This window comes from Microchirus variegatus (genome assembly GCF_963457635.1).
Source record: "Microchirus variegatus genome assembly, chromosome: 6".
NCBI classification, from domain to species: domain Eukaryota; kingdom Metazoa; phylum Chordata; class Actinopteri; order Pleuronectiformes; family Soleidae; genus Microchirus; species Microchirus variegatus.
This window is the reverse complement of record NC_139807.1, coordinates 1,909,105-2,042,584: the sequence shown is the minus strand read 5'-3', so window position 1 is coordinate 2,042,584 and position 133,480 is coordinate 1,909,105. Positions and strand designations below refer to the sequence as shown.

General features: G+C 39.5%; 5 protein-coding genes across 6 annotated transcripts; 3 read left to right on the top strand and 2 right to left on the bottom strand.

The window, feature by feature from the left end:
• Positions 1 to 29,083: 29,083 nt before the first annotated feature.
• hopx (HOP homeobox) lies at positions 29,084 to 37,176 on the bottom strand. Its single transcript, XM_083891295.1, has 2 exons — positions 36,769 to 37,176; positions 29,084 to 29,352 (listed from the first exon to the last, which is right to left on the bottom strand). Exons 1-2 carry the CDS (start codon positions 36,913 to 36,915, stop codon positions 29,275 to 29,277), a joined length of 225 nt encoding a protein of 74 aa, XP_083747421.1. The 5' UTR covers positions 36,916 to 37,176; the 3' UTR covers positions 29,084 to 29,274.
• Positions 37,177 to 49,695: 12,519 nt separating this feature from the next.
• On the bottom strand, positions 49,696 to 71,050 carry sec24b (SEC24 homolog B, COPII coat complex component). Its single transcript, XM_083891711.1, has 24 exons — positions 70,933 to 71,050; positions 68,826 to 69,506; positions 68,246 to 68,407; positions 66,281 to 66,418; positions 62,891 to 62,974; positions 62,611 to 62,774; positions 61,995 to 62,179; positions 61,512 to 61,614; positions 60,064 to 60,190; positions 59,831 to 59,940; positions 59,483 to 59,595; positions 59,138 to 59,256; positions 58,581 to 58,636; positions 57,848 to 58,054; positions 56,565 to 56,688; positions 55,949 to 56,107; positions 54,881 to 55,054; positions 54,634 to 54,744; positions 54,229 to 54,404; positions 53,637 to 53,774; positions 53,305 to 53,409; positions 52,714 to 52,806; positions 52,169 to 52,272; positions 49,696 to 50,503 (listed from the first exon to the last, which is right to left on the bottom strand). Exons 1-24 carry the CDS (start codon positions 71,024 to 71,026, stop codon positions 50,389 to 50,391), a joined length of 3,642 nt encoding a protein of 1,213 aa, XP_083747837.1. The 5' UTR covers positions 71,027 to 71,050; the 3' UTR covers positions 49,696 to 50,388.
• Positions 71,051 to 74,761: 3,711 nt separating this feature from the next.
• Positions 74,762 to 76,807, top strand: LOC310928745 (uncharacterized protein; the record flags this gene model as incomplete). The annotated part of the gene is made up of 2 exons (XM_083891385.1): positions 74,762 to 74,933; positions 75,332 to 76,807. The coding sequence occupies 2 exons, from the start codon at positions 74,762 to 74,764 to the stop codon at positions 76,753 to 76,755; spliced, it is 1,596 nt and encodes a 531-aa protein (XP_083747511.1). The 3' UTR covers positions 76,756 to 76,807.
• Positions 76,808 to 98,241: 21,434 nt separating this feature from the next.
• On the top strand, positions 98,242 to 103,289 carry fibpa (fibroblast growth factor (acidic) intracellular binding protein a). Of its 2 annotated transcripts, none has more exons than XM_083891580.1 (11): positions 98,242 to 98,560; positions 98,669 to 98,753; positions 99,350 to 99,548; positions 99,747 to 99,873; positions 100,145 to 100,245; positions 101,244 to 101,377; positions 101,787 to 101,895; positions 101,984 to 102,047; positions 102,167 to 102,253; positions 102,394 to 102,491; positions 103,048 to 103,289. In XM_083891580.1, the coding sequence occupies exons 2-11, from the start codon at positions 98,669 to 98,671 to the stop codon at positions 103,115 to 103,117; spliced, it is 1,074 nt and encodes a 357-aa protein (XP_083747706.1). In that variant the 5' UTR covers positions 98,242 to 98,560; the 3' UTR covers positions 103,118 to 103,289. The 2 variants fall into 2 exon arrangements, with proteins under 2 accessions (XP_083747706.1, XP_083747705.1); XM_083891579.1 differs by having other exon boundaries at positions 98,242 to 98,583.
• Positions 103,290 to 104,842: 1,553 nt separating this feature from the next.
• On the top strand, positions 104,843 to 114,487 carry efemp2a (EGF containing fibulin extracellular matrix protein 2a). The gene is made up of 11 exons (XM_083891671.1): positions 104,843 to 104,972; positions 108,582 to 108,876; positions 109,351 to 109,399; positions 109,474 to 109,662; positions 110,143 to 110,265; positions 110,426 to 110,542; positions 111,492 to 111,611; positions 111,698 to 111,817; positions 111,918 to 112,044; positions 112,601 to 112,796; positions 113,603 to 114,487. The coding sequence occupies exons 2-11, from the start codon at positions 108,775 to 108,777 to the stop codon at positions 113,762 to 113,764; spliced, it is 1,305 nt and encodes a 434-aa protein (XP_083747797.1). The 5' UTR covers positions 104,843 to 104,972; positions 108,582 to 108,774; the 3' UTR covers positions 113,765 to 114,487.
• Positions 114,488 to 133,480: the final 18,993 nt, after the last annotated feature.

The following is a 133,480-nucleotide window of genomic DNA, read 5'->3' as shown; positions in this document are numbered from 1 at the left end:
GTGTATGCTTGATTTTCAAATTTTTTGGAGGAGTTTTTATTTTTCACTGATTTATCATGCTGCACCAGGAAGGCAGCGGCTCATCAGCAAAAAAAGAAGTATCTCGGAATTACTTGAAATTTACCATCATAATAGTCGTCTTCGCCCTGAATAAGGATCAGTTAAAAATATTTGTAAACCTCTTACGGAATAATTTTAATGAATTTTTGAAATTCAGGAAATCATCCATTTGCCCTGATGCACTTTGACAGTGAGCTGACTTTCTTCAAAAAAACAAAAAGTATCTCGGAATGACTTGAAATTTACCATCATAATAGTCGGCATCGCCCTGAACAAGGATCTGTTGAAAATATTGGCATATCTCTAAAGGAATAATTTTTATGAATTTTTGAAATTCTTGAAACGATCCATTTGCCCTGATGCACTTTGACAGTGAGCTGACTTTCTTCAAAAAAAAAAAAAGTATCTCGGAATGACTTGAAATTTACCGTCTTAATAGTCGGCATCGCCCTGAACAAGGATCTGTTAAAAATATTTGTAAACCTCTTACGGAATAATTTTTATGAATTTTTGAAATTCTTGAAACCATCCATTTGCCCTGATGCACTTTGACAGTGTGCTGACTTTCTTCAAAAAAACAAAAAGTATCTCGGAATGACTTGAAATTTACCATCATAATAGTCGGCATCGCCCTGAACAAGTATCTGTTAAAAATATTTGTAAACCTCTTACGGAATAATTTTAATGAATTTTTGAAATTTAGGAAATCATCCATTTGCCCTGATGCACTTTGACAGTGAGCTGACTTTCTTCAAAAAAACAAAAAGTATCTCGGAATGACTTGAAATTTACCATCATAATAGTCGGCATCGCCCTGAACAAGGATCTGTTGAAAATATTGGCATATCTCTAAACGAATAATTTTCATGAATTTTTGAAATTCTTGAAACGATCCATTTGCCCTGATGCACTTTGACAGTGAGCTGAGTTTCTTCAAAAAAAAAAAAAAGTATCTCGGAATGACTTGAAATTTACCGTCTTAATAGTCGGCATCGCCCTGAACAAGTATCTGTTAAAAATATTTGTAAACCTCTTACGGAATAATTTTAATGAATTTTTGAAATTCAGGAAATCATCCATTTGCCCTGATGCACTTTGACAGTGAGCTGACTTTCTTCAAAAAAACAAAAAGTATCTCGGAATGACTTGAAATTTACCATCATAATAGTCGGCATCGCCCTGAACAAGGATCCGTTGAAAATATTGGCATATCTCTAAAGGAATAATTTTCATGAATTTTTGAAATTCTTGAAACGATCCATTTGCCCTGATGCACTTTGACAGTGAGCTGACTTTCTTCAAAAAAAAAAAAAGTATCTCGGAATGACTTGAAATTTACCATCATAATAGTCAGCATCGCCCTGAACAAGGATCTGTTGAAAATATTGGCATATCTCTAAAGGAATAATTTTTATGAATTTTTGAAATTCTTGAAACGATCCATTTGCCCTGATGCACTTTGACAGTGAGCTGAGTTTCTTCAAAAAAAAAAAAAGTATCTCGGAATGACTTGAAATTTACTGTCTTAATAGTCGGCATCGCCCTGAACAAGGATCTGTTAAAAATATTTGTAAACCTCTTACGGAATAATTTTAATGAATTTTTGAAATTTAGGAAATCATCCATTTGCCCTGATGCACTTTGACAGTGAGCTGACTTTCTTCAAAAAAACAAAAAGTATCTCGGAATGACTTGAAATTTACCATCATAATAGTCGGCATCGCCCTGAACAAGGATCCGTTGAAAATATTGGCATATCTCTAAAGGAATAATTTTCATGAATTTTTGAAATTCTTGAAACGATCCATTTGCCCTGATGCACTTTGACAGTGAGCTGAGTTTCTTCAAAAAAAAAAAAAAGTATCTCGGAATGACTTGAAATTTACCGTCTTAATAGTCGGCATCGCCCTGAACAAGTATCTGTTAAAAATATTTGTAAACCTCTTACGGAATAATTTTTATGAATTTTTGAAATTCTTGAAACGATCCATTTGCCCTGATGCACTTTGACAGTGAGCTGACTTTCTTCAAAAAAACAAAAAGTATCTCGGAATGACTTGAAATTTACCATCATAATAGTCGGCATCGCCCTGAACAAGGATCCGTTGAAAATATTGGCATATCTCTAAAGGAATAATTTTCATGAATTTTTGAAATTCTTGAAACGATCCATTTGCCCTGATGCACTTTGACAGTGAGCTGACTTTCTTCAAAAAAAAAAAAAGTATCTCGGAATGACTTGAAATTTACCGTCTTAATAGTCGGCATCGCCCTGAACAAGGATCTGTTAAAAATATTTGTAAACCTCTTACGGAATAATTTTAATGAATTTTTGAAATTCAGGAAATCATCCATTTGCCCTGATGCACTTTGGCAGTGAGCTGACTTTCTTCAAAAAAAAAAAAAGTATCTCGGAATGACTTGAAATTTACCGTCTTAATAGTCGGCATCGCCCTGAACAAGGATCTGTTAAAAATATTTGTAAACCTCTTACGGAATAATTTTAATGAATTTTTGAAATTCAGGAAATCATCCATTTGCCCTGATGCACTTTGGCAGTGAGCTGACTTTCTTCAAAAAAACAAAAAGTATCTCGGAATGACTTGAAATTTACCATCATAATAGTCAGCATCGCCCTGAACAAGGATCTGTTGAAAATATTGGCATATCTCTAAAGGAATAATTTTTATGAATTTTTGAAATTCTTGAAACGATCCATTTGCCCTGATGCACTTTGACAGTGAGCTGACTTTCTTCAAAAAAACAAAAAGTATCTCGGAATGACTTGAAATTTACCATCATAATAGTCGGCATCGCCCTGAACAAGGATCCGTTGAAAATATTGGCATATCTCTAAAGGAATAATTTTCATGAATTTTTGAAATTCTTGAAACGATCCATTTGCCCTGATGCACTTTGACAGTGAGCTGACTTTCTTCAAAAAAAAAAAAAGTATCTCGGAATGACTTGAAATTTACCGTCTTAATAGTCGGCATCGCCCTGAACAAGGATCTGTTAAAAATATTTGTAAACCTCTTACGGAATAATTTTAATGAATTTTTGAAATTCAGGAAATCATCCATTTGCCCTGATGCACTTTGGCAGTGAGCTGACTTTCTTCAAAAAAAAAAAAAGTATCTCGGAATGACTTGAAATTTACCGTCTTAATAGTCGGCATCGCCCTGAACAAGGATCTGTTAAAAATATTTGTAAACCTCTTACGGAATAATTTTAATGAATTTTTGAAATTCAGGAAATCATCCATTTGCCCTGATGCACTTTGGCAGTGAGCTGACTTTCTTCAAAAAAACAAAAAGTATCTCGGAATGACTTGAAATGTACCATCATAATAGTCAGCATCGCCCTGAACAAGGATCTGTTGAAAATATTGGCATATCTCTAAAGGAATAATTTTTATGAATTTTTGAAATTCTTGAAACGATCCATTTGCCCTGATGCACTTTGACAGTGAGCTGAGTTTCTTCAAAAAAAAAAAAAAGTATCTCGGAATGACTTGAAATTTACCGTCTTAATAGTCGGCATCGCCCTGAACAAGGATCTGTTAAAAATATTTGTAAACCTCTTACGGAATAATTTTAATGAATTTTTGAAATTCAGGAAGTCATCCATTTGCCCTGATGCACTTTGACAGTGAGCTGACTTTCTTCAAAAAAACAAAAAGTATCTCGGAATGACTTGAAATTTACCATCATAATAGTCGGCATCGCCCTGAACAAGGATCCGTTGAAAATATTGGCATATCTCTAAAGGAATAATTTTCCTGAATTTTTGAAATTCTTGAAACAATCCATTTGCCCTGATGCACTTTGACAGTGAGCTGAGTTTCTTCAAAAGAAAAAAAAAAAGTATCTCGGAATGACTTGAAATTTACCGTCTTAATAGTCGGCATCGCCCTGAACAAGTATCTGTTAAAAATATTTGTAAACCTCTTACGGAATAATTTTAATGAATTTTTGAAATTCAGGAAATCATCCATTTGCCCTGATGCACTTTGACAGTGAGCTGACTTTCTTCAAAAAAACAAAAAGTATCTCGGAATGACTTGAAATTTACCATCATAATAGTCGGCATCGCCCTGAACAAGGATCCGTTGAAAATATTGGCATATCTCTAAACGAATAATTTTCATGAATTTTTGAAATTCTTGAAACGATCCATTTGCCCTGATGCACTTTGACAGTGAGCTGACTTTCTTCAAAAAAAAAAAAAGTATCTCGGAATGACTTGAAATTTACCGTCTTAATAGTCGGCATCGCCCTGAACAAGGATCTGTTAAAAATATTTGTAAACCTCTTACGGAATAATTTTAATGAATTTTTGAAATTCAGGAAATCATCCATTTGCCCTGATGCACTTTGGCAGTGAGCTGACTTTCTTCAAAAAAACAAAAAGTATCTCGGAATGACTTGAAATTTACCATCATAATAGTCAGCATCGCCCTGAACAAGGATCTGTTGAAAATATTGGCATATCTCTAAAGGAATAATTTTTATGAATTTTTGAAATTCTTGAAACGATCCATTTGCCCTGATGCACTTTGACAGTGAGCTGAGTTTCTTCAAAAAAAAAAAAAGTATCTCGGAATGACTTGAAATTTACCATCATAATAGTCGGCATCGCCCTGAACAAGGATCTGTTAAAAATAATTGTAAACCTCTTACGGAATAATTTTAATGAATTTTTGAAATTCAGGAAATCATCCATTTGCCCTGATGCACTTTGGCAGTGAGCTGACTTTCTTCAAAAAAACAAAAAGTATCTCGGAATGACTTGAAATTTACCATCATAATAGTCAGCATCGCCCTGAACAAGGATCTGTTGAAAATATTGGCATATCTCTAAAGGAATAATTTTTATGAATTTTTGAAATTCTTGAAACGATCCATTTGCCCTGATGCACTTTGACAGTGAGCTGAGTTTCTTCAAAAAAAAAAAAAGTATCTCGGAATGACTTGAAATTTACCATCTTAATAGTCGGCATCGCCCTGAACAAGGATCTGTTAAAAATAATTGTAAACCTCTTACGGAATAATTTTAATGAATTTTTGAAATTCAGGAAATCATCCATTTGCCCTGATGCACTTTGGCAGTGAGCTGACTTTCTTCAAAAAAACAAAAAGTATCTCGGAATGACTTGAAATTTACCATCATAATAGTCAGCATCGCCCTGAACAAGGATCTGTTGAAAATATTGGCATATCTCTAAAGGAATAATTTTTATGAATTTTTGAAATTCTTGAAACGATCCATTTGCCCTGATGCACTTTGACAGTGAGCTGAGTTTCTTCAAAAAAAAAAAAAAGTATCTCGGAATGACTTGAAATTTACTGTCTTAATAGTCGGCATTGCCCTGAACAAGGATCTGTTAAAAATATTTGTAAACCTCTTACGGAATAATTTTAATGAATTTTTGAAATTCAGGAAGTCATCCATTTGCCCTGATGCACTTTGACAGTGAGCTGACTTTCTTCAAAAAAACAAAAAGTATCTCGGAATGACTTGAAATTTACCATCATAATAGTCGGCATCGCCCTGAACAAGGATCCGTTGAAAATATTGGCATATCTCTAAAGGAATAATTTTCATGAATTTTTGAAATTCTTGAAACAATCCATTTGCCCTGATGCACTTTGACAGTGAGCTGAGTTTCTTCAAAAAAAAAAAAAAGTATCTCGGAATGACTTGAAATTTACCGTCTTAATAGTCGGCATCGCCCTGAACAAGTATCTGTTAAAAATATTTGTAAACCTCTTACGGAATAATTTTAATGAATTTTTGAAATTCTTGAAACGATCCATTTGCCCTGATGCACTTTGACAGTGAGCTGACTTTCTTCAAAAAAACAAAAAGTATCTCGGAATGACTTGAAATTTACCATCATAATAGTCGGCATCGCCCTGAACAAGGATCCGTTGAAAATATTGGCATATCTCTAAAGGAATAATTTTCATGAATTTTTGAAATTCTTGAAACGATCCATTTGCCCTGATGCACTTTGACAGTGAGCTGACTTTCTTCAAAAAAAAAAAAAGTATCTCGGAATGACTTGAAATTTACTGTCTTAATAGTCGGCATCGCCCTGAACAAGGATCTGTTAAAAATATTTGTAAACCTCTTACGGAATAATTTTAATGAATTTTTGAAATTCAGGAAATCATCCATTTGCCCTGATGCACTTTGGCAGTGAGCTGACTTTCTTCAAAAAAAAAAAAAGTATCTCGGAATGACTTGAAATTTACCGTCTTAATAGTCGGCATCGCCCTGAACAAGGATCTGTTAAAAATATTTGTAAACCTCTTACGGAATAATTTTAATGAATTTTTGAAATTCAGGAAATCATCCATTTGCCCTGATGCACTTTGGCAGTGAGCTGACTTTCTTCAAAAAAACAAAAAGTATCTCGGAATGACTTGAAATTTACCATCATAATAGTCAGCATCGCCCTGAACAAGGATCTGTTGAAAATATTGGCATATCTCTAAAGGAATAATTTTTATGAATTTTTGAAATTCTTGAAACGATCCATTTGCCCTGATGCACTTTGACAGTGAGCTGAGTTTCTTCAAAAAAAAAAAAAAGTATCTCGGAATGACTTGAAATTTACCGTCTTAATAGTCGGCATCGCCCTGAACAAGGATCTGTTAAAAATATTTGTAAACCTCTTACGGAATAATTTTAATGAATTTTTGAAATTCAGGAAGTCATCCATTTGCCCTGATGCACTTTGACAGTGAGCTGACTTTCTTCAAAAAAACAAAAAGTATCTCGGAATGACTTGAAATTTACCATCATAATAGTCGGCATCGCCCTGAACAAGGATCCGTTGAAAATATTGGCATATCTCTAAAGGAATAATTTTCATGAATTTTTGAAATTCTTGAAACAATCCATTTGCCCTGATGCACTTTGACAGTGAGCTGAGTTTCTTCAAAAGAAAAAAAAAAGGTATCTCGGAATGACTTGAAATTTACCGTCTTAATAGTCGGCATCGCCCTGAACAAGTATCTGTTAAAAATATTTGTAAACCTCTTACGGAATAATTTTAATGAATTTTTGAAATTCAGGAAATCATCCATTTGCCCTGATGCACTTTGACAGTGAGCTGACTTTCTTCAAAAAAACAAAAAGTATCTCGGAATGACTTGAAATTTACCATCATAATAGTCGGCATCGCCCTGAACAAGGATCCGTTGAAAATATTGGCATATCTCTAAACGAATAATTTTCATGAATTTTTGAAATTCTTGAAACGATCCATTTGCCCTGATGCACTTTGACAGTGAGCTGAGTTTCTTCAAAAAAAAAAAAAGTATCTCGGAATGACTTGAAATTTACCGTCTTAATAGTCGGCATCGCCCTGAACAAGGATCTGTTAAAAATATTTGTAAACCTCTTACGGAATAATTTTAATGAATTTTTGAAATTCAGGAAATCATCCATTTGCCCTGATGCACTTTGGCAGTGAGCTGACTTTCTTCAAAAAAACAAAAAGTATCTCGGAATGACTTGAAATTTACCATCATAATAGTCAGCATCGCCCTGAACAAGGATCTGTTGAAAATATTGACATATCTCTAAAGGAATAATTTTTATGAATTTTTGAAATTCTTGAAACGATCCATTTGCCCTGATGCACTTTGACAGTGAGCTGAGTTTCTTCAAAAAAAAAAAAAGTATCTCGGAATGACTTGAAATTTACCATCTTAATAGTCGGCATCGCCCTGAACAAGGATCTGTTAAAAATAATTGTAAACCTCTTACGGAATAATTTTAATGAATTTTTGAAATTCAGGAAATCATCCATTTGCCCTGATGCACTTTGGCAGTGAGCTGACTTTCTTCAAAAAAACAAAAAGTATCTCGGAATGACTTGAAATTTACCATCATAATAGTCAGCATCGCCCTGAACAAGGATCCGTTGAAAATATTGGCATATCTCTAAAGGAATAATTTTCATGAATTTTTGAAATTCTTGAAACGATCCATTTGCCCTGATGCACTTTGACAGTGAGCTGAGTTTCTTCAAAAAAAAAAAAAGTATCTCGGAATGACTTAAAATTTACCATCTTAATAGTCGGCATCGCCCTGAACAAGGATCCGTTGAAAATATTGGCATATCTCTAAAGGAATAATTTTCATGAATTTTTGAAATTCTTGAAACGATCCATTTGCCCTGATGCACTTTGACAGTGAGCTGACTTTCTTCAAAAAAAAAAAAGTATCTCGGAATGACTTGAAATTTACCGTCTTAATAGTCGGCATCGCCCTGAACAAGGATCTGTTAAAAATATTTGTAAACCTCTTACGGAATAATTTTAATGAATTTTTGAAATTCAGGAAATCATCCATTTGCCCTGATGCACTTTGGCAGTGAGCTGACTTTCTTCAAAAAAAAAAAAAGTATCTCGGAATGACTTGAAATTTACCGTCTTAATAGTCGGCATCGCCCTGAACAAGGATCTGTTAAAAATATTTGTAAACCTCTTACGGAATAATTTTAATGAATTTTTGAAATTCAGGAAATCATCCATTTGCCCTGATGCACTTTGGCAGTGAGCTGACTTTCTTCAAAAAAACAAAAAGTATCTCGGAATGACTTGAAATTTACCATCATAATAGTCAGCATCGCCCTGAACAAGGATCTGTTGAAAATATTGGCATATCTCTAAAGGAATAATTTTTATGAATTTTTGAAATTCTTGAAACGATCCATTTGCCCTGATGCACTTTCACAGTGAGCTGAGTTTCTTCAAAAAAAAAAAAAAGTATCTCGGAATGACTTGAAATTTACCGTCTTAATAGTCGGCATCGCCCTGAACAAGGATCTGTTAAAAATATTTGTAAACCTCTTACGGAATAATTTTAATGAATTTTTGAAATTCAGGAAGTCATCCATTTGCCCTGATGCACTTTGACAGTGAGCTGACTTTCTTCAAAAAAACAAAAAGTATCTCGGAATGACTTGAAATTTACCATCATAATAGTCGGCATCGCCCTGAACAAGGATCCGTTGAAAATATTGGCATATCTCTAAAGGAATAATTTTCATGAATTTTTGAAATTCTTGAAACAATCCATTTGCCCTGATGCACTTTGACAGTGAGCTGAGTTTCTTCAAAAAAAAAAAAAAGTATCTCGGAATGACTTGAAATTTACCGTCTTAATAGTCGGCATCGCCCTGAACAAGTATCTGTTAAAAATATTTGTAAACCTCTTACGGAATAATTTTAATGAATTTTTGAAATTCAGGAAATCATCCATTTGCCCTGATGCACTTTGGCAGTGAGCTGACTTTCTTCAAAAAAACAAAAAGTATCTCGGAATGACTTGAAATTTACCATCATAATAGTCAGCATCGCCCTGAACAAGGATCCGTTGAAAATATTGGCATATCTCTAAAGGAATAATTTTCATGAATTTTTGAAATTCTTGAAACGATCCATTTGCCCTGATGCACTTTGACAGTGAGCTGAGTTTCTTCAAAAAAAAAAAAAGTATCTCGGAATGACTTGAAATTTACCGTCTTAATAGTCGGCATCGCCCTGAACAAGGATATGTTAAAAATATTTGTAAACCTCTTACGGAATAATTTTAATTAATTTTTGAAATTCAGGAAATCATCCATTTGCCCTGATGCACTTTGACAGTGTGCTGACTTTCTTCAAAAAAACAAAAAGTATCGCGGAATGACTTGAAATTTACCATCATAATAGTCGGCATCGCCCTGAACAAGGATCCGTTGAAAATATTGGCATATCTCTAAAGGAATAATTTTTATGAATTTTTGAAATTCTTGAAACGATCCATTTGCCCTGATGCACTTTGACAGTGAGCTGACTTTCTTCAAAAAAAAAAAAAGTATCTCGGAATGACTTGAAATTTACCGTCTTAATAGTCGGCATCGCCCTGAACAAGGATCTGTTAAAAATATTTGTAAACCTCTTACGGAATAATTTTAATGAATTTTTGAAATTCAGGAAGTCATCCATTTGCCCTGATGCACTTTGACAGTGTGCTGACTTTCTTCAAAAAAACAAAAAGTATCTCGGAATGACTTGAAATTTACCATCATAATAGTCGGCATCGCCCTGAACAAGGATCCGTTGAAAATATTGGCATATCTCTAAAGGAATAATTTTCATGAATTTTTGAAATTCTTGAAACAATCCATTTGCCCTGATGCACTTTGACAGTGAGCTGAGTTTCTTCAAAAAAAAAAAAAAGTATCTCGGAATGACTTGAAATTTACCGTCTTAATAGTCGGCATCGCCCTGAACAAGTATCTGTTAAAAATATTTGTAAACCTCTTACGGAATAATTTTAATGAATTTTTGAAATTTAGGAAATCATCCATTTGCCCTGATGCACTTTGACAGTGAGCTGACTTTCTTCAAAAAAACAAAAAGTATCCCGGAATGACTTGAAATTTACCATCATAATAGTCGGCATCGCCCTGAACAAGGACCCGTTGAAAATATTGGCATATCTCTAAACGAATAATTTTCATGAATTTTTGAAATTCTTGAAACGATCCATTTGCCCTGATGCACTTTGACAGTGAGCTGAGTTTCTTCAAAAAAAAAAAAAAGTATCTCGGAATGACTTGAAATTTACCGTCTTAATAGTCGGCATCGCCCTGAACAAGTATCTGTTAAAAATATTTGTAAACCTCTTACGGAATAATTTTAATGAATTTTTGAAATTCAGGAAATCATCCATTTGCCCTGATGCACTTTGACAGTGAGCTGACTTTCTTCAAAAAAACAAAAAGTATCTCGGAATGACTTGAAATTTACCATCATAATAGTCGGCATCGCCCTGAACAAGGATCCGTTGAAATTATTGGCATATCTCTAAAGGAATAATTTTCATGAATTTTTGAAATTCTTGAAACGATCCATTTGCCCTGATGCACTTTGACAGTGAGCTGACTTTCTTCAAAAAAAAAAAAAGTATCTCGGAATGACTTGAAATTTACCGTCTTAATAGTCGGCATCGCCCTGAACAAGGATCTGTTGAAAATGTTGGCATATCTCTAAAGGAATAATTTTTATGAATTTTTGAAATTCAGGAAATTATCCATTTGCCCTGATGCACTTTGACAGTGAGCTGACTTTCTTCAAAAAAAAAAAAAAGTATCTCGGAATGACTTGAAATTTACCATCATAATAGTCTGCATCGCCCTGAACAAGGATCTGTTGAAAATATTTGGAAACCTCTTACGGAATAATTTTAATGAATTTTTGAAATTCAGGAAATCATCCATTTGCCCTGATGCACTTTGGCAGTGAGCTGACTTTCTTCAAAAAAACAAAAAGTATCTCGGAATGACTTGAAATTTACCATCATAATAGTCTGCATCGCCCTGAACAAGGATCTGTTGAAAATATTTGGAAACCTCTTACGGAATAATTTTAATGAATTTTTGAAATTCAGGAAATCATCCATTTGCCCTGATGCATTTTGACAGTGAGCTGACTTTCTTCAAAAAAACAAAAAGTATCTCGGAATGACTTGAAATTTACCGTCATAATAGTCGGCATTGTCCTGAAGAAGGATCTGTTAAAAATATTTGGAAACGTCTTAAGGAATAAAAAAATTCAATGAATTTTTGAAATTCAGGAAACAACCCTAACCCACAAAGTCACAATTTGAAGTTAGTGATACAGACTGCTGTGCAACAAGTCCTGCTATGTGCTGTGATGTAAAATCGTTGATTTTCTCTATGGACTTTGGTGCGGAGAGTAAGCGGTTTTTACGAAGCAAAACAGACTTCCGTTTGCAATCGTATAAATTCTGTTTTAAGGCGAATTAAAGTGTCAAGCGTATTCTTACACTATGCTGGGATATATTTTATGAATTAAGCCTTTTATTAAGTGGTTAAAATCTGTTTTTCCTTTGTTTCTGTGCTAGCAGCCACGTTTTCAAAAAGCAGATCTTTATTACTTTTATCATACATACTCAAACATAAATCTAAACCTGTACAATCTTATAGTGTTGGTTGAAAATAATGGATAAGAAAGTGTCAAATACAGCTCATAAACACATTTCTGAGGTGTTTGTGTCACTCCCTCAGGCCTCCTCACTCACCTCAGTGTGAGAGCAACTGTCCCATCTGGCACATCCATCACAGAGTGAAGACTGCCAGGATCTCACCTCGACTGCTGCAGCTCTCACATCCCAAACTGACTCATCTACACTTCCAGAGCGACAGCGCGGTAACACCTGCCTTTTTACTCACACTGATAACGAGCTGCATCAACACTAAATCTGATCTTCTGCCACCTGTTTTGCTGCCACAGAGCTTTACCTCCACCGTGTCCTTGGCGTCCAGGAGAACTCCCGTCTCTGAGCGACTGGTCCAGCTGTCACTGCCCAGACTGAAGCAGAGCAACATCTGCAGCGAGCTCGGTCGTCCAGAGGAATCCATCTGGACTGTAATTATGGAATACCCTCCAGGTCAAATTTAAATAAAAGAATAAAAAAACTCACAAATAACTAAATATGTGACGTGTTTCATCATCTCTGAAAAACAGGTTTCAAAGGCAGCGAGAGGAGCCTCAGCGAGCGCTCGTGTTGAGATGCTGGCGACGCCGAAACAGCTTTCTGACAATTACGTCCCGCCACGAGAACCAGACTGGAGTCAAGACGACCACCACTCCACCTGAACTTTCCTCAACTTCACAACCACGGCATGGTTTGTTGAAGGATTTAAAAGAAACCAAAAGGCTCACCTCAAAAAGATCAACACCTTTGTAAATCTATGATATCGAAGACGTTGTCTTACCCTTAGGCTTTCCTGCTGGAAGCTTAAGTTTAGGTAAACTGTTCACTTTCTCCCACCAAAGTAGTGATGGAAATGCCAGCTCTTTGTGGAGAGCCGGTTATTTTGCCTCAGCTCACTAAAATGAGCCAGAGTATAGTATGACATTTTTTTCAAATTTTTGACCAATTTTTTTTATTGTCAAATTGTGGGCGACATAGTATAGTATAACGTTTTTGTCAAGTTTTGGACCAAAACATTTTTTTCCAATAAATTGTCAGATTTTTGGACGACATAGTATAGTATGACATTTTTGTCAAATTTTGGACCAAAATGTTTTTTTTTAATAATGTTCACACTTGGACGACATAGATAGTATGACGTACTACATAGTATAGTATGACGTTTTTGTCAAGTTTTGGACCAAAAAAATGTTTTCAAAAATATTGTCAGATTTTTGGACGACATAGTATAGTATGACGTTTTTGTCAAATTTTGGACCAAATCTTTTTTTTCCTAAAAATGGTCACACTTGGACGACAGTATAGTATGACGTACTACATAGTATAGTATGACATTTTTGAAACGTTTTTGACCAAAAAAATGTTTTCAAAAATGTTTTCGGATTTTGGACGACATAGTATAGTATGTCGTTTTTGTCAAATTTTGGACCAAAATGTTTTTCTTTATTAATGTTCACACTTGGACGACATAGTATAGTATGACGTACCACATAGTATAGTATGACGTTTTTGTCAAATTTTGGACCAAATTTTTTTTTCAAAAAAATGGTCACACTTGGACAACAGTATAGTATGCTGTACTACATAGTATAGTATGACGTTTTTGAAACGTTTTGGACCAAAAAAATGTTTTCAAATTTTTTTTCGGATTTTGGACGACATAGTATAGTATGTCGTTTTTGTCAAATTTTGGACCAAAATGTTTTTTTTTATTAATGTTCACACTTGGACGACATAGTATAGTATGATGTACTACATAGTATAGTATGACGTTTTTGTCAAGTTTTGGACCAAAAAAATGTTTTCAAAAATATTGTCAGATTTTTGGACGACATAGTATAGTATGACGTTTTTGTCAAATTTTGGACCAAATTTTTTTTTCCAAAAAATGGTCACACTTGGACGACAGTATAGTATGACGTACTACATAGTATAGTATGACATTTTTGAAACGTTTTTGACCAAAAAAATGTTTTCAAAAATGTTTTCGGATTTTGGACGACAGTATAGTATGTCGTTTTTGTCAAATTTTGGACCAAAATGTTTTTCTTTATTAATGTTCACACTTGGACGACATAGTATAGTATGACGTACCACATAGTATAGTATGACGTTTTTGTCAAATTTTGGACCAAATTTTTTTTCCAAAAAATGGTCACACTTGGACAACAGTATAGTATGATGTACTACATAGTATAGTATGTCGTTTTTGTCAAATTTTGGACCAAAATGTTTTTTTTCATTAATGTTCACACTTGGACGACATAGTATAGTATGACGTACTACATAGGTTAGTATGACTTTTTTGTCAAGTTTTGGACCAAAATGTTTTTTTTATTAATGTTCACACTTGGACGACATAGTATAGTATGACGTACTACCTAGTATAGTATGTCGTTTTTGTCAAATTTTGGACCAAAATGTTTTTTTTTATTAATGTTCACACTTGGAAGACATAGTATAGTATGACGTACTACATAGTATAGTATGACGTTTTTGTCAAGTTTTGGACCAAAAAAAGGTTTTCAAAAAAAATTGTCAGATTTTGGACGACATAGTATAGTATGACGTTTTTGTCAAATTTTGGACCAAATTCTTTTTTTCCAAAAAATGGTCACACTTGGACGACATAGTATAGTATGACGTACTACATAGACGTTTGACGTTTTTGTCAAGTTTTGGACCAAAAAAAGCAACAAGGATACTGACTGGAACCAGATGATGTGATCATATAACTCCTGTCCTGGCTTCTCTTCACTGGCTCAATTGAGGTCAAGAGCCCTTATTAGTCCAGCAGTGGGGAAACTCCAGTTACTTTTTTTTTTTTTATTATTATTACGGCATTTAACCTAGTCAGTGACCACACACAGCACACAGTGAGTCAGCCACGGACTGGTCGGGGATCGAACTGGTTACCCTCCGTTCTCAAGCTTGAAGCCCTAACCACTAGGCCAGTGAAAAGTACCACCATTTACCTTATGTACCCCAATCAGATGTAGCACATAAATCCACATGTAGCACATCTTTAACTGATTTTTAATCTCTTACAGTTCTGCTGACACCAGTGAACGACATGAGGTCAGGACAGGAAAGAGGACTCCCTCATCCCCAAGTCTCTGACCACAACAGCCTTCGCTACAGGCTGCGACAAACCCAGTGATCCAGATGATTCTGGCATTTAAAGACTTTTCACTTTTTAGTCTTGAATATTATGTATTGTATGTTTTTGGGTAACATCTACTGCACGTCTGTCCGTCCAGGGAGTGGATCCCTCACCTGTGGTTCTCCCTAAGGTTTCTACCCTTTTCCCTGTTACAAGGGTTTTTTCCCTGGTGGTTTTTCCTTACCCTGGTCGAAGGTCTAAGGACAGAGGATGTTACCAACCCTGTGAGACAAACTGTGTGTTGTAAACTGTGGGATATACAATTAAAGATTGATTGGTTGATGATGATAGTAGTATGTCGTTTTTGTCAAATTTTGGACCAAAATGTTTTTTTTTATTAATGTTCATACTTGGACGACATAGTATAGTATGATGTACTACATAGTATAGTATGAAGTTTTTGTCAAGTTTTGGACCAAAAAAATGTTTTCAAAAAAATTGTCAGATTATTGGACGACATAGTATAGTATGATGTTTTTGTCAAATTTTGGACCAAAATTTTTATTTTTATTAATGTTCATACTTGGACGACATAGTATAGTATGACATACTACATAGTATAGTATGAAGTTTTTGTCAAGTTTTGGTCCAAAAAAATATTTAAAAAAAATTGACAGATTTTGGACGACATAGTATAGTATGACGTTTTTGTCAAGTTTTGGACCAAAATTTTTTTTTTTATTAATGTTCATACTTGGACGACATAGTATAGTATGATGTACTACATAGTATAGTATGAAGTTTTTGTCAAGTTTTGGACCAAAAAAATGTTTTCAAAAAAATTGTCAGATTATTGGACGACATAGTATAGTATGATGTTTTTGTCAAATTTTGGACCAAAATTTTTATTTTTATTAATGTTCATACTTGGACGACATAGTATAGTATGACATACTACATAGTATAGTATGAAGTTTTTGTCAAATTTTGGACCAAATTTTTTTTTCTAAAAATGGTCACACTTGGAAGACATAGTATAGTATGATGTACTACATAGTATAGTATGACGTTTTTGTCAAGTTTTGGTCCAAAAAAATGTTTAAAAAAAAATTGACAGATTTTGGACGACATAGTATAGTATGACGTTTTTGTCAAATTTTGGACCAAATTTTTTTTTCTAAAAATGGTCACACTTGGAAGACATAGTATAGTATGATGTACTACATAGTATAGTATGACGTTTTTGTCAAGTTTTGGACCAAAAAAATGTTTTCAAAAAAATTGTCAGATTTTGGACGACATAGTATAGTATGTCGTTTTTGTCAAATTTTGGACCAAAATTTTTTTTTTTATTAATGTTCATACTTGGACGACATAGTATAGTATGATGTACTACATAGTATAGTATGAAGTTTTTGTCAAGTTTTGGACCAAAAAAATGTTTTCAAAAAAATTGTCAGATTTTGGACTTCATAGTATAGTATGACGTTATTGTCAAGTTTTGGACCAAAAAAATGTTTTCAAAAAAATTGTCAAATTTTGGACTACATAGTATAGTATGACATACTACATAGTATAGTATGACGTTTTTGTCAAATTTTGGACCAAAATTCTTTTTTTTTATTAATGTTCATACTTGGACGACATAGTATAGTATGACATACTACATAGTATAGTATGAAGTTTTTGTCAAGTTTTGGACCAAAAAAATGTTTTAAAAAAAATTGACATATTTTGGACGACATAGTATAGTATGACATACTACATAGTATAGTATGACATACTACATAGTATAGTATGACGTTTTTGTCAAGTTTTGGACCAAAAAAATGTTTTCAAAAAAATTGTCAAATTTTGGACTACATAGTATAGTATGACATACTACATAGTATAGTATGACGTTTTTGTCAAGTTTTGGACCAAAAAAATGTTTTCAAAAAAATTGTCAGATTTTTGGACGACATAGTATAGTATGACGTTTTTGTCAAGTTTTGGACCAAAAAAATGTTTTCAAAAAAATTGTCAGATTTTTGGACGACATAGTATAGTATGACGTTTTTGTCAAGTTTTGGACCAAAAAAATGTTTTCAAAAAAATTGTCCGATTTTTGGACGACATAGTATAGTATGACGTTTTTGTCAAATTTTGGACCAAAAAAATGTTTTCAAAAAAATTGTCAGATTTTTGGACAACATAGTATAGTATGACGTTTTTGTCAAATTTTGGACCAAAACTTTTTTTTTTATTAATGTTCATACTTGGACGACATAGTATAGTATGACATACTACATAGTATAGTATGAAGTTTTTGTCAAGTTTTGGACCAAAAAAATGTTTTAAAAAAAATTGACATATTTTGGACGACATAGTATAGTATGACGTTATTGTCAAGTTTTGGACCAAAAAAATGTTTTCAAAAAAATTGTCAAATTTTGGACTACATAGTATAGTATGACATACTACATAGTATAGTATGACGTTTTTGTCAAGTTTTGGACCAAAAAAATGTTTTCAAAAAAATTGTCAGATTTTTGGACGACATAGTATAGTATGACGTTTTTGTCAAATTTTGGACCAAAATTCTTTTTTTTTATTAATGTTCATACTTGGACGACATAGTATAGTATGACATACTACATAGTATAGTATGAAGTTTTTGTCAAGTTTTGGACCAAAAAAATGTTTTAAAAAAAATTGACATATTTTGGACGACATAGTATAGTATGACATACTACATAGTATAGTATGACATACTACATAGTATAGTATGACGTTTTTGTCAAGTTTTGGACCAAAAAAATGTTTTCAAAAAAATTGTCAGATTTTGGACTACATAGTATAGTATGACATACTACATAGTATAGTATGACGTTTTTGTCAAGTTTTGGACCAAAAAAATGTTTTCAAAAAAATTGTCAGATTTTTGGACGACATAGTATAGTATGACGTTTTTGTCAAGTTTTGGACCAAAAAAATGTTTTCAAAAAAATTGTCAGATTTTTGGACGACATAGTATAGTATGACGTTTTTGTCAAGTTTTGGACCAAAAAAATGTTTTCAAAAAAATTGTCCGATTTTTGGACGACATAGTATAGTATGACGTTTTTGTCAAATTTTGGACCAAAAAAATGTTTTCAAAAAAATTGTCAGATTTTTGGACAACATAGTATAGTATGACGTTTTTGTCAAATTTTGGACCAAAACTTTTTTTTTTATTAATGTTCATACTTGGACGACATAGTATAGTATGACATACTACATAGTATAGTATGAAGTTTTTGTCAAGTTTTGGACCAAAAAAATGTTTTAAAAAAAATTGACATATTTTGGACGACATAGTATAGTATGACGTTTTTGTAAAATTTTGGACCAAATTTTTTTTTTCTAAAAATGGTCACACTTGGAAGACATAGCATAGTATGATGTACTACATAGTATAGTATGACGTTTTTGTCAATTTTTGGACCAAAAAAATGTTTTCAAAAAAATTGTCAGATTTTGGACGACATAGTATAGTATGTCGTTTTTGTCAAATTTTGGACCAAAATTTTTTATTCCAAAAAATGGTCACACTTGGACGACATAGTATAGTATGATGTACTACATAGTATAGTATGACGTTATTGTCAAGTTTTGGACCAAAAAAATTTTTCAAAAAAATTGTCAGATTTTGGACGACATAGTATTGTATGACGTTTTTGTCAAATTTTGGACCAAAACTTTTTTTTTAAATTAATCCTCATACTTGGACGACATAGTATAGTATGACATACTACATAGTATAGTATGACGTTTTTGTCAAGTTTTGGACCAAAAAATGTTTTCAAAAAAATTGTCAGATTTTTGGACGACATAGTATAGTATGACGTTTTTGTCAAATTTTGGACCAAATTTTTTTTTTCTAAAAATGGTCACACTTGGAAGACATAATATAGTATGATGTACTACATAGTATAGTATGACGTTTTTGTCAAGTTTTGGACCAAAACATTTTTTTCAAAAAAATTGTCAGATTTTGGACGACACAGTATAGTATGTCGTTTTTGTCAAATTTTGGACCAAAATTTTTATTCCAAAAAATGTTCAAACTTGGGCGACATAGTATAGTATGACGTACAACATAGTATAGTATGACGTTACTGTCAAGTTTTGGACAAAAAAAATGTTTTCAAAAAAATTGTCAGATTTTGGACGACATAGTATAGTATGACGTTTTTGTCAAGTTTTGGACCAAAAAAACGTTTTTCCAAAAAATTGTCAGATTTTGGACGACATAGTATAGTATGTCGTTTTTGTCAAATTTTGGACCAAATTTTTTTTCTCCAAAAATGGTCACATTTTGGAGACATAGTATAGTATGACGTACTACATAGTAAAGTATGACGTTTTTGACAAGTTTTGGACCAAAAAAACGTTTTTCAAAAAAATTGTCCGAGTTTTGGACTACATAGTATAGTATGACATACTACCTAGTATAGTATGACGTTTTTGTCAAGTTTTGGAACAAAAAAATGTTTTCAAAAAAATTGTCAGATTTTGGACTACATAGTATAGTATGACATACTACATAGTATAGTATGACGTTATTGTCAAGTTTTGGACCAAAAAAATGTTTTCAAAAAAATTGTCAGATTTTGGACTACATAGTATAGTATGACATACTACATAGTATAGTATGACGTTATTGTCAAGTTTTGGACCAAAAAAATGTTTTCAAAAAAATTGTCAGATTTTGGACGACATAGTATAGTATGACGTTTTTGTCAAGTTTTGGACCAAATTTTTTTTCTCCAAAAATGGTCACATTTTGGAGACATAGTATAGTATGACGTACTACATAGTATAGTATGACGTTTTTGACAAGTTTTGGACCAAAAAAAGTTTTTCAAAAAAATAGTCCGATTTTTGGACGACATAGTATAGTATGAGGCTTTTGTTACATTTTGGAAGACATAGTATAGTTCAACGTTTTTCAAATTTTGGACCAAATATTTAAAAAAAATAGTCAAATCAAAATCTTAAAACAAAAAATCATTTCAAACACACAAATATGTACTTACTAATTTTTACTTTTTTAAAACATTTTTACTGTTAACTGGCGTCGTCTTGAAAGTCATATAGAGCCTTATAAAAGCAGGTATAACGTGTATTTTCGTTATTTGAGCTAATAATCTCAATAAAGTCTTTTTTGCTGGCAAAACATTAAAAAAAATGAGTTTCTTAGATAATCTGCACTTAAACCACAAAAACAGAATGCAAGCGGAGCAAGGACACCAGATTTTACCAAAAAGGGAAAAAGTTATGTATGACTGAATGAATGCATGAATGCATGAATGCATGAATGAATGAATGAATGAATGAATGAATGAATGAATGAATGAATGAATGAAAATGACAAAATCAAACCTGTTGAGATTTAAACATGTGTTTCGGCTCAGTTTGAGAGATCAGACAGAGAAATGTGTCCAACAATTCAGTCTGGTAAAGTCTGTGTCTTTTCAGTTATTATTTTTTTGGGGATTTATGACATAATTTATTAAAGACTGCAGTTTGGAAGCACTGATGTTCTGGCATCGAGTGGAGCAGTGAAAGTGAGTCATGTTTGAATGAATAAAAAATGATCTCCCACTCTCTCGCGCTCAGATCTGCAGCTTTTGTGTTTGAGCCTCTGCGTCATTTAGTGATTCATATTTCTTTTGCAGTTGAAGCTGGATTTACTGTTCCTGGTCATTGTATCACAACCACATGTGTGTGAATCGCTTTTGATTTGTATTCACTATGTATTTTAGACTAACCAGTCATTACAGTCTAAAAGCATCTGCTGCTATGAACTGAGACTAAGGGAACATTTATACACTTTGTTTAAAATAAAAGCCGCCGTATTTGTGAGTGACCAAAGCTGTTCAGAAGCTTTTTTTTTCCCTCATACAGGACATGACTTTTTGAAAACACCACAATCCGACCACAGTTTAGTTCACAAAGGCCTCTGTGGTTTGGTCTCGGAAATCCACTGTAATCCCACTTACACGGCTTTTCCATAAAAGGCGGTCACAGTTGAAGTGTGATAATCAGAGATTCAGATTCTGTGCTGAACCAGCTCAGGTTTGTGGCCGAGGCTCGTCAGACGTCAAAGGAGATTGAACCCATGTCCTGATGAGGGGCTAATCTGGAATTAGCCCACTGCTATCATGACCACTGGTTAAAAAAACAGAAAACAGTTTAACTTTTAAATTTCATTTTTATAAACAACTTAAAGATGTGTTTTGAGACTAATGTTATAATTTTTTTGTTGAGCAGCATACATACATTAGCTTTTTTTCAAAGAAATGGACTATTTCAGTTTGGTTGCCTTATGTCTAATTATGTAATCCACTAAATCAATCAATTATAATTTGTATAGCACTTATATAACATACAAACATGCATGAATGATGAATATAAGGTTATAAATATGCCAATATTTAAAATTTAACAGAAAAACATTGAAATTCTTCAAATGCAAAAGGTCACCATTCCTGGAGAAAACACACATGCAAACACATATAATATTCTGATGGGGTTGCCAAATAGAAATGTTCAGTTTTTGTATATTACATGTGTATAAATTGACATTGTGAGTCATATTACTTGAATAATGCTCATTGATATATTTAAAATGATGTCAGAAATGGCAGTAAACATTATTGACTGACTTCCCACAATATTCCCAGTAATTTGTAACTTCTCTATTTTTCATTTAGATATATATCTCTGAGTGTAAAAAGAAAATGTTTAATTGATGGTGAAGGTGCAGCCTGTCGTTGTATTGTGTCCACGCCCGTGTTAAATATGGCTGACTCAGCTCTTATTTCCTGCCCATGGTTCACTCACACAGGATGTTTCCTTTGTGCACTCAGCCTGCACCTTCTGCTAAATACAGGAAATGGTTAGCTGAAGACGTTATCACGTGAACATTCCATGCCTTTAGATGCCGCTCTGACACTTTGGTCTTTGTTTACAGTGTTCACTTCAAGGTGAAGCGGCTTTTTATGACGTTTCCGCCCTTCACCTATGGAACATAAGTGATAATGTAACAGTGCTGCGATTAAGGGACACGTTTTATTCAGTTATGATACAGGAACGTTTAGCTCTAAGACTCACCTAATTAGATCACCTAATTAAATCTAAATTAAGTCAGGATTTATTTATTTATTTATTTGAAGTAACACAAACTTACCAAACGAGTCAACTTCAGTGTCCCCACGAGCTAAATCGTGCAGAAGGGTAAGTGGTAAATAAATACCATAAATAAATGTACAGGAAGAAAAAAAAATTACCTTTTGCAGGTGAAAAGTGTATGAGACAGCACTGGATCTATCTATCTAGTAGCTAACTAGCTCGAAATATCTATCTGTCTATCTATCTATCTATCTATCTATCTATCTATCTATCTATCTATCTATCTATCTATCTATCTATCTATCTATCTATCTATCTATCTATCTATCTATCTATCTAGTAGCTAACTAGCTCGAAATATCTATCTATCTATCTATCTATCTATCTATCTATCTATCTATCTATCTATCTATCTATCTATCTATCTATCTATCTAGTAGCTAACTAGCTAGAAATATCTATCTATCTATCTATCTATCTATCTATCTATCTATCTATCTAGTAGCTAACTAGCTAGAAATATCTATCTATCTATCTAGTAGCTAACTAGCTCGAAATATCTATCTAGTAGCTAACTAGCTAGAAATATCTATCTAGCAGCTAACTAGCTAGAAATATCTTTCTATCAAGTAGCTATATAGCTAGAAATATCTATCAAGTAGCTAACTAGCTAGAAATATCTATCTATCTTTTTTTAATCTATCTATCTATCTATCTATCTATCTATCTATCTATCTATCTATCTATCTATCTATCTATCTATCTATCTATCTATCTATCTATCTAGTAGCTAACGAGCTAGAAATATCTATCTTTTTTTAATCTATCTATCTATCTATCTATCTATCTATCTATCTATCTATCTATCTATCTATCTATCTAGTAGCTAACGAGCTAGAAATATCTATCTTTTTTTAATCTATCTATCTATCTATCTATCTATCTATCTATCTATCTATCTATCTATCTATCTATCTATCTATCTATCTATCTATCTATCTAGTAGTTTGCTTGCTAGCTATGTAGCTCACGGTGGAGTGAGTGTACCTTCAAGCCTCAAAAAACTTAAATCTCTTTAAAGCAAAACTGTACGTCACTTTAACCTTGAAACTTTACCGTTATTCTACTGCTGAATTGACTTGTAACACGGAGGCTTGTGTGAAACGATCAGCCCACGATGGAACACGATGGAACAGAGAGAGAGTCAGAGAAGAGAAAGTGATGCAGCTCTGGCAGCTCCTGAGCGACAGATTCCTCACAGATCTGCAGGGTTTTCTTAGCAACACACAAAAACCACAGTGCATTCACATTCTGCACACACACACACACACACACTCAGCGACGCTGGTGTCCGGCCGTCAGACGCTCGCGTCGTTAATTTCACCGCAGAGACTCGACGACTCCATAGAAGAGCTGCTCGCACGGTTTCTGTCATCCATGATCAGCAAACAAAAGTAACACAAACTTACCAAACGAGTCAGCTTCAGTGTTCCCACGAGCTAACGTTGATTCTCTCAATGGACTTTGATGCAGAAGAGTAAGTGGTTTACAAACTTGAGTTTCCAGCAGGAAAAAGTTATCTTATGAATAACAATCAGAAACAAGTTTATTGCTTTGGTAACTGATGCAATTAATTATCTATCTGTCTATATATCTATATAATAGCTAACTAGCTAAAAATATCTATCTATCTATCTATCTATCTATCTATCTATCTATCTATCTATCTATCTATCTATCTATCTATCTATCTATCTATCTATCTATCTATCTATCTATCTATCTATCTATCTATCTATCTATCTATCGAGTAGCTCCTGAGCTCGAAATAGCTATCTATGTATCTAATAGCTAACTAGCTAGAAATACCTATCCATCTATCTATCTAGTAGCTAACTAGCTAGAACTATCTATCTATCTAGCCATCTATCTATCTAATAGCTAACTCGCTAGAAATATCTATCTATCTATCTATCGATCGATCGATCGATCGATCGATCGATCGATCGATCGATCGATCGATCTATCTATCTATCTATCTATCTATCTATCTATCTATCTATCTATCTATCTATCTATCTATCTATCTATCTATCTATCTATCTATCTATCTATCTATCTATCTATCTAGTAGTTTGCTGCTCGCACGGTTTCTGTCATCCATGATCAGCAAACAAGGAGCGACATGTGAACTACGACCTCTGACCTTTTTGACTTTTTCACCTTTTTATTTGTCGTGAATAACTTTTAAATATAATCAAATGTCCAGTTCGTGAGTTTACACAAGTCGGTACAAGATCTGCGCTGTGTTGCTCAGTATGGCAGTGTTTGAATTCTCGTGTCGCCTGGTGACACAGGAAGTAGTTATTTTTAAAGGTGCATTATGTAATAAATCTATAGCAACTGGCCACAAAAACCTCTTAATATGTCACAGAGACTCAGGAATAATGTTCAATAACATACTGAACTCACTGCAAATGTTTATGTTTTGAAATCATGTTTTGGCATGTGGCGCCACCTACCGCCATCTACCAATCATTGCAGTCAGTAGAGTCTCAGCTGCCGAGCAACCGCGGGTTGCCAGTTAGACCTCTGTATTTTGAATTTGAATGTAGTAACCGTTTTTGGCCACATTCAAACAGGACGGGGTATGACTGAACGACCCCCCAAAAAAAACATTCACGAAAACTTTCAGAAGTAAATTCTACTCTCAACACTTCTTGTTCCCACCCGGCTCTGCTCTGCTGCTGTATGCACACAAACGCTCCCTTTCTCAGCCTGTTTTCAGATGAAGGAGGCAGCAAACAAATGGAACCAAACAGAGGCAGAATAATAACATAAACAACAACAAATAATCCTGTAAAGGTTACATACTGCAGCTTTAATTGATCATTAAGAAACTGGAGTTTATTACAATTCTGCGTCCATTTCAAATGTCAAATTGGACAAAATGATCCACTGATTCAACCTAAAATATTTGTCTTTTCCCACAAACTAACCAAAAATGTAATTTAATACACATTTTATTCTTCTTATTATTATTCTTACATTATATTTACCTGTTAAATATTGTATTGTTTTGTATTTGTTGCCTCTTGAGGACCTTTTCCTGGCATAAACACTGGCCTTGTCAGGACCAGTAGTTCTCATGGAGACCAAAACCTGGTCCTAAAGAGGAAGAACCCAATTCTTGAGGTTAAGTCTAGGACTAAGACTTGACATAGGCTGTAGTTAGGGGTCGGGTTAGGCTTTATTTGGGCTTTCTAATTACATATTAGTGTCCTGAGAAGAATAGCTGCACAAACCTGTGTGTATGTGTGTGTGTGTGTGTGTGTGTGGTGTGTGTGTGCGTGTGTGAGTGTGTTTGTTTCTTTGGTGTCTTTATTTTCACACTCACAGAGGAACCCCCCCCCCCCACACACACACACACAGGCTCAGGAAACAGACACCACCACAATGTTGTTGTGTGTTCTGTATCTCCACTGTGTTTTAAAAATTAAAATTAATTAAAAAGTTAATAAACAGTAGATAACAGAGTTAATTCAGCATTTATACTCCATGTGTGTGTGTGTGTGTGTGTGTGTGTGTGTGTGTGTGTGTGTGTGTGTGTGTCTGTTCTTGTACTTGCGGCATACTGAGGACCAGTGAGGGTTTTTAACCAACAAAGTGAGGTCATTTTTACAGAGTGAGGACATTTTGGCCGCTCCTCACTTTGTTTTCAATGAATTCACTTCCTTAGGTTGCTATAATATGCTATACTCAATTTGTAAAAAAAAAAAAAAATTGGACGACATAGTATAGTATGACATTTTTGTCAAATTTGGGACCAAAAATTTTTGGAAATTTTTTTTGGGAAATTTTGGTTAACACAGTATAGTATGACATTTTTGTCAAATTTGGGACCAAAAATTTTTGGAAATTTTTTTTGGGAAATTTTGGTTAACATAGTATAGTATGACATTTTTGTCAAATTTGGGACCAAAAATTTTTGGTCAAATTTTTTGGGAAATTTTGGTAAACATAGTATAGTATGACATTTTTGTCAAATTTGGGACCAAACATTTTTGGTCAAATTTTTTGGGAAATTTTGGTAAACATAGTATAGTATGACGTTTTTGTCAATTTTTGGACCAAAACTTTTTTGTCCAAAATTTTGGGTCAAAGTTTGGACGACATAGTATAGTATGACGTTTTTTGTCAAATTTTGGACCAAACATTTTTGGTCAAAATTATTTTTACATTTTGGACGACATAGTATAGTGTGACATTTTTGTCAAATGTTGGACCAAAAAAAAAAAAAATCAAAAACTTTTCCAGCCCTTTTTTCTCTGGGGCTCCACCTGCAGACATTTGGTGGTACTGCAACCAGTAGTTCTTTATAGATGTCATTCATGAAGTAGATATTTGTAATTGTGTTGATTTATAAAGTGGAAATGCTGGTCCTGAGTATGCAGCAAGTACAAGAATGTGTGTGTGTGTGTGCAGCGGCGTGTAAACAGTGTGACAGCAGCCTGTAAATCACCGCGGTGCCTTCAATGAACAGTTGAACGACCTGTTGGGTCGGTGTTGGTTTCTGTTGAGCTGGTTGTGAGGAACGTTCCCACGTTTTCACGGCGTTTTCACTCCTGACTCTTTGACGGGGAACCTCACCCTCTTTCTTTCTCACCTGCTCCAAGTCTTCAACTTTTCCACGTCTCACTCCCTTTCTGATCTGAGGAAACATGTCGCTCCCTCCTCTGTGGTGGGAGGTGTGACTCTGCGTTGTGGGTTTTTTAAACTGTGGGTGGAGGAGGAAAACTTATTTATTTAGCAAATCGAGAGGGGAACCATGAACGGCCTGAATGTGTGTGATTTAAAGATACAGCAGTTTTAGGATTGTCTTTTCGAACAAAAAATAAAGAAATCATACATTTATATTTGATTATTCTGGTAATTTAAGTAATTTAACAGCCAAATCAGACTTACTTTACTCATTTAATTATATAATAATAATGTTTTCTAAGCCATGTTGCAATAAAAACACACCTGAAGCTTAAAGTCTCCCCTTATCTACAAATACCTTCACTTTATTACAGGCAATAATCCACTGCTCTAATTATCCTTTAAGTGTTTTAACAACAGTATTTATAGAAGCTTTTACACAATCCTTTAAATAAAAGTGTACGATATTAGTTATGATATAAATGTAACCAAATATAATGTGAAATAAAGGTAACTACTCTGTAACATATTGCTAAATAACTTTCTGTATTTATTACTTTATTCAACTTACAAATATGACGCATTATAGATGTAACCCGGTCCACGATGGTCACTTTGCGGGTAACGCAATTGCCGTGCATTGTGGGAAATGTAGTTTATGGTCAACGCACGCCTTAAAGCAGCATTGACTTATACCAATTAATCACTCATGGGCCACATAAAATGACGTGGCGGGCCACATCTGGCCCCCGGGCCTTGAGTTTGACACATGTGGTCTAGTAAGCGCGTAAGAATTAGTGACATCTACTTGGTCTCTCGTCTCGTACCTCATCCGTGTGCTTCAGGGAACTTCGGTGACCTTCAAAAACCAGAAAGGATGTTATTCTCCTGTGTTTACGTGGTATAATTATGTTGCAGAACACACGCTTTGGCTCGTTTGTCCAGTTAGACCGGCGTCGAAAACGTGGCGGTGCAAGACGCTGGCCTCCGTAAACCAAAGACCTTTGCTTTTTACAGCAATTACACACTTACACGACTTGTTTTGCAGTTGCCTTTTGACAGCCCTGTGGTCTCTTTTCAAAGGGAGACAACGTCCATTCTACAAAGCTTAGTCACATGGAAAAGGGTTGGACAATGTAATGACATCACCTGGCATTTGTTTAGCCCGTGATGCCATTCAGTCCAGTCCCTCGTGCCAAACCCCGGCTTCTTAACTGCTGGACACGTTCCAAGCTTGATTCTGGAAGTTCCTGGAGAGGCCGCGGCGGATTCCAGCTGCATCTATTGTGATTCCCCCCCCGGCACTTCCTTACATCTTTTTTAGCCCTGTGAACAGCTCGGCGTCCAGCCCTGCTCGCTGCTGACGGACACACATGTAAACAAAGCCTGAAAACAAAAGCACAAACCCCCCCCTCATCCCCCCGATCCCCACCTCTGTTTTTAAACTTCATCCAACCATTGTCTACCTCAGCTTCCTCCTCAAATCTGGACCGCACATGTTCAGTCGCTCTCTGATCACGCTAGGTGGGTTTCCATGAATCTGTTTGTATGTAGATTGTTCTTCTTTTTTTTTTAAATTGCACTTTAAATACCTGAATGGAAACACAGAAAATCCGGGATTCAGCGACGATGGATGATGTTTAGAAATTGGAAAAAATTGCAGAAAAAAATGCCAAAACCATGCAAAACACTTCACAGCAGTGGATGAAAACACACTTTTAAAACCACAGTATAATGTGTAACTTTTAAATGTGTCCCCCGTGTTTCTCTGCACAGCAGTGTTTTGTTTCCACGTTGCCCGTGACGTTCCTGTGCTGTACTCGGAGTGCCGCTTTTTTACGTATCGTGCGAGTAAAGCTGCAAAATCTTGTTTCAATAACAACCACGATTTGATGCTATTTTTTGTATTATTATATTATTTTCTATAATCGCTTCATCTCTTGATTACTTTCCCGAATAATCGACTACTTGTTGGGTCCGTGAAATATCAGAAAATGTTGAAAAATTCAATTCACTTTAACTTATAACAATATGTTTATTTCTGTAAACATGGCGGTTATACTTAGCATCAACACAAACACAACTTCACATTCTGTAAGTTAAAATAGCTTCATAGGTACAAAAAAGAGATATGGACACGATAAGGAGGAAGAGGTGGAGACGTTGTCTTGTCAAAGCCAAACGGGGTCAGCACGGCGCTTCAGGGCGTCCACGGAGGTGGATTCTCAGTCCAACACCGAGCCCAGTTCAGCTGGAAGACCCTCCGACTGTCGCCACTTGGCGTTACGTTGCTTGAACCATTTCTGGAGGACACGAACAAACAAAAGGCAAAAGAAGAAGAAACACAGACACACAAGGGAGTGGTTAAAGTCAGGGTTATAGGGGTGTTTTGTGTGTGTGTTTTGCACACAAACTGATGCAGAGTGTGTAACGTGAGAGGGATGAAGTAACTGGTCTGGCTGATAAAATATCGTCATGATGACATGAATATTCCTGAGAAGTTACCAGGCGGAGTTTTGGTATTGTCAAAAATGATTTGAGTATTCAAAATTACGTTGTTCCCACTTTTCTTGTCCTCGGGCCACGGGCTACATTTACATGGTATGAGTCTTAAATGTGCAACCTAATATCGCCTTTTTACATGTCCTGTGGTTACTACAAGCACATAAGCTAACTGAAAAAACAATAAATGCTAAATATTTTGACAGATGTCTGTTAATAAAGAGTAGTTGTTGTCCAAAAAGGTCGTAACTTACGTAACATTCCTACACTACCATAAAGCTTCAATACCATCAGCTTTTAATTTTTAGCTTTTAAAATTTACTGATGACATCTAAATAAATCTTGTTGACATAATAAGCTACTGTATATAGTTAGGAAGTGTTAGCATTAGCTAGGGGGAAAATACATGTTGCATCTAATCTAAAAATCTAACAGTTTTATTTTTGCCTCTCAATTCAAAACAACATACGTAATCTGGAGCCTATTCACTGTTAGCAAGTTGATGTAAAGTTAGCAAGGCTAAATTTATATTAAGCCTTTGTGCCATGCTATCACTAACATGTAAACATTGATGTTGAAATACTGAGTCATGATATTGAATTTAAAATTAATTAAATGTGACAGTTAGCTTCGCGGTATGACATCTTTAGCATTTAAGCGTCCATGTTAAGCTAAAGTTGACATTATCACATAACATTTAAGGTTTTTAGTATTTTTTTATATTTTTAGCTAGGTGTTACATGCCAATACTTTACATGTAGAATTTAGCTGTATTTGATAATTAGCATGTAAACATCAATGATAATAGCAACATATTTTTTTAAATGTAGCATATTTAGCTACAAACATCCTTGTTTATTGCTGACATTTAACATTTAGCTTTAGTAGTCTGTCATCCATGTAAACATTTGCGCTAACAGCTGAACTTTAAAATGTAACTTTTAGATTTTTAGCATGTCAACACTTATTGTTTTAACCATGTGATGATTAAGCATAAACATGTCAATGTTTAGCCACACTTGATGAATCTGAAAAGCCACATGACTCAAACTTAAGGGTTTAGGCAGGATTAATACAGACACCCCCCCCCCCCCCCCCCGAAAAAATACATGCACTGTGATTGTGAGATGGATTATTTTCATTTATCTCGAGTCGCAATTATATTTTTATGTCGGCTAAGTGTGGTTGCAGAGTCATGCAAACACAGCAGTGACCTCAAAGCTAACGTCTATAAGGGGAAACCATGAAAAAATGCCTCTGTCTAATTTTAACAAAAAAAATGCTGGCATTGAGTGAGAGTGCACTTTTCTCTGGTTCCAGTTGCCTGCACGTCTGCACGCCGACCGCACGACCGACGACTGCAACACTCGAACTTTGACAATATGGTGACTGCGCCAAGTGCAGTGGCCGTCACACACACACACACACACACACACACACACACACACACACACACACACACCCGACAGTGACCTGCTGCGTCACTATTTTGCTGCTCACGTTGTCAAGGGATTCACAACAATGCTGACATCATCTTGATAAGGCTGATGGGAACAGGGAGGAGTGAGTGAGTGAGTGAGTGAGTGAGTGAGTGAGTGAGTGAGTGAGTGAGTGAGTGAGTGAACGGTTTCCACATTTTGACTGAAAACATATGAGATTCCCGTTTGGGGTTTGCACTTAAAATTCTTGAGACAATATCTTTTTTACAAAGTAGTATCTGAACCTGGCTGCTCACGCCGCCGCCTGTGTTGTTACAGCATATCAATAACACTATTTATCAACTAAAGTACACTGGCTTCGGAGTAAAGTTGACCTCTTTGGATGCATTTTCCACCTGGAAGCCATATGAGATGAAGTTTATGCTGCTTTAAAAACCACTTAAGCCCAATTTATACTCCTGCATAAAGTGCTCTGCGTAGGTTACGCAGAGTCCTCTGCGCCGACGCAGAACCTGTTGTAGAGTCTCTGCGTCGTCTCCGGCTACACGGAATATTTTTTAAGTGTCCGTCACTCCGTCAAGGGACAACGGAGACGGCAAGAGCTGCGATTGGTCCTCAGGACAGGCCGAGATAATGCTGCTCTGTGCCGGCTCACAGTGAGCACCGAGCGTCCACAGAGGGCGGAGCTGATCCCCGCCGACTTCGTCGATGCCGAACTATAAATACGTCATATCTTAACACACACAGCACATGTTTAGACTCTAAATGGCCAATTTCTCGCCTTAAATTATCTTAAAACTGCGTTCTGCCACACAGAAAAGTGAGAAACGGCCACTGTTTCAACAACAGTAGTATAATGTGGCCTTTACTCTCTCCCACCAAAGTCCACAGAGAAAACCAGCGTTTTTAGCTCACAGGGACACTGGAGTTGCCGTTCTATTGCTGCCTCAATTTGTGCCACTGAGGTAAATCCAAACAAAGGATTTCAAACACAGAAGTCACGTAATAACACATTTGGACGTAGTGATGGAGGCTGCAGGGGATCCACAACTCATGTGTGCCGTGATGTAAAATTACAGATTTTCTCTTGGTGTGGTGCTTCAAAGCGACACAAACTCAAAGTTTCTTGTTGGGAAAAAGCAGAAAAAGCGATACTTTACAGCAAAGTTAACTAAGAATTTAATAGGCAAGCCTTTTGTTACGTGACGACCTTTGTTTTCAGTCGTATGTGCATGTGCAGAAAACCCCAGACTTTCGCTCTAAAGCAGGGGTTCTCAAAGTTCTGATACCTGAGGGACCAATTTAGGAACCCAACGTTGGACTGAGGGCCGCCAAAGGAAAAAAAAAACACACAAAAAAAATGGGTAATAATTTTTACTACATTTTGAACTTATTGGTCTGTATCCAGTAATGTCCAATAAACATTTAACAAGCTTAGTCGCTCCTGGATTAAAGCTATCAACTGTAATTCATTGCGGGGCCGCCAGAAATGTTTCTGCGGGCCGCCATTGGCCCCCCGGGCCGCACTTTGAGAACCAATGCTCTATAGGTTTCTTTTGAAAAAAATGCTTCCAGTTGATTTGTACCTTTTTTTGTTTGGGATAACACAAAAGAGCTTTGAACTTGCACATCATGCTGTTTCTGAACAATAACGCCTGGATTTATAATCCCGCTGAACCCGTAACAACGGCGCTGATGTCATTTTCTCCCCCATTGACTTCGAGTGACTTACATAACGACGTCTTTCAAACTCCACTCTCTCTCGCCTTAAAGCAGCCGCTCTGCAGCAGTGGAAACAAATAAAAACGGCGCGACGGGCGCTCGGACGTGCTGCGCGCGGAGGCTGAGGCGCATTGTGAATGTTGTTAATGCGGAACAGGGAGCGGTCGCCGGGGTGTGTTTCAAACACACACACACACAAGAACACAGTCAAACAGGAGGAACAGCGAAAAAAACAAACAGCTGGGAATTAAAGAAAGTCTTTCTTATGAGGAGCCAGACCTTTACTTCACCCCCCGCCTGTTCCGCACTCTCACCTTTGATTCATATAAACCATCACTGACACCAGAGGACAGGGGTGCTTTAAGAGACTTTGGGGGGCCCCAGCAGAAGAATCCCAGGGGGGCCCCTACACCGAGCCAACACAGGCTAACGGTATTGTGTTAGTTTAGGGGGGGTTCAACGTGACTTCTCTACACAGTAGATCAGTAAATTGGGAACAGTACAGCACAGTTTTAGTAAAGAAAATTTAAATATAAACCTCTGTGATGTCATAGCAAGGATATAAACACGGGCCTAAAATGTACACAAAACGTCGAGGATGAAGATATTAAAAGGATGGGGAACTATCTTTGTGTACTTTTTTGTGTTTTTGTTCTTTTACCATAATATGACACAAATATAACATACATCGAATATCAAATTTCCATATTGGAGATGAATATATATTATATTTTTTAAATCTGTCATCCTATATATGACAGAGCATGCCATGTTTTACATGTTATAAATTACAATTACATACGGGTCCTTTTTCAGCATAAATCCATGTATAATAGTGGATTTTCAAGTCCCTGCACACTGTAATTTCAATGCAATGTGTCCTCGTGCACAAGGGTGTGAGGACCCTATTGAAATTGCAAGAATTATTATTATTATTATTATTTTTATATTTGATATTTTTGGTTCTAAAAACTGAACAAAATGGTTATAAAAAATACATTCTTGATCGGTTAATCACGTGTTATGTAAACAACGGTGTTTGACTTGAAAGTTCCAGTTTCTATTATTGGAGCAATAGGTTTTACAGAGAAAACGTGTTTCAGTTTTGCCAAATTCACATGAATGACACAAACTTTTCTCTTCTTCTATTTACACGAACAAGTGTCGCCGATAAGACGTGTTGCATTTTTGTGTGTGTGTTTCTGTTACTATGCAACACCCCCCCCCCCCCCCCCACCCCCCTGAGAAATCTGGGCAAACCAGTTTGTGCAGACAAAGTGGAATAAATCATGCAACCCGTATTTGTCTGCCTGACTTAAACAAATTATTAATTTGTGAAATGTTAGTACTGGGAGATCTAATCACGACAGACAAAGACACGGTGCTCGTCGCACGTGACGTCTCTGTGGCCTCACGCTAACCTCATCCGGAAAAAATCAAGATACATTTGACTATGAAATGAACCTGATGTTCCTGCAAGTCAAATACAACCAATTTACATGTTCCCCAGATAATGTTTGTCTGCAAAAACCCGAACACACGCTGCAACGCTTTAACGTTTTAATTCAAAAAAAGTGCTTTTACAATGACTTATCTATGAGAGGAATGCTACTGGAGGTGCCTGCATAACTTCACTTGTTGTTATCGCGGCGCTGAAGCTTCACATCTGGCCCCTGATGTGACAGTTACACAGACTTTAACAGTACAGGGCAAAGGCATTCCTCAGATAGAGGCATGTGTGGGAGGCTGTGTGTGGGAGAGGGAGGTGGTTTGGGATCGAATACCTATGTCATAATGTGATGTTTTATCCAATTAAATGACAGTTTTTCCTGTTTTAATCAGACTAAAACATGTGTGCGCGGTCTCTTTGAATAGAGCGGTGTCAAGGGTTAGCGAAACTGCTTTGAAGCAACGCGCCGGGAGATGACAGATGAAACAGTTGGACTTTCCAAGCCTTAGCCGATCGATCAAAAAGCTCGTAATTCAAATACACCAACACAAGTGCTAGCCAATCAACGAATCACGTTTACGCGTCAAGCTCAAACGTAACATTACTCTCTCGGACAAGAGTTTTCCTGGTTTTTTGTCAGACAAAATGCACACAGGATCTCTTTAGCACCATTAGCGGCAATTGCTACTTCGTTAGCAACAACAGACACTGCTCTGCTAACCTCTGATAGCGTCCTACAACAACAAAAATCAAAAAGTGCGTAATGCAAATATACCAACACAAGTTCTAGCCAATCAACGAATCACGTTTACGCGTCAAGCTCGAAGATTACCTTACACCCGACATCTCTTTAGCAACATTAGCGACAATTGCTACGTCGTTAGCAACAACAGACACTGCTCTGTTAACCTCTGATAGCGTCCTACAGCTACAAAAATCAAAAAGTGCGTAATGCAAATATACCAACACAAGTGCTAGCCAATCAATGAATCACGTTCAAGCTCAAACATTACATTACTCTCTCGGACAGGAGTTTTCCTTGTTTTTTGTCGGACAAAATGCACCCAGCATCTCTTTAGCAACATTAGCGGCAATTGCTACGTCGTTAGCAACAACAGACACTGCTCTGCTAACCTCTGATAGCGACCTGCAACAACAAATATCGACAAAAATATAACCCAAGTGTGATGTTAAATTCTGTTCCCATGTCACATCGTTTCCATGACTTCATTGTTTATTTGTCTGTTGCTTATTTTCACAGTTCATCAACTTTTATTCTGTTTTTGGTTGATTTGTTCTCAGGCTTTACATTATCCTGTATCATTAGCCCGTGCTATACTTAGCAGATAAGATAAGATAATAGACATGACATGAACTGTTTGTTTTATCTGAGCAAAAGTCTATTTATTTTACTATTTCAGGCCAAAACCAGGACATTTGTTTTGTTTAAAAAAAGAGTATTCATTGTGTGGAAATCAATTTGATGTCCAATTAAGCACCCGAGAAGCCAAACAAATATCTACAGTGTTGTGTTTTTTTTCCCTCCTTGTAAATGAAGCGTTTTTCCCCACCACACAAACAACGTATCGTCCCTTTAAAGCTCGGCCTGAACACATGAATCACTGTTGGTGAGAAAGAACAGCAGTCGTTCCCAGAGCCGGAGAAGAAAACCAAAGAAAACTCGGCCAGAACCACAACTCTCTGACATGACTTCATATGATGAAAACCTAACCGGAGCCGCTCCATTGACAATCAATGGGAGGGGGTGTGGGGGTGTGGGGGGGGTTTGGGGGGGCTGCTTTTGCTGCCTTTGTCACCAGCGTTTGTTTGCACACCAAAAATGAGGATGACTTCATTTCAACAGAAAGTGTCGACCGCAGTCACTCTGAGGGTCACAGTCCACGGAGCTGTGTTCCCCCCCCATTCACTGTCAATGGAGCAGCTCCTCGTTTAAAGGTTTGTTTTGTTTTGAGACAAGCTATACACACACACACACACACACACACACACACACACTGCCTTTATGTGGCTGTTTGCACAGAGGTCACCTGGCTGTGATAACCCTCATGAACTCTAACACTCTCTTTACACCGAGACGTGATAAACGTTTACTAAGTACAGTCAATGGCATTTTTACTCGATTTACTTCATTTTGTTTACACATTAAAGGAGTTTCCTGAGCAAAGGTCTCGTATATTTCACTTAAAACAAAAACCTTCGACAAAAATATAGAGTTAAAGTAAAAGTATTAAGTATTACGTATACACATAGTACTACAAAGGGGCTTTATCTCTGTTTTTATGAGCCAAACCAGTCAGAATATGAAATATAACCAAGTAACATGACATGTATACTTGTTCTGGAGTAATATTGCATTGCCTTATGAGTATTTCATGTAGTAGTATTTGAGTTTATAGCAACACTTTCAATGGGATCGTGTGTAGCCTATGAAATACCACTATAAGAGCAATAAAACAGCCAAAACATGTAATTTAATCATAAACAGATGTAATGAAATAAGTAAATGTTTTAGTCAACAAACAAACAAACAAAACTAAGAGTTTATGTTGTAAAAAAAAGTGAATAAGAGGATCATCTCGACTCACTCGCGTCTCTTCCTCCGACAGTCCGCACTCTGCAGCCACCAGCATGAGCGTCGTCCCGTCCGGATACTTGCAGTCTTTAAATCCGCCCTCCAGCACTTTAACCTGCTCCTCTGACAGTTTGGCGAAGTCCGTGGATCCTGAAGCCATCGCTGCTGTTATTCCCCTCACTTCAGCCGCTGATGATGATGATGATGATGATGATGAGACGGTGGTCACTGTCGGGGTGAGCAGGTTTGCGCAGCTTTGCGCTCTGCCGCAGCTGAATGCGGAGCAGGAGCTGGAACAGGCGCCGTCGATGGATGCGCACAGGACGCGCAGATGGAAGAAGAAGAAGAAGAAGAAGCGTGGAGTGGAAACACTGGCGGTGTGTGTGTGACGCACTGACAGCGCGGCGGGAGAGTGTGTGTGTGTGTGTGTGACTGTGGGTGTGTTTGTGTGTGTGTGTGTGGGGAGGTTTTACTACTGTCAACAGAAACACGTCACGAGGCCAATCCCACCAGTTGGACCCTCCTACAAACACAAGAGAAGGAGGAGGATCACAACACATCCGCCGCTACTGACTGTGTTTGTGTTCATATTGTTATTAATAAGATGAAATCCGATTTGAATCTGATTACATTTAGGTTAGAATTCATGGTTCTTGTTCTTGCAAAACTAAAGAGACTCAAATCTGATTTGTTTCAGCACAGTTTGGGCACAGGGATTAGAAGCTAAATTCAGATTACCAGCCATAGTTTAAATCTGAATTAATTACAATACTGATTTATTGTAGTACTATGACAAGGCTTCATTCAGATAAATATGCTAAAGAGACTAAAACTGGATTATTTTACAGGGCTATGTGAACACAATTCCAATTCAGATCAAATCAGAGGCCACGTTTAAACTGTATTACCAGACACATTGTTCAAATTTGATTCATTTTAGATCAGATTTGATGGTTCACATTCATGACTGTTCAGATTACAAGGCTAAAGAGACTCAAATCAGATTTGCATCAGCACTACACAGAAATAATCGGAGGCTAAATTCAGATTACCAGCCACATTGTTCACATCTGATTCAAATCTGATTCAAATCTGATTCAAATCGGATTAATCTCAGGTCAGATTTTATGGTTCTCATTGGCGAAGGCAGGACTGTGTTCAGATTACAAATCTGAAGTAACACAACATTGTATACATATATGTATATATAATAATTCCAATTCAGATGAAATCAAAGGTTTCATTTGGTTTTAACAGAATCAGAGCTTCCATTGTCTTTTAAGGTCAAACCACTTATAAAATGACGTCCAGCCGGCACTAATACGCCGTATTTATTTATTTATTTATTTATTCCTGTCTCACTTTTGACTAAGTTAATAACACTGGGCTAAGTTTGAGTTGTGATTCCTCTCTGGTATTAAATACATTTAGCAAAAGGTCAATTTTTCCTAAATCATGATCAGAAAAGTTAAAGAAACTTCAGATGAAAGTCACTTGACACATAATAACCAATGTAAACAGTGTTATTATGTAACAGCAGAGCATAAAAATCCCACTGGATTACCATTAACTGGCTGTAAACATCACAGCCATAAAGTGTGTGTTTTTAAATTGGAACAAAAACTTTAATAAAGACCAAATAAACACATTCTTTATGTTTCCAGTGGACACATGAACCTCTCTGAAGGTTACACCGTAACAAATCAACTTCAACACGCGTCATGTTTATGTCCCACACTGGAATATTACTGGACGTTCTTTGTTTTTTTCAGCCCCTCCACTGAGGATAAAGGAATATTTCCAACTCTTTCAACTTCACTTTCAGATTAATCCGTCTACGTTTTTATTATGTCCGCGAGTCTCATTACGGAACACGTCGACTGACTCGAGGAGGATTTGTGAGTCACCTGTTCAAGCACAGAGACGGGATCCTCCTTTAAACCATAAAATCCCTCTACACACACACACACACACACACACACACACATTCTTGTACTTGCTGCATACTGAGGACCAGCATTTCCACTTTATATATCAACACAATTACAAATATCTACATCATGAATGACATCTACAAAGAACTACTGGTTGCAGTACCTAAAAATGTCTGCAGGTGGAGCCCCAGAGCAAAAAGGAGTGGAAAACTTTTTCGATTTTTTCTTTTTTGGTCCAAAATTTTACAAAAACTTAACGTATACCATGTCGACCAAATTTTTTTTTTTTAAATTGACCAAAAATGTTAGGTCCAAAATTTGAAAAAAAAACTTTGACCCAAAATTTGAAAAAAATTGACCCAACATTTGAAAAAAAAATTGACCCAAATTTTTTAGCAAAAAATTTGACAAAAACGTCCTTTGTCGTCCAAATTATTATATTTTTTTTTTCTTGACAAATTGAGTATAGCATGTTATAGCAACCTCAGGAAGGGATTTCAATGAAAACAAAGTGAGGACCGGCCAAAATGTCCTCACTCTGTAAAAATGTCCTCACTTTGTTGGTCTCTCACTGGTCCTCAGTATGCTGCAAGAACACACACACACACACTGTGTTGTACTTGCTGCATACTGAGGACCAGCATTTCCACTTTATAAATCAACACAATTACAAATATCTACTTCATGAATGACATCTACAAAGAACTACTGGTTGCAGTACCATAAAATGTCTGCAGGTGGAGCCCCAGAGCAAAAAGGGCTGGAAAACTTTTCCGATTTTATTTTATTTTTTAAATTTTTGGTCCAACATTTTACAAAAACGTCATACTATACTATGTCGACCAAAATTTAAAAAAGAATTTGACAAAAAAATTTTGGTCCAAAGTTTGACCCAAAATGTAAAAAAAAAATTTGACCCAAAATAAAAATAAAAAATTGACCCAAAATTTGAACGAAAATGTTGACTTAAATTTTGAAAAAAATGAGACCAAAATTTTTTTTAAAAAACAGTTACCCAAAATTTTTGGTCCAAAATTTGAAAAAAAAAATTGGGTCCAAGATTAAAAAAAAAAAATTATGGTCCAAAATTTGAGAAAAAGTCGTCCAAAATTAAAATTTTTGACAAATTGAGTATAGCATGTTATAGCAACCTAAGGAAGTGATTTCAATGAAAACAAAGTGAGGACCGGCCAAAATGTCCTCACTCCGTAAAAATTACCTCACTTTGTTGGTTTAAAACCCTCACTGGTCCTCAGTATGCTGCAAGTACAAGAACACACACACACACACACACACACACACACACACACACACACACACACACACCCTAATACTATTCTTCTCCCGAGTGAATATTATTATGTAATCCAAACCGTACTGAAATAGTAACCAGACTCTCTTGGATCAGATAAATTCGGACTGTTTTGGCGATTTTTTGCAGCGAAGCAACCGTGTTTGTGCACGCTGAACGTTCAACATGGTAGAAATGGTAAATACAGGCCCGATAAAGCCCCCATACACACACACACACACACACGCAAACACACACACACACAAACACACAACACAGAGCGCCTTTTGATGATATCTTTGGATTTTCGATTAGACCCGTAATTATGTGGTTCTCCCACTGAAAAAGCTGGACTGGCTGATTTTCTCTCGTCTCGCCTCCACAAACTCTTACAAAAACATAACAACGTATGGACCATTAAAGCTCGGGTAGGCAACATTATTTCTGTCATTACTGAGGAATAATTCAACGGTGATCCGAGAGGAGAACTGGACTTCTGCTACGAATCTCTTGTTTCCAATCGACAACAGAGAAGAGGACTTTATGATCGGTGTAAAAATGTTCCTATAATCTGTTAAAATCAATAAATCTATCAGGAATTATTTCATTTCTAAGGATTGAGACACTCACACAAACCTCTGCTCTTGTTGTGCGTCGCATTACAACATGTTTTCCTGACTAAAAACACCAGAAAAGCATATTTTTTCTTGCTTATTTTGGCAATAAACACAACTTTCACCGGTTACCGTAAACATTGTTGTGTTCTGACAACGCTGAAATCTCCAGATTAACAAACACGGATAATCTGACAGAAGCTGCGTGAGCGAGGACTGGATTTCTAAGGAGAAGCACAGCGATAACATCGAGTGTCTGCGGATCCACAGGCGACACGATGACAACAGTCGGAGTAAAAATATCACAGGTCGTGACTCTTTATTTCCAGGCAGATAATACGGTCACATGTGAGCCATTATTCATGTGTGCTGTGGGTCACAAACCTTTATGGTTTAAACCTGTTATAGTTACAGATTATTAGTTCAGAAGTGAAATAAGATAAGGTCTTTTTACCATTTTCTTTATTTAATAATGTAATAAAGGGTTGGGGAAATCAGTGTAAAACATACTTAATAAAAGGCTCAACAACAGATTTTATACGAAGTACCAAGTTGGAGCAGTTGGAATAAATTTAAATTGACACAACATGAAAAAAGTAATGATTTCCATGTTGAAAAAACTGACTTAAGTATAAATAAAAAGTATATATAAAGAGCCAGGTCATACTTTACACATCTGCGTGTCCACAGTGGTCAGTTAGAGTCCACGTGTCCTGGCCAAATCCTCGTTACGCCGACCGAAACCATGCACCGCGCGGACTGCAAATGCTTCCTATAGTGCAATAATTTCCCCGTCCAGTTGGTGGCACTGTTTTGGTCAAAAGAGACAACAAAGAAGATGAGAATCGTGGAAACTTGCTATCGGTGCTCAAAAAAAAATTACAAAAACATACAAACGATAACAATTTTCTGGTGAGAAATCAACTCTGCCGGAAGCAACAGCAACATCGAGCTAGCAAAGTGAGACGACGCTCTGCTGCCGTATACGCACACATGCTCCCTCAGTCAGGTCTGATAGTATTACATGACAGAGCCTGTTTTCAGATGATGGACGCAGAAAAACATATAATGATGCACCATTTCTGTAGCAGTCCAGGATAATAACATCAACAACAACACCAACCTGTTTAAAAGAACTTAACTGAACTAAAATTAATATCTTGGAGGTAAAATCAACAACAAAGTCACCAAAGGTTACGTACTGCAGCTTAAAATAACAAATAAATCAGTATCTAACACACATAAAGCATAGTTTAGGCACCTGCAAAGAATATGTGACAAGTAAAGTGACATTTTAGTTAGATCCATGCTCATCTTTGGGCGTTAGCTTAGCATAAGCGTGCAATCTCAATAATATATCAGGTTCATTTGTGAATTAGCGGCCTTCATGTTCCCCCCAGATGTGATTATAGCTGAAAATAAAGCATCAGTGATGTAAAAAAGAGACGTGGGACAATCACTTCCTCACTGTGTGAAGGTGACACTTGTGTCTTGTGCAGTCATGTTGTAAATTGTTGTTTTCGCAAACATACAAACTAGAGACGGCAGCAGCGCCGCTGTCGTCAACAGCGTCCACGCACGAACGCTCGCCTCGTCCCAGGAGCGTTTCTTTGTGATTCGTCACCGTCGGTGTGCGACTCGCTCACAGATGATCGTCCAGCTGTTCACGGTCAGGCTGACGTCACCGTAATGATTCAAACACGTTCAAATGTGGTCCCAAGTCAAGACAATTGACCTGTCAGTGTTTCCGTGAAGAAAAACATTGCGTTGACCTCATTTGTTAGCATATTAAGAAGTAGCGGGTATTTTTCATGTTTTTTTTTACTTTAAATGTCACTTAAAATACACTTAAAGTAAGTAAAAGACAGGTTAACTCTACGGAGGCCCACATTTTGGACCGCCATGTTTTTACAGTAGCCCACAATGGACAAACTAAACATAAATCCTAACGGGCTTGATGTTGTTCTGTTTGTTAGTTCACTGTGTTGTTTTATTTAAATGCTTATACATACATTGACAGGGGATGGTTGTTGTTGGGAGATGTTGTTAGGTAGCTAACTAAAAAGCAAAGTAGCTAGCTAAATAACTAACAAACTAGCTAGCTAACTATCTAGAAGTTTTCCATTTAGAAAACCATTGCTTGTCTTTAATGCAGATATTACAATATTAAACTGATTCGATTTTATAGTATTGTTATTATTTCTAGTTTTTTGGAAGGGACAGTGCATGTTAATGAACATTTCAAGAATGTAAACGCACCAGATTTTAGCCAAAGGCTAGTTTCCATCTGTTGTCAATTGCTTTTGATAGTGACGCCACGCCGTCAGGCGTCAACAGCAGGTTAGGAGCTAGAAAGTAAAGTTCCTATAAGTGTCCTATACTTTTTATATAGTACATCTTTTAGAAAATGTTTTACCCGAGACGGGCAAGTTAAAAAGGTCTTGCAGTGCCGTGCAATGACACTCTAGGGTTGAAAGGGGGCTCAGGGTCTGCCCGATACAGGGTTAAACAAACATCCGCCGCATTCAAACCATTGTTAAACGAGTTCACACGACACTAAAACTATCACGACTCTCTCCGTGTTTCTCACTATGGCCGTGTGTTTACATCTTGTGTTGCCGGGCGAAATGCCCGTACTCCACACAGGAAGTGATTCATTCTCTGCAAACACGTTCAAGTATGACTAAAAAACAAAGAAAGGCCACAAGAAAAGCGAATTCTATTGTTCATAAAACCCGGTCATTCAGCAAGTTCGACAGGATAATTGCTTCTCGTCTAACCGCCCGTCCCTGCTCTACAGCTGTATACACACAAACGCACCCTCGGGCGGGTCTCGGCAGAAGGGACGCAGCAAACAAACATTGTTTCTGTCAGGGAGAATAATAACAACAAGGAGAAGAAGGTTACGTACTGCAGCTTTAAGGAGTGCTGTCAAAACAAATGCGTTCAAGTATCGAGGTCTACTGTATCTGGGAATAAGCATCCGGAGGGAAAAAAAAAAAAGGGGAATAAATCCAAGACAAACACAGAGTTTTGTGTTCGTCCTCCTCACGAGACAGTAAATCCGCAGAGAACCAGACACGAAACAGTGGTTCGCTATTAATAAACCTCTGCCTCCCGCGGGACAAATAAAGGGAAAACAGATCTGTGGTCGTCCTCGTCATTTAACCCTTATAATTCACAGAGAACCCTGGTTTCACTAAAGAGCTGCTGCGATGCCTGGAAGAGAGAGAGACTTCATTACTGGCCGACATTCACATGGTTCTTACGTAAGTCTCCTCGACCCACGCACTCTCGCACAAACACTCAACGTCTGGATGAAGAATCTAATCGACACTGGCCCGAGAGGAGTGGAAACATGGCTGCTGCTGCTGCTCCACAGAGCGATTACACTCCACTGCTAATGACAGACATGAAAGTGTTTTCCGGGCTGATAAATGTGAATTAAAACACACGGCATTGTTGTTCGCAAACTCCGCACACACACGACGATCACATTTTTACATCTGGCTGCTATTATCGCACTTAGAGCCACAGCTGAGGCTCGAGTCAGACAACAGACTCTCTCAGAAAATCAATGCAGTTTTCTAGTTCTGAACGGTGAAGCCCAGGAAGTAGGAGTGCACCACCAGGGGGCGACTCTGCAGATTGCAAAAATAAGTATGTTTTGAAGGGAAGTCTTTGGGAAAATGAGCTTCTACTTCCCCAGGACACTTTGGCCCTTTGACCCCCGTCGGAGCATAGGCCGCCGATGATAATCCCCCATTGGACTCGTCTCTGGGCCTTCTTTCTTTGGTCGTACCGGTTATTGTTTCTCCTCTTCCGTGTCTCTTCTCCAGCTGTTTTAAGGCCTTTTATGTCTCTTTCGTCTGCCCTGTGGATTCCAGCTTAGGGCCTGGTGTGTGATGCTGGACGGTGGCTTCCTAAGTGTGTGCCCTATCCAGGACCAGCTCCTCCTGAGGATCTGGCTTCCAACTGGGTTTTGTCCTGCTCTGTAACCACAGCTCAAGGTTGCCGAGCACTTGATTTTAAAGATTCTTCTCAGACAGGTGTTTATGAAGGTTTGTGCCCCGTGTTGTTTTTGTTGTTCTCCGTGTCTCAGATCCATAGAGCTGGACTTGTTTTGACGTTGGAGTTGAAGATCCGAAATTTGGCGGCTATGCGTATCATCGTTCTGGAGGCCCAGACGTTCTTCAGCGTGATGAAGGTGGCTCTTGCTTTGCATGGTCTAGGCCTCAATTTACTTCTTCCCCTCCTGTTGTGACTTATAGGGTTAATCTTCACGAGTAAATATCTGGACCTCAATCTGAAAGCGGCTTCATACTGTACGTCACGTCATCCAGACCATCTTTTAACGTTTATCTCAACGACTGTGATTCCGAAAACTCCAGGATTTTATTGGCTCTTAAACCTGCATGCGTGAACAAATTGCCAGTTTTAATTGCTTTGCTCATTTAACACCTCTCCACAGAGAAGACTGAAGACAGTTCTTCGGTCATTCACGAGTATTTGGCCTGCAGCACACAGCCCTTCTCCAGGAGCCGTCACCTACTGAGGGCCCCCAGTGTTTCTAACGGTGGAATGTATGAATCCACCCAGTTACGTCAGAGATCTTGCTCTTGCAGTGCAGCTCCTTCAAAAAACTCACTGCTTCCTCTGTATTGACCGGGTCCTCAAAACCCACTCAGGAAGTTATTTCCTGCCCCGTCAAGCCTCGGCTTCCCCTCCTGGCCGTCTTCAGCACTTCCTCTACGAAAGAGCAAAATGGAAAATCTCTCTCCTCTCCGTCATCGTCTATGTTCCTTCACGGGCTCAACGGTTTTGAACTGTGACAAGTTGAGGATAAGCGTCCTAAAAATACACGAGCACACGTGGTGTTAAAAAGTCAGTTTGGGAGTTTGGAAACAGATTCAGTCGCCGTGTTCCCATCGTTATATCTCTGGATTATGTCAAATGTGAGGAGAAAACGCATAAAGCGAGTGAGAGAATGTCTTACCTTGTGGATGTCTGGATGTTCTGGACGTTGTCCTGCTCTTCAGAATGTGTATATTCATCAAACGTGAACTGCTTATTTTGGGACTATAAAATAACTTATTTATTTGCACTATTTCTTGTGTTGTTTTACCACGTTATTGTGGCTAAAAGGAGCAGAATTTACCGCAAAAGCACGACAATCAAAACCAGGCTTTAATTCAGTGTCGGTATGGCAAAGATGCAACTAACTATTATTACAGATAAATTGAGGACATTTCAATTAGCTGATAAGCCAATAAACGGAAAATTGTGACAGGAAACTGTCCAGACATCATGTTACAGTATAATGTATGCAAAACAATGACGTTAATCCAGTCTGGACCTAATTCCAGTCTGATCATTGAGGTTTTGTATAAAGTTCGTTTCATGGTTTCTTAGGTTCCTCATCATCCAACTGGACGAAAGACAAACACTGTTTTGTAACAAAATCTAACCACGTTGAGCACTTTGTGGAGTCTGAGTGTGTTTTCAGGCCTCGGCCGACGGCGCCGCAGCATATTGTTCTCTGTGAAGTCGTTCTACATGTGGTTCAAGTTGAGGACCCGGGGGCTCATGTGAGGAGAAAACGCTCGTCAAAATAAACTCAGCCGGGTTTTCTTTTTTTTTTTTTAAATTTATTCTTTAGCGTCTGGTCAGGAGGAGGCAGGTTGTGATGTGGCGTGTCGCCGTGTCAGAGACTGCAGGGGAAAGCTGAACAAACAGCAGCGTTTGTTCATCGCACGGTGATAAAGAGACGCGATGAGAGCTGAACACAGTCGCGGACACGCGCCGCGGAGCCGGGTTCCGTTTGGACTCATGCAAACGTCCACATCTGGGCCCTTAATAGTAGTTAGTAATGAACTGATGATGACTAAACCTCCTCAATGTGGACGATACACGCAACCACAGACAAACACTCCCCTTATCTGACCTCGGAGCCAAATATTTTCCCTCACCAACTTCAAAAAGAGGTTCTATTTTCTCTATTTTGACCTGGGAGACTATCTGCAGTCTATCTGCTGCAACAATAACCCACTGTTTGTTTACACACGAAAAACAAAGATACTCCTTTTTTTCTTTTCTTATTTTAGTGAAGCCAAGACCGCATTCCCCAAAGAAACTCCCACAGACGGGCAGACAATCGGCGATTTGTCCTCGTTTTTCCGAGAAGACGGGAAAAGGAAGGTGTGGAAGCAAAGGTGAAGACGGAGGTTATCTTTGAAAAGGATGGTTTCAATCAAAACTGAACACACGCGTTCCGCCGCCCTGTGACTGCCGATTCACAGGCTGAGGTTCTAGCCACTTTCTACCCCCCCCCCTCTTTACTTTAACGGTGGTTAGCGACATTAACGGCGTCATTTGTTAACGCACGTTAGCGCATGACGCGTTTCCATGACGACTGAACGGAAAAAAGACACGCGTGAAGTCATATTTTTCCACGCCGCGGCACCGGAGTCCAGGCACCGTTTACCAGTTAGCTCCATTAGCTGCGTTATCTACTTTAGCGCCGTTAGCTCGCCTTCAGTCGAACTGGAACGGTCCGTTTATTAAACAATAAAGAGCAGCGCTACAAATAACCAGCGTACCCTTGTGCTGCGTATGTGTGCCTCTGTTTTTAAAGTTTAGCGTTGCTTTACAGGCTAATTTTAACAATCGGGAGTCACGTAAACACAATGTCACGCGCGTCTTTTTCCGGTCACTCGTCATGCGTGAACAGGCCCAGCACTAATAATAATTGTACCAACCAGATCATTCCACAGACCGTGCTATCATGACCATGCTAAACCAATAGGCAGCAGACAAAGAGCCATGTGAGCGAATCAGAATCCAAACAAAACAAACAAAACTCCAAATGAAACACTTCCTGTCGCTTATCTCAAACTCCCAAATCCCACTTTGTCAGAAATAATTATTGTCAGTGACGTAAAAATTGAGTTTTCACGTGAATGAACAACAAAAAAAGTAACAAGAAAACAAGAAACAACAAGAAAATCATTAGGAGATATCGCATTACGTGAGAACAAAGCCTTAATGAGCATTGTGTGAACTCATTTGATTATATTTAAATGTTACGTACTACAGCTTTAGTTGGATCAGTATTGCATATCTGGCCACGGCGTCCACGCTCCTGAAGTAAAACATCCAACTGTGTGAGGAAAACGGTGACTTCACGGTCGTAAAGAAGTCAAAGAGAGTCTGTAGTAAGAGGGAAAGTTGCAGATGATGGTGGTGGTGGTGGGGGAGTTGGACTGATGTCGGTGGGTGTATGAAGGGCCGGACCAGTTAGAGCAGCAGTTTAAATATAGCTGGCAGAGCAGCACAACACTCACTTTGTTGTTTGTTCGGTGGAAAAACAGAGAGAGATTGAAACTCAGACGTGCGCTGGTTCAACAGATTTTAAAAAAATGTCTGGGATTTATTTTTCACGGCCCGTGCACTCGAGCGCGAGAGGAACAGTCGCTCCCACATCTGGCGTCACAAATTATCAAATTACTCGGTCGAGATCTAAAACGCTGCTGCTGCTGCTGCTGCTTTGAAGAACTTTCAAACTTCCAACACCCTCTTCCAGCTGGATGTGGGCGCTCGTCTCTCTGCCAGCGTCATATTTTATACCGAACCATGTTTTTCAAATATGAAAACTGAGAGCGTGTAAGATGCCTCGTGTCTGGCTGGCACCGAGCGCTCCAACATAGTTGAGGTCCAGTGAGCAGTTTTCCATGAGGACAGCAGCAGTTTGACCATATGGGAGCCAGATCTGTTTGCCAGCGGAGCAGAGAGCAGTTCAGATGCTCTCTCTGTGTGTGTGTGTGTTTATTATAGGCGATTAGCTCCACAGTATTTAACAGCTCCTTCTTGAACAGCCTGACTCTGTTAATTTCACACCGAGCTTCCCTGCAGCTCTGTGATACTGACTAAACTACTGGAGGAAGAGGTTTGTTATCACTTCCTGCTGCTGAGAAGTTTAAGGGGGTAAAAACACAAAGTTTAGGTAGAATTTCAACCTTCCAAATAATCTCCAACATAGGTTTTGCTGCTAATCTTCTGGTTTTCAGGTCCATGACACAAAAGATACGGCAACCTTCTAATTTACGCCATACGTAACTCGAAGTGATAGAATATTGGTCCGGCTTTCACTTGCCGGTGTGAGCTGAAAGAAGCAGAGTGGAAATAGTTTGCTCGTCATCAACAGTACATGCAGAGTGTTTTAGTTTGTCAGACTGTGTTATTGAAGTCATCCTGTCCATTAATCAAGTGATTCAAACTATGAGCAATAGGTTAAATTAACATAATATGAAAACATAAGCAACACTGACAGATTTTGAAAAACAATCATATTTGTATAAAATGCTGTAACATAGACGACTGTACCTGGTCTGAAGACATGGTTGTTCGTACATTAGAAGTCCTGCTTCCGAGTTGACCGGTATATTTCGCGACAGCTGGAACCAACGATACCTTTTTCTAACTGTAGAGGGACCCAGAGTGTCTGTCATTACAACTGCTAATATGACAATGTTGAAGATGAGCATCAGAAAACAGAACAGTTTGCTCGGAATGTCGTTTAAACGTAAGCGGTTTCTCCTGTAAGCTTAACTTACTGCGATCTCTGCATTACGTTCACTAGCTCTCATGTGCTGGAGCGTAGAATAGTAAAATTATTCAACAAATAATCCTTGGAAAATACTCAAAGAGCATTTTTGAACACAGAAATTATAAATTTTTCCCTCCACCGTGAACCAGCTGTGGTGTCTGGCCGCCCGCTGGACACAGACACGATGCCGCATCACGGACGTGAGCGACTTAAGATTAATTAGTCAAGATCCTGAAAAGTGAAATACAAGAACCATTAACCATGAAAGAAGCGGAAATCGACACCACTGACAGTTTGTGGGCAAACAAAACGTTTTTTCCCTTAAGACGTAATAAAAAATAAATTCTAAGACCATAAATATCTTCTCATCAATGACGCCGTCAGATGAAACCAAGCAGAGTTCTGTTTTTGTTTTTTATTTAATAAGCTGGTTCATAAATTATCGCACATAAAAGATTCTTTTTCAATAGTTACAAAGTGGAAAGCAACTCGGGTTAGCGCCTGGGGAAAAAACAAAAAAACAAAAACAAACAAAAAAAAGAGAATAAGATCGTTGACAGTATGAGCTCGACATGATTCGTTCACAGAGAGGAGGGAGGTTTTTGTAAAATGTCTGTTGAATGTTGGTGATTTCTATCCTCAGACTAGCAGCAAAAAACATAATCAATGACATGCGAGTTTCAGATCACGTGCCTTTAAAACAACAGGAGGAATGCTCGTGTTTTTTTTTTTGTTTATCGTTCTCCAGTGTATTTGAAACTAAACAACGGGAGTGAGGAAGAAAGGAATAAATTATAAAAAAAAACATGACAAAAAAAAAGACAAGACTGGCTACATGAGAGTATCACAAAAACAAGTTAAACTAAAATGAAAAACAGAATAAGTGGCATCTTCTTGGCTCGACTTTCTCCTGCCTTCTTTTCTCACGAGTCATGGTTAGATGAGGATTCAATCCCTGTTCCTTCATTAAATCTTTAAGTCATTCCTGTAATTATTTCCCCGCTCACGTCTTCCTCACGTTTAGACGGTCAAACCATTGCTGACCAACTGTTAATGAAGGGAGGAAGTGGGGACCCACCTCACTAAAACTGCTCTGCGATGGTTGTCCTTCACTGACTAACGCTAGTTTTCAATCTACGAGGCTGAAGTCCGTCTTCTCGCAACTCTGAATGTTTGTTTTTTTTGGAGCCTACTTGGAGATTTGACGTTGGACGTGCTGCAGGAATTCTTGGTAGGTTGAAGCCGACTCTGAGCGATCCTCCACCAGCTGCTGGAAGAAAGCGGCTTTGGCCGACGTGTCTTCCCTGAAAACAAACACAAACACACACAAAGATGCAGAATAATTTAAGTTCCAATCCACTTTATATTTATAAAAAGCACATTTCAAACAACACATTAACAAAAGTGCCGGAAAAAGCAAAATTTGCGCTGTTAAAGGCCAAAATTAATAGATGTGTTTTCAAAACAGGTTTAAAACAGGAAGTGATGTATCCTGCCTTATGTGCAACTGAAACCCTGTCGACCAAGACCAGGAGCAGCTGATCTTACGGAACACAGCACAACCATTAAGAAACAAACTGTATAAATTCATGTTTTGGTCTGATGCTCCAATCATCCGCTTTACATCCAATAATGCAGGATTGCAGGATGCAGCATTTCTAAACCCAGCTTACCAATAGTGAACTATAGCTGTGGGTCGAAAATACCAAAAAGGCCTCAGTACCTCTTTCTCAAAAACGTCTCAACCCTCCCCTACAGCAGTTTTCACTGCCATGATGAACTTCTAAAATACTGCTATCACTGCCTCGATCTTATAGCCAGTACTTGGCGAGAGTGTCTGTTTCTCACAAGACCTCCTGATTCTGAGGACTCTGGGTGGGCACTGGGAAAGGTAGGTTTTCCGCCAATCTCCCTGCAACAGGACATTTAACCATCACAATGACTCCGAAGCTGTTACAATTACGCTTAAAAAATCCTGCATAGTTCCGCTTGAAAGCCACTCGGTTAATTTGCTCTCGTCCACAACAACACTGTGGTGCAAACATGTGGTTGAGCGACAATGCTGTGTCACAATGAGAAGCAGAGAAAGAGAGGAAACAGAAACAATACATCCCCTGTGGAAGCTCTTACCACCACTGCCGAAACAGTGACCTCACTGTTTACTATGTTTTCACACTGGAAACAGTTTCCTGTCGAGCTCAGGTCCATCTCCACTGCACACAAGAAACCGGCCACACCCTGTTATTGTTGTCGAGAGGCGAGAGAATTTCACTGGAAACGTGGGTGAGCTTCATCACAGAGCAGGCAGCTATTTTATTTGATCAAACAGATGTGCACGAAAAGGGGTCACAGGTCGCTGCAGCTTCAGGAGGAACCAGCTCTCAGAGACAAACTCCAGAAAGCACTATTTAATGACAGCATGTAACGTCTTTGTCTGGTTGACCTGGTGGTTTAAATGTATTTCACATACAGTACAACTGTAACCTCACTGGGTCCAGGACTCTTCCTCTATTTCATTTCCTGTCACCACTCCCCAATACAACAGCTCACTACATTCTCATGAATAGTTTCTGTTGACGATAACAGTGAGATTACTGCAACCAAGCATCCACACGAAGCTTCGGAAGTTTTGTGCAGCAGTTTGGTGGGTTAAATTTTCTTGTCCCCACCCGCCCCTGCTCTGCTGCTTCATAGACACAAGTGCTCCCTCTGGCCTTATCCACAGTACCTCACAGATAAGACTTTTTATTAAGTTTTCCATAAACAAGAAATGTCTTCATAAACGCAAAACCTCCACAGTCCAAAAACATGCAGAGGTTAATTGAACACTCTAAATTGCCTGTAGATGTGAGTGTGAATGGTTTGTCGCTGTATGTTGGCCCTGTGATGGACAGGAGACTGGTCGGCGTTAACCCTACGTCAGCTGGGATCGACTCCCGTGATAGAAAATGAGTGAGCGAAGTCCTTACTTGACGATGTGGAATGTGGAGCAGAACGCTCTGTTGTCCTGCAGCCAGTCGAGGAAAGCTCGCACTCTCTCCGACAGCGGAGTCTCCAGCTCGGGAATGTGACTCTGGGATTCACAGAGAAAAAGAAGCAGAACATTTCAATCGACATTGTTTTCGCTGTTGTGTTTTTTCAGAAGCAAACGCGCGCGGTGGAATAAAACAACAACAACAACAACACAGTGTGCTGACAGTGCTCGTTCTCATCATGTCCACAGTGAGGTCATGACGGTTTTCTAGGTAGATGCAGGGATTGTTTCAAAATAAAAGCCACACCAGCAAATCTGTTCTGCTGACTGTGACTCAATGTAATAGGAACAACGCTGTATTGTGTCATTCATGCACACATTGGGCGGAGGCCTTTCTGATGAACATCGATGTTTCAACATTGCCAGCGAAAGTCCTGACATGTTAATGAAACTTTAATATATAACATCAGAATTTAAGAGCACTTTTAAAGAGATTAACATGAACTGAATAGTAAAACTGACCGAGTTTGTGTCACTGACCATGTTGGGTGGTATTGAAGCGTAGTTGTTGCAGCCCAGAACGTCTCGTATGAACATGTCGTTGCAGCATTTGCCGATCCACAGGTAAAACACCTGCACATAGAAACACGGTGTTAGTGGTGTCACACGCTAAAATCACCGTCAATCTCAAGTAATATTCAACTTATTCACAACTGAGTGAGAAACTAAGGATACAACTTCAATAAACAAGCAAAAAAGTGTCTGTTTGGCAAGATTTGTAAAGAAAACATTGCTTCATGGTACTAAATCAATATATTTACTGGTTAAATCAACTGAATTCTTTCCTTGTCAGAAACTCAAATGATTCATTTTCAGGGGTGGAAAAAAAAATCCCTTAAATTGAATTAAGTGACAGTAAAGTTCAGCTGAAACTGGGCTGATGATGTTGCTGCAGTGAGGCTCAGGATGAGGCAACAGATGGAAACACAAGCTCTTACGCAAACAACTTTAAAGCCAACGTGACATTGATTTACTCACACACGTTTATTTAAACACTTGCAGAAAGACACACAAAAACAAACACTTAAATATGGACATTTTAAGTTGTTTTTACGAAGAATAAAAGCTTACGTTGCCACAGTCCATGAGAAAAGCTCCGTCTCTGCTCAGCCTCTCTGACGCCAGGTGGAGCAGATGAGGCTGCGGTACCACTGTGTCGTTCAGATGCAGCGCCCCCTGTGGACCACACAAGATCGGTGCAACAGATCAATATATGCATGATATAAATATTATCTTCATCTTCAGTCGCTGTAGGGGGCGATAGCATAGAAGTCAAGGAGGTAGCTGCCTTTTCAGCCCACTGTTTTACTAATTAGTCGTATCAGCGGATAATTGCGTGGAGCTGATAATACATTAAAAAGCCAAAATCTGCCGATACCCTACTTTTTATACTGACGTCTTACCTGGTCAGACATGTTGTCCAGTCTGTACAGATCGGGATGAACCATTCGCATCAGCTGCTGCAGCGGCTGCGTCTTGAACTCACACATGGCGAAGACGCGCTCGTCCAGGCGTGTGCTGGTTCCTGTTCGCAACGCTTTCTGTGGAGGGGTCAAATGTGTTCAATATCAATTTATTAATTATTATTATTATTATTATTATTTTAATCAATTATTATAAAAAGTTATGGTTTGGAGTTTGCACTCATGTGACCTGTTGGGGTGTATTTGTCTCAGATGATGTAAAGGGGGTGAATGTGAACACACCCTGTACGTATGTATGGACAAGTCCAGTGTGGATGAATACACTCCTTGACTGTGTGACTATGAACTCAGCCTTTATTACTGAGTGTGTGTGTTTGCTGATGATGTAATAGCATTTTATGATGTGTAACACAGTTACACAGGCCTAATCCTGTGTGTTTATAATCCTTTATGTTATTTTTATGTGTGCGTCGGTGACGAGCCCAATTCCTTTCCTCTTGGCCAGGGGCTGTCCCAGACTTGGCCCACAATTAATGCGTCTTAAAATTTAGCGGCGAATACGTGGTCTGACCTGTTTGAGCAGAGCGAGGATGTAGAGAGGGAAGAGGCGCATGGACGAGGGGACGACGAGGCCGGACTGCTGCATGTTGGACACGCTGCTCTTGTAGGACGTCGCCAAATCGACCACGGCGTTCACCAGAGCGTCTCGAGCGTCAGAGAGGCTGGACGATATGGATCGGTCGATGGCTGGCGTAAAAACGGAGAGAAGAGACAGGATGAGTGAGAATCATATGTACATATGCCATTAAAAAACATACATTTGCAGTGTGTGTGTGTGTGTGTGTGTATTTGATGGACAGCTGATTGGAGGGCCACATTCTGAAGTGAAAACTGTAATTGGTGGTCGGGTTTCTGTGTCCGGATCACATCAACCACAAAAAACCTTACTTGATCCTGATCATCAAGAGAGACTCACCCATGTTGGCGAGTAGACAAGTGACAGCTTGGACATCAGCTCCAGCGTACACATCACTCAGCTGGTTGACCACCGGCAGACACAGAGTGTGAACTCGGATACGTCTCTTTCCTACAGGGGAAAAAAATCACGATCGATAAACTAAAATAAACGTTCATTTTAATCTGAGAAAGACAATATAAGAGATTTATGACATCAATAAATTAAAATAAACTGTTGGAGAGAACATATGTTGTGTTGAATCTACCTTTACTGGAGGTGTAGAGCAGCGCGGCCTGGAAACAAGCCAGAGACGAGTCTGCCAGAGAGTCGTCGATGGACATCTGGACGGCAAAGGCAGAGTCTGGGTTCACATTGGCCAGGGACAGCAGGTCCGTGGAGCGCACAAAGAAGTTACCGTGGAACGTGTGGATGGATAAACCTGAGAGTGAGCACAGCAGAGGACAGTGACAATTTATTCATCGAATTATTTACTCCGAATTATTATTATCTAATTATTTAGACCTGAGAACAAAGGCCAAATAATAATCAGAGACATGATACAAAGAACAAAAAAACAGTTCCAAGAATCAGAAAATACTTCACATAATAAAATTTAAAATCAGACTCCATTTCCAATTCAGACTCTGAGAACATTTGGAGCTCATTCCATTTAAATGGAGCGTAGAACCCAAAACCAGTTCTACCAACTCTGACACGCACATGCAGCGTGTCTGAGGTTAAGAAATGACTCCATGTTGTGCTGCAGAAGTCGAACCGAGCGAGATTAAGTGCTGCGAGATGCTGTGGAAGTTTCAGAGTTATGGTTTTATAAATGAATAGAATGAGATGCATATTTCGCCTTCATTTTATCATTTGTGATAAAATACAGTGCCCACAACAGTTGGTGTCAGTATAAATGTCTCCATAGTTGATTACGGACATAAAAATTTATTATATGGTGGTTTCATGTATATAGGACATTGTCAGGCCAGATACTGTAAGTATTTGTGTGTATCTACAAGTGTATGATGGGTAAGAGTTTGTAATAGCTGAATGTTCTCGGTCCCTAGCCGCTTGTGTTTTTATCATTGACAGCTGGAAACAAGTCTGAGCCTGAGGTGAATAAAGGTTTGTCATATGCAAAATAACAGACATTACTTTGCTGATTTGGAAGAGTCAGGTTACTGATGTATAATTTAAAACAAACATGGACCATGGACAGACCCCTGAGGCAAAACCACTTCTCTGTCGTGACACAGGAAACAACATCGTGATTCGTGATATGGGACAAAACATCCTGAGGGTCGGAGCGAGCGGCGTCTAATCCAGTTACCTTTTGTGCATCGTATTCTCATAACTGCCTCGAAGCCGATCTTCCTGGTGAGGTAGCGCTCCAGATCGTTTTGGAACTTCTCCAGCTGTGCAGGGTTGTGGATGTAATGAAAGGAGGGGTAGTAGAAGATGCTGCCCGCTGAATACTTGGCGATGCAAGCTGGAGAAGATGGAGAACAGGAGCGGGAGAAGAAGTTTGTGTTTAGAAAAGAGGACAAACTTTCCAGGAGGTTCTTCAACAATTTCCAACGCGAATAACAAACAAATCTAGTGTGATTTTATGGCTGCAGTCCATGAGTTTATTTAAACACCAGAAACAGAGAAAACGTGGAAATGCAGCCAAATCTAATTCAGTTAAAAATTCTGGGTCAGCATTTTTAATACGGACTGACAAAAACGAGGATATAGTTCTTAAAACTAAGCAGACGTCTGCAGAAGAGAAAATCTGCTTCCATCAGGTCATGTGACACACTTTTTCAGCTGCGCTTGTGTGGAAGCAGATTATTCCTGATATGGAGCTAAAAACACTCTTCTGGACAGAGATCTTTTGCCTTATAAGTCCACAGTGATTGTTTAAATATGTAAATAAGTCGGCACAGGAAAAAACAAATTATTACCGAGCGAGGCAAGGTCAGTGTACTGGGAGCTGAGCAAGAAGAGATCCACTCCGATCTGCTGTCCTGAGCAGTCCAGTGCCAGTTTTTTATAGAAGTCTGTAGCAGGGCCGAGATGCTGAACTCCCTGCAAAGAAACAAGATTTTATAACTTGTTGTGTGGTCGCAGAACGAGATGACATCAACAGTGACACGTTCAGTCATTAAATATGAGTAACAGATTATAAAATTGGTAAAATAATGCAGACATTGTATTCAGCAGATAGAGGATATCCCTCGAATGTAACTGAATGTGTACTTTCACCTATATTTCCTTGTTTTTGGCTTCAAAATCCTCCAAAAAAAAAAAAATCTAAGAAAGAAAAAAATGACTTTCCCTGAGAATGAAAGCACATCTGTTCCTACTTCTCTTAATTAATGGGTTTTGGACACTAGCGCAGTAACTTCTTGGCAGATTTTTCATGATGACAAAATAGAAAGCAGCGTGTTCTTTCTGTCTCTAAACTGAAACGCGAGACCAACAAGTGACCGTAACGCTGATAATAAGAGTGAGTTGTGGCAGGAAGGTAAATATGGAAGTAGTGAAAATACCAGGACAATAAATATGAATCCACACAGAGCGGAAAGAGAAAAACTCGTGCCATATTTCATCAGTCATATGGTTTTGGTTTGTGGAGTCATTAATCAAAGGGAGGGGGGACAGAGAGGTTACTTCAGTGTCTCGACTGGCTCAGGAATAAAATAAAGCAAAAACATTGTGGTTACAAATTAGTTTTCGGGCTGGGATTCTGACTCTACTCAATTTCCATTTTGATCAGATTCATAGAGAGAAGTTCCCATACTAATTTTGCGAGTTATGATTATGAAAAGAGATTTTCACGGAAATAATGCAGCAAATTGCACAAAATTTGGATCTCTCTAACCTGGTTCATCATTAGAAGTAAGAATATTTACATTTAAAAAATTTATATGCTTTCAAAGAGTGCAACTCTACAATATAGAGCTTATAATTCAAACTCAAACCTTAAAAACCTGTTTAGAGTTAAAATCATACTGGCCGGAAGTGCATCAGACGATTTTAAGTAATTTCCTAGTTGTCCAGCAGAGGGTGCTAGTGATATGTTGTTTCATGGTGAAAATGGAGGGGGAAAAAAAACAAACAAGACTTTTTTCCTGAGCAAACAATGTTGGCTCTTTCAAATGAGGACTAATATGATAGGATTAAAACACTACACTATCTGCCACCTTTGAAAAACCAACGCACAATTTTCTCAGCCTCTTCATACCTTGCTGCTGGAGCGCTGGTTGGGGTCTTCTCTGGACTGCAGTAGACCAGCGCCCAGTGTGGGCAGCTGCGTCTGGAAAACTGAGACGCGCCCCCCGGTGGATGACATGAGCTTGAACGCGGCCTGTAATGCCGGGCCGAGGGCGCTGTGGGTTTCCCTGGTCTGACTGAACATGGCCGGTAGCGAGGTCAGCAGGTCCTTCACGAGCTAAATGAGACAGGTGCAGAGAAGTTCCGAAGAAATTTTAGTCTTAGTTTATTGTACAAATTTGAATGTCATGAAAGAGGCATTTAAAGGGAAGAGAACCCAGGATGGGATGAAGGACAGAAGGGAAGGAGGTAGAAGACAACAGGTGTGTGAAGTGTGGCTACTTCCTGTCGAACCTATTTAACATTATTTAAAAATAAAATAATGTTATATTTAGAGTTTAGGGGTGGGTTTCCGTCTTTCGTTTTACAGCGGGTGGCAACCACAACTGTCATAAAACATAGGCTGTAACAGGAAGTTGCCCCGCTTCCGCACAAGCTTAGAACTCGTCAGTTAGTCATTCGGTGTGTGAGCACTAGTTTCCATTGCCTTTATCCAGTACTGTGTATAAACGTGTATGTTTGTGCTTTCACGTTCTCTCTGAGAGAAGAGAGGCAACCAAAGGGAAATAAACAAGAGTGGGAGAGAAATTGAAATGGTGAAAACACATAACCAAACAACTCTATATGACTAAATGTTTATATACCTCTTTGCTCTCCTTTAGGTTCACTATCAGACTGTCATGAGACGGTATGAAGACATCTGCGAGAAGTGAGAAAACAAAGGAGAAAATCGCAAATTTAATTAAAATAGTTTTTTAATTCAAACTTTTTGCTGCTAACAGTTTAGATTTTTATACATTTTCTCTTGCGTAACTTTATCATAATGCCATTTTATTTGAATTATAATGGTATCATTTTTAATTACACATTTCCTACAATGTCTACACTTTACCTTTTAGAAAAGGTTCAGTGTGTAATATGTAGGTGAAACTATTTTCATCGGACAAACATTAAAGATAAAATAATTATACAATCAGCTGATTGTGTCAAATGCTGCTTTTAATTTTCCATTTCCCATTCCCATTTCATTTTGAGTTTTGATGCTAACTGAAGTCCACATGGGGAAGGGGAAGGATATTGAGCTGCAACATAAAATTTGACTAATACTTTTGCACACTGTAGCTTTAAAGACTTAATGGTCTAGTGTCATAATCATCATATCCCTCTATGGGTAGGTGTCAGAGGTTAGAATGTGACGTACCTTCGATGTCAGACACCACCAGCATCTGAGGCTGAGACAGACCCTCCTGCAGGTTGTAGAAGTGGAGGGTGCTGTCGAAGGTGAGGAAGCCCACTCTGGTGCGTGTGTCGCCGGGCAACCTGACGCACACAAAAAAAGAAAAACATGACAGAGGAACTGCTGCGACACAACATCTGATTACTTGATCCAATTTATGCAGAGATCTATACTAGAAAACTTTAAAGGCTGGAGCACAGAGCTCCACTCGGGACCGCGTAAAATTTTAAAAGACTGGGTGATTTATTTATTTTTTCCTCTTTCCAATTCACAATTGACACTTGCTCGTCTCATCTCATCAACACTCACTTGTCCAGATTCTTGAGAAGGGATTCACAGAAGTACTTCAGGTAGCCTGCTTCCACTGCATTGTGAGACACGTCGAGGACAAACAGGTACGCCGCCGGCTGAGGTGGTCTCAACTGAAAAACAAACAAACAAAAACAGGCACCGAAGTGAGGATGTAGTGAATAATTTAATTAAATTTACTTAATTTGACTTTGAAAGGTTATTTTTGTTACGACTAAAGCATCACCAATGCTGATGATCCAGAACAAAGACAAGGCTGCTCTCTAGTGGACAAACATTCATACTACACCAATATCCTAACCACATACAGTCATGCTTCACATTTCTACAAGAGAGGAGATGGTTTACCATGTAGTCTGAGGAGGCGATGAACTCCACAGTGGCATTTTGAACCTCGGGTCTTTTGTGAGGCTCGCCGTACGACCTGGTGACCGGGTTGTACATAAACTCATCTGGAACTTCATGACGGAAAAAATAAAAGTAAGTTAAACATCTGCAAAATTACACAACAGTGATGGTAAATAAATCAATAACGAAAACACAAACGTTGCACCGAGTATAAGACCAAGCTGGATTCTTACCATCGTTGACGCGGTAACAGAGGTTGCACTTCCACCTGCGCTGGTCCAGGAAGGTGACAAAGGGGTTGATGTAGGTGCGACAGGAGCGACAGCGAACTATTGTGTTTGACGTGATCACTGGTAACTGCTGCAGAGGAGGAAAACAAAGGGAGTTCACAAACTGTGTCTGGGGAGCCGAGCATTTTATTTATTTAGTTTTTTTAACAGTCTTGTCTTTCCTAAAGACTCCTGCCTCAACCTCAGCAATAAAAAACTGAAGGAATCATTTGTTTCTGTGAATTAACTTTAGTCTTTTTCTTCACAACATATTTTTATTATTATTTATTCTTCTGTGCACCGAAAAGGAACACTGTGTTGATGTTCTCTCACACTTTACCAAACGCTAGAGCTGAAACGATTAGTCTACGAGTTGTTTCAGAAGATTGTGGCCACTATTTTACCAACTAGGATTTTAAGTACATTTCAAGTGGAGAAACTGAGATTAAAATTGATGAACTTTTTTTTTTGCAAATTCCTGACTACTAAAGAAAACGATCAATAAAAAACATGCTATTTATTTGTTTGAAATAAAATTAAATTCATGATCTTGAAAAGACAACCCTGTCTTTGGAGCTGCTGTTGTTGTACCTACTTTAAATAAAGTTTATACTATGACAGCTGTTTATCTGAAATTAGCCTCCTCTCTTTAGCACATCGCTGTTCTCTGTCTGTTCACTCTCTGACACCACGTCGCCTAAAACGTCTATAAATACACTCCCTTATCTTCCTTCACTTTATCATTGCTCTCCTGCTTTCACTGCAGTGGATAACTGTACACAAACGACTGCTACTGAAAAGGGCTGGTCTAATATATCACTTCACTTACATTGTGTCCAGACAACACAATGGATTATTTTATTTATTGTTTTTTGTCTTATAAAGTTGTACACTTTTCTCAACAGATATGATTTTGTAGGATTTTTGGAATTATGTCTGTGCTGGCTGGTTTCCATACTCGTGATATGCACCAGGGGGCATTATAAGGGCAAGATATATTCTGTCCGTCTCTGGTTTTGCTCATTTCGCTGAAGATTTTCCTGCCAACATGGTGTAGTAAACAAACTGGGTCATGTGCTGTCTGCAGCTCTATCTTTCTGGCTTTGTTGACATCTCTTTGGTGTTTTTTATTTAGGTGATTATTGTGTTTGCTGGCATTTGTAGGATGCAACACCAGCAACATGGTTTTGAGGTGTTTTTATTAAGTTTTCTACTGTTGCTTTTTTGGCACTTTGATGACATATTGCAGAAAGGTGGAATCTCTACATAATAAACAGTGCATATGGAATGTGCCGACGTCTAATTTGCAGCTGAATTCACCAAATCTCTCAGTGTAAATCAAGAAATCCTGTGATTTTCTCATATATTTGAATGTAATTATCATTAGAATATCACTGGCTCGTTAAATTTACCTCCAAGTCTCTGAAGGGATGGAGGAGAAGACCCAGAGGAAGCCTGGCCTTGTTTAGTAGAGCCTGCGTCTGAGGGATACTCGTCAGCGTACACCTGAATGTCCTGAGCAGCAGAGAAACAGAAAGAACAGGTTAGAAAACACATTGTCACAGTAGAATAAACTGATAAAGATGAAGTGTGCAAGATAAAAAATATTATTGCACATAAGAGTATGGATCATTTTCTTGCCTGTCAGCTGCAAATAGACAAACACATTCATGAGGACAGTGAGTATTTGAATAAAAGGCGAAGGGAAGCCAGATCTGATGTCATGTGGTTACAAGAGACGCAGCCAGGTCGCATTTAAATACCAGGTGTGAACATTTGTGCTCAACTCTGTCCATACGCTATCACACCACTGATGACGGATGTTAATACCAGGTTTGAAAAGACCATAAAGTCAGTTTAATGACTTAATTAAGTGCTTACGACTCTTCGCTTACTGTGGACTGCAGTTGACCTTCTTCAGGTCAGCGCTGAGGTTGGGTTCAGGAGCCTCCAGTGGTCTGGGGGGCAGCAGGTTCCGCTCATGCAGCAGGTTCACCGGCATCAGAGCCTCCACCTCCAACTCTGGCACCCCGCTCAGCCCGCCGAGCGCTGCAGACAGCTGGGACATGTTCGGGAAAGGCTGAAAGAGAAAGAAAGTGTTTGTATCAACACCGAGAGCTGGTGAGGCAAAACAGGACAAACACTGCATTCCCGTTGACAGTAGTTGTTCTGCTCTGCTGCAGTTTTATTTGACTGCTGCATCATCGTTGCGTGAAGTGTGACATCACGGACACACCATATTTCTCAGTGACAATGTTAAAACATTAATGACAACAGCTACAGTGTGCCATCAGTGAAATAAAAGATAGAGCAGATGAGTAAATTAGTGTGTGTGCAGAATGAGGTAAAGCCAAAAAAAACAAATAAGAGTCATTTATCCCAATTTACCACATTTCCACTGGTGAAAACCCATTTAAACCAAGGATGTCTGACGGTGGAGATATAAGATATAAGAGTGAATCTGCAACAAGTAAAGTTTATCTGAAACTTTTCAGAAGCCGTCGGCCTCACCTGAGATGACTGCTGGTAGCTTGACTGTCCGTAAAGGTCGTCAGCGGGAGAAGAGTCAGCGTGGGGGGGTGGTCCCTGCAGATAGGCCGGCTGCATGCTGGGGTAACCATAGTTACCATAGGGCTGAGCCTGGTTGGTCAAATCATTAGCAGGCGGCATAGAATCTGAAGAACAGAGAGTGTTACAGCACGTTAATGCAAAGACTAATAAAGTTATCAACGCACAAACGAGTCAGTGGACCATGTAAAAGTGTGTTTTAATGTAAGTGATGAGGAAATACCTGGATAGTTGCCTCCTTCAAGAGAATCATAGTTGTTGGGCACCGGAGAGGCACTGCCAGTGGTGGAAGAGGACGTATCACCACCTGAGACAAGCAGAGAGGAGAGTGAAAACCTCATCTAATATAGGTCAATTAAATCAACCTAAATAACCAGGAGAAGATGTTGACCAAGCATCCAGGTAGATGATTTAGTGGTACATGAAGTTATCATTCAGTAATATTTCAAAAATATCACCTGAAAAACTTAAAATGTGAGGTTTGTACTTGTGGACTTAAAAACTACTGCGAACTGCAAAGTTACTGAATTTCAAATGTGATGAAAACTTAACTGTTCTTCAATTTCAATTTCTAAAGTTTGTAGGAAAGGTGGTGAAAATCAAAACAGCAGAGAATATGGGAAACAAACAATTTTACATTCAAAGCAAATTAAACTTTTTCTGTTTTGTTTGTTTGTATTGTAGTTATTTGAGGTCAGAGAAAAGGACGAGAAGAAAACACAAGGAGCGCAGGAATCTGAGGACACAAAATGGAGGACATCTACAGGAGAAAAGCTTTTCGAAAGTTTCGAAATTAATTCACACAAAACTGACAAAATCTCAGAGCTAAACCATAAAAATGTTTTACATGTACAGTGGAAGAAGACAACACACAGAATGACTGCTTTAAGTAGCATCAAAATCCTGAATTTAAAAATGTGACTGAGGCAAAACAACAATCATAAGCAGAATGTATTTATAGTGAAATGAAATTAAACAGCAGCGCAGTTTAAACCATTTTCTCTCGATCCTGCTGACGACAGCTTGGATTAAAATGCAGGATTTTACATATGCGGTGGCTCACAGCAGAATAATGACTTTATATACAACTGGGTGGTTTACTGCACAAGCAAATCCTTGGAGTCATGAGATGATACCTTTGCTTTTAAAGGATTACAAGGGTCGAATATTTAAATGAACTGATTAATCCTTGGAAGCCCAAATGAAGGATCCACAGCAGTGAACAGAGACTCAGCAGCGATCTCATTGGACAGGAGGACAGGATCCAATTATCTCGGGCTAAATCAGACCAGAGTGCGACTGGATTATCTGCTCTGGAGGAGGAGGAGGAAGAGGAGGAGACCAGATCGGCTGAGCCTTCCTCCTCCCTCTTCTTCCCCCAGACTCTTCTGACATCAACACCTCTTCCTTATTGTCCTTCGTCCTCTCAGCTCACAGATTAATATAGCGAATAAACACGATGAGTAAAACCAACCTATTTACTGTTTAATTTCTTTGTCACAGAAGCATTTAGCCATCTTTCTTCTTCACAGCTTGATTCTTCGGTCAAAAAAAAAATACAAACACTTTAGATGCCCCTTAGCTGTTACCACGCTTCATTACGGTCGCATTAAAATCCACTGTGGTGAGTGATATAATAAATACACTCATTGTTTGATCTACTGTGTGTCAGACTTGTAATGGGATTAGGATTCTGAACATTCTAAAAATACTCCAAAACATTATTACAGCATTACCATTATCTTTTAGTACAGAATTTTTGTAAATAATCCTTATTTGAACCCATTTACAATGTAAACAGTGTCTGTAACAATTCCAACCTGGAAATTAATGTGATCTACATTCATTTATGTAATAAAGTGTGATATAATGGTCGTTCCTGCAGTAATATACCATTGTTAGTAATAGTTTTATGCTTTATGTACAATGTGAATGTTCATTCTGAATCATCTAATCTCTACATTAATTCACTTTGTGTGTACCATTTGGTACAATCCAGTAAACAAACAAAAATATAACAATTTTATATGACAAAAAAAAAGTTGTCGTGTTTTTCTTTTGTTCCTGGCTGAGTGGGGCTTCCCTCCCTCCCTCCTAGTCACGAAAACCGCTGCTCTCGTTTTATTTAAAGTGACGTGCTAATTAGCGCCCACAGTAAAGACAAAGCTTTTCACTCAGGTTCTCTCTTGGGGAGCAAGTGAGTCAGCAAACACAACCACAGAGAGTCAGGAGCAGGTGACAGGGGAGCATCTATATTTAAAAATCCAGTTAACCTCTGGCTGATGACACAGTGCCCGAGGGACTGCTATCTGTAGAACACCTCAGTAACTGCAATAACATGTGTGTGTCTGCATAATGTGTGTGTGTGTGAGGCTGTAATAATATTCTGTACTCCGCCAGTAAATACAGCTCTGTAGTATGAAATAAGTACGATTAGTGGGGCTTCAAATAACGATGTCTTTCATAATATATTCATCTAACGATTACTTTGTTGAATTATGAAGTCCTTGTTTGGTTGAACTTGTTTTAGTGACGTCATTTGTGTTTTTTTTCCCTAAAACTGCAGGAGAATTTTAATGGTGAATTTCCAGCAGAAGAGAAAGATGATGAAGTTTGAAGATTATTAGTAGATTCTGCTATGATCTTCAATCTTAGCAGACACTTATTACACGGTCTTGGATTTTCTTCCCCCTAATACTTTGCTTGAGATATCACAAATTACTTGATTGTTAATTGTGAATTTTATGCACCCAAGGCCTAAAGGAATGTTCTAAAATAATCTCGTTCACGGGTGAGATGTCTGGAGTCTGACCTCTTACATTTGCAAAACAAGACGATATTGATTTTCTTGCCATCGGAAACCACAATCGGAGGACGGCTGCAAATGTCAAGTGCACTTAAGTCACGTGATGATATTAAAGAGATGAATCAGTCAGAACGAGTGAGAGTAAGAAATAAGTTTTTCTTTGCTAAAACAATTAGCAAAAAGAAAAAAATGACTGCAGACTCAGGAGACAAACTGAAATGCTTACCTAGAAGATACACATTTGCAGTTTTAACTTGTGGAACAACAGAGTTGGGTTAAAAAGAAAAAACCTGAATAGCCTGTTCGAGACAGGGAAGGAGCAGATGAGTGGAAAGCTGAATCAAGTGTTGTTAAGTCGAGGAGAGAAAATCATTAATACAGAAATGAGGGGAGTCACATGATGCACGAGTGGGAATCTAAGACGCACAAATGATAACGAGCGACTTTAGGGGGCATGGTGAAGTTTAAAGCTGGAGTGCGTAACTTTTAAACGTAAACAAATGTGATATTCATTCAAAATTTGGCCCACGATCGCCGGCTTTCAGTACTGCTGTCGCTAAATACACCAGACTCCTCTTTTGAATATTGACATCTTAGAAATGTCCTTGCTACAAGTATGTGGATGTTGCTCAGGTATGACAGCGTTGCCCGACAGAGCCTGATCATTTCTGATCACAAGGACCAAACCGAGGCAGAATATAACAAAAAAAATTACGCACTGCAGCTTTAAAACATGACAACAGGATACTAAGGGGATGGTTGCAGATACAGGAGCGGGTTGTGAGGGAGGTAAAAGCTCAAGCAGACCTGCTTCCTCATCCTCCTCCTCCTCATCATCATCATCATCTTCATCAGAGCTGGATGATGAGGGGGCCACCGCTGCTGCAGGGCCTGAGGTGGCGGCAGAGCTAGCTCCGCTATTAGCAACATATCCATACTGCATACCTGTTGGAAGAGGGAGGGGTGAGAGAGGTGCATCAGAAAACGAAAATCAAAACAAGACTGGCGGAACGGGACGGCGGTGGTCATGCGGTGAATGTCAATCTGAGGAATTTTAGTGTGAACTTCTCCCATTCACTCATCAGCGCAGGCGGCGTGTCTCAGGCAAAATAACCAAGCAGAGGAAAGTTGTGCTAAATTATTAACAATTTTCAAACCAAGCTCTAAACACTGCAGTGCAGCGCATTTGACCAAGAGCTGATACACAACTGTTAATGAAAGGTCCCATTGGGAAATATTATGCTCCGTCAGTATTTTCTTTTCATCTAGTGCCACGGTCCTCAAACGGTGGCACTTGTACGACCAGTGGTATCGAATTTCACTATAGCAGTGTCTGAAGTATATGTGATGAAGAGGATGAAGGGAGAGAAAATTATCTAATGGGAACAAATCTGCTACTAACTTCTCTCAAATTCTCCCAGAAAACAACCAAGTGTTTTATTAAATGCGGGGACAAGTCTCTCTTCACTCCAAATGACAATGGCAACGGGGTGAAGGGCCAGTGGTTAAAATTACAAAAGATGTACAGTACAAAGATGAGGCATAGAACAATCAAAATAAAGATTTAACTCCAGTTAAGCTGCTGTTCAGCAAACTAAGACTTTAAGTACATGCCAATTACAGAGGTGTGTCCTGGGTTTATTTATCCTGCATTTATTTTGCTATGGTTTCCAAATGTTTATTGCCTGAGGCTCTGAGAACATGTTTAACAAACAAACTGCTAAAAAAGAAAAAGATGTCGTTTGTTCAAATACACTTTCTAAAAACAAAGTTTCTGTCTTAATGAAAAGACACTACAAAGTTCTAAAGATAACTGCCATTTCCTACTAAAATTAGGTTTAAATATAGATGCAACTGGTGCAGCAGTCATCCGTCTTCACCTGCTGAGGAACAATCGGAGCCAAAGTAACGTATGTGGAGAGAATCATGATGAAATGAAACCATCACATTTGTGTCAAAGCTCACACCTGCCTTTCTGAAAGTGAGTGTGTGTGTGTGTGTGTGTGTGTGTGGTGTCAATTATTCACTGAGCTCTCGTCTGTTTGAAATCCTGCTCTATGTTTACATTGCAAATGTGTAAGCATGTGGTGAACAATTCCACAGCTGCACTGATCTCACAGACACACAGACACACACAAAGTTTGTCCTATTCATCTTAGGACACTGCATTGACTTCCATTCCATTCACACACACACACACACAAACACACACACACACACACACCTGTTCCTAACCCTATCCCGACAATGAACTTATGTAAACACAATGAAATTAAGCAGATTAGAACACACATCTCCAATGTAAATCAAGCGGTGAAGTGAAAATAAAAACTGACAGCCACAACATCAAAACAGAGTTTAACATTTCAATGCTGTGGCTGGTCAGCGAGTTTATAACTTTGTTAAGTGTTATAACATTATTAATTAGTGTTATTAAGGGTGTTTTTGCAAGTTAGTTTAGGTTTAGTTGTATATTTTAAAACATCTGCAATATACAGTGTATGATCTGATAAATGTGGCACAAACAAGAAACATACATACAAGGGCCCGACACATTCATAAAACAATGTTTTTGTGTAAAACACATCAATTCTGCTGCAGACATGTCAGAAACTCACAAATATTTTACAGTTTAAAAACACAGTGGCTGCATTTTCCTTTTTAAAACAGAGAACTTTGGAGCGACAGAGTTATCCCTGCATTCACTTCACATCTGCCGCGACTCATCAATTAGCTGCAAAAAAAGAAAACGCATGTTAATCTCAGCATTACCTTTGTGGTGGCCTGGTGAGGAATGAACTGACGTGGAGGGGGTTCTCGACGGTGTTCGCTCCGTGTCTGCACCACCGCTGCTGTGAATGACTCTGCCGTAAGAGTCGTAGCTCTGCAGCGCCTGGTGACTTTGGTCATAGTGTTGTTGAACTGTTGTCTGAGCTGCAACAAAAAAAACAACAACAAAACGCTGATTACTGAAGCTGATAATTAAAGTTTATATCCGAGTGAATCTTCTGAAAAATGTCTTTCAGCTTCAGTGCAACAAAAAGCCTGTTTCTCACCATGGGATTTGTGACCCTACTGAAAAACTGGGATGAACACCATTTTCACTCGTGTGTTAATTGTCACAAAGCATTGAAAGCGTGTCAGAAATAGAAAAATAAATAAATAAATAACACAGTGGATCTCTTCTTTCAGCAACAATGCCATCATATTGTATTGTTTCATTTTGGTAAAGAATAAATAAAGAACTATATTGGGTGCTGTCCCAAGTTGTCAATCAATGCCAATCAGAGCCAAAGCTGACATTCTCAGTGGCCACCAATCAGTAATAATGAGATATAACAGTGACACAAACCTGTGCTTCCTTGACCGTTGACCGTGGGTGCCGTCTGACTGGGTGGAACCACACCGTACCCTGGCTGCACTGGTGGTGTAGAGGCTGGCTGTGAGGTGTTGTACTGATGAAGGGGTGCACCCATCTGGACGGGCATGACTCCAGGAGTGGAGGTGGTGCTTTGCATGGAACTCAGCGTGCCATATTGGCTACTTCCTTGTGGCGATGGGTACGAAACGATGGGGTATAGAGGAGCTCCTGCACCGTTAGCTGGTGCGGGAACCAAACTGGGATGCTGCTGCTGAGGAGGGGGAGCTTGGTAGGACTGCTGCTGTCCATAGTAGGATCCTGGAGTGGTATAGGGCGGATGCTGCTGCTGCACCTGGAATGGCTGTTGGTTGTACTGGGTGTTTGATGGTGGAGGTGCTGGAGCAGAGGTGGTGGAATATGGCTGAGAAGGAGAAGCACTGTATGATGAGGCTGCTACATGATGCTGAGGGAGATGATGACGCCGCTGCTGCTGCTGCTGCTGATGATGGTGGTTGTTCTGATAGTAGTTTGCACTGTGGCCACTGTTTGTAATAGGCGCTTTGCTGGGAACAGGATTGGAGTGTGCAGGGATTGTGGGGTAGCTCTGTTGTAGAGGTGGAGCTCCATAGTAGGCTGTAGGTGGATACACGGATGGGTTCGTCTGCGCTGGACCTGGAAAAGAGTGGGAAGCACAGGTGCAATAAGGCTTGTGTCAAATATTTCTTTGTTTTTCAAGTTCATAAAAAAAAGTAGGATGACAAATAAACAGACCTATGATTAGCTACAAGCAACAAGCTTCAACAGCAGCTGCTGAGGAAAAAAATCTGGCGGAGCTAAAAGCTGCGGTCCATCTGGAACAAAACTTTATGTCTAAATAACAGTTTCTTCCCCTTTCTGTTAAATTAGGAGAACAACAATGACTCTAATCACCTTCAAGAACATACCATCATGCATTAGAGTGGAGAGCTGCAAAAATTAGACGATGAATAAATTAACTGTCAGGTATATTATCATTTATTTAGCTTCTTCAACATACTTTGTAGATTATTTGCTCTGTGTACCAGAGAAAGCATTCAAACTGAAACATTTTATTTGTGGACAAAACAAGACATTTGAGAATATCATGATTTGGAAATGCTGATTAACATTTTTCATTTTCTGACACTTTATCAACCAAATAATAAATTGATTATGATAATGGCCGTTAGTTGCAGCCCTATTAGATTGTTTTTCGTGGTAATTTCTCTCACCACTGATGCCATAACAGTGCAAAAGTTTTTGTCGCTCACTTGTGCAATTTATGAGAGAAAATAATTAATTTCACATCGATATTAATTACTTAATGATCATTTGAGCAGCAGTGCTGACATATCTAGCAGCAGGATGTTGAATACATGTATAGAAACCACTGCATGACAACAATCTCCACACTTTCTGCACGTATACATACAGTATATCCATATCCTGCTCAGGTGCTTGATGTTTTTACACATTCGTACAGTTCTTATACATTTGCTTTGCATTTCCTATTGTTGTATCTTCGTGTGCAGTCATTGTTCTGTAATCTAGATTGTGGCTGATTTGTTTTTAAATCTTATTATTTCCATACAATTACTGACAAATAACACTGTGTTACAGTCCTGGTGGTCTGGTAGATTCTGTAAGCCCATACTGATTATTTAACCATCACAGCAGTGTCAGCCACGAATGGGTGTTTTAAAAGTGAAATTAACCAAGAGGTGGTGTTTGTTTTAGCTTCAATGTTAAAAGAACATTCACAGATAATGATACGCAGGCTATTATCCCGCTAACACTTAGCTAATATTTCGCGTTAGCTTGGTAGCTAACCTTAGCCGCCGCTGTCCCTCAGTTAGCTCTTGGTAGCACCTGACGAGCTTCCGCCGAATCACTTTTTCTGAAAACCACGTTTTAATACCCGCGTTATTAACACTTTGTGTCGTAATTAATAACAGATACAAGATGGTAACCGCATGGGCAAAAAAAACCCGCAGCCCCTGACGAACTATTTTGCCGTCACTGAGCGTTAGCATGCTAACACTAGCGGACAAGGCTAATCGCATCAGCCGGCCTGTGTTACCATTCTGGTAGGGGGGCGCAGCTCCACCGTTCGGCGTTGAGTTCTGGTTGTAGCTGACGGAGCTTCCCGGGTTCGCGGGACCCGGCGCGGACATCGCTCGGTCCTCCTCCGTGCTTATTCCCGCAGACACACCGGTGGGTCAATACACATGAGCGCCGCGGTCTCGAAACCTGTTCCACTGCAGAGTAGTGATGTGTAAAGGCCGGAGCAGGTCAGTGAGGACCCGGGCAGCCTGGCCAGCTCCGCTCGCCTGAGCGCAGAAGCTTCCAGTGCGGACTCTGCTGAGGAGCTTTACCGAGACCAGGCTGTGGTGCTGCCGCGCCACCCTGTGGACTTCCACAGCAACTGCAGCATTCGAGATGGAAACTGACAATGTGCTAATGTTCTTTCCCACACGTGTCAGATCTAGAGCTGCAACTAACTATTATTTGTATAATCAATTAATTTGTTGATTATTTTCTTGAATAATCGGGTAGTCGTTTGGTCCATAAAATGTCAGGAAACGTTAAAACATATTGATCCGTATTTGTCAAACCTGGAAATGACGATGATCTAAAATGTCTTGTTTTAATGATTTTTTGTTATATGGAACAAAGAAACCAAGAATATATTCACATTTAAGAAGCGAAAACAATCAGAATTTTTGTTTTAATAATGAAAACAGCTTCAAAACAATTAATCGATTATCAAAATAGTTGATGATTAATTTGGTAATTGATTAATAACCGATTCATTGTTCAGCTCTAAATACACTGTACATTGCACTGTACAGTGTGGAACAAAATGTGATTTTTTTTTAAGACACAAAATGATTTTGGGCCGAACTGAAGAGGAAAAAAATTATCTTTCAAGAATCACAAATTACATTGTGAGTAAAAGTCGCAATATTACGTGAATATTAGGTCATAATATGAGAAAAAAAGGTCATAATATTATGTCATAATAATAAAAAACATAATATTACAAGAATAATGTTGTGATACTATGAGAAATAAAGTCACAATAAAGATTTGTTTCTTTTAAAAAATGAGTTGTCGTCTTCACAGTCCTGGAAATAAAACTATGTGTATATTTCTTGTAAATAAAATGTATTGGTGCAAGATTCTTGTGTTTTTATTTTAACAGCTTGTTGGTGCCAATAAATTAATTTTTTTATATACATGCATTATTATTGTAATCCTGTCATTTAAAGTATCTTTCATTTATCAATAGCATGCCATTTTATGTGAGTTTTATTAATTTATTTATTTGTATTTCACAGATAACAAACTACTGCATATATCCGTGTTACCCATCTGCTAAAATAATCTGGTCCTAATCCTCTAGTAACTCTCATAGTACTGTACAGAAGACATGTCATGAAGACAATGTGGTCATCCTAGTCGTTAGGTGGCGCTACGGTATTTTTATAGGCTTTGGGGGTGTTTTACAAAAAGCAAACTCTGTGAATTAATAAAAAAAATGAAAATAAAGATTTATACGTGCATATGTCCACATCTCTAAGTGTCATGGGAAAAGTTTACATGCGCCTCTATGGCTATTATTGACTATTTACACGGAGCTAACCCAGCGAAAGTAAACAAATCCAAAGCGGACGTAGACGCCACAAAGCGGAAGTAAATAAACAAAGAGCTAGCCGCGTTAGCTTCGTACTCGGACATAAAACTCGTGAAGACGGTGGTGTGTTCATGTGTCACATGTAAAACCTTCCTGTTGTCAACGAAGCAGCGATGTCTTCGCTTCAGTATTTCAGACAGTTAATCACAGAGCGACTAACTGCTGCTGCTGAAGAGATATTCGGACACGTCGAAAGAACCGTCGTAGAGTACGAGGAAGAGTTGGATCGTCAACGCAAACTGTTGGAGATCGTTTGCAAACCTCGAATAAAGTTACAGCGAATAGGTCTGTAAAATCGCAAAGGTCTTTAATAAAAAAAAAAAATTGTATACATACAGATATCGCATGCATTGTGAGAGTGTTGCCTGCAGTGGTGTCGTCGTATACCCACTTACAAAAAGGCCAATATTTCGGTATAACCACTTAAAAATCAACTGTTTTTTGACAGAAATCATGTCATTTGTTTTTGCAAATAAAGATTAGAGGGGGCTGTCGTTTTCATTAAAAATATTAAATGTAATAAAATTCATCATGTGCATACTCTTTTTGTAGGTTATTGTGCTGCACTGGTTGTAATCACAGCCGGTGTATGTGCGCACTGACGCTGGATCCAGTGTGGCACAGAGATCATTGCAGATCTGACAGTTCTCTGAAAATACTCTTCCGTTTATCGGCCAATCAGAAAATAGCATTTCTTGTTGCTGGGTAAGGTCTGATAATTGGATTTCGCTGCACGAAAGGCTGTGAATGCCTGCACAGGTCTCCAGTGAAAGGGCATGGTCAGGTCATCACTTCAGTTATATCGCTTAATGTATGATATTAGCTGCTTATTAATGTGTAAGGGTATGAACTTAATCTTTGCCTGTTTTTTTTTTCAAGCATCAGAATCAGAAAAAAAAATTATTTTGTTGTATTTAATTATTCTCTCATTCATGTCACTTAAGTTATTTAATATGCTTAAAAAATATGCCTCGGGCCGGCGCTGACAACAGTAATAATGATAATGCATCTGCTTAGAATAGCACCGTATCTAAAGTTGCATTCTTCACAATAAAAATATATGGGAATGAAATTAAACTCTAAAAATTTAAATATCAAATATCACATAATTATAGATTTTCTCAATTGAAGCACTCAAACCTAGATTCATGAAAAAGTGATCTTAACCGCATTTTCCCAGAGAATGCGTCTCATACCACAAAGGATTTAATAATCAAAGCATTTATTTGAAAACAAAGTGCTTTGTAACCTTTTGGTCATTTCACAGTTAAAAACAATACTTAACTAATATTGTGTTTAAACTGCAGAGTGTCACAAAGGGCTATGTTATGTCCCTCCAACAGAACTTTAACATGACACAAATAACTGAAAAATATCTCTTTAACAGATTTGTCATTTGTTTATTAACTGCAGGTACACACACACACACACAGGCTATTTAAGAGTTGGAACGGCGTTCAGCACCGTCGTCCTGTGGAAAATGGACCTAGAGTGATAAAATCGATTTCCTCACTTGTGTTTGATGCCGGGATGGAAACGAGCACAACGATTGGTCAAAGTGGTCTTTTCCCATGTGGGCTACTGCACTGGTGCACGTAAACAGATGAACTGAAAGTCGCCCTTTTCTTGTAGTTTGAAGTGGCACGTCATTGTAGCCTAGTTTAATGTCAAAATGGGTCTGTGTAGGCTCTGTTGCAATGGGGCAGCGCAAATACTTTATGTGCTCTGTAGCGGAGACTGGGAGGGGGAACAGCAAACGGGCAGGATACAGTGCACGTCCCATCGGCAGTGAGGCAAATGTGCAAGACGCAGGGCTAACGGCATCATGGACCATTTGGTCGCAGTCTGGAGCCCGGGTTTTTGGTTGTTGATCCGTCTGCCATCGGGGTCACAGTTTCTCCTCTGTCCAATCAATGTGTGTATGCATGTGTCAGAGTTTCTGCAAGCCTGCAAGTTTTTTATTGTTTACATTTTGTAGTGATTGTGTATATATAAAAACTACAAAGCTAGCTTCCTTCTAAATTTTCTTCAATGCCAATTGTAATCTATTCCTTTGTGTCTCTTTGTGTCTGTAGAGCTTCCACAGCAGCATGTCTGTAAAGAGGAGGAGGTTCTCACTGAGCAGCAGATCTGCAACCAGGAGAGGAACTCCAGTCTGGACCAAGAGGAAACAGAGTCACTGCAGATTAAAGAGGAGCAGGAGGAAATCTGCATGATCACCCTGCATGAGATGGAACCAGAACCAGACAGTGACCAGGATCACACAGGAAGCAACCATGTGGGAAATAACATTAACATCAACATAATTGAATATGAGGACTGTGAGGATGTGGATCTTCAGCACAGACTCCATGTGGAGTGGGAACCTGTAATAACGAGTACAGGTCTGTACAGGATGTGGCTTCTGTTTTACTTTGATCTTCCCAAGTTTGTTTTTCACCAAGGCTAGATCTGATTAAGAAATCAGTGAAAGACATTTTTTCATAATTATAATGCGTCAGTTACAGTTAATGTAGAGAGTAAGCTCTAAAGCTAGAGCCACACTGGTGCTGTACCCAGTCTACAGGGCTTCGTATAATTTATTATTAAAAACAGCTGCCGTGTTTTGCTGAGTATGTTCAAAGACTCCTGTGAGTTCAAACTTAGTGAGCTGTCGGTTTAGACTAATGATGCTCACCCTGCAGCTTTTGTCTTGGGCATAATTCTCGTTTGTGTTCTGTACGTTTATATTTGACAGTGCTTATTTTTCTCTGTGTTGAAATCTATTCCTTTGTGTCTGTAGAGCTTCCACAGCAGCATGACTGTAAAGAGGAGGAGGTTCCCACTGAGCAAGAAGAACCAGAGTCACTACAGATTAAAGTGGAACAGGAGACGATCTGCACCAGTCATGAGGGAGAACTGGTTCAAGTGAACCAGGAGGCTGGCACATTAATGACTCCTGATGAGGAGGAAAGTGATCACAAGAAACCAGAACCAGACAGTGTCCACCAGCTCCTCTCTCACAGCCCTCCTGAAGCTCAAACAGGAAGTAACTGTGTTGACTCTGTGTCTAATAGAATTCCAGAGTCAAAGCCACGCAAGAGACGTACCAGGAACAAAGTAGAAACATTTCACACATCGGAGATTGAGTCTAAAACTGATAAAGGTAAAAAGTCTTTTAAATGTGACACTTGTGGAAAAAGCTTTGCTTATAAGTCTCAATTCACTACACATACGAGAGTCCACACAGGAGAGAAACCGTTTTCTTGCACAACATGTGGAAAGGGTTTCATTCAAAAGTCTTATTTGACAGCCCATGAAAGAATCCACACAGGTGAGAAGCCGTATTCCTGTACATGTGGAAAGACTTTTCGGCAGAGTTATCAATTGAGAGTCCATAAAAGAATTCACACAGGTGAGAAGCCATATCCATGTAACACATGTGGTAAACGTTTCAGTCAGGCTCAGCAATTGGTAGTCCATTTAAGAATGCACACAGGTGAGAAGCCATTTTCCTGTAAAACGTGCGGAAATGGTTTTAGACATAAGGTGGATTTGATACATCACGAAAGAATTCACACGCGTGAGAAGCCGTATTCCTGTAAAAAGTGCGGAAACTCTTTTAGAAAAAAATCACATTTGATAATCCATGACAGAATTCACACAGGTGAGAAGTCATATTCATGTGAAACATGTGGAAAGCGTTTTAGATTTAAGGCCAGTTTGAAAGGCCATGTAAGAATTCACACAGGGGAGAAGCCATATAACTGTAAAACATGTGGAAGGAGTTTTATTCAAAGTTCGCAATTGAGAGTCCATGAAAAAGTTCACACAAGTGAGAAGCCACATTCCTGTAAAACATGTGGAAGGAACTTTAGGCTAAAGAGGGATTTGAAAGAACATCAAAGAAGAACTCACACAAGCAAGAAGACATATTCCTGTAAAACGTGTGGCAAGTGCTTTGGGCAAGCGGGGGGTTTAACAGTCCATAAAAGAATTCACTCAGGTGAGAAGTCATTTTCCTGTAAAACATGTGGAAAGAGTTTTCGTCAAAATTCGAATTTGACAGTCCATGAAAGAATTCACACAGGTGAAAAGCCATTTTCCTGTGGAACATGCAGTAAGACTTTTAATCAAAAGTCAAATTTGGTAGCCCATGAAAGAAAGCATGCAGGTGACTGCAGCTCAAGTCATGAAAAGGTTAAAACAGAGGAAGAGCATTCTTAAACGAGTATCAGTTAGGAACTCATCGCATACAAGCAAAGTAGTGTTTTGTGGTTCCATAATGTTTCAATCAAATAGACTTTAACTGGCATCCGTCAAACCCCACTACACTGGTTCAAATCATACTTTTCAGGCCACACTTGGTTCATCCAGCTTGTCTTTCACATCCCAGCATTATATCCTCCTCTGTGGCAATATTCTCTGTAAATGCAATATATACCAGCTTTATTTTCCAGTTAACCTAACACCCTCCACCCTCCAACCTCCCTCCCTCTCCAATTGTCCAGTGCCCATATAATCAACAAAATCCCCTCTATCCACTACATCACTACTATTTGACACCAGTTTCCCTGGCTCCCAATAAAATTCTGTATCACCCGAGATACTTGAACTCCTCCACTTGGAGCAGGATCTCATTCCAGACCCAGAGAAGGCACTCCACCCTTTTCCCACATAGGACCATGGTCTCGGATTTGGAGGTGCCGATTCTCATCCCAGCCGAAGCGACAATTCAAAAGTCATAAGTTTAAAGAACATCACCACCTGCACACCTGTCCCTCTGTAAAATATTTCTGTGTACATTGTTTTAAACATATACGTTACTGTAATGTACTATGATCTTAATGTACAGTGTGCTTGGGTGTCTTGAAAAGTGCTTTTTGAATCAAATGTATGATTATTAGTGCTGTCAACATTTACGCGTTAATTTTGGAGATGAATTTAAATAATTTAACGTATTTTTAAATTGTGCGCTCTCTTTCAGTGCCCACCAGTGTATCCTCTGTGTTGTAGTTCTCTGTGTAAAGATTTACTAACATGTTTCGAACATCAATATGCCTTTTTAAATGCCAAATTAAATTTCACAGGAGAGTTAAACTGTGTTTATAGTTTAACAAAAGCCATTAAAACAGTCTTTGAATTTAATTCCTGTGCTGATTTTACATTCATTCCATGATTTTATATCAATAAGTGTCTGGTATAAGCTTTAGGTTTATTTTACGCAATTCATTACACACGTGTGTATACACACACACACAACTATTTCAAAAATGAGGGGTATAAAGATGTAACTGCACAACTTATTTTTGGTTAATTGAAAATACATTTTACAGAAGTTTAATTTGCATTATAGATACAACAACACTACTAATGTCCATTGGCACAACATATCTTTTGTATTCTTGCATTGACTATGTGTGAAAACTGTTGAATGTTTAGAAATCTAGTTAAAAATAATAAATTACAAGAAATGCATTAAAAATCCCCTAAACAGTTCCTTTTAATTATTTGGACCAGAGAGGACATGAACGAGTAGAGTATACCATGACATTGAGGAACAAATGCACCAAGTTTCAAACTTTCACACAACGTGACTCTGATATATGCAGAGACAGTATAGGAAAACCGAATGATGAACTTACCCCTTACTGCTCCTCCTCAACATTAACGCGTCAGCCTCCTGCTTCACTTCAAGCTGTTCTCCCTCATGACTGATGCAGGTTTCCTCCTGCTCCTCTTTAATCTGTAGTGACTCTGGTTCCTCTTGGTCCAGACTGGAGTTCCTCTCCTGGTTCCAGAGCTGCTGCTGCTCAGTGAGAACCTCCTCCTCTCTACAGACATGCTGCTGTGGAAGCTCTACAGACACAAAGGAATAGATCACAACTGGCATTGAAGAGACGTAAGTGGGAAGTTAGCTTAAGGTTGGATAGTTCTTGGTTAATTTAGTACGACTGCAAAATGGAACCAAAAAAAGGTTAATTCAGTCAACTCCTTACTCAAGTCCAGATAGGATTGAACTGAACCTGAGTTTAAACTATCATTATTGTCCAGCAGGTGGAGCATGTGAGTTCCTTGGGGACAGTGCTGGACCAGTGTGACCTTCAAAGGTCATGTGAACTTTACAAAGTTTAGAGACAGTTTAAACTTTACTGTGTCCTGGTTTGAGACAAAGTTCTCCAAAGTAGTTGAGGGTTTAGCTGTGAATGTACATGCTGTAAATAAAGCCAACTGTTCCATCACCATAGCAACGCAGCTCAGTGTTTAAGTTCACTGTGCAGAGCTAAACATGTAAAGTTAATCTTTTGTCCCTGTTGGTAAAAAAAATATCTTCATCTCCAAGGACGACAGTGTTTAAGCGTCTGTTTACTTCCTCACTTTACATTTAGCTTCTATTATTCCATGTATTTCATTCTACTGTTCTGAATGTTAACTTTACATTTCTGTCGCTTTCGTCAAAACCTCGTGGATACAAAACTACTACTAAACTAGTTAAAATAAACACTTTGTTCTATTCTTTAAACTTTAAAATGACTGAATATATTGTTATATGTATGAAGAAAACACGGCGAAATTAGTGCATTATGAGTCACATTCACTTGTTAGTGTATTTTTAAAAAGACCATTGTGGTTTTACAGACCTATTCGCTGTAACTTTAGTCGAGGTTTGTAAACGATCTCCAACAGTTTGCGCTGACGATCCAACTCTTCCTCGTACTCTACGACGGTTCTTTCGACGTGTCCGAATATCTCTTCAGTAGCAGCAGCAGTTAGTCGCTCGGTGAATAAATCTCTGAAATACTGAAGCGAAGACATCGCTGCTTCGTTAACAACAGGAATATTTTTACCTGTCAACACACCACCATCTTCACGCTGTTAACATGCGGAGTACGGAGCTAACTAGCTGCTAGGCTAGCTCTGTGTTTACTTCCGCTTTGTGACGTCTACTTCCGCTGGGTGAGCGCTGTGTCAAAGAAGCGTCGCCTGTAAAACTTATCTCCGTCGCCGTCGTTATCTCGAATTTTAGCCCTTATTTAGAGCATTTAGTATCATAGTTTGTTCAACATGAATTTGCAGAATCCCGAACCCGAAGCACTGTTTTCAGACATTATTATATAGTTATCATTACTCGGGATCTAATGTTTTTGGCAGAATGGCTTTCAAGGTAAACTGACCTCTCTCGCCCCCTTGTGGTTACATATGGAAACTTAACTTTGTTGTCAACTCCACTCTGCAAATATTTTGGAATGATCAAAGACCTCTGCAAAAACACGAATCTGCTGTAATCATTCATTTAAAGCCACATGGTCACATTTCACCTTCGAATGTTTTCATTGGATATGCACAGGGACATTTCTGCTAATTTAAGCAAATAAAACACATTTTTTTACTGATATATATTGAAAAAGCTTTACATGTTTCACAAGGATATGGCTTCTATCTGGGTAATTAAAAATAAAACATAAAAAGGAATTCTCTTGATAAATTAACATTTTTTACTGATATATATTGAAAAAGCTTTACATGTTTCACAAGGATATGGCTTCTATCTGGGTAATTAAAAATAAAACATAAAAAGGAATTCTCTTGATAAATTAACATTTTTTACTGATATATATTGAAAAAGCTTTACATGTTTCACAAGGATATGGCTTCTATCTGGGTAATTAAAAATAAAACATGAAAAGGAATTCTCTTGATAAATTAAAATGTTTTACTGATATATATTGAAAAAGCTTTACACGTTTCACAAGGATATGGCTTCTTAACTGGGTAATTAAAAATAAAACATTAAAAAGACATGCTCTTGATGAATGAAAATCATGTTTAATTGACAGGATGACAATAATAATCCATGTTTGAAAATTAAACTCTTTGGCATCAACAAACTATTTAACAAATTATTGGGTGAATAATAAAAGCACAAGAAACTTGCTTCAAAAACTTTAATTTGAAAGAATTAATTACAATTAATCAACATTTCTAAATATGACAGAAAATTAATTCATGTTGGAACAGGAAGGTAAATGACAGAAGGCAGATATGCACTTGTTTTTTTTGTTCATGACAAATAAAAATGATGGTATTACTAAAATATAAAAACATCACACCAAACATTTCTCCTCTGCCTGAGTAAATATAGGATGCTTCTTTTTATGAAATAAGAAAAACTATCTAACACAAAAACTATCTTACTAACACAAGCACAAGTGTGGACAGAGGTCGCAATGGAGCTTCAGTGGGACGTGTGTATAAATCAAGCTTCAAAATACTTTTCACCGACATTCGCTCTGAGCTACTTTCTTTTTTTTTTCCTGTCTCCCAAATAAAACAATACATTAACTTCAAAAAGCACCTTTAAAAACAGTAAAAGATATGGATAGATGTTACAAGGATGTGATAGACTTCAGATGGATAAACTGAATTCATTATTTCATGTCCAATCAAACTGAAGTTATATTTAGAAAACTTTCCACGTCTCACAGGAATAAAGCTACTCAACTGTGTGAGTTCTTTTATGGACTATCAAGTGACCAGTCCGGCTAAAAGTCTTTCCACATGTTGTACAGGAAAAAGGCTTCTCACCTGTGTGAGTTCTTATATGTAATGTCAATTTAGAATTCTGATTAAAGGTCTTTCCACATGTTGAACAGGAATATGGCTTCTCACCTGTGTGAGTTCGATTATGGACCGTCAAAGAAGAACTCTTACTAAATGTCTTTCCACATGTTGAACATGAATATGGCTTCACACCTGAGTGAATCCTTACATGCTGCACCAAAGACGAACGATGCGTAAAATACTTTCCGCATATTGTACAGGAATATGGCTGCTCACCTGTGTGCGTCATTTCATGTGATGTCAACTGCGACCTATGAATGAAACCCTTTCCACATGTTGTGCAAGAAAATGGTGTCTCTCCTGTGTGAATTTTTACATGTTGCACCAAAGACCCATGCTGCGTAAAACACTTACCACATGATTTACAGGAATAAGGCTTCTCACCTGTGTGAGTTCTTGTATGTAATTTCAATTTAGAACGCTGACTAAAAGTATTTCCACATGTTGTGCAGATATATGGCTTCTCACCTGTGTGCGTCATTTCATGGCTTGTCAAATGCGACTTTTGAACGAAACCCTTTCCACATGTTGCGCAAGAAAATGGTTTATCTCCTGTGTGGACTCTCGTATGTATAATGAGTTGAGATGTATAAGCAAAACTTTTTCCACATGTTGTGCAAGAAAATGGTTTCTCTCCTGTGTGGACTCTCGTATGTGTAATGAATTGAGACTTAAAAGCAAAACTTTTTCCACAAGTGTCACATTTAAAATACCTTTTGTCTTTGTGAGTTTCAGACTCAATCTTTGACGTGTGATAGTTTTCTACTTTGTTCCCGTTACATCTCTTGCGTGGCTTTGACTGGTGGTCACTGTCTGGTTCTGGTTCCATGTGTGATTCTGGTTCCTCTTGGTCCAGACTGGAGTTCCTCTCCTGGTTACAGAGCTGCTGCTCAGTGAGAACCTCCTCCTCTTTACAGACATGCTGCTGTGGAAGCTCTTCAGACACAAAGGAATAGGTTACAACACAGAGAAGAATAAGCACTGCTGCAGGGTGAACATCATTAGTCTAAACCTGCAGCTCATTAAGTGTGACCTCACAGGAGTCTCCATTGAAAACATGCCAAATGTTTTAAAAATAAATAAATATATACTGGACTCTATTAGAAGAGCTGACACATAATGCCCTGCTGACTGGGTACAGCACCAGTGTGGCTCTCGCTGTAGAGCTAATGCTCTACATTAACCGTGACTGACGCATTCTAATTATGAAAAAATATTTTTCATTGATTTCTTAATCAGATCTCGCATTGGTGAAAAACAAACTTGGTTTGAGAAAGATCAACTTAAATAAGAAGTCACATCCTGGCTGTACAGACCTGTTCTCTGTAATGTTATTCCAGGTCCCCACTTCACATGGAGTCTGTGCTGAAGATCCACATCTTCCTCATATTCAATTATGTTTTTTTCCACGTGGTGATTTCCTGTGAGATCTTGACTCTGAGCCACAGGAGAGCTGTGAGAGAGGAGCTGGTGGTCACTGTCTGGTTCTGGTTCCATGTGGTCACTTTCCTCATTATCAGGAGTCAACATTAACGTGTCAGCCTCCTGCTTCACTTCAAGCTGTTCTCCCTCACGACTGCTGCAGATTTCCTCCTGCTCCTCTTTAATCTGTAGTGACTCTGGTTCCTCTTGGTCCAGACTGGAGTTCCTCTCCTGGTTCCAGAGCTGCTGCTCAGTGAGAACCTCCTCCTCTTTACAGACATGCTGCTGTGGAAGCTCTACAGACACAAAGGAATAGATTACAACTGGCATAGACAATTTTCCCATTCTGATTGCTGTAGTAGTTGCCAATGGTGGACGGGTACTTACTACAGGTAAAGTTGTGTTGTTTTATATATAATTTCATACTGTTTCACAATAATGGCAGATATCAACAAAACTTCACCTGTAGTAAGTAGCTGTCTACGATTGGCAACTACGACAGCAATCAGAATGAGGAAATATATTTTTGTTGATTATTGGTGAATTTCTTTAAATATTTAATTTCATACTGTTTCAACATAATGGCAGATATCAACAAAACGTCACCTGTAGTAAGTAGCTGTCTACCATTGGCAACTACTACAGCAATCAGAATGGGAAAATGTCTATTTGTTGATTGAGAAAATGTCTTTGGAAAACGAATATCCAGCGAATATCAAACCTCCTGCTAACTTATGCACGCTATTCATTTAGCAGAGATAGGGATAGGAAAAACAGATGGGGGGAAATCCTCCCATCCCTCCTACAAATCGCACCCTGGTTATAAAACACGGTGAAATTAGTGCATTATGAGTCACGTTGACTTGTTCGTATATTTAAAAGGAAGAACGCCATTGTGCTTTTACAGACCTGTTCGCTGTTTGCAAACGATCTCCAACAGTTTGCGCTGACGATCCAACTCTTCCTCGTACTCGACGACGGTTCTTTCGACGTGTCCGAATATCTCTTCGGCAGCAGCAGTTAGTCGCTCGGTGATTAAATCTCTGAAATGCTGAAGCGAAGACATCGCTGCTTCGTTAACAACAGGAATATTTTTTACCTGCGAACGAACACACCACCGTGTTCACGCGTTTAACATGCAGAGTACGAAGCTAACGCAGCAGTTAGCTTCTGCTTCTGCTTCTTCGTCTTCTTCTTCTTTCTTATTAATCGCGGTTAACAGTTTTTGTTTGCGTATACCGCCACCTACTGTACAGGAGTGTGTAAGGGGACTGGGTGGGATAGACGAGGTCACATTCTCATTTTTGTAAGGGAAAAAAACCATTATTATTATTAATAATAATAATAATAATAATGATAATAATAATAATAAATAATTTTAAAAATAAGTTAATAAATTTCACTAAATTATTTCCATTAATCGTGTATTCTTGGTGCCATATGTAAGAATGTGGCCAAAAACGGTTACTACACTCAAATTCAAAACACAGAGGTCTTTTAGGTTTCGTTTTCTGACGTAACTGGCAACCCGCGGTTGCTCGGCAGCTGAGACTCTACTGACTGCAATGATTGGTAGACGGCGGTAGGTGGCGCCACATGACGCCAAAACATGATTTCAGAAACATAAACATGATTTTTTTTTAATGCAAATATTTTGTCTGTACTGTTGTTGTTGGTGAGTTCAGTTTGTTATATGAACATTATTCCTGAGTCTCTGTGATATATTAGGAGGATTTTTTGGCCAGTTGCTTTAGATTTATTACATAATGCACCTTTAATTAACTGATGAGGGCTTTTATTCTTTTCCTCTGCATACCTTGTTCTTCCAGTATGTTGTTTATTCCTGTTTCTACTTCCTGCTCACTCCATTCCTGTATGAAAACATATTTTGTACAGTACAATAATACATGCTGATTACATCCTTAATTTTACATTCGATACAGAGACCATCACTTTTCCCTGATATCTGCAGTGTTGAATGAAGGCCTGTGTCTCAGTCTTGTGTACACTACTTCTGTTCTTCTGTCAAATCCCATTTTTGTAATTGAAATATTGTCTACCATTGCAATCATCCTGCCACTCTTCTTGCTATCTTTTCATAATCTCCACTTTAATTATAGCTTTTCCTTCTCCTTTCCCCAATGGAATATGAATTCTTATGTGATCAAGTTAACTTGCTTTTTTGGCTATTTTATCAGCCACTTCATTACTTTTGATCCCGATATGAGCTGGTACCCAACAAAACTGTAATTCCCAGATTTATAATATTAGCTAGTAAGTATTTCACTTCAATAACTAGGTCTTCTCCTAAAGAATTTCCAGATATAACACTTTGCAGTACTGCCATGGAGTCTAAACATATGACTGACTTAAGGGGTTTGACTTCTTCAATCCATCTCAATGCTGTTACAATACCAGTCATTTCTACTGAGTATATTGATAAAAAGTTGCTTAGTGCCTTAAAAAACCTTTGCCATCGCGAAACTGTCGCCATCTTTATCTCAAATTTGAGCTCCGATGTAGAAAATTAAGAATCATAGGTTCAGCATGAATTTACAGAATCCCGGACCTGAAGCACTCCGCTACACCGTTTTCACACATTGTTTTTATTGTTGTATAATAGGGATCTAATGTTTTTGGCAGAATGGCTCTCATGGTAAACTGACCTCTCTCGCCCCCTTGTGGTTACATATGGAAACTTAACTTTGTTGTCAACTCCTCTCTGCAAAGTATTTTTGAATTTATTAAATTACCTCTGCAAAAACACAAACATTCATTTCACCTGTAACTATGGACTAATAACGATTAATCAACGTTTCTAAATATGACAGAAAAATGTATTCATGTTGTTGGAACAGGAAGGTTAATGACAGAAGGCAGATATGCACGCTTAAACCTGTTATTTTTATTCATGACAAATACAAATTATGGTATCACTGAAAATATAAAAACAATTCATCACAACTCGGTCACACCACACATTTCTCCTCTGCCTCTGAGTAAATATAGGATGTGTTATTCAGAATCAGAAATTTTTTAAAGATAACCTTCACTCCAAACAATTTGGGCAGATATTGGTATTTTAGTAGCAAAAATAGGACGGATGCATGAAACTTTTTTCAAACAACTGCACTTGCACACACTTAAATGTGGCCATTGTTACCCATTCATATTTCCGAGTGTAAATGCCTTTGCACACCAACAAGTGTTGTCATTCTGCCGAGCAGATCGCTTGGTTGTGTTTGCTTCCCAAAACCCGCTTCTTTTTATGAAATAAGAAAAACTATCTAACACAAAAACTATCTTACTAACACAAGCACAAGTGTGGACAGAGGTTGCAATGGAGCTTCAGTGGGACGTGTGTATAAATCAAGCTTCAAAATACTTTTCACCGACATTCGCTCTGAGCTACTTTCTTTTTTTTTTCCTGTCTCCCAAATAAAACAATACATTAACTTCAAAAAGCACCTTTAAAAACAGTAAAAGATATGGATAAATGTTGCAAAGATGTGATAGACTTCAGATGGATAAACTGAATTAATTATTTCATGTCCAATCAAACTGAAGTTATATTTAGAAAACTTTCCACATCTCACAGGAATATAGCTACTCAACTGTGTGAGTTCTTTTATGGACTATCAAGTTATCACTCCGGCTAAAAGTCTTTCCACATGTTGTACAGGAAAAAGGCTTCTCACCTGTGTGAGTTCTTATATGTAATGTCAATTTAGAATTCTGCTTAAAGGTCTTTCCACACATTGAACAGGAATATGGCTTCTCACCTGTGTGAGTTTGATGATGGAATGTCAAAGAAGAACTCTTACTAAATGTCTTTCCACATGTTGAACATGAATATGGCTTCACACCTGCGTGCACCCTTACATGCTGCACCAAAGACGAACGATGCCTAAAATACTTTCCGCATATTGTACAGGAATATGGCTTCTCACCTGTGTGCGTCATTTCATGTGATGTCAACTGCGACCTATGAATGAAACCCTTTCCACATGTTGTGCAAGAAAATGGTTTATCTCCTGTGTGGACTCTCGTATGTACAATGAGTTGAGATGTATAAGCAAAACTTTTTCCACATGTTGTGCAAGAAAATGGTTTCTCTCCTGTGTGAATTTTTACATGTTGCACCAAAGACCCATGCTGCGTAAAACACTTACCACATGATTTACAGGAATAGGGCTTCTCACCTGTGTGAGTTCTTGTATGTAATTTCAATTTAGAACGCTGACAAAAAGTATTTCCACATGTTGTGCAGATATATGGCTTCTCACCTGTGTGCGTCATTTCATGGCCTATCAAATGCGACTTTTGAACGAAACCCCTTCCACATGTTGCGCAAGAAAATGGTTTATCTCCTGTGTGGACTCTCGTATGTATAATGAGTTGAGATGTATAAGCAAAACTTTTTCCACATGTTGTGCAAGAAAATAGTTTCTCTCCTGTGTGGACTCTCATATGTGTAATGAATTGAGACTTAAAAGCAAAACTTTTTCCACAAGTGTCACATTTAAAATACCTTTTGTCTTTGTGAGTTTCAGACTCAATCTTTGACGTGTGATAGTTTTCTACTTTGTTTCCGTTACATCTCTTGCGTGGCTTTGACTGGTGGTCACTGTCTGGTTCTGGTTCCATGTGTGATTCTGGTTCCTCTTGGTCCAGACTGGAGTTCCTCTCCTGGTTACAGAGCTGCTGCTCAGTGAGAACCTCCTCCTCTTTACAGACATGCTGCTGTGGAAGCTCTTCAGACACAAAGGAATAGGTTACAACACAGAGAAGAATAAGCACTGTCAAATATAAACGTATAGAACACAAACAAGAATAATGCTCAAGTCACAAGCTTCAGGGTGAACATCATTAGTCTAAACCTACAGCTCATTAAGTGTGACCTCACAGGAGTCTCCATAGAAAACATGCCAACTGTTTTAAAAATAAATAAATATATACTGGACTCTATTAGAAGAGCTGACACACATTGCACTGCTGACTGGGTACAGCACCAATGTGGCTCTAGCTGTAGAGCTAATGCTCTACATTAACTGTGATTGACGCATTCTAATTATGAAAAAATATCTTTAATTGATTTCTTAATCAGATCTCACCTTGGTGAAAAACAAACTTGGTTTTAGGAAGATCAAATGAAATAAGAAGTCACATCCTGGCTGTACAGACCTGTCCTGTGTAACTTTATTACAGGTCCCCACTTCACATGGAGTCTGCGCTGAAGATCCACATCTTCCTCATATTCAATTATGTTTTTTTCCACGTGGTGACTTCCTGTGAGATCTTGACTCTGAGCCACAGGAGAGCTGTGAGAGAGGAGCTGGTGGTCACTGTCTGGTTCTGGTTCCATGTGGTCACTTTCCTCATTATCAGGAGTCAACATTAACGTGTCAGCCTCCTGCTTCACTTCAAGCTGTTCTCCCTCATGACTGATGCAGGTTTCCTCCTGCTCCTCTTTAATCTGTAGTGACTCTGGTTCCTCTTGGTCCAGACTGGAGTTCCTCTCCTGGTTACAGAGCTGCTGCTCAGTGAGAACCTCCTCCTCTTTACAGACATGCTGCTGTGGAAGCTCTACAGACACAAAGAGACACAAAGAAATAGATTACAATTGGCATTGAAGAGAAATTAGAAGGAAGTTAGCTTCAGATTGGATAGTTCTTGGTTAATTTAGTACAACTGCAAAATGGAACCTCTTAAAAAGGTTAATTCAGTCAACTCCTTACTCAAGTCCAGATAGGATTGGACTGAATGTGGTCAACCTGCCAAACATTTAAACTACCATTATAGTCCAACAGGTGGAGCATGTGAGTTCTTGGGGACAGTGCTGGACCAGTGTGACCTTCAAAGATCACGTGAACTTTACAAAGTTTAGGGAATTTAGAAAATCCATAATTCATTGTGTAAACATTGTGTCCTGGTTTGAGACGTAATCAAGCTACAACGCAGCTCAGTGTTTAAGTTCCCTGTGCAGAGCTAAACATCTAAAGTTAATAAGTTAACAATATCTTAATCTCCAAAGACGACAGTGTTTAATCGTCTGCTTACGTCCTCTGCAGACAACACTTTACATTTAGCTTCTACTGTTCCATGTATTTCATTCTTACTCTTGTTCTGAATGTTAATGTAATTGAGCGTCTGAGGGGGCGTCGCCTGCACTGTACATAGAACGGATGACAACACCATAATAACGAGGCGAGGGACGAGTTATCTGATCACATAATCCAATTCGGACTGAGAACTGTTCGGGGTGACGTCTGGAAAAGGTCGAAAGATGCAAGAGTTTGCAGTGAGATGCACATCCGCTTCATAGAAAGACTTCTCTAAAGAAGACCGGGAGGCTCGTACCGAACTGTGGCCGCTGGTCCAGGACGCCAGGAAAAAGGGGAAGAGAGCATTACTGAAGGAAGGATACGTGATGATTGACAAGCAAAGAGTGGACCCGTAAATAAACAGAAATGATGGAGGTTATTGAAACATATATGAACCATAAGGCTCCATTTCATTTCTGTAAGCAGCAGCAAGTTTCATTGGACAATTGGAGACATATTAAACTATTGTGTAACGGTTACAAATAATTGCCACATGTCTACACAAACCAATTATCCTGTGTTGCCAAATCTAGCGATAGATAATTCCAATTTTAACAATAAAAAATGTAATAACAACATTTATTAGTGCTGTTCTGAAATCCAAATTGTTTCACAACATTAATAAAGAGATGCAGGAGTCCAGCATGGCTAAAGCACATTCTAAATTCAATAAAATGGCCTATTTCACCAAAGGTCAACGAGACCCACTTCAAAATAATAAATATGGTTTACCCAGTTGCAGAATTTATTTAAAAAAAAGATTGAATTGGACTCTTGCACCTTTTGCAGTGTAATCGAGGTAACATTGGAACACCTTTTATTTCCTCCTGTCCTGTATCTAATACATTTTGGTTGGACATTAGAAAATGGTTATCACTGAAGATCGTTGCTCATGCAACTTTTATCATTTCCCATATTTTTTTAAATTTTATTTGGATGGTCTGATGCCTGCAGTTTCTGACATGATAAACGTGGTACTACTTATTGTCGTGAATGGAGAGGTACAAAGCCCTCTGAGCCAAGTGTTTTGATAATGACTTTAAAATGTTTTGTTCATCATCGAGGAAAATGCGCTGTGGAAAAGCAAGCAATCTTTATGAAGATGCGTCTTGTTTTTTGTTATTTTGATTCATGTCCCCCCCAAATGTCTTTGCTCCTTATTCGTCTGTTTATTTTGGTTTTGGCCTTTTGTGCCCCCCCTCCCCTATTCTGTTTAATTTTTGCTTGTAGGTTTAGAATCTTAACCTCTACTTTTTGTATATTCCTAATTAAAGAATAATAATAATAAAGAGAACAATCTGTTGGATTAACTTTACAATTTTGTCTCTTTAGTGAAAACACCGTGGATACAAAACGACTACTAAACTAAATACACTAGACACGTATATATACTTATACGTATGTAGAAAACACGGTGAAATTAGTGGATTATGAGTCACGTCGACTTGTTAGTATTTCAAAAAAAGACCATTGAGGTTTTACAGACCTATTCGTTGTAACTTTAGTCGAGGTTTGTAAACGATCTCCAACAGTTTGCGCTGACGATCCAACTCTTTCTCGTACTGGACGACGGTTCTTTCGGCGTGTCCGAATATCTCTTCAGCAGCAGCAGTTAGTCGCTCTGTGATTAAATCCCTGGAATGCTGAAGAGAAGACATCGCTGCTTCGTTAACAACAGCCTCCTCCGGCTCCTCTTTAATCTGTAGTGACTCTGGTTCCTCTTGGTCCAGACTGGAGTTCCTCTCCTGGTTCCAGAGCTGCTGCTCAGCGAGAACCTCCTCCTCTTTACAGACATGCTGCTGTGGAAGCTCTACAGACACAAAGGAATAGATTACAATTGGCACTGAAGAAAAATTAGAAGGAAGTTAGTTTAAGATTGGATAGTTCTTGGTTAATTTAGTACAACTGCAAAATGGAACAGATTAAAAAAGGTTAATTCAGTCAACTCCTTACTCAAGTCCAGATAATAATAATAATAATAATAATAATACATAGGTTTTATATAGCACTGTTCTAGGTACCCAGAGACGCTTTACAAAAACAAAAAACAGATATGATTGGACTGAATGTGGTCAACCTACTAAATCCTTCATTTAAACTACTATTATTGTCCAGCAGGTGGAGCACGTGAGTTCCTTGGGAAGAGTGCCCTCTTTCGAGTGTTTTATTAATGACTTTAAAATGTTTTGTTCATCGTCGAGGAAAATGCATTGTGGAAAATCAAGAAAACTTTATGAAGATGTGTCTTGTTTTTTTGTTTTTTGCTATTCTGACTTTTTTGCCTCTTTAGTGAAAACACAGTGGATACAAAACGACTACTAAACTAAATACACTAAACACTTTGTTCTATTCTTTAAGTAACATCACAGATTATGTTGTTATATGTATGTAGAAAACACGGTGAAATTAGTGCATTATGAGTCAAATTCACTTGTTAGTATTTAAAAAAAAAAAAAGAAGAAGACCATTGTGGTTTTACAGACCTATTCGCTGTAACTTTAGTCGAGGTTTGTAAACGATCTCCAACAGTTTGCGCTGACGATCCAACTCTTCCTCGTACTCGACGACGGTTCTTTCGACGTGTCCGAATATCTCTTCAGCAGCAGCAGTTAGTCGCTCGGTGATTAAATCCCTGAATTGCTGAAGCGAAGACATCGCTGCTGCTTCGTTAACAACGGGCATATTTGACCTGAGACACCTGAACACACCACCGTTCTCATGTTTTTAATGTCCGCATGCAGAGTACGAAGCTAACGCTGCTAGCTCATGGATGTGCTAGCTCTGTGTTTGTTTACTTCCGCTTTGTGACGTCGACTTCCGCTGGGTGAGCGCTGTGTCAAAGAAGCGCCTGTAAAACTTTTCTCTGTCGCCGTCGTTATCTCGAATTTTAGCCCTTATTTAGAAAATTTAGAATCATAGTTTGTTCAACATGAATTTACAGAATCCAGAAGCCGAAGCAGTCCGCTACACCGTGTTCAGACATTATTATTGTGGTATAAAAGGGATCGAATGTTTTTTGGCAGAATGGCTTTCATGGTAAACTGACCTCTCTCGCCCCCTTGTGGTTACACATGGAAACTTAACTTTGTTGTCAACTCCACTTCGCAGTGCTTGACCAGACCTCTGCAAAAACATGAATCTGCTGTAATCATTCCTTTAAAGCCGCATGGTCACATTACACCTGCTAATGTTTTCATTGGATGTGCACAGGGACATTTTTGATAATTTAAGATAATTAAAGAGAAATCCTCACTGCCTCACACACATTTTTACTGATATACAGTCAGGTCCATAAATAGTGGGACACCAACACAATTCTCTTCTTTTGGGTTCTATACACCACTACAATGGATTTGAAATGAAACAAACAAGATGTGCTTTAACTGTACACTTTCAGCTTCAATTTGAGGATATTTACTTCCAAATCAAGTGAACGGTGTAGGAATTACTTTTCTACACCGTAGAAACAAACTATTTAACAATTTACAGGGTGAATAATAAAACACTAGGACTGTGAAGACAATAAATAAGGGCTGTTAAACAATTAAAACTTAATGTGATTATCATGGGGTAACTATGGATTAATTACGATTAATCAACATTTGTAAATATGACAGAAAAATTCATTCATGTTGTTGGAACAGGAAGGTAAATGACAGAAGGCAGATATATACACATACAAATGTTTTTTATTCAAGACAAATACAAATGATGGTATCACTAAAATATAAAAACAACTTCATCACAACTAGCTCTGAGCAAATATAGGATGCGTTATTCAGAATCAGAAAGTGTTTAAATATTCCTAAAGAAAATCAGTTAAAGATAACCTTAACTCCATACAATTTGGGCAGATATTGCTATTTTAGTAGCAAATATAGGATGAATGCATGAAACTTCTTTTTGAACAAACAACTGCACTTGCACACTTAAATGTGGCCATCGTTAGCCATTCCTCTTCCTGAGTGTGAAGGCCTTTGCACACAAACGAGTGTTGTCAATCTGCTGGGTGGATCGCTCGGTTGTGTTTGCTTCCCAAAACCCTCTTCTCTTTATGAAATAAGAACAAACTATAACACAAGCACAAGTGTGGACGGAGGTCGCAATGGAGCTTCAGTGGTACGTGTGTAAATCAAGCTTCAAAATACTTTCCACAGACATTCGCTCTGAACTACTTTCTCTAATCTGTCTCCCAAAGATAATATAATATATTAAAAACAAAAAAGCACCTTTCAAAACAGTAGATGTGTATAAATGTTGTTAAGATGTGACAGACTTAATTAAGACGGATAAACAGAATGAATGCTTAACCCTTTCCACATCTCACAGGAACATGGTTTCTCACTTGTGTAAGTTCTTATTATGTGCCACCAAATTCGAACTATACTTAAAACACATACTACATGATTTACAGGAATATGGCTTCTCACCTGTGTGAGTTCTATTATGGAGTGTCACACCATAACGCTGTTTAAAAGACTTTCCACATGTTGTACAAGAAAAAGGCTTCTCATCCGAGTGTATTCTTTCATGGACTTTCAATTGAGAAACCCGCCGAAATTTCTTTCCACATTTACAGGAATGTGGCTTCTCACCTGTGTGAGTTCTTTTATGGTCTCTCAAACCATTACCTTGCCTAAAAGTCTTTCCACATGTTGTACAGGAAAATGGCTTCTCACCTGTGTGAATTCTTTCATGGACTTTCAATACGGAAAGCCGTCGGAATGTCTTTCGACATGTTGAACAGGAATATGGCTTCTCACCTGTGTGAATTCTTTTATGGACTGTCAAAGAAGAACTCTTAATAAAAGTCTTTCCACATGTTGTACAGGAAAATGGCCTCTCACCTGTGTGAATTTTAACATGTTCCGCAAAAGTTGAACGATGCTTAAAGCGCTTTCCACATGATTTACACGAATATGGCGTTTCACCTGTGTGAGTTCTTTGGTGGATTAGCAAATTCCGCATGCGGCTAAAACTCTTTCCACATGATTTACAGGAATATGGCTTCTCATCTATGTGAGTTCTTTGATGGACTGTCAAATTTGACTTTTGAATGAAACGCTTTCCACATGTTGTGCAAGAAAATGGTTTCTCTCCTGTGTGGACTCTCATATGTGTAATGAGTAGAGACTTAGAAGCAAAACGTTTTCGACAACTGTCACATTTAAAAGACTTTTTACCTTTGTGAGTTTCAGCCTCAATCTTTGACGTGTGAAACTTTTCTACTTTTTTCCTGTTACGTCTCTTGCGTGGCTTTGACTCTGCATTTCTATTAGTTGCAGAGTCAACATGGTGACTTCCTGTTTGATCTTGACTCTGAGCTACAGGAGAGCTGTGGTCACTGTCTGGTTCTGGTTCCATATGGTCACTTTCCTCATTAACAGTAGTCAACATTAATGTATCAGCCTGTTGCTTCGCTTCAATCTGTAGGGATTCTGGTTCCTCTTGGTCCAGACTGGAATTCCTCTCCTGGTTGCAGAGCTGCTGCTCAGTGAGAACCTCCTTCCCTTTACTGAAATGCTGCTGTGGAAGCTCTACAGACACAAAAGAAAAGGTTTCAACACAGAGAAGAATAAGCACTGTCAAATATAAACGTATGAAGACAAACGAGAATAATGCTCAAAACAAAACCTGCAGGGTGAACATCATTAGTCTAAACCTACAGTTCACTAAGTGTGACCTCACAGGAGTCTCCATTGAAAACATGCCAACTGTTTTAAAAATAAATAAATATATACTGGACTCTATTAGAAGAGCTGACACACATTGCACTGCTGACTGGGTACAGCACCAGTGTGGCTCTAGCTGTAGAGCTCATGCTCTACATTAACTGTGACTGACGCATTATAATTATGAAAAAATATATTTCATTTCTTAATCAGATCTCACCTTGGTGAAAAACAAACTTGGTTTGAGGAAGATCAAAGTAAAACAGAAGTCACATCCTGGCTGTACAGACCTGTCCTGTGTAACTTTATTACAGGTCCCCACTTCACATGGAGCCTGTGCTGAAGATCCACATCTTCCTCGTGTTCAATTATGTTTTTTTCCACATGGTGACTTCCTGTGAGATCTTGACTCTGAGCTACAAGAGAGCTGTGAGAGAGGAGCTGGTGGTCACTGTCTGGTTCTGGTTCCATGTGGTCACTTTCCTCATTATCAGGAGTCAACATTAACGTGTCAGCCTCCTGCTTCACTTCAAGCTGTTCTCCCTCACGACTGCTGCAGATTTCCTCCTGCTCCTCTTTAATCTGTAGTGACTCTGGTTCCTCTTGGTCCAGACTGGAGTTCCTCTCCTGGTTACAGAGCTGCTGCTCAGTGAGAACCTCCTCCTCTTTACAGACATGCTGCTGTGGAAGCTCTACAGACACAAAGGAATAGATTACAATTTGGCATTGAAGAAACATTTGAATGAAGTTAGCTTAAGATTGGATAGCTGTTGGTTCATTTAGTACAACTCCAAAATGGAACCGATTAAAAGAGGTTAATTCAGTCAACTCCTTACTCAAGTCCAGAGAGGACTGAACTGAATGTGGTCAACCTACCAAACCCTTCGTTTAAACTACCATTATAGTTAGGTGGAGCATGTGGGTTCCTTGGGGACAGTGCTGGACCAGTGTGACCTTCAAAGATCATGTGAACTTTACAAAGTTTAGGGAATTTAGAAAATCCATAATTCATCCATCCATCCATCCATCCATTATCTACCTCTTTATCCTCCACCAGAGGGTCGCGGGGGGTGCTGTGCCTTTATCAGCTGACATTGGGCGATAGGCGGGGTACATCCTGGACAGTTCGCCATTCCATCGTAGGGCCCCATATAGAGACAAACAACCATTCACTCACATTCTCACACCTACGGTCGATTTAAAGTGACCAATTCACCTAATCCCCATATCGCATGTTTTTGGACTGTGGGAGGAAGCCGTAGAACCCGGAGAAAACCCACACACACACACAGTGCTAACCACTACACCAACCGTGGGCCCAGTCCACAATTCATACTCAGTTTTAACTAGGACTGCAAAGATTAGTCGACGTAATCGATTAATCACAGAGCGCAATCTCTTAATCGATGTAATGTAATCGATTAAGAGATTGTTGACGCTTAAATGTTGTGTTATTGTTGTTGTAAATCACACCCGGCCACTTCCTGGTCCCAATTCGGATATTTTCTGAAACGTCATCCAAATCCGTCCGTGACTTTTCCAGTCATGATCCAACTGTTCCATCACCATAGCAACGCAGCTCAGTGTTTAGGTTCACTGTTCAAAGCTAAAGATCTAAAGTTAATCTTTTGTCCCTGTTGGTAAAAAAAACAAAACATTGTAATCTCTAAGGAGACAGTGTTTAAGCGTCTGTTTATTCCTTCTGCAGACAACACTTTACATTTAACGTCTACTGTGTGTTGTCTTCCATTCCCCTGTTGTGAATGTTAACTTTACATTGTTGTCTCTTTCGTCAAAACCTCGTGGACACAAAATAAGTCAAAGCTTCTTTTCTACTAAACCAAACACTTTGTTCTATACTTAAAGCAAAATGGCTGATTATAATGTTATATGTATCTAAAATAAAACCGGTGGAATTAGTGCATTATGAGTGAGAATTGTGGTTTTACAGACCTATTCGCTGTAACTTTAGTCGAGGTTTGTAAACGATTTCCAACAGTTTGCGCTGACGATCCAACTCTTCCTCGTACTCGACGACGGTTCTTTCGACGTGTCCGAATATCTCTTCAGCAGCAGCAGTTAGTCGCTCGGTGATTAAATCTCTGAAATGCTGAAGCGAAGACATCGCTGCTTCGTTAACAACATTAATATTTTTTTTACACACCACCGTTTTCACGCTTTTTATGTCCGCATGTAGAGTTACGGTGTACGGAGTGTACGCTGCAAGCTCTTTGTTTGTTTACTTCCGCTTAATTGTGACGTCTACTTCCGCTGGGTTCGCGCTGCAGCCGTTACTACTTGGCATCGACCGCGACTGCCTCCTGGCGCACTGGGGGACATACTGCGGGACAAAGTCGATATTGTAATTTCACACATCGTAAAAACAACAATTAAGATACTATCGTAGACGATATATTGGATAAGATAGTACTTTATTCGTCCCGCAGCGGGAAATTTACATTGTTACAGTGGCAAAGACAGTAAAGATAAATATTAGAAATAATAAACATGCATTACCAAAAACATTTAAAATATATAAAGATATTAACACTGACTATAAAAAATTAGTTAAAATAGAATGTCGATAGTGCATGTACATTATAGAGGGGGGGGGGGATGCCAGGAATCAATTGTTTGTATGGGTTTATATGTAAGTGCATGTAATATGAGTGGCAGCAAACGAGTGATATTTTAATATGTCCAGGACCATTATGATATGATGTTTAATGTAGAAATACTCACATCATTAGGCTGAGGTTGTGGTTATGTGTGAGGTTGCCATTTCTGGGGAATCCTGGCCATGGACAGGCTTTCTTCAGCTCTCCTGGAGAAATGAAGACGAGTCAAAGGTGTGTTGCTGCCATCTAGTGGATAAAACAATCCATTACTCAATTACTCTCTATTCTCCTCATTTTCCAACCGATTATCAGTCTTGTATAAAGTATGTAAATGGGATACTTGAGTAAAAGTAAAAGTATCTTACCAGAAAATGACTTTGGTAGAAGTCACTCAATAATGATATTACTTAAGTAAAGTACATGATGACATTTACTGTACTTAAGTATCAAAAGTATATCTTTTTTCTGACATAAAATGGACTTGAATTTTATAAGGGGGTTCAATTCCCGGCTCTGCTAGTCCATATCATATGTGTCCATATGAGCCACATCAAATAAATACAGCATTTTGTATTAAAAGTTAAGTATTTTCAATCGAAAACAAAACTGCTACAGATATTTTTTTGAATGCAAGCAGTTTATAAATGAATATTAAAGAGCTATAATGCATTGTCACTTGTTTTTGCTTTATTGTTTTGCTGTAATCTGCAGTGTAAATCAGTGAAAGAATAAACCAAATTATGCTGAAATATTGCATAACAATATTCCACTCACCTTACTGCAAGTCAATCAATTATGCATCAGAGCATAATATATGTTCTACACTGGGAACTAGTGCAATAATTGACCTGTCTTTCTGCATTAAGCACTTTACTATCATCCCATGACAGTGGTACTTTATTATTATTATTATTGTTTTATTCCTTGTAACATCAGCCTGCCAAGGGACTAATTAGCCTCTGGCTACAACCTGCCATATGTATATTTTAATGATTATTAACATGCATTGTTCCTTTCCATAAAAGAAATAAATAAATAAATAAACTTTATCATACAGTAAAACGTATATTATTTCCTTATGGTCTGTAGTTAAATTAGTATTCGTATTAGTAGTAGTATTATTGCAGTCGTTTAATTATTGACTCAAACCAATAAATATGATCTATAGAAGAAGAAAAAACAACAACACTGTACCTCCTCATTTGTTCCACGGACCGTGACGTCACATAACCGGAAGTTGGTGCTGGCTGACTGCTGTTGTTGACATTGCGAACCCACAGACACTGCAATCACAGTGATCTCTTCGTGCGTTAATCACAAACGTATAAAGTGTGACACTTATATGATCGTATATCGTGTTGAATTGGAATCACACGACAGTGTTAATGTTTGGCTGTCAGTTCAGTCTCCGCCGGTAACTTTGCGACGCCGCAGCTAGCACAGGATGCTAAGTGTTAATGGCGGAAGTTAGCTCCCTAGTTAGCCATGAAGTGTCAATTTAAATTCAGATTATAGAATTAATTAAACGATATACGCCGCGGTGTTATTTTGTAGTTTGGTGCCTAAAGGAGGTACCGACAAGGCTGTAAAGGAGGTACCGACAAGGCTGTAAACGAGGTAAAGACACAAAACACGCTGGTATTTGTTGGTAGTTATTTGAGCTAAACTGACACATTGCTTTTCTTCATGTCTCTCCAAACAGATGGCTATGGAGCTAGATGTGTTCGTGGGTAACACCACCATCATGGATGAGGAGGTTTATCAGCTCTGGTTGGATGGATACACAGGTACTGGTCACGTCACGCACTCGCTGGTCACTTTATTATTCACACGGGACATCTGAGAATGTGACGTCTCTGTAGTCCAGTGATTCCCAAACTGGGGAACTCCATCCATAACATCCATTATGGACATAATCTGAAAATAATAATGCTGTTTACGTAGGATGACCAGGGACCAGAATGCACCTGGGTGGGCCTATGTTGTTCTTTTTGTTATAGTGGAGTGAGAGGGGCAGACATGGATTACTTTGTTCTTTTGTTTGTTTGCCAGCTTTTCAGATTATAAAAACACACGCAGCAATAACATGGACTGAAGATTAGATTTAGTCTAGTCTGACATTATACACATGCGTAAATGCATGTGTTTGACTGATAACAAGCAGTTAACACCTGTACCAAATAAAATGGTAGGTGAGGATACATTTAAAGGCTCTGTGGGTCACAGTATTGCTGTATTCTATGGAGACTTTCTGCTCTGAAAGAAAAGAGACATTGAGCCATAATGTTGATTATTCACTGATTCACCTATCCCTCATGTCATTAATTAGATTATTTATTAGCCCTAATTATTACGCTTAATGTTTTTATTTTTTATCTTACAGTGAACGATGCAGTGAAGGTGCGAATGGCAGGAGGAGTACTGGAGGAGTGTGAGGCGAGTGCAGATGTCCTGCTGAGTGACACCATGGACCAGTACAGGACTTTCCAGATGTGTGAACGTCTTCTGCACAGTCCAGCCAAACTAGCCAACCAGCTCCTGTTCCAGATCCCACCTCATCGTCAGGCCGTCCTCATAGAGAGGTGAACTTACCATGCCCTAATTTATTTCCCTTTAAGCAACAAGTTTTTAGTGTCCACATTTCATCAAGGTGTTATGCATCTTTCTATCTTTCTTTGCACTAGATTAATTTAACCTCAAAACAGATACCTTACTACTTATGTTGTAGGTGAATGTATAGTCTTACAGATTTCCTCTTCTTCCCCCATTTGGTTGTTTAGATACTATACTTTTGACGATGCATTTGTCCGTGAAGTCCTGGGAAAGAAACTCTCCAAAGGAACCAAGAAAGATTTGGACGATATCAGTGCCAAAACAGCTGTGACGCTAAAAAGCTGCAGGCGACAGGTAAATAAATATACAATGGTTGTTCATTCATGATATGTACGGCAATAGTGTTTATACATTTTAATTACATTGTTGTACATTGTTTTACTTTTTGGTTCTCTTGTTGTTTTCAGTTTATCATACATTACCTCTCCATAAATATCAGGACTCAACATTTCAACAAACTGATTTTCTGCTTTTAAAAAAAAAGTTTCTTTTTAACTTTACACCACTCGCATTGTTGCTATTTCTATTTTTTAGTGACGTTTCTGTGTCCCGTGTTTAATTTCAGTTTGACAACTTCAAACGTGTTTTCAAAGTTGTGGAAGAGCTGAAGGGACCCCTAGTGGAGAACATACGCCAGCATTTTCTTCTCTCTGACAAACTTGCAAGGTAAATCATGAGAAAAGAAAACGGAGCACATGCCCACCCTCCTCAGATTCACGTCAGACATTGGTAATGCATCATATTTGCATGTTTGGAGCCTGGGGCCTGTACAACAAAGCAGCATTTGTGGATGGAGAGGTAACTTCAGGTTAAATGCTGAGCTTTTTCAGTGCATGCAGCTGCTTCTCTTCTTCTATCCTGCTGCACCTCCAACGTGCAGGTTAAGTTCAAGATAACAAATCAAATTAAGAGGGAGAGCTTTGGCGGCAGAACACACATCCTGATCCAATAGTGACATGTACACACATTAAAATATATACATGTAAAAAGACAAGCTAAATAACAACACTGAATATTTTCTTCCTCACCCTGAAGTCATACCAGTGATGTTAGCGTGGATGATGTCATTAGAAGACCACATTTAAGTGGTCGGTTAACTTAGAATAGAAATATTAATTTCTATGAATTTGAATTGTGTTTGAAATGCTTTCCAATCCAACTTTTTTTATAAAGCACTTTGAAAACAACAGCTGAAACAAAGTGCTCTACATCAGCAATATATAAACAACATACAAACGCGTGAATAGACCTAAGAAACAAACAAAAAAAACTATTAAATACTGTAGAAAATATAAAAACACAAATAAACAGGTCATACAATAAAACTATTAAAAAAAATAAAACCAACGTCTCATACTGGGGCGAAAGCCAAAGAGTATAAATGGGTTTTAAGATGTGTTTGCTAATGCTAATGTACTCAACAAAATACACAATATTAGTCTGTTACATAATGGTGGCCAATGTTAGGTTCAGTGAAGCCAGTTAACCAAATAACATCTTGTTTAAGCTGAGCTTGCATTACCCGTTTCATCAAGGTTTTATGATGAATTAAAATAACTTTTTTTTAAATTGTTTATTAATTCTTACCAGGCTGGTGTCCAAATGACCCATGACACGTGATTGTCTTGTTCTGTTTCTTACAATGTCTCCACTACTTGTTACAGGGATTATGCCGCCATTGTTTTCTTTGCCAACAATCGATTTGAAACGGGGAAAAGAAAGCTACAATATATCACTTTCCAGGACTTTGCTTTCTGTGCTGGGCAGCTTATCAACAATTGGACTGTCGGGGCAGTTGGTGAGTGATTTCTCTTATCTTTGGCCGTGTTTTCTTTTTGATATAAGAGGCATATTTTTCAAATGGAAGTGTCTTTAGTTTGAGCGTTGCAGAGCAATAATACATTTCTGTTGAATCCGTACAGAACAAAAATATAAAATAAATCGTTGATACAGAATTGAAAATGGTTTAAAAACAGATGGTATGTTGTCTATGTGGGTAATGTTTAAATAAGAACTCTGTCAGTGAGGCCCACTGACCACTAGAGGTCCTCCAGGTTTTTCTGGTCCACATTAGGAAAAAAAGGATGAATTTCAGAGTAATAAGAGAAAGTGGGAAAAGGTAAACTTGACGGGGCAGATTCTGAGAAATAAAACACAAGTATCACAGGAGCTTCTTTGACAGGTTCTGGCTCAAATTGTCTCTGTAGATAACATGGTGGAGGATATGGACGTCGATCTCGACAAAGAGTTTTTACAAGAGCTGAAGGAACTCAAGGTTTTAATCACAGACAAAGATCTGCTGGATCAACACAAAAGGTAACACGCACCAACATACACACATGTATGCTGATGACTGAAAAAAACTACACTCTTTCATTTCTGCTTATTTGTCTTTTCTCCTCAGTCTGGTCTGTACAGCTCTCAGAGGAAAGACTAAAGCTTTTAACGAGATGGAGGCTAATTTCAAGGTATAAACGTTCACTCGCTCATTACGTCCTGACAATAAGTGTTCATTAACTTGCACAGTGAAACAAGCTAACTATTTTATATATATATAGATATATATATTTAATTCTCTGTTTTGTAGAATCTTTCCAGAGGCCTCGTCAACATCGCTGCCAAGTTAACCAACACAAAAGACGTCAGAGATTTCTTCATTGACCTCGTGGAGAAGGTTTGCGCGCTTTCAGAATCCTGTAGCTTACGTGTTGTAAGCAAAGCAGCCCCAAAATTATCTGAGTCCTGTGCCAACCTTAAAATCTTGCCTCTGAGACGATGTGATGTAACGTGTCCTCCCCTCCTTCTCTCCTCCAGTTTATTGAGCCATGCCGTTCAGACCGATGGACAGCGGCGGATATGAGACTCTACCTCACTCACTACACAAACTCGGCACACATACTTGACACATTCAAGTGAGTCAATGTGCTTTTATTCTGTACAACTTATCAGGCAGGGCATGGCACTAACGCTGCCAAGGTAAACCAGTTCCCCCGGGCGAGGGGGGGCGAGGGGGGCGAGGGGGGGGGGGCAACCAAAGCTAAAAATACAGTCATGGTTGTGTAGAGAGTTTGGGATAAGTAGCCAGGAACTGAATGACACACACTTTGGCAGTCATTAAACATTACTCAAACATAAAGTTAGTGTTTTAAAAATCGTCTCTAATACTGACGTGCATATTTTAGCAGTGGGTGTCTCCCTGTCGTGCCCCTGATTTCTTAAACTGTAGTTACCTTGTTTCTCGTGCAAACGCTGAGGAATGCAGTTAAGGGTTTACACAGCTCTGCACCACTACATGCTCAACAAAGAGATATTCATAAAAAGAGATGCAGACCCCCCTCATTACACCGAGTGGACAAAGATTGCCTCATTTAGCCTCGGCGTCCAGATTTCACAATTACAGTTCGTCATGGGACTTGGAATAACTGTGACTGACTTTTGTTCTCCTTCTGTCTGTTTTCTGCCCCTCAGGCACCAGGTTGTGTGGGACAGATACATGGGCGTCATCAAAAGCTGTATCTTCAAAATATATCACGACTGAAACAGATTTGTTTCCCCCCCACACAGTGAAGTCTTCTATCTTAGCCCTTCACTGTGCGATTCCTCTTTTTTTTACTGATGATTTGTTTTTCACGAGCTCCATTATTACTTTTGAACCCCCCGTTTGCTCCTCGAGTGTCCGTAAATCTAATTTGTTTAATAAAATTCACACATTTACATCAAAATGTTATCCCGTTTTATGTTATCAATTAAAATGACATCCTGTTTTATATCATCGTTTTATTTGCCATGTTGATATGAAAGAGATGTTGCCATTAACCCATTCCAGAGACAGGATTTACGGATGTTGTGAGCGCTGGATGGAGATTAAAGATGTAAAGCGAGTCAGAGGAGGCGATAAATCACATATGTGAAGATGAAAGATTTGTCAGCAGTCTGCTGCCAGTATGCAGAGAAGACGCTCTGTTAAGTGTTCTGGATTTTAAATATGACCGGCAGATTTAATGTGCCTTGAAGAGCTCTCAGTCTGTGGGAGGTTTGTGTGTGGCCGTGGGCATAAGGGTCCAGTCTGTGGGGGGGCACAGTTGGTCTAACCAGGGGGTCGTCAGTGTGACTTTTAACAACGTCTCCTGTAATGACAGCTGCCATCTCTGTCGCCACCCAGAACTAAAGGACAGATAAACAATCGGAGGTTAAGTAAAGGTTTTTAAACCGACACACTGGAGGTTTACCTTGAAAAGGGAGCGCGCGTGCTTTCGAAAAAAGGAACGACGATTAAAATACTCACTCTAGGGCTAACGTCATTAGTTATTGTGAAATGGATGGACAGGAAATCATTTTGCAATGGAAGATATATTTCTTGGAAAGCCATCATAACGATGTGGATGTTGCTAATTCAATTTTGAAGAAGTTGAAGGGAAGCCTTGCAGTTTGACCTGAAGTCAAGTCAGACTCTGACTTGTATGACTAATGTGGGTTAGGCAACATCTCAACATTACAACATGACGCTGCAAATTTTGCAACAATTACAAGAAAGACCGGAAATGATTCCAAGTGCAGTAATGGATGAGTCCTGTGCAAACACTGAGTGAGCAGCAAAATAATGTGTTTTATATGAAACATTTCTGACTAAAAGCACCGTCAGTTTATTCTGCTAAATAAGCTGACACATTTTCCGACTCCGTCTCCACACTCTCTCCTGCACGTTCTAATATTTTTGTCTGCATTCCATTACCTTCTCTCTGACCAGCGATAAATATTCTGCATGTCAGATTGGGCGAGAGCGAGGGCTTCAGTTGCTTTATAGAGAGGAAAATAAGACAGAGATGGGGGAGGTAATAAGTATAGATAGATGGGGGGTAAATGGGGAAAATGGAGGAAAGGGTTTGGAGAGCTTGGGGCTTTTGCGGGGATTTGGTTTAAATGAAACCAGGTGTGTTGTGGGACCAGTGAGAGGGGCATTGGGTAAGACGATGGGGGGGCATGTGTGTGTGTGAATCTGTGAGTTGTTGTTCCGCCTGCGATTTGGACGGATTTGGAATTTTGGAATTTGGGCCGCAGACCAGGAATTTGCATCCTGGGGGGTCAGGGAGAGGGGGTTTGGAGAGTGGAGGATGGCAGTGCAGGGGGCCAGAGGGGGGGTAAGAATGGGCTGTCCCTCCCTCTCTCTCTCTTGCTCTCCTTCTCTCTTGCTCTCTCTCTCCCTCCCTTTTCATGTGTTCAGCTGCTCCAGCTGTCCGTCTCCCCACTCACTCTCTCAGGGTCACACTGACAAGAGTTTAAGGGACCAGTTCTGGACGGGTTAGACAACGCCGGATCGACCGCAGGCTGCAGCAGGACACGCTGGTCAGAGGGAGACTGAGAGACAGGAGGAGCTGCCGGAAAAAGATTCATCTGTGAGTTTCCGTGCGTTTCTCTAATGTCTTGCGCAGATGTAAGTAGAGATTTGTGTCAAACAGAGAAATCATTTTTTGTGAAACAAACTTTTCCATCCAAGTAACGGAGGTGACATCTCCGCACCTCTAACCCACTTTTCTGCTACAGGCCATACACGTCACAGCCGCACCACAGCTCTGCTTTCTGCTCTGCTCTCCCAGCTACACTCGGTTCCTCACAAGAGCCAAGATAATGTGGCCCAGTCTGTTTGCTTCTTGGCTCTGTGTTTTAGAGACTGTAATGGGGGGGTAGACAGGAAGAGAGGCAGTGAGTCACAGGGCATGTATTATTGTGCAGTCTGTTGCAAAATGCTTTTCACCTCATCCTCCTTGTACAACTGTTCACGTCAGTGTCCCGGTTTGGCTTGACACTCATGGGGGGGGGACGACGACGACTGTAAGAAAATGTGGAAGACGTTTCCAGTCGACTTTCTGATTAAACAGCTTCTATTGAATAAGAGGAACAGGTGCCAGCATCACGCAAAGAATCAATGCTTAAACCTGACAGTGGCAGTGGAGGATGTTGTCTCACTACATTTGTAATCACTGTTTACGCCGTAAACCCCTAATAACTAACACATGACACCTCCACCATCACAATTAAGTGGAATTATGAAGGCAGCAGGAGGGAAGACAACTACTAATTCCTAAAGAGCAGCCCATCATCAAGTGCCACAGTGTCTGCATAATACTAACACATCAGAGTCCCGTAACAGTCTTTACAGAGCAGAGGGAGACAGCAGCAGCAGCAGCATGGCCTCTGGGGAACAGAACAGCTCAGGGAGGTGGCGGGGGGGGGGGGGGGATATGGGGATTCTCAGAACAGGAGTTTGGCTTTGTGGCACTGCAGACACCCTGATTGTGGATTTGCAGGTTCACTGCTGCCACAGTTGTAACAGAGCACAGCTGGAGATCGCTGGGGCAACACAACTCTAGCTACATATACACTACAAGACATGACTCTCCTGTAGTTTATACTGTGTGTTATTTTGTGTGTGTGTGTGTGTGTGTGTGGTCCAACTGCGTGTTTTCCTGGTCCCCACGTGGTCACTTTTACAAGCTGCCTGACATTTGGCTTTGTAAAATGTGCTGACTGTGTAAATTCAGAAAGAATGTCAAGGGGAAAGCGCCAAATGGTGATTATATTAGATTAGATCATAATGAATGTATCATGAGCTGAAATGTGAATGGAGCATACAACAGATGTTTTTTAAGCTATGAACTACATCTGCTACAAATAACGGCAATTTTCATTATTCAAGTCATCAATTATTTATTGATATCTTGATTACTAACTTGGTTGGCGCAATCTCAGGAGATAAAGTTCCATTTCCAGTATCCTTTAACCAAACACAGTACATATATTTAACCGTTATAGGGGATTTTTTTTTTTTTTTTTAAATAGTAATATAAGTAAATCCATCAATCAGTCATAAGAGATCATCAGTGAATATTTGTGGCCTGTTTTGAAAGAGTTAATTCTGAACCATCAAAAATCCGTAGGGTTTTCTTTTATGTCTATGGTTTTAATAGCTCAAAAATAAATTTCTCCCTAGTAATTTCATGTAATTAAAAATCATTTCACCAGTACCAGTAACGTGAGCAGGTGTCAGAGCAGCAGCAGCAGCATTGGTGCAGTGGTGTTCCAGTGAACCTGTGTCTCAGTGGTCGTCCAAAGCCAGATGATGAACTCGAGCACCAGGACCACGTTCCTTGAGCATCCTCCTACACAAAGATAAGATAAGAGAAGTGAGTTTTGGGAATCAGTGGCTGGAGGTTTGGCTCCAGCTGTCCGCTTACGTGAACCATGGGGGGTTTCCCAGAACCTGATACTCTGGGAACCACAGCCATGGCAGGGCATCCCAGCTGAGGACTGGCTGCCACATCCTTGCCACTGGCATTCCAGAGGTCCACCACCACTTGGTCTCCAGCGGCAGCCGGGCAACACCCATGCATCCCTGCTGCCCACATTCAGTAGCCAGTGAGTGACTGGACCCTGGACTGAGGGTCAGTCTGTTTTAAATCACATTCTTGCTGGTTGTAAGTGGCTGCTCGACTCAGTTCAGAGAGGTCACGTACTGCGGTGGTTTGGTTGCTTTGTGGTATGCGTTAACGGTCCCTGCGTACACAGTCAATGGATGTTTTGCTACTTTTTCACCACACAAAGGTCACAAAATGCCCATGATGTCATCCATCCTGTATTTGAGGGTTGTCCACGTCACCCTCCGGACTTCTGTTTGTCTCGACATGATATGCAACAATAGGCACTGCCTGTAAATGTGGCCTGCGGAGTTTAGATTTAGAGCGTGCCTCTGTGCACGTAGACAGACAGCTTTCATGTCACTTTGTGTGTTCTCTTTTTTATATTATTCATTTAATTGGTCTGTTTTCCCCTCCCTGGTCTGTATTTTTTTTTTTTCTGTGGAAGCAGGAGTAGGTGATGTGTTTATGTAAAGAGTCAGCAGAATTACTGCTCTCCAGGAACATTAACTGAGGGATGGTTGTGTCTCAGCTGGGAGAAAAGCCAAATCCATCAGAGCACTCAGCAAACATAATACTCTAAAAATACCCGACACAGAAAAGACTTGTGGTGGTTGAAATAATCGGCCGTTTGTCAGTGTCAGAATACTGTTATATTGTAACGTGCTGCCTTTACTCTCTATTTTGTTTGAGTAAAAGTAAGTAAGTTGTACTTTAAGTATCCAATGTGCACTGTATACCTTTTTACTTTATGTAAATTCCAAGATTATGACATATTATTATATTCCAATGGTGACCTAATGCAATATCCAATCTAATCAGCCTCATACCTGGAAGGATATGTCTGGACCTTTAGTCTTTATCAACAAATGATTACGTTTCATAAGTTAATCATATGCTTTGAAACTAATAATACACCCTAACAGTAAAATAAAGTACCATAAATTGTTCTTACATACAAGGCTGTGAATGTTATGAGTTACTTTCCATCACTGACGAAGGCAGATGTTGCACAGAAACACAACATCACAGACTCCTTATCTGGGAAAAACCATCTAAACAAGAGAGGTGCGGTTGAACGAAGATTTAAGTAATAGTCAGGATTTATGTTCTCCCACCGTTTCTGCTCAGATCCACAGTAAAGTGAACCTCTGGAGGCAGCTCTCAGCGAGACTATCATTCCAGTGAGTTGTGGTCTGCCAGTCTGCAGACACAGAGGGCTTTCTGTGCACAGCTAATATGAAAGTATTCCAGTGATGTTGACTTTTTTTTTAATTTTCAGCGGAAAGGATGGCGTACATCACAATGTTTATGTTTTTACCTGGCAGAGTGATTTATTCCATTTATTCTCCTTGCAATCGAGGGGGGGCCACTGGGACTGTTTGGTTTACAAACAGTGAACAAAGTCCACTGTGACTCATGCGCTCGGACTGACTCCTTGAAAACTGACTCCAGCGTTTGTGCTTAGATTTTGATTTATCCATTTCAGCTGTGGAACGTACGTGCTCACAGCACGAGTGTGTTTTTAAGACTCAGACCATTTTCTAATATTTCTTCTTCCTTGTCCTTCTGTGTCTCCCTGAAATACAGATATCACTTCCTGGTGGCCCTCTCCATCACAAAGTCCCGTCTTCAAGGCACTGCTACCACTTCGACAGTCGTGTGTGTGTGTGGTGTGAGTGAGCGTGTGTGTGTGTGCGTGCGTGGGTGTGTGTGGGTGTGTTTGTGTGCATGTTGTGTATGTGTGTTCCTGTCCTCATCTCCAACCAATTAATGCATTAGTATGCAGGGTGCTTGTGTGTCAAACTTGTGCGTGTGCATATGTGTGTCCGTGCTCCTCCGCAGTGCTATTTCGCAGCCACCTACAGAAAGTGACACCTACACGGTGAGGATGGATGAATCTCTCTCCCTCCTTCTTGTCTCCTTCTCTTCATCCTTTTATTTGTTAGCATCTCGACTTTTATGACAAACCACACACCTGCCGATTTGATTTTTAAAGCCTTTTTTTGTGTTTACCGGGCCTCAAAACTCCTCCCTCCACGTTTAATATTCTTCAGCTGCTTTTCACTCCCCACATTTCTTTGAGTCATCGTGCTATCTGAAGGTAATTTTAGTTTTAATTCCATGTTTCTTCTCCAGAATGATAATGACCCCTCTTCTAAACAGTGGCCTTACAGTCTTTGTTTTTGAAGTGACACTTGGCTTAAGAAAAGCTAGACTGCTCGTCTTTTTGGCCAAGTGCTCCTCCGTAAATATACAGATGGGTTTCTCTTCACTGTGCTTCTCTTTCCATGTCCCACTATGACGAATGTGCAACTGCTCACCTCACAGTCTCCTTTTCTCTGCTTTTTTTTAATAGGAATGCACAGATGGGTATCACTGGGACCCTCAGACTGAGCATTGCAAAGGTAAAGCTCTCTTTTACCTGCAGTTTAAGCCCAACTCTTATGAACAGTTTTTAAATATCTGCATCTGCCCTCAGACATAAATGAGTGTGAGACCATTCAAGATGCCTGCAAAGGGGAAATGAAGTGTTTCAACCACTATGGAGGATACCTGTGCCTTCCTCGCTCTGCGTCCGTCATCCCCGCCCCAGAGCCGCTCATCACGCCCACCGAGCCCTTTAACCCCTGCCCTCTGGGCTACGAGCCACAGGCAGACAGCTGTGTGGGTGAGTGTCTGCTTTGTAGGTCTGGGGGTCAGAGGTGGACAGGTGGCAACAGGATGAGTGATCATTAATCACATGTGCGCGATTGTGTGAATTTATTGCCACTGCGGCGACAGGTGGCCATAGCAGGTGTCGGGACTGGAGGCCACGTGTTGGTGTAAGTCTGTGTGGGCGTGAGTGAGCGTGAGTCCACGCGGGGGCCAGCAGACAGCGTAGGAATGTGGAAGATGTCACACGAGAACAGCTGCTGTGTTTTAGGTAGTGAGACACTACCGACGAGGTGTCCCGCTGGGTCCGCATGAGACAGCAAACATGACTCAACCCGTAATGTGATATCAGCTGTTTGAGTGCAGCCACCGTTGGCCCTCTTAACAATCACAGCGCTTCAGAGCCGACAGAATGAATGATGCCGCGTGTGCTCGCCACAGCCGCAGCCCTGACTCGTGTGTGTGTCCTCTGTGTCACTCTGCCCCACAAACACAGATGTCGATGAGTGTGAGCGAGACGAACACGACTGCCAGCCCAGCCAGCAGTGCATCAACACACTGGGCGCCTTCACCTGCCAGTGTCCAGATGGCTATCGCAAGGTTGGCACAGAGTGCATCGGTGAGATCATCTCAGTTCAAGCGTTGTAGATGAGGAAGTTTAAATATAGCAACGTGGAAAGAAAAGGTTTAACTCACATGACGCCGTGCGGTGAAGTGAGTCACAGCCTTCAGGGGTTAGGTCAGTCACTCATTTCCACGCTTTCTCTCTTTTCTCTCAGACATCGACGAGTGCAGGTACAGATACTGCCAACATCGCTGTGTCAACGTCCCCGGCTCTTTCTCTTGTCAGTGTGAACCCGGCTTCCAGCTGGCAGGAAACAACAGATCATGCATTGGTAAGTGACACAACCAGCAGTAGATTAGATATGAAGATCATTTGGATTGTAAATGTCTGTATATCTCAAGCTTGACACCCTCTGTTTTGCCATTCACCCATTCATGTCATATCTTCTGTACATGCAGTACATTTTCTATCACACACATATTTCATACTCACTCACAAACCGCCAGTAGAGCAATCAAGATTGGGGTCAAATGTCTTGCACAGCGACACATCTGCATCTAAACTATAATATAGCTGGAGATCGAACCCCTGCCCTTCTGTTAGGCAGAAGACCTGCTCTACCACTGAGCCACAGCCTTCTTAAAAGCAGTAAAACAGTAAAAAAAAATACCCAGATAAATGCACTGCATTAACCTGTAAAAGGACAAAAGTAGTACCAGCAAAATATTAAAAAAAACACTGCCTTTATCCACCAGAATGGAATTGCAACACTTTACTTTACAGCACAGTAACAACATTATAATAGCTTGGTAATAAATATTGTGGTAATACCACGCTGTTTCTCTAATAATCACCAAGTTATAGCCAGCTGCATAATACAGCCTCCATATTAAACATTTGTTACCATAATCGGCTGCAGCAGCACAAATAAAAAATGTTGTGATGAGGTGGAAAAAAATGTTTCACCTCTGGAAGAAAATAGCTCATGATGGAGCTATGCAATGTGTGCCGAGCGGAAAATCTGTGTGTGTGTGTGTGTGTGTGTTGTGTTTTTGGACTTAAAGCGTTCATATTGACTTCCATCACCACACAGAGTTTTTGGGCTGTGTGAGAGTTCTAGTCTGCTGTTCATATCAAAATGACAAGAAATGTTATGTATTATTAAAAGATATATTGTGTAACATTCCTGCATTAAAACATTATGTTAGCAAACTAGGTATTTTATTGTTGTTTTAACTCTGTATTTAACGTTCAATCAACTCTACTTTACCTCCTCTCAGATGTGAACGAGTGTGACATGGGCGCCCCGTGCTCCCAGAGGTGTTACAACACATATGGCACCTTCCTCTGTCGCTGTGACCAAGGCTATGAGCTGGGGCCGGATGGATTCACTTGTAATGGTAAGACACATGTCTCCCCCCCGTCTCTCGTCTGTGATATCCATCTGTGGACAGGTTAACAAAAACTTGAACTCACAACTTTACAGACATTGACGAGTGCAGCTACTCCAGCTACCTGTGTCAGTACCAGTGTGTCAATGAACCGGGGAAGTTCTCCTGTGTGTGTCCGGAAGGATATCAGCTGCTGGGAACCAGACTGTGTCAAGGTAAACACACCTTTTTCCCCCTCTTCACACATGCATCTTGTCCTGCTCTTGTTCAGTCAGATAACATGAGTTGTTCCCCCCCCTCCCCCTCCCCCTGCAGATATAAATGAATGTGAAACAGGTGAACACCAGTGCACAGAGACGCAAACCTGCGTCAATGTCCACGGACGATACCAGTGTGTGGACTCAAACCGCTGCCAAGAACCATACGTCCAGGTGTCTGAGAAGTGAGTGACACCTCGTGAAAGCTTGATTATGTACACAACACACTTTCACACACCTTTTCCCAATTATTCAAATATGTGCTGCTGGCCTAGAGCTCCAGAATATAATCAGCCCCTGTATTGCGTATGGCTCAAGCGGCAAAGATTATCCCAATTACTTTTTCCACAATCCAGTCCAACTCAGCAACATTTTCTTCTGAATGTGGTCCAACGCAATAAGAAAACTATTAGGGCTGTGGACAAGTGCTGGATTGGTACGAGGTGTGGGTCACTATTAACATATCCCAGATGGACAAGAAAACAATGGCTACTGTTCAGTATTTGTTTAGATTTTTAAGAGCTCTCTCTTCTTAGTCATATTACTCCCTCTGCTGGCTGATATATGAACTGCTGTTATTCTCTGCTCTCATCATTAACGGATTATTAATCTCGTTGTAAAGGCAGTCGAACAGTGCGACTGAACGACTAAAATAGTGTGTAAAATGAGCATGAAAATAAATGAAACGAGTGCACAGAGATGGAGAATGACTCTGAATTATTTCACCCTCTGTGTGTCCAGCCGCTGCGTGTGTCCCGTCAGCAAGCCGACCTGTCGAGATTTACCTTTCTCCACCGTCCACCGCTACATGACCATCACCTCGGAGCGCTCCGTCCCCTCGGACATCTTCCAGATCCAGGCCACCACGGTCTCTCCGGGGGCTTACAACACCTTCCGCATCCGCTCCGGTGACGAGAACGGAGACTTTTACATCAGGGTGAGGACAGGAGCTGCCTTCAGAATACAGAATGAAGTGTCTTTAAGTGCACCGAACAACTTAATAAACAGGGGAACAACGTTATAATAGTTTTAGTTGTAGTTTGTATTTATATATTTTTTTTAAATATGGATTATTTGCAAGGTGTTAGATTCAAAAAAGGTCATAATAAGTATAATGTCATAAAAACCCAGCAAAAGATTAAAAGTCTATGTTACGTAGTTTAGATTAAAAACAAATATAGCCAACAGACTAAAGAGACATATGGGTTTGATTCACTTAGATGAACCAAATCGACCCAATTAACTACATAAACAACATTATATTTAACTTGCATAGCCTTATGTGCCACATTGTGAACAAAAATAAATTAAAAACATTATATTATGAATGAAAAACCTCAAAATTGCCAGCAGAAAACTCTTAAACTGATATAATGTAGAATGGATAGGGTGAAAATGATATTTTTGGCCGATGATTGTTGAGCCTAGGGTTGGGCGACGCTTCCACACACAGCTGAACCAACACTTAAAACACGCTCAAATGTGATCAACACTAGTACCGGTGTATCGTTTTATGAATACGATTAACATAAAGTAACAAAGAAAGCACTCACTGAGTGAAAACCTTGGCCATGAGGTTGCTCCGTTTGCCAGAGTCAATACACTCCCTTATCTCACCAGGTTCACATTTGCATAAAAAAAGATTTTGTTTCATAGCCATAACCTTTTCCTGGCAGAGGAATTATTAAAAGTATATATTACAGTTCCACATACTGAGCGAGTGTTTACTTTCTCCTTTTCCAGCAAATCAATAATATCAGTGCCATGCTGGTGCTGGCCCGCGCTGTGTCCGGCCCCAGAGAGTATACGTTGGACCTGGAGATGGTGTCGGTGAACCCCCTGCTCAGCTACCACGGCAGCTCCGCCCTCAGACTCACCATCTACGTGGGGCCTTACACCTTCTAAAGAAATAAAGGAGGGAGGGGGAAACATAAAGAAGAAGAAGAAGACGACTGGAGGGACAGAGAGGAAAGAGGGAGAGAAAGAGCTGAGGAGAAACACAGATGCAAAGAGAAAAAAAAAAAGAAGAAGCTGTTGCTGTCCATGCAGTTCAACCCGTCACTGTGATGTTACACTCTTAGCTTTTTGTACTTAGCTGTTCACAGAAAGCCACACGTTCCTGTCGGCCCACACCGTATTACATTTAAGAATATACTTGCAGTACAGTATACAGTGTACATGTAGCATTGATGTCTCACAGATAAAAGGTCCGTCTTTAAAAAGACTCGTCCTGTCGAATTGTTCCCTCGTGTTTGACGTTTCACTTGATTTCACGTCGAATGTTGTTTTTTGTTTTTTTTTGTCACGGCATACGTCAGATTTTCTTCTCCTTCACACTTTCACACAGCGTGATAACAAGTCAGCGCCGCGTGGCCTCAGGTGCACTGATTCAGTCGCCGGTTTACATCCTTATCTTCCAGTTCCACTCTGTTTGCCGCTTCCTTTCTGACAGACATGATTCAGTAACCACTCATACGAGACCTCAGCATCCATCCACGCTCCTCCTCCTCCTCCACCACCATTCACTCCTCAGTTCAAGCTCTCTGTAACTGCCATTTTTGTTTGTTTGGATTGTCACGTGTTGTACTTTGTATTTTTTTGTATTTTTTTTTTTTTGTCTTAAGATTTGAAGCCAAATAAAACGATATACATTTACACCTCAGCGTCACAGTGAAACTGATAAGATTCTTTCTTTTATTGTGCAACATTCATTGCTCTGGAGCATTCTGAGATTAATTCTGGTGGTGTGACCTTAAATCTACACTCTTTACGCTCCTGTATCTCCTACAAGGTTTATTCAGTAGCCAGACTGTCAATATTCTGGGCATGTATGATGTGATTTTGGGCGTGATCCAGATCCATATTCAGGATTTTATTTATTTAAAGGGCGATATACAGGAGTGTATTGTATTGACTGTGGAAAAGTACACAGCATCAGTGGAGGTTAGCACTCTCCGCATCCTCGACTTTGATTTATGTGTCGGTCGGATGAGTGATGCGTGGGTTTGGGAGGTTTATCGTGTATCATGTACTTGGAGTTACATCATTTTGTACGAAAAAGTCTGATTGATTGATATGAAAACTCTGGAGGATTCATGCGTGCGTTCAAATGCTCATCCGTCTCCCGCTCTCCCTGCATCCGCAGGCTCAGCAGCACAGCTGACATCAGCATAAAATCACATCCTGTCGAGAAAATAAATAACACATCTGTAGACGCTGAAAATACGCTCCAAAATAACACGAAATGCATGAAACGTTTTGAATTTCGCTCATCTTCACTAACGATCAAAGAGGCAAATGAATCCTCGTGTTTGTCTGTAAACATGTTGACGTTAGAATGGCTACAGTTTAAATGAGACAGCAGCAATGAGGCTCTGCTGCAGCAATGTTTGTTTTTACATACAAATAATAAATACATAAATAAATAAATAGATGGAAAGTGGGGGCAAAAAGAGAGAGAGGGGGAAACCCCTAATTTACAGTCCACTGCTGTTTGCTCCACCCATTCCTACACACACACACACACACACCTCCCATCTGTCCCGAGTGGAGGGGGGGTGATGACTCACACACACGGTCCCGTTTTATGTAACAGGAGCAGACGTTCTTCAGCCACCAGGGGGCAGCAGACCACACAGATGTGAGTTTAGTTTAATGACCCAGTTGACTAGTGAACCTACATTTACACATTTTCAGCTGTTTTCCATGAACACACAAGCACACAGACACACACGCACACAAACACACACACACACACACACACCTGTGGGTGGAAAAAGTGATGGCAACTTTGTCTACTTCTCAACGCACAACACAGTGACTTCAACAATGACTTTTTTTTTCTCTTACATAACTTTAACTAAAAAGTGCTGGTGGGTAGGAGGTGTGTGTGTGTGTGTGCAGAATTGTACCTCCTTAGGACCTTTTCTGGCATAAACACTGACTCTGTCAGGACCAGGACCAGGACCAGGACCAGGACCAGGACCAGGACCAGGACCAGGACCAGGACCAGGACCAGGACCAGGACCAGGACCAGGACCAAAACATGGCCCTAATGATACAGAGGAACTTGTTCAGATTAGAATTTGTATAATAAGATTTGAATTGTGGTTATGGTTAAGGTTAGGGTTAGATATTAACTGGTTATGGTTAAGGTTCCACTCTTAGAAATAAAAGTGCTAAGTTGAACCATATATGGTTCTTCGGCTTGTCCTCACAGGAGAACCCTTTTTGGCTCCAGGTTGAACCTTTTTATAAAGGGTCCACCTGGAACCATTTTGGAGGGTCCCATGAAGAACCCCTTCAAAACCCTGTATTCAGAAAGGGTTCTCTGGATCAAAATGGTTCTTACTGTAACCATTAGTGTTACAAGGAACCCTTGAAAAAGGTAGAACCTCAGTCCTTGTAGAAGAACCCTTTTGGAACCCTTATTTCTAAGAGTGTAGGGATAATGCTTTGTTAAGGCTGTCCAGATCACAAAAGAAAACATGGCCACAAATAGAAACAAAAGGACTTAGGAGTTGACATCAGGCAACTAAAATGAGTCAAAATGCAGATAGGATCAAAAAGCAAAACACAAATTATGGAAAATTGATAAGAAAACAAGCAAGAGGCACACAAATACGCAAAAATGGCTACAAATAGAAATAATAGCAACAAAAATACAAACAGACTTCCAGGTGAAACCTAAAATGAAATAGACCACCAGCAATCAAAATAATACATAAAATGACAACGAAAAAATACACTGAAAAACAACCAAAGAGCCACGAAAATAACCTCAGAGAACCCAGAAACTCAGAAATGACAGATAAAGAGATAAAGAGACAAATAACAGGTTTAAAGGCTCAGTGTGTGAGACCGCAGGCTTTCAGCAGCGCTGTCGTTAAACACACCTAGGATAGATTAAATACATATGATTTTAGACATGAGATTAACTCTTTCTGACCAATCAGTGACCGACAGTCTCATGACATCACACAGCGCTCAACTCGCTTGGAACCTCACCAGAGCAGGTACCAAACAAAATACCGGGTAATAGCACTAATGGAAAAATCACCAATAGTGGTATTGGTGAGAGTACAGATTGTGATAAATGCAGATTGTGACAAATGCAGGACACCCGCACTCACCCTTCCCTTTTCCGATGCGTGTCAGGGAAACTACGGTGGCCTTCACTGACCAGAAATGATGTCGTTCTTCTTCATTTGCTGCTGTGGAAACAACAATGGCACAAGATGGTGACTCACTAAAAGGCTGCAAAACCCAAAATGTTTATTTTGAAGCACATTTTTTTTTCACACTACTGCAAACATGATACTTGTGAGTATAGTACATTATGTTCCTGTCAATAAACCCTACTGAATGTTAGACACTGGACCTGAAAAGACCACAAAAAAATGACATAAAATAACCACAGGCATGAAAAATATGTCTAAAAATAGCTTTCCATGACTACAGTTAGATAACTTTTACCTCAGTCGGCACAGAGGAGTGTGTGTGAATGTAAGTGTGCGTGAATAATGGAGGTGTAGAAATCAGACGTGTGCACTTATGCTGCAGGTGTGCGTTTGTACCTCGTATCCGTGTCGTATCGTGTCTGCACAAACTGTGTCTGTTTGCAGGTTGTGAGTGTTTTGGAGCGGCGGTGCCCACGCAAAACGGGTGGGAGGAGTGTTTGGGGCGGCAGAGGGGAGCACTGGAACGCCTGGGCCCTCGTTTCTTGGCACCTTCGCCCCGAGTATGAGCTCATTTCTGGGCAAAAAAACGTGCCCTGTAGGCCGCAGTGAGGGGGCGGCGTGGCACAGGAAGTGGGGAAGTGAAGGCTCACACTGGGCACAGGGTGTGCCGCCAGGTCCACTACGGTAAAGACACCTTTGTACGCGATACTGTCCGGTGACACACGCTGCCGTAGATACATGTAACGTCTGCTTCCCTTTGATCTCCTCTTATTGCTTTACAAAAAGCCCTCAGCGCTGCGGCAAAGCACAATACAGGTATTATATTTATGAATGAAAGCGGCCAAGAGCGGGCAGTGGAATCTGCGGGACATCAAAAAACACACGGTGCACAATACAAAGAGGGGAGGGGAGCGATTTGTGAGTATAAATTAGTGAGGGCATTAGGCAGGAAAATGGCTCTCTTCTCTGGACATTTGCATACAGTACGTACAGTGTGAACAAAGGAGGAGGTTACACAATAACACACAAACAATTAGATCAGTGCCCAACACAACAGCAACCATGATTGGTGTGTTTTCGCAGAGCAGTTTGTTGCACACAAACATCACTGAACTCATCGGCCACTTTATTAGGTACATGTGTTAAGCTGCTTTTTTAAAGTAACTCAATGAAGGATTTTGCTCTTGGGTTCCCCTCCTGACCTTTATCTGTCATAAAAACAAAGAAAACTTAGAAACTAATGACATAAACTTGTTGAAAACTACAAATGTTAGTTATTTGGCAAATAAACTGAATTCATCTTTTCAGTGAAATCGAAATTTGAGTCGGCCCACTGGGCTCCTTCTGTGAGAAGTAAAATTTTCAAGTAAATTACTAAATAACTACTTTGCTCTTAATTCCTAGTTATATTATAGCATTAAAAATAATTACCATTGCTATTCATTTACATTGGATGGTGGTCTAATAAACTTGTTAAGCACTGTCATGTCATGGTGCTGAACAACCGTGTCTTCATATTATAGCATTTTATACAAATATGATGTTTTATTTTTTAAGAAAAACATTTTAAAACTAGAGAAGCACGCGGAGAGCGCAGACCTCCGCCAAGGCAGCTCAGTGCCTACAAAATACAACCTGCCGGCACGCCTGGGTCAGACAGCGAGAGCTGCAACCATCGACAACGTTATGGTCAGACAGCGAGTGTTGTAACCAGTGATAGCGTCTATGGATCACGCCCAAAATGTAATTACCCGTTCCTAGTCCCATTGCGGACATTTCCTGACAATTTCAGCCAAATCCGTCCACAACTTTTCAAGTTATCTTGCTAACAGACAGACAGACATGTAAACAAAAAGGGACAAAAGAGCAACAGTGCTTTAGTTTGTGCTTTCTGTGACATATTCAGCAAAGTAGAATGTTGTTGTTGAAGTTACACACAGTGTCTCTGACAGGGGTGACATTCACACTGTTTTAAGTTAATGTACCATCAAAATAATCTCGGAGACAGTAAATCCTACATTGTGTCACTTTACAGCAAATGTCTTTATCAACCAAGCACGGCAGCAACTGCTGAAACTCAAAGCGAGGATGACAAAATGAGGACGAAAGGATACTTTGACAGTGGCATGGTGGAGTATTTCAGAATCTGCTCATTAAGTTGGGTTTTCACACACAGAGAGACATCTCCAACAGCATTTCTGTGGCCAGAGGAAAATGGTCAGACTAGTTTGAGATAATAGAAAGACAACAGTCACTCAGGCATGAAGAAGAACATCTCAGAAGGCCCAACGCAGAAAACTGCACTAACTGTCTCTTTATTGTGTCCTGTGACATCCATTCACAACCTCTGTCAAACCACGTTACGCGTTAAAAAAAAACGCTCTGTAAATTCACAATCCTGTAATAAAACACGCAGTCACTTCGTGTCATCTCCGCAAATAATTAGCTTATCAGTCCGGTCCAATTACAGGTTCAGTCGGCGGGTGACGCTCATTATCTCGGGTCAGCGTTCACCGTGGGACTTTAGTGTAACGAACAGCGTAATGGGTCACGTGTCGGTGATTAACAGGAGAGTAATTAAAAGTATGCCTGCAATTAGAGAGGATGACTGCACATGATATGTGCTCCGACTGAAGCTTATGTTCACGTACACAAACTGATGAAAACACAGAGGGTCTGAAAACACATGTTTTTGTAATAAAACTCCCTTTGACACAAAGAAATGCTCTATTAAACACTACCATAGAAACATTATCTATCAATGGATTTTTTTATTTTTTTATTATGAGTTCTCCTTTTTACTAACAGATATTTATAAATTTTTTAAAAATTATTTTAACCCCTAAAATTCCAGGTTTAGTGAGTTAATTTCCACAATAACTCACAAAAACTGCAAATAATTTTGGGCGATTATCCGAGTCTGGGAGTTTGAACAAATGGAAAGCAACATTGAAGTATCAACGGATTTTTCCCTAACATAACAAATATTAATCAATTTTGAGAGATTTTAACAACTTCAATTTCAGATTTTGTGAATAAACTTCCATTTTTATTACACCACCCGTGTCCCAAAGGCAATTTTTTTTCCCTTTTTTTGTTTTTAAATGAATGCCATCATTAACTTCAGTCCTTATCATATATAACAAATATTCATACTTAAAATATTCCTGTCAGAGGTACATTTAAATGAAACAATAACGTGACGTTTTGAAGGGATTTCAACACCAAGGCAAAAAGTCATTAGCACAAAAAAATGCCAAAGGGACATGGATAACTTTGCCAAATAGTACATTTATAAAAGCGAACTGAATTTCCTCAATGAGATTTAACGTAAACCTGAGCAGAGATGCAGAATGTCACCAGAGCCTTAGAGACTCGAGGTCCAGATGTTGAGAACCCCCCCACCCCTCTTTAAAAATCCTTGGGACAGATTTATATAAAAGTCTGCTCTACCTTCATATTCTTCACTCGATGCGTAAATGTGGTTACCAAGAAACGGCAACGTGTTGCTATGAGAGAGTGGGAGGCAGCGCAAAAAAGAGGCCGATGCTGAAAAGACATTCAGCCCTGAGAGGAGCACACACACACACACACACACACACACACACACACACACGCTCACACACACACCACACACACACAGGAGAGGAATTTTGTGAATCAGAAAACACAAAGTGATTGAGTTTTAGGCTTCAGCTGCAGGACCTGCAGTAGGAAACATGTTTTCAGTTTAAAAACAAACATTTAACCTCTTCCAGACTTTGGCGTAAAAAGTACAGTTATAAAATATCACATGATGTAAGTGATACTTTACTTGCCCAGTAAAACTGGCCATAACTATCTGCCCCGCAAACTTTCACCTAAAAAAAAATAAATCACTAAAACTGGCAATTATTTATTTCCGGCGTGGCTTTTTATACACAATTCCATTTCAGTTATTTATTTATGACTCAATAGAATAAAAATACTCAATAAAAGCCTGTTATTTCCTGTCTATTAACCTGTTACCTGTTGTTTTGTTGCTCGTCGACACCATGCAGTGTCTTGTTTGTGTGTGGATGTATTTTTGGAGTGCATTGTGGGTAGAAATCACAGCCACAACAGGAAGAAATGAACAAGCCGCAGCTGACGGGGTAATTGACCCGGTCCAGTCATGAATCAGCCCGGGATGAATGAATCAGTAAATTGCTCGGGACAGTAGACGATGCAGGAAGCCCACTGTAATGGTTATGTGAGTGTTATGTGAGCATCATATGACTGGCATGGCAACGTAAGGTCAATAGGGAAGTATTTTAAGCCGCAAGGACAACAGCAGGAAAAAAAAAAGAGGACAATGGAGCGAATCTAAGAAAAGAACGACGTATAAATGTGGTTCACAGGTTGATGTGAAGTCCATTCAGCACATTTTTCCTTCCCCTCGCTCGCTCTCATCAACCCACTCTCTGCTCTCATCCGACAACCATCCATATCTCTGCTCATCGCGAACACATATGTCACACATTTGAAGCTCTGAAACACTTAAGCCGAGGCGCAAAAGTGCTAAATCGTTCACATATTAAATCGCCGTCGACTGAAAACGAGGGTTAATCGACGGGAGCGAAACACACATGGCGAGAGACGGGGGGGGGGGGGGGGAGAAAAGGTAGAGAGGGTGTCTCAGTGAGCGATCTGCTGCTAGGAGGTCTCTCATGATGTAACACATCTACATCACGTCGCCATGGCAACCCCGCATCAGCACCAACTTACTGTGGGGAAGAATAGAGTCAGAGTCTGTGCTGGTATGTTACAGTAGGCACATGGAAACTGCACACGTCCACAGACAAATACAGCATCTAATCAATAAGAGTCAATGTTGTTGTCAAACTAGTTCGTTACAGATCTCATCTTTGAGCAGAGACGACGCGTTTACTGTCACGCGTCACCGCGAAGCCTCTCCCCTCCACGCTCAAAAACAAACGTTTGCCGTCTTAGCTATTGTCCCCGCGTCGTTCCTGCGAGTCTAAGTATAAGCCAGAGGGACCTTGAGGAGACAGAGAACTCGAGCACAACTGAAGAGCCCTACAGTGAGAAAAAACTTCTGCCTCCCGTTCTGTGCCCTGGCGGCTAAAAATAAACTGGATATTGAAAAGTGAAGAGAAAAGGTACAAGGCTACCGGCTCACAAAGCCAAAACCAGGAGAGGGAGGCAGGGAGTGATGGATGGAGGCAGGAGGTGAGGAGCAGGAGTGTGGGTGGAGCGGCGTGCGTAGGCGTTTATGTGCTTTATATTCACAAAGTTGCTCCCGTCTGTCAACGGATCAGCAGGGTTTAAATTAGACAGAGACGTGAGACGGTGAGGTTAAACAGAGTTAGTGTAGGAACAGTGAAGGCACTGGTGTTACATATGTGAACATGTCTCCACACTATAGGGATTATGTAATAATATCAAGCATACTAATAAAAAGCGAAAGTCTATCAATATTTCACTTTATACAGTCTTGGTGATTTATTTTGAAGTGCCACACAGCAGAGCCTTCGTTCATCTTATTGAGATTCTAGTTTTTCACAAAATTATGCTGCCATAGTAACATGTTTTTCTCAATGTTGTGTTCACAGCAGTAAGTAAGTACGTAAAGAAAGTATGTAGAAAATGACAATGTAGGCACACAACCTCAAAGAGCCATAGAACACCCTTGTTTAACTAAAAGCCTGCTTGAATAAAAGAATATTTAGCTGCTTTTTAAAAGAATCTGCACAAATTAAGCAACGTAAAGACAGGGAGCCACCGCCTGACGGACTTGATCGTTTTGGTAAGGTACAGGATCAGGTCAGAGATAAGTAAGAAGGAGCTTGTCCTTGTAAAGCTCTACTGGTGTGACGTGATCTCTCTGTGTGTCTTCATAACATTGATAACATTGGTTCACCAATTTCTTCTATATCTGAAGTTTGGGTCACCTTTAATTCCTGCACCATAAAGAAAATCGGAGATGCTATATCTCAGCACACAGAAGGCGGTAGAAGACCAGCAGCTCCTGTGTCTCTGTCAACTAAAAATGCACATTTTCTCTATGGTGACTTTGGTGCGACAGAGTGAGTTTCCAGCAGTGAAAAGTTCGTCAAGATTTTATCGGGTGAACTTTTTGTTAAGAGGCATAAATGTGTTTTTCCGCGCGTCCCTGCCATGTTTTCAGTGAAAACGAGTGTCACGGGGCCAATTCTTGGTGACATCGGCGAGTCGAGAGAGCACATGCCACTTGCAGTATGTGTCAGTGCCTCATGTAATCACACTGAACACAAGGAAAAAATAATCTGAATTATCACTTCAGATATTATATAACAATATCATCACTGGTTCAAATACAAGTGGCAAACGTTCTCCACTATTTTACTCACTTTTATCTGCAAACTAATCTGCATACACGTGTAAGTATGCAAATATATTTTCATGAGGTCGGTAGAAAGTGGACTTTCTTTTGACAACGTTTCACCTCTCATTCCAGAGGCTTCTTCAGTTCTGAAACTGATGAATGATAATCTATAATCTATCAGCTGTCTTCATAAGGCTGTCCATGCATGAGATTTAATCTCCACTTCCAGCCTTTATTATAAACACAAATGTACATCTTCCAGTTCACCTGTCAGGTCAACACCTTTCCATTTGTCTCTCTCTTCTACCCCAAATTTCCTTGTCCTCCCTCCTCTCTCTCTCTCTCTCTCTCTCCATCTCTGTGTGTGTGTGTGTAGCTCCTGCTTCGATGCAGGAGTGGGAGGTGTTGCTAAGCAACAGATTGGCTCCTTCCTTTCAAGAAGCAGAGCAGAGACCTTGACTCTCTGGATGTAAAAATAAACTAAAAAAGAAAAGACAGTCTTACTCTCAGGACAAGTGTCTTTTACCTCCGGGATGAGAATCCTTCGCCGTTTGTTTTTACGCCGAGGTTATTTTCGGCGCGGCTCGTCCCTCCTCAGCGTCCTCAGCCACATCGTCATGTCCCGCTCTGTCCGGCCTGAAGAGTTCCAAAAATAACCCAATTATTTATGACCGCATTTACATTTACACACACACACACAACTAATCTCACCATCATGAGTGAAATCTCTGACATTTTAACTTGAATAAACTTTTCATAAGTCACACTACGCTGACTGATGATCTGTCCTCTCTGTTCCCTGTGATGTGATGACTCAGGTTGTGGAGGAACATGCTGCTCGTCCCTCATCCGCAGTTTTGGACTCCGCTAACAGCTGAAGCTGTGAAAGTCACACCTGTTGATGACTGTGTGTGTGTGTGTGTGTGTGTGTGCACAAAGAGCCAGAATACTCCTGCCCTTTCTACATCTGGCAAGTGTGTGTGTGTGTGTGTGGAGGACAGTGACACAGCGCAAGTGTTGGTAAACGAGAGTGTGAGCGATTGAAGCAAATTTGGGAAGGTATGAAAGAGGAAGAGTGGGTGTGAGAGAAATGAATGAATGAAGATTCTCTCGTCACAACAAGTTTCTTCTTCTTTTTTTCCCCCCTAAAGCAGTCATCACATCGCCGGACAGCTCTAAACTCACTGCAAATCTCTATAAAGTCAAAGTTAAATTGTGTTTTGTCTGAAGCCGAGCCAAAATATCAAATATTTAAGGCAAAAGGGAAAGTTATGGTCATTAGATGTGTGGTTATGTGGTAGCAACACATATAGTCAGCATTTCGTCTGCCGTGCTCACCCTCTGCATCGCCAAGACATGGACACACTTACCCTGATTGAAAACATAACCACTGACTGGGGAAAAAAAAGAGAAGAAAATAACCTACTGAAATCCTACTTTTGAATTAACCTTAGTGAACCAAAGTGACAGAACATCAGCAGCTCTCGTGTCCCCAACGGTTGAATTGGTGGATGGAAAGTGAGCGGTTTACAAACATTAATGTGCCCTACTAAGTCTAACAGAGAGATAAATATGAACACACAAAGAATTGCAGTAAGAAAATAGAAAGTACAAATACTTGCCCTGACTGTAGCATCCCTGGTTCCTTTAACTTTATTCACTCCAAACATGCTGTTAAAATATCCTGAATAATCTGGTGAGAAGACAAAAAATGAAATAAAATAAATACAAGATTTTACTCTCATACACATAGGAGTGATGTGCCTTTAACTCATCTTTAGCCTTTTTAATGCTATTTCGGTACAACCTCTACTGGAGTGCTAAATGAACACTATTTCTAACCAAATGTGATTTATATTTTAAGCACACACCTTAATATGGGAATATTGCAATAAATAATGTGTAAAACAAAACAGTTTCTTGACTAATTGTGCAATTAGTTCACACAAAGGACGATGCTAATGAAGTGATGCTACTAGCATAACGTTCACGTTCGCATGAAACTCTATAAAGTAATAACTGAGACTAAAAACAACTCAAAACACACAGAATACCAAATAAAACGTATACAGACCGTGTGTTGTTGTCAGTCAGGAACTAAAACAAACCACGAAAAGTGCGTAAGCCTCCGTTCGTCGTCTTAATTGGCACGTTACGTTTTTCTCGTAGTTTCTACTACCCTTTCAAAATAAAAGCATCACTTTTTGAACAGATGACCCACCACAATAAAACGTACGACAAAATGTAGGTCATTTACACTTAATAACACCTATGCTTAACCATGTACATAAAAAGTTGATGCCTATTTATCAACACAACCTTAACCACGACCTCAGAGAGGAGGTTCTGCTTCATTAGCAGCAGGAATTGAACCCCATGAGGAAAGTTGGTCCTGCAAGGTTAGTGTTAAAACCAGAACATTTACTAAAGAGGCAACAACTAAAATGAATATGCATACACACACACACTGGTTTTGCATTATCTGTGTGAACACTTACCTAAACCTGATTCTAACCCTAAAACCAGGTCTTAATCCTTCTTTTTCAGTGGATTCAAAGTCATATTACTCCAGAAGCACTTAAATTGCTTCCTCTACAACAGTCAGGATATGTCTGAGTGTCATCTTTTCAAAAGAGACCAAAGCGAAGAATAACTTTAAAGGTGCATTATGTAATAAATCTAAAGCAACTGGCCATAAAATCCTCCTAATATGTCACAGAGACTCAGGAATAATGTTCATATAACAAACTGAACTCACCAACAACAACAGTACAGACAGAATATTTACATTAAAAAAAATATTTTTGCAGACTGCAAATCATGTTTATGTTTTGAAATCATGTTTTGGCATGTGGCGCCACCTACCGCCGTCTACCAATCATTGCAGTCTCAGCTGCCGAGCGACAACGGGTTGCCAGTTACGTCAGAAAACGAAACCTAAAAGACCTCGGTATTTGAATTTGAATGTAGTAACTGTTTTTGGCCACCTTTAAATTTACTTTGGGTATGACTTTTTTCTTTTAGGTGTTTTAGGCTAAGATTATAGGAACTTTAAGAGGTTAAGGTTGTGTGGAGCAGCCAAAATGTCCTCACAAGGTCAGCATGTCCTCTCAAACATAGGTTTGTATGACAATTGGTCCACACAGCCAAGAACAAGTACTGACTGCAGTTCACTTAGCCTAAACAAAGTGTTACGCCTAACCCTAACCTTAACCATGACCAGATAATGCCTAACCCTATAACTTTAACCCAACCACAATTTGTATCTTAACCCTAAACTTAAAGGTACAATGTGTAGTATTTATGGGTTTATATGACCTAAAATCCACTTTTTTATACATATTATGTGCTCCTGCATTGTCTAGTCGCTGTATAATAGTTTTTGTTTCATTTTCATAGTGTTTCAAAAAGTCATGTAAAATAACATGGTTGCGGGCCGCGGTTGCATAGCCACTGTTAGCAGCGAGACGCCATGTTTCTACAGGAGCCTGTAAGGACAAACGCGAGAGAACAAATCAAGCGTCTCTTTACTTGTAGCGGAAGTCCCGCCTCCTCTCTCTCCGCTTCGTCTGCTACGGCCGCGGTAGCTCCGCCCTCTCCCTCGCCTCACGAACCTCATCTGCTGACACGGAGAAAGACGACGAGGACGACATTTGACCGGCTGAGGACACCGTATCGCTCAGGGAAGGGAGGGGGTGAGCAGAGGAACAGTTCTTTGTTGTAAATTTCAGCCTCTCCTCTAGATGGCAACTATAAACTACTTACTTCACCTTTAAACTAGTTCCTCAGAAATTAGGATCCGCCTCATTAAAGACCAGGTTTTGTGGTCCCTATGAGGACTACCGGTCAGGAGAAATCAGTGTTTATGTCAGAAAACATACTAAAGAGACAACAAATACACACACACACACACACACACACACACACACACACACACACACACACCGTCTGTCTTCTCACTGTCTTCCCACAGCTTCCAGCTTCATCTCACACCATAATATCATGTGTCCACTTATATAACAAACACAGACAGAAATAAGTGACACAGAGAAAGAGACACGTGTCCTAACAAGTTTGACATGAGGACATAAACAAACCAAACAAGGCCATGTTAAAAATCGAGCAGACGCGCGTCTGCGAAAGGGAGAGTAAAATGGTGCCTGTGTGAACACATGAATGAGGGAGTAACTGTGTGAAACAGATAATGGACGAGCGAGTGGGGAAATCAATGAGTGAATGAGTGAGCGCCCGGATGAATATAACCTGGATGAGTAATTGTGCTTAAGAGGGTTATAAGATTAAATGAGCTTCCACATGAATATTGACACAAACAGGAGTTTTCTGGCACAAAGACTCTGGTCTAATTGGATTCATTGGAGTCCATTTGTTGTCAGAGTGATGAGGCACTCGTCCCCGTGACCCTCGCTCTTCACCACCGCCACATTCTTCTCCGCCACCCACCCACGACGCTCCGGCGGCCTCGTCTCATAACGGGCAGAGATTATCATGACAACCGCGACAATGGCACGGGCTCTTGAGACAACAGAGAGTGTGGGACACCGGGACAGCTTAAGTGCCCGTGAGACGGCCGGGTGGAAAATAACAAACAACTTTGAGGGGTTTTTGCTCGGGGGGGGGAAAGGGGGCTTCTGCATAAAGACGACGAGTGCTGTTTTTGTGCAGAGAAACTCTGCCACTGCTGTCTTTTTCTTCCTCTGTGAAAATGTTGTGTCTTTAAAGAAGTGGTGTGTGTTTGATTCATATGTGGAGCAGCAAAAGGGAGTGATTTGCTTAAAAATAATCAATTCATTCTTTGGAGAGCAGAGCAGAGCAGAGGATTGTTGTCTGGTGTTATTCAACATTTCCCTGTGCAGAATCTGGGTTTCATTAGGTATGAATTTGTACATAGTTGTTTTTACAAAGATTAAAGGTTCATTATGTAATAAATCTGAAGCAACTGGCCATAAAATCCTCCTAATGTGTCACAGAGACTCAGGAATAATGTTCATATAACAAACTGAACTCACCAACAACAACAGTACAGACAAAATATTTGCATTTAAAAAACATTTTTTGCAAACTGCAAATCATGTTTATGTTTTGAAATCATGTTTTGGCGTCATGTGGCGCCACCTACTGCTGTCTACCAATCATTGCAGTCAGTAGAGTCTCAGCTGCATAGCGACCAGGGGTTGCCAGTTACGTCAGAAAACGAAACCTAAAAGACCTCGGGAATTTCGAATTTGAATGTAGTAACCGTTTTTTTGGCCACATTCTTAAGTATGGCACCTTTAACTAGGCCTAGTCATTAATTAGGTTAAGTTGGTTAATAAGTTAGCTGGTAAAAAGCCACTGTGTGGCCACAGGAAATCGACTGGAGGGCCACAGGTGGCCCACGGGCCGCAAGTTTGAGACCTCTGCTATAGATTAATGCAGAATTATCGATTCTGTTTAACAATTGAAAACACAAAGATATTTAGTTGGCAAACACACACACACACACACACACACATGCTAAACTAAACCTCTAAGATGATTTGTGTCCACTATACTTCTATGAATTTAATATATATTCTTTAAACAATCTGAATTTGAATAATTATCAAGGCCTGAATTGCGATTTGTCATCGATACTTTACAGGTTGTTGTGGCAAAAATGGAAACAGAAAGCTATGACGCTAAGAAGATTGATGATGCACTTTGTCATGTTGCCAGTGAACGTCTTGGTTAAACGCACCCGTTTCAGCCTGGACGATGTCCCTCTATCAGCTGCATGATCTTTGACACCACACTGATGCTACAGAGTCCACATTAAAGCAAACAAAAGCTAATGTGATGCACCTGAAACAAAGAGTATGACTCAACCTTAGTCCTTTCAGCGTCGGTTGGAAAAAAAAAGAAAAAGAAAAGAGATTTGCTCAACCTCTATATAATTATGCGTCTCTGAGTGCACGGCACTAATGAATGAGTGTGACGCTGCATCCAGAATAGCAGAAAGGAAAACTGATGTCACTGCCCTCACAGATTATCATCTTCACGTTAGCAACAGACTTATATATGTGAAGCAAGTGAGGAGCAGCACAGATGACACAAATCACAGCTTTTGATTTCCACAGATTCAAACGTACTGATCAAAAATCCATTTGGGAGTTATTTCTAAAATCATCTAAGGCCCATTCTTAATAAACAGGATCTGATGATGGGATTAACAACAGACAAAAAACACACACGTTTGTGCAGCAGTCGTAGTGAGGACACCCATAGACATAATGCATTCACTAGCCCCTAACCTTAGACCATCTCAAATAAATGTCTAATTCTTACCCTTACCTTAGACCATCTCCACTAAATGCCTAACCCTTACCTTTAGCTTAGACCATCTCCACTAAATGTCTAATCCTTATCCCAACCTTAGACCATCTCAACTAAATGCCTAATTATTACCCTAAGTTCAGACCATCTCAACTAAATGCCTAACCCTTGGCTTAGACCATCTCAACTAAATTCCTAATCCTTACCATAACCTTAGACCATCTCCACTAAATGCCTAATCATTACCCTAACCTTAGACCATCTCCACTAAATGCCTAACCCTTACTCTAACCTTAGACCATCTCAACTAAATGCCTAATCATTACCCTAACCTTAGACCATCTCAACTAAATGCCTAACCCAAACCCTAACCTTAGACCATCTCAACTAAATGCCTAACCCAAACCCTAACCTTAGACCATCTCCACTAAATGCCTAACCCAAACCCTAACCTTAGACCATCTCAACTAAATGCCTAATCATTACCCTAAACTTAGACCATCTCCACTAAATGCCTAACCCTTATCCCAACCTTAGACCATCTCAACTAAATGCCTAATCCTTACCCTAATCTTAGACCATCTCAACTAAATGCCTAATCCTTATCCTAACCTTAGACCATCTCAACTAAATGCCTAATCCTTATCCTAACCTTAGACCATCTCAACTAAATGCCTAACCCTTACCCCAACCTTAGACCATCTCCACTAAATGCCTAATCCTTACCCTAAATTCAGACCATCTCAACTAAATGCCTAATCCTTACCCTAATCTTAGACCATCTCAATTAAATGCCTAATCCTTATCCTAACCTTAGACCATCTCAACTAAATGCCTAACCCTTACCCCAACCTTAGACCATCTCCACTAAATGCCTAATCCTTACCCTAAGTTCAGACCATCTCAACTAAATGCCTAACTGTAGACCATCTCAACTAAATGCCTAACCCTTACCCCAACCTTAGACCATCTCCACTAAATGCCTAATCCTTACCCTAAGTTCAGACCATCTCAACTAAATGCCTAACTGTAGACCATCTCAACTAAATGCCTAATCATTACCCTAAACTTAGACCATCTCCACTAAATGCCTAACCCTTATCCCAACCTTAGACCATCTCAACTAAATGCCTAATCCTTACCCTAATCTTAGACCATCTCAACTAAATGCCTAATCCTTATCCTAACCTTAGACCATCTCAACTAAATGCCTAATCCTTATCCTAACCTTAGACCATCTCAACTAAATGCCTAACCCTTACCCCAACCTTAGACCATCTCCACTAAATGCCTAATCCTTACCCTAAATTCAGACCATCTCAACTAAATGCCTAATCCTTACCCTAATCTTAGACCATCTCAACTAAATGCCTAACTGTAGACCATCTCAACTAAATGCCTAACCCTTACCCCAACCTTAGACCATCTCCACTAAATGCCTAATCCTTACCCTAAGTTCAGACCATCTCAACTAAATGCCTAACTGTAGACCATCTCAACTAAATGCCTAATCATTACCCTAAACTTAGACCATCTCCACTAAATGCCTAACCCTTATCCCAACCTTAGACCATCTCAACTAAATGCCTAATCCTTACCCTAATCTTAGACCATCTCAACTAAATGCCTAATCCTTATCCTAACCTTAGACCATCTCAACTAAATGCCTAATCCTTATCCTAACCTTAGACCATCTCAACTAAATGCCTAACCCTTACCCCAACCTTAGACCATCTCCACTTAATGCCTAATCCTTACCCTAAATTCAGACCATCTCAACTAAATGCCTAATCCTTACCCTAATCTTAGACCATCTCAACTAAATGCCTAACTGTAGACCATCTCAACTAAATGCCTAACCCTTACCCCAACCTTAGACCATCTCCACTAAATGCCTAATCCTTACCCTAAGTTCAGACCATCTCAACTAAATGCCTAACCCTTGGCTTAGACCATCTCAACTAAATTCCTAATCCTTACCATAACCATAGACCATCCCCACTAATTTCCTAACCCTTACCCAACCCTAACCAGAACCCAACTGTAACCCCCAAATAGCTCTTATAAGGGGCGACAGAACGTGAGGACCAGACAGAATGTCCTCAGTTTCCCAAAATGTCCTCACCTGCTATAGCTCATTATTTGGTCCTCTCAAAGATACCTTCTTTTTATATCTTAGCGGGGACAATGTGTTCCATAACCCTAACCTAACCTAAAACAAGGTAAATCCTTAAAGAAGTGAGGACCAGCCAACAATGTCCTATGGTTTATAAATACAACACACACACACAATATCACACAGACAGAGGGACAGAAGTGAACAACAACAACAACAACAACACACACAGGATGAATCATCTCAGATTTATCTTCTGTGTACTGAAACATGTCCAACACATCAAACTGCTGTCCTGCTTCAGAAATAAACCCATCAGTCACTTTATTAGGTACACAGGGCATTTGATGAAGCGACAGCTGTGGCCTATACCTGCTTCAAGGTTTGATGTTTTGTGCATTCAAGGATGGTCTTCTGCACATCTTGGTTGAAACCAATGCATGTTTGCATGGCTGTTGCTTTTCAGTCATTCTTCTCTCACCTCTGGCACTGACAAGACATTCATCACCCAGAGAAACTGCTGCTCACCACATAGTTTCTCTTTTTTTGAGCCGTTCTTCACAAACCAGAGAAGTTCAATTTGACTTAAATCACGTTTCTGCCCCCATTCTGAAGTTCAGGTCGAACGGCCAATTATCTGTATTCATGCGGTGTATTTCTAGGCTACATCTACTTACCCCTCACCCCAAAGACACCCAATGATGTTAGTCACCTCCTTACAGTTAATAACTGCCTCCTGTCACACAAAGGGCCCTGGTCACATGCAGCAGAGCATCTTAAAACGCTCGCCACACGTGAAAGAAGACGAAGATGTTTTTCAACTCAGGTGTCTGTGGCAGTTGAGCTTATGTTAAGTCTGTCGTTACTAAGCAACCAAACTCTGCGGAGATGACTGCGAAAGTTGCTGCAGCCTCACAGACATAATTAATGCAACCAAGACCAAAATAAAAAAATGGAAGATTAAGGAAAGGATTACCAACACTGCTTCAACAAGAAAACAAAAATAATGTCGTGTCGGGGAAAATAGACTTATTCAAGAAATGTGTCTGTAAGAAAAAGGACGTTCAAAGCTTATTATTCTTTATCTAAGATGACCTAAGATGATGAGTTCATTCTTGTCACATGACTGACATTCACTCATCTCAGTGTGCGGGTACATGTGCTTGTGTGGCGTCTATACATTCAAAATATAAACACATGCTAACGATGCTAATGTGATTGCTTCCAAAGGAGGGAGGCCCAACGCCTGGGGCCCCAGAGTCTCTTGAAACGCCCCTGGCTTTGAAATCAAGCCCTTGTCCTGAAATCAGCCAGAGAAAGAGCCAGAACATCTTCACCACCCAGCTGCCAACATCCTGACGTGTGTGTGTGTGTGTGTGTGTTGACAGTGACACATATCCAGGTGTGTATGTGTTTGTGTGTGTGTGTGTGCATGTGTGCGTGTGCATGTGGAGCACATACTATTTTGGAGCTCTCTCGGAGCAGGACGCGGGGGCGCGCGCCTCGCGGTCCTTGTGTCGGTCACCGGTGAAGTCTATTTTTAGAAACAGCGCGTCACGTGCTCCTGGCGACGCTTTTTTGTTTTTTGTTGTTGTTGTCGGGCGAATTGCGCAATACTGACGTGCCGTGTGCACGTGCGTACTCCACATTATCAATGATACCTGTCA

Coding starts and splice junctions, on each gene's coding strand:
- hopx (XM_083891295.1), bottom strand. CDS start 36,915: ATGGCTTCAGGATCCACGGACTTCGCCAAACTGTCAGAGGAGCAGGTT. Junction 29,353..36,768: donor TGTCGGAGGAAGAGACGCGA/GTGAGTCGAGAT, acceptor CGTGTCCTCCAG/AAATGGTTCAAGCAACGTAA.
- sec24b (XM_083891711.1), bottom strand. CDS start 71,026: ATGTCCGCGCCGGGTCCCGCGAACCCGGGAAGCTCCGTCAGCTACAAC. Junction 61,615..61,994: donor AAGGTCAACTGCAGTCCACA/GTAAGCGAAGAG, acceptor TCTGCTGCTCAG/GACATTCAGGTGTACGCTGA. Junction 54,405..54,633: donor TTGTCTACTCGCCAACATGG/GTGAGTCTCTCT, acceptor TTTTTACGCCAG/CCATCGACCGATCCATATCG.
- fibpa (XM_083891580.1), top strand. CDS start 98,669: ATGGCTATGGAGCTAGATGTGTTCGTGGGTAACACCACCATCATGGAT. Junction 99,874..100,144: donor TAAAAAGCTGCAGGCGACAG/GTAAATAAATAT, acceptor GTTTAATTTCAG/TTTGACAACTTCAAACGTGT. Junction 101,896..101,983: donor CTGCTGGATCAACACAAAAG/GTAACACGCACC, acceptor TTTTCTCCTCAG/TCTGGTCTGTACAGCTCTCA.
- efemp2a (XM_083891671.1), top strand. CDS start 108,775: ATGCAGGGTGCTTGTGTGTCAAACTTGTGCGTGTGCATATGTGTGTCC. Junction 108,877..109,350: donor CAGAAAGTGACACCTACACG/GTGAGGATGGAT, acceptor TTTTTTTAATAG/GAATGCACAGATGGGTATCA. Junction 112,045..112,600: donor TACGTCCAGGTGTCTGAGAA/GTGAGTGACACC, acceptor CTGTGTGTCCAG/CCGCTGCGTGTGTCCCGTCA.